The sequence below is a fragment of the Pinus tabuliformis genome, chromosome 2_1 (assembly GCF_031772625.1).
Source record: "Pinus tabuliformis cultivar Carrire ecotype Pingquan chromosome 2_1, CPIR1, whole genome shotgun sequence".
NCBI classification, from domain to species: Eukaryota; Viridiplantae; Streptophyta; class Pinopsida; order Pinales; family Pinaceae; genus Pinus; species Pinus tabuliformis.
This window is the reverse complement of record NC_142299.1, coordinates 350,629,056-350,773,234: the sequence shown is the minus strand read 5'-3', so window position 1 is coordinate 350,773,234 and position 144,179 is coordinate 350,629,056. Positions and strand designations below refer to the sequence as shown.

Sequence of the window (144,179 nt, the reverse complement as noted above, 5' to 3'; positions counted from 1 at the left end):
GAAGAACTAAGAGCAAGAGTCTTAGCATAGGAAGAGGCTCTGCAATTGAGTGTGCAGAGTAGATAGAGACTATATTGGAAATTTGAATCATCAACAAAGAGAATTTTTCTGAAATTTCTATGTAATTTTCCTCTGTGGATTGCATGTGATTAAGTGATGTTAAGTTCTAGCTTTATGTTATAATGCTAATTTGATGTGTGAATGTATATGTTTCTATCTGTTATATGAACGCAAATAACAATATATGTTTATGCGAAGACAATCTTAATTACATGGTAAAATTTGCAAACACTTAAGATAATTCAAGATATCACACAATAATGCAGTAACAAAGGCGTGTAAGTACTTGAGCCATTGGGTAGGGTTGTGTAAAGGACGATCGTATACCTTCGTGGAGGTTCTAAGAAATGAAAGAGAAAGTACATCGGTAAGCCCTAAAGGCTTATCAATCTATACAAAGGAAGGGTTTAAGGTATAAAACCAACATCACAACCATATCAATGTGCAGAAACTTGGTTCCTGCATCCCCCCATACTGCTTTGGGTGAGAATTTGGTTTGTGCTATGTAGATTGATGCTGAAAGGGCTAGTAGTGTAGCGATTTGCTTGGATGACTAACGTTGAACCTATGTCAGCGCCCATCAATATAACAAATGGTTATGTTGTTGGGACTGGGATCTGCATAATGACATGTGTAATGTCACATCATTGGAACTAGCTAAGAAGGAGATTGAAGACTAGTTGGATAGGAAGATCCACGAATTCATGGCACAAGAAAACAAGAACTCGCGATTGAAAAAGGAACAGTGGTTGGACAGATATCTATACATAGAAATTCATGAAATTTTCTTCAGTTCTTTCCCAGTTGAATTATACGAGTGGATCATGAGGTTGGCAGATGGCCAGGGAAGGTGGAGGCTTGACAATTTGATTGTCTAGACCTCAAAGTTAGTACAAAGATTCGAAGCCTCTGAAGATAAGATCACGCATGTTGTCTGTCACTGGCTTGACCATGTCATAGGAGGGTTTGTAACAGAATTCTCAGTTGATAATTCGGTCAGCTAGAACAAAGCAGAGCGTCACTTCTTCAAAGGACCGGGAGGTAAATATTTGAAATTACTAAATACTTGGATTAATGTGCTCTTGTGTGAAAAGTAGGTCATGCAATTACCTTGATTTTTGGAGCTACATGAAGTGGAATGTCTTTTAGGGACGGAGGAAGAAAAGGTCCTAACTATAATGCACTAATTGAGCCTCCTTTGAGTGATGACGAAGGAGCAACACGGGCTTCTCCACTAAGCGCTATTCAAATGATAAGACAATGGTTCCTGCGAATACCTACACTGCCTACATCATCATCTCATCCATCCACGCCGCGTCCATCCTCACCTCCACCACTCACCCCATCACCCACACCATCGCCACCTCCACCACTATTCAATATGGCAAACTCTGTAAAGCTACCTGTATTCAAGGGCATAGGAAATGAAGATTCATACCAGTTTTGGTTCATCGCAAAGGATGTATGGGAAACTCAGGGTATCACAGATGATCAAATGAAGAAAGCATTGTTGTTTAGTGCTTTGCAGGACCGTGCACTAACATGGTATATTAAGTACAATACTGATAACCCAACATTCGCATTGGTAGATATCCAGACTACACTTAATAGGGAATTCAATAGACCTAAGTCTCAAGTGGAATCAATTGTGGGATTCAAGGAGATCATGATGAAGCCTAGGGAGATGCCCTGGGATTTGAATCAAATATTGAACTATATGATCCATGAAGCAAACATGAACCTAACTAATGGGTATCACCGTGAATGGTTTGTGGCCTCGCTCCTACCCCACCTAAGGGTTGCACCTTAAAAATAGAAGATTGGGACCCAGGAAGAAGCTCTAGAAATCATGATGAGACTGCATGAGACACCAAATCAAGATGCTAATCTAGGGGTTCAACAGATTGACACGTAGTTGCAGAACCTTTGCCTCGAAATGAAAAGTCTAAAGAAAGACAAAACAACTCAACTAGAGGTGCGTGAAGAAGTTTGGTGCCTGAAATGCAAAGGTTAGGGGCATGACAAGGATCACCTTCTAGTTTTTGGGAACTATGTTGTAGCAGGGGTCCAATGCCTCTAAGGCTAGAGGCAGTGGTAGGTCCAAGTGTAGGGCCCATGCTATGGTGTGCTATATGCCAGGTAGCTCGGAAACATGTGATCAACAATTGCCATTTGCTGCAAAAATTCATACAGACACAACAACAACTCTCCTGCAATTTTTGTCAATCAGTAGGTCATGACGAGTGTAATTGTCATAGTTATGAATTAATGATGGATAAGACACCTGCATATAGGGTGTAGGAAAAAACATGGCCTCCGGACCAAGGCGCTGGAGGAGCGAGATGAGTATTAGGGGCACGACCAAGGTGGAGCTAGAGGGGGGCCTGGTAGAGGCTGAGGACAACTTATTTGTTACAATTGTGGAGGAATAGGAAACTATGAGAGAGACTATCTAAATCCGAGGCAACTACCATACTGCTATGGTACTCAGTTTGACCATGTGACTGAGGATTTCCCTATATTGTTGACTAAGATTCACGAAAAGGGGTCACAACTAACGTCGAACCTCAAGATGATGAGGGCTGAGCCTCACAAGGAATACCCTAAGTTAAACATTATGTTGCGGAGTGGAATGACAATTAGCGAGGATAAAGGGAAGTAGCCTACAAAAGGTGAGCAGGTCTGAAAAGCGCTAGAAAAGGAGACTGGGTTTGATCTGGAGCGTGCAAAAGAAACATTTATTGAATCAAAGAAAAGCTTTGTTGAGGCCTCTACCTCAGGAATTCAGGAGAAAGTAGTTGAAGAAATGGACCCATCCATGATTACCATGTTCTTAGAGACCTGCTTGAAACTACTTCGTGATAGTAAGGTTGTGAAGGGACTACAGGAATTGATTAATCAGTGCACTAGCAAGGATGGCACTACTGGTGAACCACACGTAGTCAGAAATCTTGGTAAGCATAAGGTGAGGACAGGACAAGAGATGAGACTCACCGCGCAGATAGGGGAATATGAAATGGACCAAGTTATCTTGGATCTAGGGTCCAATGTAAATTTTTTTCCAAAACAAACACGGGAAAGAATGGGGAGACCTATGCTCTAGTGTTACCTGATCTAGTTAAGGATGGTGAATCAACAAAAAATCATCCCAATGGGGAGGCTACAGGGGGTAATAGTTGACACTGAAGGCATGAGCGCACTGATGGATTTTGAAGTAATAGAGATTGTGGTTGATAGCATTCCCTACCCTGCATTCCTTGGGATCTATTTGGCCACTGACATGAATGGGGTAATCAACCAGAAGAAGCAAAAGATGATATTTGAAAAGAAATTGCTACATGTAGTGGTGACACCAGATCCTGCAGAAGGATCACACTATAGAGAACCAGTCCGCGATTATGAAAGTGATGATGATTTGGACCAGATTTACAAGATAATGACGTGAGACTAGGATTGGGTAAATCTGACAGCTGACGAACATATTTCATGGGACCACGAGAGCTCCTGCTCATTTGATTCAGACGAAGAACTAGAGCACTAGCAGAACCCATTGCATGAAGTATCTACGCTGTGTTGTAATATGATGACCAAGTCGTTGTGTTGCATATCATTAGAGGTAAGGAATCTGCCTCACAATGATGGGTTAACTGACGTTGATCACTTTTTGGATGCATTCGAAAGGGAAGTGCCCCAGAAGCGTCGCTTCCGGGCATTAGATTGGGCACTACCCGCTACACCTGGAAAATGGTGGGATCTACACAAGGGTAGTTTTGATGATTGTCGCGAATATAGGAAGATTATGAGGATACGCTTTGGCTACCTAAAGGTATGACTAATAGAAAAGTATGATGGGAAGAATGATCGACCTGATCATTTGGCCAAATGGATTGAAGCATATGGAGCGAAGCCTCAGCGAGAGTGGGTCCATTTGTTTTGTCATACGTTGGAGGTTATACCAATGAAATGGTACTTGGAGACAGAACTCCATCATGGCACTGAAGAATGCGATCTTTTACACCAAGGATTTCTGATGACGTTAATTTTTGAGGATGGATTTGAGTCCATCGATGAAGCATTGCATGAGCTTAAGACAACCATCCTTAGGATATTGTAGGATCCTATAGACCTGATTCAATATGATCGGACTACCTAGCTAAGCCACTCACTAGAATGTTACAATGCAATAGTGGAAGAAGAAGAAGACCCGAGAAAGGTTAATATCTCGAAGGCTGAAGGTCAACGCAGATTTGAAGGACCCAACTAGAGAACCCAGACATAACTGAGCCACTCAAGACTAGGTAGGTGAACATTGGCACAGAGGTAGAACCGAAGTTTGCAAATATTGAGGGCTATTGGGACGATGTGACAATAGATAAGGTCACCGAACTGCTCTGCGAATATCTAGACTTATTCCCCACGATGTTTTCTGATCTGAAATGGATAATAGGATACCTAGGTGTCATGAGGATCACCCTAAAGCCAGATGCAAAACCTGTGAAACAAAGACTGTAATGCCTCAACCTGAAGTATAAGGAAAGGGTCTGCATTGAGTCAGATAAGATGCTCACGGCAGGTATTATTGAACGAGTGGAAGAATCTTATTGGGTAAGCCTAATAATGGTTCAAGAAAAGAAACAGAAGGAAGAAATAAGGATATGCATAGATCTCAGGAAATTGAATGAGGCTTGTGTGCATGATCCTTTCCTGACCCCATTTGCTGACGAGGTCCTGGATAATGTAGGTGGCTAAGAGGCATGCTCTTTCAATGATGGGTTATCTAGGTACCATCAGATCAAAATCACACTTGAGGATAGAAGTAAGGTGACCTTCGCGACTTAATGGAGATGTTTTCAGTATACCATGATTCCTTTTGGACTGAAGAATGCGCCAATGATATTTTCGCACGTAGTCATTGCAGCATTCAAAGACTTCATTCATAAATTTCTAGAGGTATACTTTGACAATTAGACAGTGTTTGGATGGGTCAAATGCCATGTGGCAAGTCTATTCTTGATGCTAGATACATGTAGGAGATACTAGATCATGCTCAATCTGAAGCAGTGTCTGTTTTGTGTCTCTTTTGGGATCTTGCTGGGTCATGTGATATGCAGACAAGGATTAGTGGCAGACCCCATGAAGATTGTGGTGATAATCAACTTGGAGGTGCTGAGGAATGTGAAACAGTTGCACGCAACACTGGGACATACCAGATACTATATGAAGTTCATCAAGAGCTATGCCAAGATCACCACGCATATGGAGAAATTGTTGAAAAAAGAATCTACAATTTGCTGGAATGCTGAATGTCAGAAGAGCTTGGATGTGCTAAAAGAGAAAATGGTCACTGTGTCGATCCTAGTCTTCCCAGGCTAGAAGAAGAAATTTCATGTGCATGTGGATGCATCATGTATTGCGCTATGGGCTGTACTGACATAGGTGGTGAGGGGGACCTGGATCATCCTATAGCGTTCGCAAGTAGGAAGCTGTTTAAGCAGAGAAAAATTATTCCATGACAGAGCGCAAAGGATTAGCTATGTTGTACATGCTCCCAAAGTTCAGAAGCTATTTGTTGGGTAGACACTTTAAGATGTATATGGATCATTCCACATTAAAGTTCCTAGTCAACAAGCTTGTGTTGGGGGGAAAAATATATAGGTGGCTGCCTTTGTTCTAGGAGTACGACTTCGAAGTTATGGTGAAGGCAGGATGATTGAATGCAGGACCTGATCATGTGTCATGGATTGAAAGTGGAGAGGAACCTACTAATTTGGAGGAAGGACTTCTTGATGCACACCTCTTTGCAATGTGTGTCACGGATAGTCAATTTGAATATATTATCCACTTCTTGATGACATGTTTGGACTTTGAAGGTTATACAAGCCAATAGAAGAAGGAACTGGTAGTGCGCATAGCAAAATTTTCTATCATTGTAGGGCACTTGTACAAAATGGGGTCAGAAAAAATATTGCGATGTTATGTGCCTAACTTTGAATGAGGTAGCATCCTCACTAAGGCTCATGGAGGAGTTGTAGGAGGGCATTATGCAGGGAAAGTGATAGCGCAGAAAATTCTACGCGCTGGGTTGTGGTGGCAAACCGTGCATAAGGATTTGAAAGCATATTGTAGGGCATGTGATGCATGTCAAAGGACTAGTAGGCCATCGTGAAGGGATGAGCTTCCTTTGATGCTGCAAGTGACATTACAACCATTCGAGAAATGGGTAATCAACTTTGTGGGACCAATTCAGCATAAAGGAAAGAAGACGGGTGCATGGTACGTCATCACCACGACTGAGTATTTGACTAGATGGGTGGAGACATAGCCTATGAAGGACTGCACAGGTGCGACAACAGCACAATTTATGTTTGAGTATGTCATGACGAGATTTTGGTGTTCAAATATCTTGATGAGAAATCGCAGTACACACTTTCTTAACGAAACAATTAGAGCGTTGACAGAGGAATTTTAGGTGTATCCTCATAAAAGTACCCCTTATCGTCTACAGGCTAATGAGACATTGGAAGTGTTCAATAAGATAGTGGAGAGCGTGCTGACAAAGGTCTGCAATGCTTAGAGAAATGACTAGGATGTGTGCATACCCACGGTGCTATGGGCCTACAGAACAACTTGCAAGAAGCTGAATGGAAAAACACCTTTCAGAATCGTGTATGGCATGGAAGCTATGATGCCAATGAAATACATTGTACCTAGTCTGCCATAGCACCACTCAGAGGAATGGCAGATCACAGAGCCCTGGAAGAGAGGCTCACAACTAGTGAAGCTTGAGGAGCACCGATTTCTAGCTGGATTTCATTAACAATTTCAAAAGGAGCGTGAAACAGCATGGCATGATCGGCACGTCAAACTGTGCACCTTTAAGGTAAATGATTTGTTCTTGTTATATGACAAAAAAATTGAAAAATTTCCAACGAGATTTACGATGAACTGGCTACGATCATATGTCATCAAGGAGATTATCGATGGTGGAGTAGTTCAACTGGTCAAATTGAATGGAGAACCTTTCCCAGCTAAGGTGAGTGGCAGCCGATTGAAGCCATATACCAGTGATCCTGCTAGGTGACTATATGAGGGAAGCATAGTCTTAGTGCTCTAAGCAGCTGAAAGGAAGTGCGGGACTATAAACTACATTTCCCAGGACAGAGAGCTACGCGGAACGAAGAAATGTCATAAAGCCGGTAGAAGCGTGCAGGTAGTTGCGCTACCAAAGGAAAAGCCACGCAAGATAGTTGGAAAGTGACCATTAAGGTCATTGTTCATGATTTGATGATGAAAAAATAGCCAAATGGAGTGGGGGGTGGCATTTATGTCGGAATTTATGGACCAGATCTTTGAAAATCTGTGCCAATCTAGCATTAATCAACCAATTATGGGGGGAATGGTCAGATTTGAATTTGAAAATGCCTATAAATTACAAAGGGTTTCCTAACAGAAAACACTTGGCATTTTGAGAATTGAGGTGTTGAGATCTCATGCGCACATGAACAGTGAAAAAATTGAAGTTTTGATAGCAAGTTCAGTGTTTGAGACATTACCAAAGGAGACATAGGAGTTGTTTCATAACATCATGTTGACTCCGGATGAGACTGTAAATGTTGGGAAAGCAATGATAGTCGAAGGAGCTGTTCCAACGGTAGCCATGGTAGCTGACAGAACTTCCCCGGAGGTTGTAACTACGGAAGTTCTAGCTAAAGTATGTAAGTCACCACGGCCACCCAGGCCAAGAACTACCCTGACCAAGGAGGGTTCAAAGAACGAGAAAGGCAAGCAAGTTGTGACACCATAGCCAATGCACGCATCACCTAGAAAGCACCCATAGAAGGATAATCCCATCACGCAGGAAAAGGGAAAGGTGATTGACTAAGAGCTAGTAGAAGAGGTCAAAGAAATCCCCATGGATGATGAGGATATTGCGATGGAAACCGAGGATATTGAGGTTGATGGGTCTGACCCCATTTCTATGTTACCTGAGTACATTCCTATGCACACGGGTAAAATGAAGGTGCCAAAGGATATTGATGAGAGAAAGGTCACCCTGCACACCCCCCTACTGCCAGAACAAATTGTCTTTGAGGGACCACAGTTGGGGCATGTCCCCTTTTAAAATTGGAAGACTGGGATTTTGATGACATGGAGCATTTCCCTCATTTAGCGACATACCAACTTATGCACTGTGTCTTTCAAAAAAACACTGGAGTGACCGCTCAAGAGCCAAAGAAGTGGCTGAAACGTGTGGACAAGGTAGGCTTGCTAAACTTCTTGTGGGTGCCACATTACAATGTCATGCCCATCACGATGATCGTGATCAAGTAGCTACTATTCTTGGTGCACAATGGGTGTTTGTGGTTGGAAGAGCCGATACCCATCACTGACATGCTGATCCATAGGATCACACGGCTACTGCACTCAAGAGAAAATCCAACCATGGCGTTTTGTGGAAAGGCCTACGAGCATGCCCTTGCTAAGGTGATGAAGGAAAAATTCAAGCTAGTAAAGAAGCCATGTGTCTATGCCATTACAAATATTTATAACCATGCAGTCAAAGTGGTGACACAAATTTTGGCAGGAAAGGTCATGAGGAAGTGTCACGCAGATGAAGTGTCGAGACCAGTGATAGCCTTGGCAGCCCAATGCGCAGAGGGAATATAGTTTAACTGGGTGTGCTACCTTTGCGGCGAGTTCCTCGCAAACTACCTCGAGGTGCAGGATCATAGTAAGACATTCCACTATGCATGGCTACTGCAATCCATAGTGCTGATTGTGTGGGAGCTACCCGAGGATAGCCAGTTTCCCCTGATCACACTAGACCTACTAGAAGCAGTGAAGTTTTCTTCACTATGGGCTAAGAAGGATCCTCAGTGGATCAAATACAACAAGATCATCTGGATCTTGATGGAGATGAGCATCCATATGGCTATCAAGTGTAAGCCATGGTGGTCACCAAAAATTTTTGATAAGATGTAGGAGTACGTAGAATTCAAGGTTGACTTCCACCATGTCTCAATACATGTATGAAAGGACCCTGAACAGAGGTGGCATGACTTGCCATACTTGGCCACAGATGACGCAATTGCAACGGTCCTCGACTGCTAGACAGTAGATTGGTGCACAACTGCAGACTTAACAGCAGGATCCAGCAAGTCCACCACACACCAAAAAAAGGAAGAAGCCAAGTAGAAGATAGAATAGTTGGCCATGAAGAAAATAAAGGAGACCGAGGATAAGGCCAAGGTATAATGTGCTGCCACAAAGTAGATAGGTGGGCAAGCAGAGGAAGAGGAGTGTGGCTCTTACAGGAGTTAGAAGTCACCTTCCCCAAAGCTAGAAGAAGAGAATGAAGAAACGAAGCAGTGAGGACTGAACCTGGAGACGACTCCATTCCACACCAAGCGCAGCATAGATCCAGAGAAGGTAGGACCTAGAAGAAATCCAAGGCTAGCAAGATGTCTCTCAACCTGATCATCCTAATGGAGGGCGACTTGAATGATATCGGTGATATGGTGAGGGATGCCACCATGGAACTAGTGCAGTAGTTCGAATAATAGCAACAACAAGATTTGGGTGCTATTCAAACGGATTTGTGTGAGCTGCAGATTCATGCATCACAAGTACAGACTGGTGCGATGTCAACCAGTTTGGTACTGGCACCTCCAAAGTCGTAGGGATCTATGCACACAAGATCCCTGAGCAATAGTGCTGCCGGATGGAGCACTAACTACAGAGACAGAAGCTGACAAGCCTGTTGTTAGCACCCTCAAGAGAGTTGGACTTAAGTTGGCCATGCTTCGTAGTGAGGGATTTCTCCTTTTGTAGGATGGTGTGATCGCGGAACTGCGAGCCCACAAACAGTGCACATTACAGGTCATCAGTGATCAGAAGATCACTAACGCCAAAATGGTTGTATAATGAGACTCTGCCATTGACCTCATCAAAGACCTTATGGACAAGAGTTAGTGCATGGCTAAGCTTGTGGTTGAGGCCTGTAGATCTATCCCAGAGTTGGAAATTCCCAAGGCTAAGCCAATGGATGTGTGGGTTCAGAAGCTCACTACTAGAGTATGCGATACATGCACAACATTGGAAAAGGTCTAGTTTGAACTGAACCTCAAAATCGTAGAGTTGCAGTTGAATGCCCAGCCTTGGACTCCACCAAAAATCATAGAATAGCACGAGTTAGATGTGAAAGACGCAGTAGCAGTAGTAGACAGTGCAGTAAAAGACTACACGAAACTTTTTGAGTAGTCGCTAGAGGTGGTCACCAGCCTACAGGAAGACCCCGATATGAAGAGGCCGGAAATAGAAGCGCAATAACTACAACAGTGCTATGACAAAGTTAAAGTGACAGTGCACACTGTCATCATCATGCAAAGGCTGGAAAAGCTGCAGGAGGCCAAGGCTTTCAAAGAGTAGGTAGATGTAGCTCAGGACAAGGAAGCAGTGCTGAAGGCTCACTTACAGCCTTGTTTGGATGAGGCCTATTCTATCACGACTACAATTGAAGGCAAGCTAGGTAGTCTATAGAAGACTCAACAGAAGATTCAATTAGACGGTGAAGGGCCATCAATGGAGCAACTAGTCAAGGGGATGAAGTAGGCTGCAACACAGTGTACCGCTGAAGTTGCAGTAGTCCATGTCAAGCTAGAAGGTCTTCGTGACAAGATCTCCATGCCAACTGAGTGACTCGAGGGTGAGTCACCATGTTTGTGCTGGGGGCCCGTTGGGAATGAGTCCCCTGGGGTCAATTTTGGGATTAAAAACCCAAGTTTTGGGGAGAAAGGCCCAAATTCTGTATATATAAATGTAAAGTCTCCACATTTTGTGGTCACGGAGCATTAAGATGTCAAGAGTCAAAAATGGTTTTCTGCCCTTAGTCTAGATAGGTTGTGTCAGTTTTAGAGATCTACCCTTGGTCCGCAGACCATGGGATTGTATAAAAAGGAGGTCCTAAAGGAGTCTAAGGGAGGAAGTGAGAAAAATAGAAGTGTTTGATGAGTCTAGGAAGAGCTAAGAGAAAGAGTCTTAGCATAGGAAGAGGCTTTGCAGCTAAGTGCGAAGAGTAGATAGAGTCTGTATTAGAAATCTGAATCATCAATAAAGAGAAGTATTATGAAATTACTGTGTAATTTTCCTTTGTGGATTGCATGTGATTATGTTATGTTAAGTTCTAGGTTCATGTTATAATGGTAATTTTATGCGTGAATTTATATTTTTCTATCTATTATATGAACGCAAATAACAATATACGTTTACGTGAAGACAGTCTTAATTACAAGGTAAAATTGGCAAACACTTAAGATAATTCAGGAAATCATACAATAGCGCAATAACAGAGGAACATAAGTACTTGAGCCATTGGGTTGGGTTGTGTGAAGGACGATCGTATACCTTCATGGAGGTTCTAAGAAATGAAAGAGAAAGTACATTGATAAGCCCTAAAGGCTTATCAATCTGCGTGAAGGAAAGGTTTAAGGTATAAAACCAACATCACAACCATCTCAGGGTGCAGACACTTGGTTCCTGCATCCCCCCATACTTCTTCGGGTGAGACTTCAGTCCATGCTCTATGGACTAATGCCAAAAGGGCCAGGAGTGTAGGGATTTGTTTGGTTGAATAACACTGAGCTTGGGTCAAGGCCCATCAAGACAACAATGTTTCATTATAGTTAATGCCTTCAACTTGTCAAAAACCCATAGCAACAAGGTGAGCTTTATGTTTTTCAACTTTTCCATCTGGTCCATACCTGGTTCTGTAAACCCATTTGCATATAACAAGTTTTCATCCCTTTGGAAGAGGAACAAGATCCCATGTATCATTTGCCAATAATGAACAATATTCTTCATTCATAGCTGTGTCCCAATATGTATGGCCTGAAGCTTTTACAAAGGAGTCAGGATCATAATTTGTTGAAGGTTGAGCTAGTAAGAAAGATACTCTATCGATCGCTAATCTATAGGATCACCTGTAAGAGCACATGTTGCATCCTCAGTAACATGGACCCATTTTGGAAGCTAAGGAGCTGAAGGAGGATCATGAGAAGGTAGGGGAGGATTTTCATCCTCATTGTCATCATCTGAAGAAGAAAAATTTTTAGAAGTAGAAGGGATAGAGAGAGGTGGCACATCCACCGAACTATGCTCATAGGCCGATATATTTTCAACAAACTTTACATCTCTTCTAATGATAGAATTTTTAGACTTAAGTGGAATAAGTCTATATCCTTTGACATCTTCAGAATATTCAACAAAAATACATTTTTCACTCTTAGGTTCTAAGGATTTATGTTTCTCATCATGAATATGGGCCCATGCTTCACTTCCAAAAACACGAAAGTGACTTATATCTGGTTTAATTGAGCTCCATGCTTCTTCTGGAGTGATATTCTTTAAAACCTTAGTAGGAGTGTGATTTACTATGTAATTTGCACAGTTAATTACTTGTTCCCAAAGATTAAGATTGAAACATACAATTAGCCATTTCTTTTAACGTGCAATACTTCCTTTCAGCTACACCATTTTGTTGTGGAGTATATGGAATAGTATGTTGCATTTGAATTCCATGCTCAATGCAAAAGTTAATGAATCTGTTCTTAACATATTCTCCACCATTATCAGATCTTATCTTAAGAATTTGATGTCCATATTCTTTCTCAAAAAAGGACTTAAATGGCAAGAACATGTTAAATACTTCACTCTTGAGTTTTAAGAAGTATACCCAAGTGCGCCTGGAGAAATCATCAATGAAAGTTAAGAAATACTTGTAGCCAAAGAATGAAACAACTGGAAGTAGACAACATAAATCACTATGCACAAGCTATAAAGGGGCTGAGGCATGCCAGGAGACACATTTTTCAAAACTATCTTGATGATGTTCTCCGAGTACACATCTGGAACAGACAGCATCTCTGCAAGATACCATAGGAAGACCTATCACCATATTTTATTTACATAGAGTTTTAAGGGAGCGATAGTTTATGCGACCAAAATGCTCATGCCAAAGTTTTCTCACTTCATCATTATGAGCAACAAATACCAAGGGAAGAGTTGATGACTCAAAGTTGATAAACTTATACAAACACGTAGAATCATCAACAATGCCAATCGCTAAATTCCAGTTAGGATGTCTTAGGTCCTTAATTACAACATCGTCAGGTGAAAATTCAATGGTTTTACCTTCACTTGAATGAGTTATTTGATATATAGGTAGAAGGTTGTGGGATAAGGTTGGAACACATAATAGATCATTAAATTGACCATTGTCTAGATGAAAAGTTCCATTCCCTACAACACTAAGAGATCTATCATCACCGACATATAGTTTTTTGGTGTTACAATCATTTAAAGAAGAAAACATGGCTTTGTTTCTGGCCATGTGATGAGAAGCTCTAGAATCAATGATCCACTCATGAGAATGAGAAGAAAAATATACATTTAGTGCATAACCAAACCGAGATGCTTGACAACCACATGTAGAAAGTGCTATTCCTAAAGATGAAGTTGAAGTTGAAGAGTGATCTAAATGGATGCTATGGTTCTTCATTGCTGCTTCCAAGGCTTCCATCTTCTTAAAACATTTGGATTCTAAGTGGCCATATCGATTACAAAAGCTGCAATTTATATTGGTCTTCTCCCCTTTGTTCTTATTTGCCTTATCATTTTGTCGAATTGATTTTTCATTTTGAGACTGAAATTGCTTAGGACCCTTGTTTGGTTTAGGACCATTCTTTTTAGGATACTACTTCTTAGGATTCTTTGAATTTGGTTGTTGCTGGGCAGCTAAGGCTTTCTTAGGAGAGTTTCCAATATTAAAAAGACCAAGATGTAAGAGTTTCTCCTGTTCTCTTACTAAAGAATCACAAAATGCATCAAAGGAGGGGGACTTGTAGTCTTGTCCTTGAGAAATAAAGGCTTCTCTAGTATAATGGAAGGTGGAAACCAACATAAAGTAGGCTGGTCCAACCTTAGTAAGAATGGAATAGATAAGCCTACCATCTTCTTTCTTAACTTTAACACCTTCCAAGAGAAGTCTAAGAGTCCTGAACTTGGACAAAAAATCTTCAATGTAAGAAAAATTATTGGGGTCCAATGTAAGTAACTCACTTTCAAGTTGATGGGCTCTAATTTCACTTTTAATTCCAAAAACTTTAGTGAGATGTTTCATTGCTTCATTAGGGGTATCATGTTTTGCGATATGAAATCTAAGGTCTGGATAAATAGACATCCCTATCAACCCACATGCTTCACCTTTCCATTCCCATTTGACTGCCTTATCTTCATCTTTAGGTTTAGTTTCTTGGCCCAAGGCTATTCTGTAAATACCTTTGCTTATAAGTAAATCCACAATGTAGGACCACCATCGGAAGTAGTTGGTGCTGCCAAGAATAACTTGGCATGGACATTCCATTTTAACATAAACTAAAACTGTAGATGTTGAAACTAAGACTTCCAATGGAAATATCTAGAAACATTAGGCATATTAAAAAAAATGGCTTTGAAAACGACTTCAAGATGAAGTAGTTATGGATTTTTGAAGAAAAATTGTTGAAGATGCTGACGAAGTGAGTGAATGTGCAATAGTGAATGATAATGTTATATTTAAAAAAAAATTCCTCCCCCTTTCCAAACTTAATCTAATTAGCTCACTTTAAAAATGATTTTATGTGACCCACTTTTATGAATAAGTGAAAGTCAATTTTATGATGGTACTTTATGAGCTACTCACTAAATTGTAACTTAAATAAAAAATAAATAGACTTTAGAATTATAAGTGACCCACTTTTTATAATGGGTGAGAACAATTTTACATAAAGTAACTTTAAAACATAAGTTACATGTTCTTTTTGAAAAATTAACTCAACAAAGCTAAGACCTGAACCCAAGAGTTGTATTCTCATAAAGTAACTTTGGACCAAGTGAGGTAGTTTAAAAGGTTAGTAACTTTTGGAAAAAAGGAAGGTTTCCTTTTTTTTAGTTACTGAAGCCTTGGGGTGCGTGTTTACTTGAAAAAGCTCTTTTTCCCTACAAAACAAAACCACACAACCCAACATGGACATACAAAAAAAGCCAAAACTTATGACTTCAAGTTAGCTTTCTCTAGAAACTAAATATTTTCCTCAATGTTTCCGATTTTCCAAGATCACACTAAGGTGCAACAGAAAATAGCATACACATGAGAAAAATCCTTCCTTTCTGTTTCTGATTTGTCCAGATCACACAGAGTCACAGGGAAAAGAGCATACACATAAATGAAAGGTATAGATCAAGTAATGAAAAAAACAGAGAGCTAAGTAAAATGAAATAAACAGAGAGATGAATAACTAAAACTACAAATAAAGATTGTATACCTCTAGATCTTAAAAATGATGTAGCTAGGGCTACCAGAAACCTTTTCACATGAAACAAAAGGGGTTCCTCACTAGAACATATGCTCCTAACACACTAGAGCAGCCATCTCAGACTGAAAGCAGAAATAGTGGATCCAGGAAATGATAGTCGCATGCACTTGTACCGACTTCAAATTTGGATCACCATCGGATGCAGCCCTCAAATAGCTCTCATATAATGTAGGAATTTACAAGGTATGTTCCTCAGATAAAACACCAAAGGAAACCACTCACAAGGAGATCATAGATCAATACACCAGGATTCTTGACATGGTTAAAACCCTCAAAGAGGGAAACACTCCATGGCCTAAGCCATCGTGGCCACTTCAGGCAATTTATTAATAAAAGAAATAAAATTTACATATGCTTCTCTCATGAACGGTCACCCTACAAATGACCCTTGATGCTCTTTAAATAGAGGTCATGGACAAATCGAGTGTTAAGCCATGGATCAAGTGTCGGAAATACCGAAGAGAGAATGAACCGTTGGATCACTTCATGTCTAGAACATATCATGACCGTCAGATTGTAAGTTACAAAAGTACATAGAAAAGAAACACACTTTAGATAACTCTACACTAGACCAAGTTATACTTAACTATTTCCTATGTGTCAGAATATCCTAACACCTATAGCCCAACCCACTGTGGGTGACATCCGATTCTTCGAATTAGCCCTCACCCGGCTGGCGAGGTGGGTGCAACCGGTAGGCACGCCCATGGCTGTGGGCGCACCCACTCGCATCACCCACAGCCACGAACCTACCTCTTGAGGGTGAGGGCCGATTCTTAGAATCAATCCTCAACCTGAGCAGGCATGCCCCGGGGCAAGGGTCAATTATGAGAATCAGACATCACTCTCAGGGGGCTGGGCCTCGTGGGTGGATACCTGATGAGCCCCATAAATGGGTAATTATATGGGCTCATTTGGCCTCCTAACTTAGATTAATCCACCATTCTCATTAGTTTATTCCATGTTTTTTATTATATTTATGCTAATAGAGTGAATTGGGTTAGTCATTATGCCAAAAAGTCTAATGTGTGCTTTATGCAGATTTTTGGTCAATTTTGAGACAAAATCAAAGGTTTAATGAGCATTTGGTAGCCAATATTTGAGGAAAACAAGGGAGAGGATTTATATGAGGGAATCCCCCTCATTTATGACTCCCTAATTTGAATCCTCCTTCAGAAGGCTTGGAGCACAGGCAGCCACATCAATGCATCAAAGGGGTAGCCGAGCAAGTGAAGAGGAACTATTATCTATCTTAAGTCTTGGGAGCCAAGCCTCCTTGATTTTAGGAGAGCTATTGGGGGCTCCAGTAGTATAAATAGAGAGGCTTAGGGCCTCATTAGGCTTTTCGATGTTAGTCAAATTTTCGAACTTTTGTTGCAGCTTTTGCTCAGCTCATTTCAAGGTTACTTTTGTAAACAGTTTTATGTAATGTGACTATTATTTTGATAATGGAGATGAAATATTTTCTGAGCCAGCACTGAGTTCTTGCAGGGGGCTAAAGCTCTTGGATTAGGGCCCAACCCAATCTGCCCAACACCTCTTGTTTTTTATTTATATGTTTTGTTGCAGTCCATGAATTAGTTGCTGTTAGATAGATTTATTCCTTAGTAAAATAGGTTGTTGTTTGGTGATTTACGTAGCTGTTTCCATTTTAGTTGCTGAAGTAGGTTAAATAGTGGTAAGATAAAGATACAAAAAGGCCATCAATAGAGCCTTGACCTCCTTTCCTCCCTATGGGACCATGAACTGAGGTCAAGATCTACTTGCTGCCATAAAACCACAGTTTTGTTTCCTCCGTGCAATTTCTAGTGTTACAATTTGATTTAGAGGTTAATGCTTTGCTGCAGATCCATTTTTCCATGCTCATTTCTGTTTCTACAATAACTCTCTTTCCATGATTTCCTTTCCATATAGCACTGTTCAACATTTTATTTTCCTAGATCAAAATTTGGGTTAACATGAGATATAGTTCTGTTTTTTGGTGCAGCTAGTTCTTTTCTTGTTCAGATTCAGTGTTTTGATTTGCAGCTCTCTTACAACACATATTTTCTCATGATAATTCAATAAAGCTACCATCACCATCTCTTTTGCTACATGTTTCACAGGTCATTCACAACCTTCACAAATCTGCTCTAATTTTTGCACTTTTCTCATAAGCTTTCCTCTCATCTCTTGAACAAATCCAAGCATCATTTTCTTTTCTAATCATCCTTGATGAACTTCAGACACCTTAACACATCCCTCTAGTCTTCAGCTACCATTTCCTACCTTTAAGCACTCTAAAACAACCCTCGGCATCCTCCTGTAGATCTTCTTGTAGATCCTCCTGTAGATCCCCTGCAGCCTCCTGTAGAATTTCCTATACGTGGATTTTTGAAGTCTGATTGCAGGGAAAGCCCCCATGAGGTTACCAGAGGCCTCGTAGGAACCCTCCACACCTTCTTACACCTTTGAAAATGCCAAGGTCACCCTCCATTGCCACCTAATCACTGCCACATCCATAAAAAAATAAATTACATGCATAACAATTTCACATAAAATACAAAAAAATCCAAAAATGATGTTTTTTTTCTTATTTCCTTCTAGAAACTGCTTGAATAGGTGTAGTTTACTTCCTCAGTAGGTAATGGCACTCCTTTCCTATATTTTCACCTCTCTTTTTACAAAAGTAGGGTTAGTCGATAAATTAGGGTTTGCTAGGTTTACCTCACATTTCAGTCTTCTTTCTCTTTCTGCAAGTAGAATAGCCTCTGTAGAGTAAGCTTTCCTTTCTTTCATCACATTTAAAGCTTCCTTTGGAATTCATAGAAGTTGGCTTGAGCTCCTAGTGATCTTGCGCCAACTGACCAAGTGATAGCCTGCAGTAAGAACTAGTACTTGTGCATACAACACCATTGCTTCCAAGTTTGTTACGAACTATCGGGTTGATAAAAGTAAAGTAGGAAGCCCCAGGAGTTGTAGCATTATTGCTGCAATATTGGTGCTCACCACCTTTTGGCACCGTTTCCGGGGAAGCGTTAGAGTATTTTGTGATTACTGCTTTTCTTCTATTTTCTACTGCAACATTATGCTAAGTAGTTCATTTTAGCAAAAGTAGAGTAGTTGTTTCTCTCAATTTTTGCATTTCCTTGCTTTCATTTCAACTCTGCAATTTCCATTTCAGAAAAAGTAGATTAGTCCTTTCAATTCTGCAATTTCCATTTCAGAAAAAGTAGATTAGTCCTTTCAATTCTGCAATTTCCATTTCAGCAAAAGTAGATTAGTCCTTTCAATTCTACAATTTCCATTTCAACAAAAGTAGATTAGTCCTTTAAATTCTGGAATTTTCATTCGAGATTAGTCATTTCCTTGCTTTCATTTCAATTCTGAAATTTCCTTTCAACAAGTTCATTTCAGTAGTTACAATTTGTTTGTTTAATCAACTTCAATTTTGCAGGTACAAGCAAAAAAAAACAAAAATCACCCAAAAAGAGATTTCCTTTCATGCCTCGTAGGAATAGAGATAATTTAGGGAAATTCTTACCCAACACCCCCACCACAACACAAAGCCACCCTTCTCTCTTCTTCGGCGGTAGTGATCTAGAAGAACCTTTAGGGGAACAACCAGAAATATTTGAAGAACTTATAGCAGAAGAAGAGGAAGAAAACATCTCTCCTGAGACAATGGCCGAAAATCAAAATGCTAGGGGGAATGGAGAAAGAGTAGAGGGTACCTTTCCCATCTGAGAGACCAATGGGGACACTAAAATGAAGAACATAAGCCCTTCAGCCCTACCTCACTTCCATGGGTTGACTATAGTAGATCTTGACACCTTCCTGTTGGAGTTTGTTGTTATCTGTCGAACCTATGACTATGCAGAAGTTGAGCAGAAGTTGAAACTATTTCCTTCTACCCTCAAGGATGCAGCATTGCGCTGGTTCATGAGGTTACTTGGAAACAACATCACAACTTGGGCTCAGATGCAACAAGCCTTTAATAACAAATATCGGGACTACTGTAGGTCCAAATATACCAAGGAAGAAATCTTTTGAATGACTATGGGAAGTGATGAATCCTTGGAAGATTATGAAGAGAGGTTCTAGCTCAGTTATAAAAGGGCCAGGTGCACACTTGACCCTGAATCTCTGAAGTTGGTCCTTCTCAGGGGAATTCCGAAATACCTTTTAGACACCCTCCATTTACTAGCTGGGGTAGACATCTACCAACTACCTTATGAAGACATAAAGACTGTTTTTAGAAACCAATCTAGGGCAGCCAAAAAGAGAGGTAGGGGGAGTGAACCCATAGCCAGTACCTCCTCATCCAGTTCATCCCTTAAAGGTGAATTCGGAAACATGCTGGAGGAGTTCAAGAGTGAGATGCTACAGACTCTTGCCATTCAAATGGATACCTTGAATATCAAAAGGAAACAAGAGGAAGCAGAGAGGGCTTTGGCCATTTTTTGTCCTAGGTGCACCAGAAGGCATCCTAGGAACGAATGTCCAATGAACTCTATAGAATTTTGTTCAGTCTGTGAAGAAGATCATTCTATAGATAAATGCCCTTCCTTGCCCGAACTTAAAGCTGTATACCAAGGGGCCGAAGGAGCCACTAAACCACTCTATTTCATGAACCAAAGGAGACTGCATGGACCTAGACCATACTAGCAGGGAATGCAAGGGACATCTCATGCATAGTAAAACCCCAATCAAGCCACTTCCGTACCTTCTTCGGGCCCCCCTACTCATCCTTCTTGGTCCATACCTCCTCCTTGGTCATATCCATCTCAATAACATGCCCAACCAGCCACTCATCCATTCCACTCCTATACTCAACCACAACCTCAATGGAATGCATCTCATCAGGGGTGGAGGCCCTAGTACAACTCTCATCCCACTCTTCTACCTCCACCACCTGCTCAACCACAACCATTGCCTCCTGCTCCACCAAGGCAACCCCAAATGCCTGCTAAACCAAATTCGAACCTGAAAAACAGACAGGGTCAAAAAGTATACAGTGCAGAACCATCATTCCCAACCTATGTTATGGAGATTCAGGAGATCAGCCTACGATCTGGGAAGGTCCTCCTAGATAGCTAGTCTCCCCCTCAGGAGGTTGAGGAAGATAAAGAGGAAAGTGAACCGAAAGCAATTCCACCCTTTCCTGAGAGATTATTCGGAATAACACAACCTACCCTGGAAGAAACTGAACTTCTGGGAGAATTGAAACAACTATGTGTAAAGATACCACTTCTCCAAGCCATAAAGGATGTGCCTATATACAATAAGATGATCAAAGAGAAGTGTTTCAGGCATCCAGGCAGGCGCAAGAGAGATGCCTCAACCATCAATGTCATAGGACAACTATCTAACCTGATGTTGGGGCAAGTAATCTGTCCAAAATGTTTAGACCCCGGAAGCCCAGTAGTTGATGTCCACATCAATGACACCATGATCCCCCATACCCTGATTGATCTAGGGGCTACCATTAAGGTGATGACCAAGGACACCATGCTCAAGCTCAAACTCTAGGGCTCTTTGAGAAAGACCACGATAGTACTGTAGCTAGTAGACCACTCCACCGTGACCCCTGAGGCGATTGTGGAGGATGTGATGGTCTCCATTGATTCTTGGGAGCACCTTGCTGATTTATTGGTTATCCAGCCAAAAGAAAAGCTCACTGGGTATCCTCTCATCATGGGAAGACCCTGGTTGGCTATTGTAGATTCCTACATCAGCTGTCGAGTTGGGAACATGACAATCAAGAATGGACATATGGCCAAGTAGCTAATCCTATACCCTCCTGCCCAACCCTTGCTAGAACATGATCTACGTCTCTGGTTGGAGGAGGAGGATGAGGACGAAGTCTATTCTGCACCACAATGTGCAGTGGAAACTGCCATGGGGGGGAAATCATAGGATGAGGATGATATCATTGAAAATTTAATTCAGAATCCACCCCCTAGTATTTTTCCATTAGAAGATCTAGTGAGAGAAACCCAAGACACTCCCTTAGTTGATTTCTGTGTGGCCAACCCGACCTCTCTCCATGTTAAGAATATAAAGTTTGGCCCTGAAAGGACCTTGAAAATCAACTCATCCCTATTCACCTCCCACAAGAAGGAATTGTGTAGCCTATTGAGAAAACATTTAGATGCCTTCGCTTGGAGCTATAAGGAGATGAAGGGAGTTCACCCTTCAGTCTTTACCCATCACATTTACATTAAGGAAGATTGCAAACCAGTTAGGCAACCTCAAAGGAGGATGAATCCAGCCCTTAAGGACATTGTCAAGGAAGAATTGTAAAAGTTACTAGATGCAGGATTCATCTACCCCATCTCCGACAGTGAATGGGTCTCTCCTTTGGTGCTAGTGCCAAAGAAAAATGGTAAGTGGAGGATCTGTGTCGATTATCGAGAACTGAACAAGGCCACTAAAAAGGACCATTTTCCTTTGCCTTTCATAGATCAAGTGTTATATGGTCTGGCAGGGAAAAAGTTTTTCTCCTTCCTAGATGGGTTCAGCGGGTACAATTAGATCCAAATCAGCCCAGAAGACCAAGATAAGACCACTTTCACTTGTCCTTGGGGTACCTTTGCATATTAGGTCCTTCCTTTTGGTTTTTGAAATGCTCTCGCCACTTTCCAGAGAGCAGTATTGAGTATATTCTCTAAACTGGTTCATGATGCAGTGGAAATATATATGGATGATTTTACTCCTTATGGTTCTAACTTCCAAGAAGCTTTGTCTAACCTAGGAAATGTTTTGGACAAGTGTATTGAAATGAACCTGTCCCTCAGTTCGTAGAAATGTGAATTCTTGATGACTGAAGGGACCGTGCTAGGTCATCCAATATCTTAACAAGGATTGCGGGTGGACCCCAACAAAATTGCCATCATCCAAAGGGTCCCACCTCCTCAAAATGTGAGAGATGTAGGAAGTTTCCTAGGTTTAGTGAGATATTACAGAAGATTCATTAAATGTTTCAGTAAGTTAGCCTCTCCATTTTTGGTCTTTTTGGAAAAGATGTCGAGTTCACATGGACTGACAACTGTCAAGAAGCCTTAGACACCTTGAAAAGTAAACTTGTGACTGCCCCAATTTTGAGAGGCCCAAACGGGGCCCTACCTTTCCACATTCACACAGATGCCTCGAACAAAGCAATGGGAATAGCCTTGGGGCAAATTGATGAAAAGTTACCTTATGCCATATACTTTATAAGTAAAAATTTGTCCAAGGCAGAGTTAAACTACACTGTCACTGAGAAGGAACTCCTAGCTGTAGTGCATTCCTTAAATAAGTTCAAACATTACATCACAGGCTATCAAACCTTTGTACACTGATCATGTTGCAATTAGGTATTTAATGAATAAACCAAATGTAAATGCTCCCATTATTAGATGGTTGCTTTTATTGCAACAATTTGATTTAACCATTGTTGATAAGCTTGGTAAGGAAAATGTTGTTGCTGACTTTTTGTCTACAGTAAATTTTCCTACAGGTGAGGAAGGAATGGTAGATGATCAAATTGCATATGAACACCTATTTGCTATCTCAGTACTCTCCCCATGGTTTTCTGATATAGGAAATTACTTGGTTTTAACACAGTTCCGACCACACTTGTCCTCAAAAGAGAAGAGAAGATCGTGAGAAAAAGTGCCCCTTTCACTTGGATTGGGGGTAATCTCTTCAAACATGGCCCAGATCAAACTTTTAGAAGATGTGTTAGGGAGGAGGAAGTTTTTGACATTCTTCTGACCTACCATGAAGGGCCTTGTGGAGGCCATTTTGTAGCAAAGAGGATTGCCTTCAAAATTTTGTAAGCAGGTTACTATTGGCCCACTCTTCATCAAGATGTGAAGAGATACATTGGCCAATGTGATCGGTGCCAAAGGATGGGGAAACCTACTCCAAAGGATGAGATGCCCATGTAGCCTCAAGTGAATTTTGAGCCATTTGAGAAGTGGGGCATGGACTTTGTGGGTCCTATCAACCCTCCTTCAAAACAGAAACAATACATCATTGTGTGCACGAATTATTTGACAAAATGGGCAAAGACAAAGGCAATCAAGGCAGCAACAGAAGAAAAAGTAGCTGAGTTTTTAATAGAGAACATCTTCGATAAGTTCGGGTATCCAAGAGAACTGGTTACAGATCAAGGTAGTCAGTTCACTTCCAATTTGATTGAAAACCTGCTCACACATCATAAAATCAAGCACAAGACTTCCACCCCTTACCATCCACAAGCCAATTGATAGGTGGAAGTCACTAACAGAGCTTTGGAAGGAATTATGACCAAGGTAATGAGTAGCGGCAACAAAGATTGGGCAGATAGATTGGTTGAGGCCACCTAGGCCTACAACAACACAAGGAAGACCGCCACAGGGTTCACACCCTATGAACTGGTCTATGGGATGAAGGCTTTGCTATTAATAGAATTTGAATACAATACACTAAGGATGGTAGCTTAGCTGGACCTAGATCTCAGCCATGCACAAAGGGAAAGGCTACTCTAGCTCAATGGATTGGATGAACAAAGATTGCAGGCCCTTCTTCACACAGAGGTAATCCAGCTTCAGAGGAAGATATGGCATGACAAAAATATCAAGGAGAAGCAATTCTAAGGAGATTGGGCACTGCTCTATGACTCAAGGTATAAATATTTCAAAGACAAGTTGAGGACAAGATGGATAGGACCCTACACTGTAGAAAAATGCAATGACAATGGTTCAGTTCTGATCAGAACCATTGATGAGGAAGCCATCCCCACGCTTGTCAATGGACATAGGTTGAAAATTTACAAGAATCGCCTCTCCAAGTGAGAATTCATTGAAGATCTGAATAAGACAGTGTTGGTAGTGGAGCAGTTCTCAGCCTCCACTCCACCCACTCACTGAGAAAAAAGAAAAAATAATAAGGACTCAAGTGAAAAACTCTATGAGGTGGTTGAGTCACATCATTTGGTTGAAAACCTCTTTGGAGGTGGCCCACTGATGACAAGAAAAAGAAAAGAGAGAGAATAAGATCCCTGGGTGAAAACCTCCATTGAAGGCACCCAGGGCACGCAAGTAGGGTGAAAACCTCATGGAGGCACCCTGGTTGTCTTTAAAAAAAAAAAAAACAAGAGAAAAAAGAAAAGAGAAAATTGACTTTTCAAATGCATTGTAGGTTACAGATGGACCACAGGAAGCAAGGGGACATGCCACAAAGCCTATTACACATCATCTATGCTCTTCTCCATCATTTCTGACTTTTTTTTCCACCTCTTTGTGTTTTTTCTGAAGACTGTGCATCCTATAGGAGACCTTGTGTGTTCTACAGGAGGCTCTTGTAGAAATCATAGAGAGCTTGAAATAGCTTTTACAAACAGTTTGAGGAGCTGAGGATTTTCCTGGAGGGCATGTAGGCCATCCTACAACTATCCACCATCCTAACCCTCCATCCCACACCTACACCACCTCATTTCCATTTGATTTCTTTCCTTCCTGCAAAAGTAAAAAACACAGAAACCAGTTAAAAATAAAATAAAATAAGGAAACAAAAAGAACAACACCTCCGCAACTCACCTGCAACTTACCAAATCCCTCTCCATTGCCATCAGAATCCTTAGTAGCATCCTCACAGCTCCCAGCAAAAGCATCAACTAAAAATTTTAGAGGGAGAAATAGCTACAGGAGCTCCTGTAGGATTTCCTGTAGCAACTAATCCCCTTAAAATCAAGCTCTAGCAACAAAATAGGTGCAGCCACAGCAATGCAGGGGATGTCAGAAGCAAGATTCAGTTAAAGGGCACCTATACAAAGCAACCTAGCACATATCAAGAAGCAAAAATCATATAGCAGAAGGGATATAGGCATGCATCACTGAAATCTGAGCATGCAGTAGCAATAGAACCTAGCAACACCGTAGCTCGAGCATTCGACCTACAGGTAAGTGTCTAACCCTCTCCTCTGTTGCATCTATATAATTCGAAAACTACATGAATGAATGAGATGGTTGGGATTAAACCAGAAAGATGGCCAGTTAACTGGCAACCTCCGTCGAGTTCGACTGCACTCATCCGAAGATCCAAAAGACACGTGTGTCTAGTCAACTCACGGAAAATCCAAAAGACAGGTAGTGGCATATGTTTAAACTCTAATGTAAATGATGGGAAGTGATTACGGGAAAAAGGCATGAAGAATCACGATGACACAGCAATGGGGACCAACAGTCCGAATAATGAAAACGTACCCTTTTTGCCACCTCACATCATCGCCAGAAATATCTCTAGTGAACATAAGTACTCTTCCTCGAACTCATTCACCACCTTTGTTTCCATTTTATCATCATCCCCGCAGCTGCAGAAAGCTCCATACCACCTCCATAACCTAAAAACCAACATTCTCTATCGTTTTTAGTCCTCCTCCTCTTATCGGGTTCTGCAAGAGCATTATCGGGTTCTACAGGAGTTGTAACATGTTCTGCAGGAGAATCTACAACTGTTTCTACAGGAGAGCCTACAACCGTTTCTACAGGAGGGCTAGTAAGTAGTTTTACAGAAGAAAACACGAGATTTTCACTCAAATTCAGGCCTGAAGAGGTAGGCTATGTACAAACCCACCTGGGATATTAATATATACAAGGGGTGATGCAATTGTAGGGAAGAATTAAGCTTGAAAAAGAAGATGAATTGCATTAAAAAAGTCTGTTTGTTTCTTAAATAAAAACACAGTCTTTTTCTCTATTTCTTGTTTTTGCAAAAAATTGTTGTCTCCTTCTACACCTGAGTTATTCCAAAGGATTATAAACATAATGATAGGGGGATTCATGAGGAAGGAACCCCTAAATTCAGTCAGGCTCCATGAACATCCCGAGGTAGTAGCCATTTTTACCAGAGCCAATTGGATGCCATTTTTCAAAAAACTTCGAGGGTATGATGAAGAAGTGACTCAAGAATTTGCCCTTTCCTTGGTACCCCACTCAAATACCCATGCCACTATTACTTTCAGAGGTATCACCATGGAAATCACCCCAAAGTATATCAGTAGGGTTACCAGTCTTCCACTTGGAATACCTTGGAGCAAAGAAGAAAAGCCATTGGGTCAGGTTACCAAGAAAACCTTCTTCCAACCAAATGAGCATCCTATAGAGGACAAAAATGGCATCAGAAGAACAAGCATTCCTTACCCCTGGGATGAGGTCAGTTACCAAATTATCAAGTACATTTCCTGTGAAGGGAGGTATAGCATAGTTTATGGTTATCATTTCAGACTTCTACATGAGCTGAGATATGGCATGGATATTCCCACGCCGCAAAAACTCAACATTCCCTATTTCCTCCTATAGTCCCTTATATATTCGAGCATTAAATTGAAGGTAGGAGGTCCAGATCAATTGGCTCACCATGGACTAATTAAACTACTGGTGGAAGAAGCCCTCCACACTTTCACAATCCCAGTAGTCTGGGAGATCATCAGAAATATGACAGGAGAAGATGATATAAAAGCCTTCACATATGACCTCAGTCCTTCTAAAGGTGAGGGGGAAGAACAAAAAGGGGAAGATGAGGAGGAAACCAAAACAAAAGATGAGAGGGAAGAACCTAGAACAGAGGAGGAAACCAAAATAGAAGATGAGAAGGAAGAACCTGAAACAAGGAAGGAAGAGACTCAAACAGAGGAGAAAGAGACCAAAGCAGAGAAGAAGGAACCTAGGATAGAAAAGAAAAAGACTAAAACAGAAAAGAAAAGTACTAAACCAGAGAAGAAAAAGACTAAAGCAAAGAAGGCAGAAACTAAACAAGATGAGAAGGAAACAAAAATAGAGCTAGAGGAAACAAAGCTAGTAGAGGCAAAGAAGACAAAAGAAGAAGAAAAAGGGGAAAATAAGACAGAAGTGTCTCCTGAGACACTAGAAAGGGAATTAGTAGTTGTTCTTACTACCCTCAGCACCCCAGTTAAACCCAAACAAAAGAGGAAAAGGCCACCATCAATGTATTTAAGGGCTCGAAAAAGCACAAGAATAAAAATAGGGAAGCCATAGCCATCCTCAAAAGAGCCTATCATAATTGAAGATTCCCCTATTGTCAAAAGGGGAATAATCTCCATCCAAAAACCCCATTACTTATGAGAGAGGAGGTCCTAGATCTTCCACTTGGAAGGAAAGAGTAAAACTGCATGACCCCAAAATAGTCCTACAGGAGGCACAAACCGTTCTATAGGAGACCCTAACAAAGCTACAGGAGACTAAGAAACTTGAGAAAGGGGTAGAAGAGCAGACCAAGGGGAAGGATGAAATAACAGAGATTCTAGACCCTGACCCCCAGGCTAGTTTGGGCTCTTATTACAATCTCCTTGAACGGGGAAAAATCATCCCACAAAAGTTTGCAGTACCACTTTTCTTCGAGCTAGAAAAGGAGAGAGTAAGGAGCCATAGATGGATGCAAATTTCCAAGTCCAAAGGGGTGGAAGACATTGGCCACATGGAGAGCAAGCTTAGAGAAATGGGTTAGGAGTTGAGCACTGTAAGACATACATAAGCAAATAGAAGATCTCACTTAGAAGCAGAAAATGAAATGTTAAGAAAACAACTGTAAGAAAAGGACACACAATTGGCATGAATGGCCAACTAGTCTATGGAGGCACTACAGTGCAAGAAACAAGCCAAATCATATGGAGTATACCTCAAATACTAGTGGCTACAGTTTAAAATCAAGACCTTGGCACAGAGAGGCAGCATGCCTTTTGAGGATTATAAATAGTTTACAGACCTATGTGACCAAAGTTCAGCGGAAGACAAGGCAAAGATAGCAGAGTTTTATTTGCATAACTTGGCCCTCACTGATATGAACCTATGGGACCCCAATGCTAGGCTGGGAGACTTGCACTTGATGGCCATGGCATCATGGATGAATCATGAGGAGAAAAGGGTGGCAGAAATCAAAATGTTGATGGAAAAAGAGAAAAATGAACCCATAATGATCCGAGCTGAGCCAGTAGACCCCATGGCTCTCATCAATGTCCACCAGCTGCTTGCAAATAATCCTCAAAGTGTCCCTAAGTATAATGAGCAGGCCCAGGCTATTGCACATTTTGAAGACATGGAATGATTACTTGGGGAAGATTGTATTCATGCTTGTATGAGGAGGTGGAAAACTCTCCCACATAGTCTGCAAATCAGGGAGTATCAATCCCCAACAAGGATGAAAGAAGCATTAAGGAGAGCGCCTCTATACAAGTGCTCTATGTAGAGTTTGAAGGCCAATTGGATTGGCCTTAAATTGAGTCCTCCACTGTTGCTAGGCCTACTGGAAGGTGTAAAAGAAGAAGAAGAACAAAAGCAGTGGGAAGAGGTGGATAGAAAGGCAGGTTTCCATGATAAGGAGGAGGATCTTACATCAGAAGCATGGGATGTCATGGAGTCCGTCAGGGCCATCGAGGATGAGGAGATAGACTAGTTGCTCAGAGGATGAGCAACACATTCAGTAGGGGGGTGTTGATGAGCCCCATAAATGGGTAATTATATGGCTCATTTGGCCTCCTAACTTATCTTAATCCAACATTCTCATTAGTTTATTGCATGTTTTTTATTATATTTATGCTAATAGAGTGAATTGGGTTAGTCATTATGCCAAAAAGTCTAATGTGTGCTTTATGCAGATTTTTGGTCAATTTTGAGACAAAATCAAAGGTTTAATGAGCATTTGGCAGCAAATATTCGAGGAAAACAAGGGAGGGGATTTGTAGGAGGGTATCCCCATCATTTATGACAACCTACTTTGAATCCTCCTTCAGAAAGCTCAAAGCACAAGCAACCACATCAATGCATCAAAGGGGCAGTTGAGCAAGTGAAGAGGAACTGTTGTCTATCTTAAGTCTTGGGAGCCAAGCCTCCTTGATTTTAGGAGAGCTGTTGGGGGCTCTAGTGGTATAAATAGAGAGGCTTAGGGCCTCATTATGTTGTTGGATGTTAGTCAAATTTTCGCACTTTTGTTGCAACTTTTGCTCAGCTCATTTCGAGCTTACTTTTGTGAACAATTTTATGTAATGTGACTATTATTTTGATAATGGAGATGAAACATTTTCTGAGCCAACACTGATTTCTTCCAGGGGGCTGAAGCTCTTAGGTTAGGGCCCAACTTGAGCTACCCAACACCTCTTGTTTCATATTTATATGTTTTGTTGCAGTCCATGAATTAGTTGTTGTTAGATAGATTTCTTCCTTAGTAAAATAGGTTGTTGTTTGGTGATTTACATAGCTGTTTCCATTTCAGTTGCTAAAGTAGGTTAAATAGTGGTAAGAGAAAGATACAAAAAGGCCATCAATAGAGCCTTGACCTCCTTTCCTCCCTATGGGACCATGAACTGAGGTCAAGATCTGCTTGCTACCATAAAAACACAGTTTTGCTTCCTCCATGCAATTTCTAGTGTTACAATTTGATTTAGAGGTTAATGCTTTGCTTCAGATCCATTTTTCCATGCTCATTTCTATTTCTGCAATAAATCTCTTTCCATGATTTCCTTTCCATATAGCACTATTCAACATTTTATTTTCCTAGATCAGAATTTAGGTTAACATGAGATATAGTTATGTTTTTTGGTGCAACTAGTTCTTTTCTTGCTCAGATTCAGTGTTTTGATTTGCAGCTCTCTTACAATACATCTCTGCTCATGATAAGTCAATAAAGCTGCAATCACCATCTCTTTTTCTACATGTTTCACAGGTCATTCACAACCCTTCACAAATCTACCCTAATTTATGCACTTTTCTCATAAGCTTTCCTCTCATCTCTTGAACAAATCCAACCATCATTTTCTTTCCTAATCATCCTTGATGAATTTCAGACACCTTAACACATCCCTCTAGTATTCAACTACCCTTTCCCACCATTTTTCCACCTTTAAACCCTTTAAAACAGTCCTCAACATCCTCCTGTAGATCCTCCTGTAGATCCCCTGCAGCCTCCTATATAATTTCCTGTACACGGCTTTCTGAAGTTTGATTGCAGGGAAAGCCACTAGAAGGTTAATAGAGGCCCCCTAGGACCCCTCCACGCCTTCTTACACCTCAGAAAATGCCAAAGTTTCCCTCCATCACCACCTAATCGCTCCCACATCCATAAACAAATAAATTACATGCATAGCAATTTCACATAAAATACACAAAAATCCAGAAAAGATGTTTTTTTTCTTATTTCCTTCTAGAAATAGCTTGAATAGGTGTAGTTTACTTCCTCAATAGGTAATGGTACTCCTTTCCTATGTTTTCACCTTTCTTTTTGCAAAAGTAGGGTTAGTCGCTAAATTAGGGTTTGCTAGGTTTACCTCACATTTCAGTCTTCTTTCCCTTTCTACAAGTAGAATATCATATGTAGAGCAATCTTTCCTTTCTTTCATCACATTTAAAGCTTCTTCTGGAATTCATAGAAGTTGGCTTGAGCTCCTAGTGATCTTGCACCAGCTGACCAAGTGACAACCTGCAGTAAGAACTAGTACTTGTGTATAAAGCATCGTCGCTTCTAAGTTTTTTATGAACTACCAGGTTGATAAAAGTAAAGTAGGAAGCCCCAGGAGTTGCAGCATTATTGCTGCAATACTGGTGCTCACCACTACCACTGGTGGGCGCGGTTAGGGGGCTAGGACATAATGGTGGGTGCTGCCAGTGGGCGCGCCTGGCTAGCCATGGGAGCGCCCAATGGCGATACCCACACCCACAGCCCACTGCCTCGAAGTTGAGGGTTGATTCTTAGAATCCTCTCTCACCCCGGGCGAGATGGATCGTGTGGGTGGGTGTTGGAGGTAGGCACACCCAGGGCCAGCTAGTTGTGTCTACTGGGGGTGAGGCCCGATTATGAGAATCAGCCCACACCATCGGGGGGTGGGCAATCAAGGTGGGTACTGTCGGTGGGGGTGCTCGACCGTGAGCATGCCTGCCTGGGGTAGGGAAGAATGCTGCACTCTTCCCTGGCATGGGCAGGCCCTCCCATGACTGGGCGTGCTTACGAACAGATCTAGCCTATGGGCAGGCATGCCTGTTCATGGGCTTTCCTACCCAGAGTAGGGTGGAGTGCTATAAGACTCTGCCCTGCCATGGATGGGCATGCCCACAGCCAGACGTTATTGCCCACAGGCCTGACGGAACCCACCACTATGGCCCAACCCCCTGAGGTTGAGGGTCGACTCTCAGAATCGACCCTCACCCTCGGGGGGCTAGCTCGCAGGGGTCGATGCCGCCGGTGGGCACCCCTAGCCATTGGTGTGCTTGTTCGATGTAGCCACCTAGATGACTCAATCCCCCAAGGGTGAGCGCTAATTCTCAGAATCGTCCCTCACCACCAGCGGGCGCACCCGGACAGCCGAGGGCACAGTTGCTGGTGGCACCCACCCCCATGAACTAGCTCACTAAGGGGTGAGGGATGATTTTGAGAATTGGCCATCACCATTAGGGGTGTGGGTTCCATCAGCAAGCATGCCCACAACTGGGTGTGCGCGCCGACGACACCCACCCCCCTGACCGACCTCCTCGAGGGTGAGGATCCATTCTCATAATCAACGCTCACCCTCAGGAGGCTAGGCCATGGGGGTGGGTGCCACTAGTGTGTGCACCCAGCCAGGGCCATACCCTCCAACGAAATGCACCCCCGCGGCCTAACCCCTGAGGGTGAGGGCTGATTCTTAGAGTCGACCCTCACCTTCGGGATTCTAGGCCGCCGAGGTTGGTGCCGCCAAAGGGTGTGCCCAACCAGAGCTGTACCCGCCGATGAAACCCACCCTCATTGTATAACCCCTCGAGGAAGATGGTTGATGCTCAAAATCATCCCTCACCATTGGTGGATGCACCCACAGTCGTGGAAGCGGCTACCAGTGGCACCAACCCCCACGACTGAGCCTGTCAGGATTGTGGGTTGATTTTGACAATCAACCCTCACGCTCGAGGGGCTAGGTCGTGGGGGTGGGCACCACTAGAGAGCATGCCCATGGCTAGCTAGGTATACGAATCGGTGGCACCCACCTTTGCAGCCTAGCCCTGTGAGGGTGAGGGTCGATTCTCATAATTGGCCCTTAGCCTCGGCGGGTTCGAACATAGGGGTGGGATCAGCCAGAGGGCTTGCCCAACCATAGGCATGTTAGCCTGCGGTAGGGTCGAGTGGTGCGCTCTGACCTACCGCAAGTTTGTATGCCCATGACCGCCTATGGCTGTCCACCAACCTATCCCGTGGGCGAGCATGCCTGCTCAGGTGAAAACACAAAACAACCACCTAGCCTACTAGGGGGTTGATTATCAAAATATACCCTCACCATTGATTGGATGGGCTCCAGGGGTGGGTTCTGCCAGTGGGTGCACCCACTGGGGGTAGGGCGGCATGGTGCACCACTCTGTCGTGTCGCAGGCAAGCATGCCCACACCCAAGCATGCCCGCTCGTGGTAGGTTGGCATGGTGCAGCACTTTGTTGTGCCATGGGTGGGCATGCCGACACCCAGGCGCACAGAGAGAAGAATGCAAAATGACCTACTAACCTACTAGGGGGTCGATTCTCATAATCATCCCTCACTCCCTATGGGCTAGGCCGCGTGAGTGGGTGCCAGTGGCAGGTGCACCCACATATGTGGGCACGCCCGCTCGTAGTAGGGTGGAGTGGTGAACCACTCCACATGCAATGGGAGGGCATGCCCACAGCTAAGAGTGGCACCAGTGGCACCCATCCCCACGTCCCAGCCCATTGGGGTTGATGGCCAATTCTCATAATTGACCCTCATCCCTAGCGGGCTGGGTCGTGGGGGTGGGTGCCGCCAGCAAGTACACCCACAACCCTGGGCACACTAGCTGGCAAAACCCACCCCCACAACCCAAGCCAGAGGAGGTGAGGGATGATTCCCAGAATTGGCCCTCACCCCTCGCGGGCTAGGTTGCGGGGGTGGGTGCCACTGGCGAGTGCGCCTAGCCATGGGCGTGCTCACTCGCAACAGGGAAGTGATCTGCACTCTTCCCTGCCGCGGGCAGGAATGCCCATGTCTGGGCACAACTGCAGACAGGCCAGAGGCGTGCACGGGCACACCAGGCAGTGGCCATGTCTGCCTGGGGAAAAACACAGCACGACCCCCTAGCCTGCTAGGGAGCTAATTCTTAGAATCAGACCTTACCCCTAGTGGGATACACCGTGGGGGTGGGTGCTGCTAGCAGGCACACCCACGAAGGGTGAGGGCTGATTATCAGAATTGGCCTTCACCCCAGGCGGGTTTGGCCACGGGGGTGGCTGGCGTGACTGGGTGTGCCCAGCCATCGAATTTGCCATCCAACCATGGGAATTCCCATTCATGGGCGCACCCAGTTGTGGGCATGCCCACCCACAACAGAGTGAAGTGGTACACCACTCTAGCATATCGCCAGTGGGCATGCCCATGGCCAAGTGTGCCCACCCACAAGCATATGGGTACATCACCTCGGCTGTGGGCGTGCCCACCTGTAGTAGGGAAGATGGAATGTCCAACTTACTATGGGGCCGATTCTAGGAATTCGACCCCAACAGGTCAATCTGAATCAGCCCCTTGCAGGCCATAACAAATTTTTTCGGGTGGGAACGCCCATGGCCGAGTGAGCCCATCCACATGCATAGACATGACATGACACTAAGGCACAACAACCACCTAACAAGAAAGGTGCTAATTCTGAGAATCAGTTCATTGGCATCTAGCGATCCGATTCTGGCCTGCCAATGAACCGAGGACAAATGAATTTTTTTTAATTTTTTTTCCAAGGAATGGATTTTTTTGTTTACTGTATGAACCTAACATCCAATTTGTTATGGGGGTTGAAGTGCATGTTTCTATTCTTTTTTCATTTTTAGATTTTGCTTCATTTTTTTTGTTTACTTAAGCTATTGGTTTTTTTGTAATTTACTAATTTATATATATGTGTATATTTTTTGCAAGAAAATGTAATCAAGGAAGATCTATGTGAATATTTTTGGACTAAAGACTTCTAAAATGAAAGGTGGATCCTCAAAATTTACTATAGAATGAACCAAACTTGAGCTAATAATTACAAATAAATCAAGTGCCTCAAAGGATAAGAAGATGCTTTCTTACTGGAAGAAATCACAAGAAGTGAAACATACATAATAGGTATGGGATGTGAAAGATAGATAAGGCAAAGAACATCTACCCATATATCTATATATTGATATCCCTAATGATAGTGGAAGTTATGAAGTGCTGTGAAAAGTACTAAACACTTATTTGATAACAGACATTGAAGTTGTTTATGTACTTACAGAACCACCCAATTCACATGACAAGATTAAATATCAGCTTTCATTGCCAATGTATGACATGACAGATGAATCTACAAAGATGTGTAAACAAATCATAAATGAGATTGCAGAAGGTATCGTAAGTATTGTTATTTATATTTATGTGTTTTCCATTATTGTAACTGTGTCATTATATTTTTATAAATTAGCTTTTATTGACATATGATATTTTGTCTGTCAGAATGTTATTGAAAATCTTTCAATTATGTTGGGAGGAATTTATTTCACAGAGAGAGATATTATGAATGTTGTCATTAGTTTCTAATTAGGGTTAGAAGAACATATGGCAAAGAATAAAAAAATAGTAATTCATGATGCTACAAAACTACATCCAAGGGATCAGTAAATAATGCCTATAGTCGATAAATCTAGCAAAGGTAGACATGTTACTTTTGAATATGAGCAAGTCGAAACTAACGCTAAAGAATATGTTTCCATTACTGAGGATCAGATTAGAACTGATGTTAGAAAGAAGAAGAGCCATAAAAGACCAAAAATAAAAATTCTGAAGAATATCTTGGTTCTAGTTGATGATGAGGATATTACTTATCTATAAGAAAAGAAGAGGAAGAAAATAAAAGTTGATCATTCTCAAATAGTCAAGGCCAGCAGTGAAGATCCTACTAAAAATTCAAAAGAAAGCAGTGAAATCATTACATTAGGAGCTGATTTAGAGGATGGAATTATTAAAACAAAACAAAATTCCATTCGGCATAACTTGACAACGACAAACTTAATTGAGGGTGGTCATACATTTCAGCTTAATGTTAGACAAATCTATAAGCCAAGTGAAGGACAACTTAAATATCAAATTAGAAAGCCACACCACCTGGATGTTTAGAACTTGAAGACATTGATGAGGTAAAATCCATATGGTCATGTTGTTGATTATGTGCTTCTCGTAAATCCATTTCAAGTTCCCAACAAGGAAGCATTTGATAAGTCAAAATGTTTTGAATACAATTATTTTGTGCTTGGGGGGAACCATTCTATATAATTTCAAAGGCAATTGATGGAGGAATATCCCAATCACCCATGGTTTGAAACAATCAAATTTATCATTTATGTTGGTTTATCGGATAAAGATTAAAATTTATTCGCATGGGATAATAGTACAGATAATGAGTATAGGATATCTGTGAATTTCATCCAAAGGTTTAGATTTATTCGTAACAAATTTGAAGAAAAATGTGGTAGGGATAAGACAAAGGTTAGTCTAGATTTTCAAAAGGAATGTTGTATGGAAATAGGCTATCAAATTGAGGAAAAAATCAATTCAAAAGGCGACAAAGTACATTCTGATATATTCATAAGTATTGATAACATTTTCTTTTTTTCATTTGGAAGTGGAGAGATATGGGAATTGATCATATTTTTAGCATGTGAGCGAACATTAGCATTAAATCTCAGAAGGTCAAAAATTCTAAGCCATTGATATGTAGGAGCACTAAATCAGGTCCTCAAATGAAGCAACTTCCAGAAGATATCACTATCACACCTTGGAGAGCATTGCAATGAGTTAAGAATGAAAAACTTGTAAAAACAATATTATCTCGGTGAAGTCAAGGTAATTATCAATGGATGAAATGTATGAGGAATTTCAAAAGTAAGCTTGTTGAATTATTTTTACTTATTTCTAGGTTATTGTTTTCTTTTAAATATAACATATTGTTCTTGGTATTATTTTTTATACATATCAATAAAATTAAAATTCACTTGGTTTAACTCATTATTTAGCTCATTTTTCATATCCTCCTTTACCATGCCATGCAGATCTTCTTTTAAGAGATGACTATACACTTCTGTGCTTAGAGGATCTATAGATAGGCATGTTAAAAATTTTCAATTTCAGGTTCTAATGGTTGCTCTCCATTGGATGTGGTCCATGATTCTTTAGTTTCTTTCACAATATGGCAAGGGTTAAGATCTTCCTGTGGACGTGGTTGATGGATTTGTTGTTCCTCTACCACTTCTAGAGAGGTAGATAAGTTCTTGACTAATGTCAATATTTGTTCTTCCTTAGAAGTAGATATACCAGTTGTTGCTAGTATTTAAGAGAGTTCTCCCAAGATCTTGACCATCCTTGCATACTGATTTGCTAGTTTCTAATCAGTGTCATGCACATGAATTAGTGTATGGAGTTCTTATTAAAAATCCTAAATAAATAAGAGGAAAACACACTTAAAACAAATGCAAGTAAGCCAATCATGTATTCAAAGAGTCGGCGTGCTGCTAGGATCCTACTGTCACCAAGTTATTTGTTCACACAAGTTAGGCTTCTCTTCTTTTCACGAATCAATCTAAAGGAAAACACACTTGAAAAAATAAGTAAATAAAAATGAGGCTTTAGATCCTACCTTTAATTCTATGCATATGAAAAAGAAACTAGAGAATCAAATAGAGACAACCAGACTTTGGAGCAACCCCACCATAGTGGATGTGGGGCACTTCACTCACGTCTTACCATCTTCTCTTTGCCCTTATGTGATACCAAATATCACTCAAAAATCATCAAAAAAACAAATCATAACCTATTACTGTTTACAGCTCCTCGACAACGATGCCAAAAATGTTGGGGCAATTATATGAGTGATATATCGCCACAATATTAAATTTTCAACCAGGGACTCATAATCAGTAGATATGATAAACTATATGTGTTGATAACAGATAAGTTCCTATGTCTGATGAGTATAACTTAGATAAAAAACATTCAAAACCAATACTAACTTCCCCACACAATTTGAAATAAGAGCTCAGAAATAAAATCTTAATAAGCATGTAATCTAAAGGTTCATGCTCAAATAACAAGTCTATCCATTTATAGACTCATGAAATAAAAATATGGATTCAACTCTATTTTCCTGTAGTTGATGATTTTAATTAACTTACTGCAATCAAGCATCAAAGAAAACATTCATTCCTAATCTAACTAGCCATACATTCTTGTACAAGAAATGTTAGGTGTGACAAGAGTCTTGACATAACAACACATGTAGGTGAATGGTGATATTTATGTTCTTAAATCTTCTTGTTCTTTCAAATTATAATTCAACACTTGAACTTACAACCTAGGAAATAAGTTTTCATTCATAAAATCAATGTCTTATCACTTAGAAAAATAGATTATTTGCATATGATAAAAACTGGATTTATATCAATCACTCTGAAAATTAAATTATAATGCTAAATCGCTCTCACACATAAACCAGACAAATATTCAAAATAACTGTAATGAAAACTTTCCTTGATGGCTTTGGTGGTCACTTACTGAGCTACCAAGGAAAGCTGAATTTTTTTATAGAACCAGGAAATCTACTAACACATCAAATCCATCAATTGTTGCTCATATTATTGATTTAAAAAGAAAATATTATAGAATCAAGTCTCTAACATAATAATAAAGCTATAACTTTGTCTTGCTCACTGTCTAACTTTTACTAGCTCTAACTCACTAACTGACAAACTAACTCCTATCATCTACGAGTCTTCTCTTATAAAATATTGGATGTTACATTCAATGTTAAAAGATAAGATCAAATCACTATAAAAAATATACAAATCACTTTCTTTTACATTTTTGGCTTCATCAACATGACACGCAGTGCATGAGTGATGAATCATATCATTGATTTTCGATGAAAATTAATGTGCAGACCATTAGTTCCCTCAGTCCCATGCAAGGAAGATTACTCAAAACATCAATGATGAAGGTTTGGTTTTGGTACTGGATGAACACAGTTAGTGCAGGACAGACATAGGTACCGGACAAGCACAGTTGGTACAAGACGAGCACAATTGGTACAAGATGAACAAAGTTCGTAGCGTGAGAGCATAATTGGTACCAGATGAATGTAGAATTGGTATTTGATGAACAAATGATTGAGGTCTTATGATCTAATGGGTTCAATCCAAATAATTATAAAGTACAAAGAATCAACTATCTGATTCCTACTAATACGAAATCATAAAAATCAGGCTTTAAATATTAATTACCACATATATACAAAGGCATCGAAAAGGAGACCCAACAATATTAGAGCTAGACATCAAGGTAGTTTCATGTACCAGAATGAGCCCATTGATTCTTTGCATTAGCCTTGTTAAATTAGTTATTTATCATTTAATAGTAGCGAGACACTATCTATGTGAAAATAAATAGGTCCCAATGTAATCAAATCCAACTCGATTTCTTGTCATAGATAAGAAACAAACAATGTAGTGATTAAATATGAAACATCAATCTAAAAATAGCACACATCTAAGAAATGTATCTACAATGTTACAATGAAAAATAAAAAATCTAGAACCTATTTTTAATTGAATTTGACATATAGTAATCTTGCAGGATCAATGGAACATGTATACCAAAATAAGAGTCCTAGGGTATTTCAATTTCCCCATTCTCATCTTAGTCCTCATTTTCTACATTGTGAACATGATCTTCTCCAAATGAACTGTCATTATGAGCCTCCAAAAAATTATCTTTTGTATCAAGTTCATTAGTGAATTTTGTTATATTGTTTTCTTCCTTTCTATCACAATCTGATCACCAAAGGGCTAGTGTTGTTTCATATGGAACATTGTTAATATCATACTTTGTTACATATGATCTTAAACATGTGTCCACATGTTTATCAATATTGTTCCTCAACTTTGACTACAATAGTTATAGTGCATTAAACATTCTCTCATCCTCCACTAATCCCAAAATCATTGTTTGATGCAAATATGCTAATTTAAAATATTTTGATAGGTTTTATTGCAGGTATTGGCTAGCACATAAAGTAGTCCATAATATTGTTATAACACCATTTTCATTAGGATTCTACAATAAAGGATATTTTTTCCACTTTGTTGATACAATTTTGATGAATCTAAAATACCTTCAATTTGTTCTCCATGTATCAAGATTTTCTTGCAAAAGTGGTCTACTAAAAGTTTTAATCTCTTTTCAAAATCGACTTTTAACATTTTTGGACATTGACAATTATTCCAATATTGAGGGTGTACCACACATGGCCTCCAACAATTCATCTCAAGGAAATCATTCTCTTATCTCTAATGATAGTGGTATTGCAATTTCTATCAAATGTTGTGTCACTGAAATCACAATATTATCATATAGGTCTCTGGAAATGTGGCAATCTTTAGTCATTTCTCCCATATTACTAATATAATGAAAGGGAACCATATACCCACGCATTGCGATACATAGTATCCCTTTTTCATGAAACGTAAAAAAATTAAGTATTTTCTATATTGATGATCTTAGTCCAACTTGTAAACTATAGACCATTAAAAGAGGCTGCCATCATATACAAATTATCCAATGTAAGGCATGTTGACTTTATCGCATTTTTATATTATAAAATGTACATTGTGAGATTCTAAGACATTTTCAAGAGGACATACATTTCATGTAACATAGGAATAATTCCATCCAATGTTAATAATGTGCCTAAATTAGTTAGTCGAAAAAAATATCTTGAGCTTTTTCTACATTGTAGCAGTTTTCATAGATCAAACCTACCAAATATTTGAACTCACTAAGTATTCTTTGAGATGGTCCACTCAATGACATCCATCTTGTATCAACATCTTTTAATAGTTTTTTTTCCATTGGTAACACCATCTCCAAATTGTTGAAACTCTAAAAATCATTTAGGAGTACGAGAAAAGTATGGATGAGTCTCACATACAAGATCTTCAACTTTTGAAACTGATGGAAACTTTCTTAGTATTTTAAATGAAATATTCATCCTATGAGCCATTTAATGAACATTAAGAATATATGGTGAAGCTGATAGTTGTAGTCTAACACAAAGGCCAATCCTTTGTCCTTCCATTATTGACGCTCAATCTGCTCCAACACATACCAACTTTTTTGCAACCATTAAATGATCCATACCACTTTCCTTCAAATTATAGAAGTCGCTCTCATCTTTTTAATCCCAATTATATAGGAATTCCTAATATGGTCATTAACCATATAAATTCTCATGCAGATCCATGAAGTATTATCTATAGTTATAACCTCATCCAAATACAATGCCAAAGAAAAAGCATTTGCGATCTTCTATTTCAAATCATCCTTTTATTTTTGAGCTAGATATATTGCCCATTCCCAACCACTCATTAGAAACCAATGATAAGATGGAAAGTCTGACACTTGAAGAAAATATAGATATTTCATGTGATCTGGATAATATGTCATAAGATGATGCTTAGATAAGATGTAAAATACAATACTCAATTGTATTGTCTTGGATAAAAAACTTCTTTCCATCGTCTTTTCAAATAGATACACGATGGTTCCTCCAATTGCCTCAAGTTTTTTCTTAATTATTAAATATTTCTTGTATTCTTCTGCATATTGGATATGTCGACATTTCTCAGAAGATTTCCATTTGAGAATAGTTTTCTTTTCACCATTTACAATTTTCTTTTCATACACTTTTCGTTCATGCTTATGTGTTGTATCCAGTTTCATATAAAATTTCACTACCTTGAGAATTTTCCAACTACATGCATTACATCTAACTTATGTGGAAACATTGTTGTCATTTGTAGGAGGTATTGTTTCAATAAATGTAAAATTTGAGACCCAATCTTCTTGGAATTGTTTCCATTTTCTCCAGTAGCCTTCTTTCCTTTTATGTGAATCAATTGTGTCACCTTCGAAGAAAAAATATTCACCATTTTCATCACCAATTTTTGTTGAAACTAAATTTATCTCACCATGATCACTTGAGGAACCTATTATTTCATCCATCATATGGATATCAATGCACTTTCACAACAGTTGACATCTCTCTCAATAACATATTGTTCAAAGTAGCTTGAAGCATGAAGATAATGTGTATTCTTGGATGGAGGATTTTGAAAGTATGATAATACATCCATTTTCCTTAATGGTTTCTTCCCATGATTAGCTTTTGACATCTCACTAAATATTCCACAAGTAAAATTTCAAATTGATCTAGAAACTTGCATGAATAGTTTCCAAGAGTTCAGAATTACTAGATTTGTATGTAGCATTCAAAATAAAATAAGTGTAGTGTTCACAAAAAGAATCAAGATAATTTTTATTAAAATACTATTCCAAGAAAAAAATAAAAAAATAAATCATTATATGCAGAATAATAAAATGATGATTCATCATCTATAAAACAAAGAACGTCATTCAAATATGACATATATAAAAGTTTCCATTCAATTAATTGATATCTCAAAATCACCTCATGAACACTCGAAATATTTAAACAGAATAAAGTATTCTAATAACTTTGATCATCCTTTGAAGAGCACATCTCCATCCAAAGATTATATATATATATAGTTAGAATGTTCTCCAAGGTTAAAGATTAATTAGAATAAGTGTTTCCTCAACCTATAGTTTTCCACTGTACCATTTTTAATGTTGATGTCTTTATAAACAAACTTATACATACTCAAGCATAAATATGCATTTACTTCATGTATCCACATCATAGAGTGACTCAAAATATGCGTATTTCATTTATTCATACCCGTGTTTTTTGTTTCTGGTGCTAAAGTACATGTGGTTTTTGTTTCATGCCTTGTGGGCCCTGTTTTTCTTGTGGCTTTTATCTATGAGACGACCATAACATTAATAAGTCATTTTACTACAGTAACATACCCCCATACAACTACAATATGTAGAGAAATTGGAAACATCGTGTTCTGTTAAGGAAATCCTTCTGTGAAGGTCGTTGGCTCAAAATCTTGTGGGTACATTGAGATATCCTGTGGGTACCTTACAATCTTCCATGTCTAGCTTCAATGTTTAAAGTGAAAAAGGCTCTACCATACCCATAATTCATTCGTTGTCTTCGAGTGCTCATATTTCCTCTATAACTAAAGGTTTTCACTTCAATTTGTAAGGTATATGCCAATGAATGACTTATGGGTATCGTAGAGCCTTTTCACTTGAATTTGTAAGGTATATTCAGATGATTTTTTAGAATAATTCTATTTTTTAATAAATTTGACTCTTGATTCATGGACATATTGAAATACCACCAAGATTCCTTATCAACATCCTCATTTATAGACTATGAAGTACGTAGGTCAATATGCTATTATCTAAAATTCAACTTCTTGAAGTCACTCAACTTCATTTCAATACTAGAAATAGATGACAAATTTCTTTTTCTATAGAAGTATGAGTTGGGATAACTGTGAAAAGTTGACACAACATCCTCACCTATGAATTGTGAAGTACACACTCTAATATTTCGTTCTATGAAATTCTAGTGAGTGAAGTTAATCCCCTTCATTTTGATAGTAGAAATAAGTGGTAATGTTTTTTGTCGTGTAGAATTATGAGTTGGGACAACTATTTCAAATTTAAATTGTTGTTGTATGCTTCTAATTGTGTTTCTATAAGAAAAATATTATAAACTCTACTCTAAATATTAATATCCTATTACATCCTCTCAATGTTCACTTTTAGTTTTAGTATCTTAGGAGTACTCAACAATTTGGTGATGTAAACATGGCATATGTTGTGGGAAAACTATTACTAACTAATTAACAACAAATTAGACATAAGAAAAACAATCACACTTCATTTTTAGAATATAGAGTAGCACAACCTAACCCTTTCACTTCGTAGTATACCATGAACATGAAATTTATTAAGCCATAACAATCTTTTGTGTTGACATCTAAAATAAGGCTCTGATGTGCCATGGTAGGGATTTAAACTTTACATCCACATTGTTGGGTGATTTAATTGTGAGTTAAATCCCTATCATTAAATTGTCAACCTGGGGTTAGTGAAATGATGAGGTATGTGTGTAATATATGTACTAGGTGATTATGTCTAAGAATAGATTAATCTAATGCAAGAAACTTGAAACTAATTACAAAGAAAATAATGAAAGAAAATTAAAAGCAAGTGCACACGTTCTCTCTAAAGCACATTCTCTCTCAATCGCTTTCTCTCTAGTAGCCTATGAGATTACTAATGTGCGATTACTAGTGTGAAATTATTAGTCTGTAATTCCAATCCAAACATAAGGAAATTAATTCAATCTTAAAAAAACAACATTGATGAAATCCAATCCAATCCAAACATAAAGAAATTAAATCAATCTTACCAAAACAACATAAAACATATAATCAAAATAACATAAATGATACTAAACTAAAATTGCATAGATGAAATAACATAAATATTTACAACAAAGGAAAGAGGTGTGCAAGCTGCAGTTGATGGGGGCCCTCCGCTCCTCAGCAAGCACACCAAAGAATTATTAAAGCTCAAAGATCAAAGCAACAACATGTATTCCATAAAATGAAGCCTGAGAAATTTCAAAAGATATTACAATAATTAAACTATCTTCCTCTCTATCCTCACTTTACAAGTTGCATATCATGTATGCAACTCCATTCTATGAAGGATGCACTCCTATTTATACAAAAACCTAAGATAAATAATCAATAAATATAGATCCACAAATATCTCCTAGATCCACATTTATCTCTCGTGGTTACAACCAATCACCTCAAAATATGAGATACAAATCCTCTCAAAATTCTCTCCTAGTTTTGATAGGAGACACATCAAAAAATCCATGATTATTCTCATTTGAATGTACTTAGTCAATGCTCAAAATATTTTACAAATATTCCACAAATCTTCATGAGTTGGAATTGAAATTCGAATTTGTATTTGAGTTTCCAAACAGGACCCTTCTAAAATCTTCAAATAGGCCTACTATATCATAAAACTCATACCACTTTTAGATATATATGAAAGCATGCTAATTTCATAATATTTAATCGTAAACTCTCTTAAAATACTTAAAATAAATGACTTGGAAAATAATAATGATAAAACCATATGATCATGAAAATGGTTATTAATATATGGTAATGGAGCTACATTATATGGTAATGAGTTATGGAATATGCTAAAATGATAGAAATTAGGGTAAACGAGGATGACATTTTGAAGACCTAACATTTCGCCCCAATTGAAGATGTTGCATGTCCTCATGCAACTTTACCTTCATTCCCTTAATCATAAGTTGATCTTCTTGAAATGTTTTTCTTCTATATGAACTTTGTCTTTGTATTGATTCTCTTTTAACATTGGATAATCATATCATTGATAACTTTATTCTTTTTGCAAAGTGTACTTTGAAATACATTTGATTGCAACATATTTTTAATGGTTGGTTCTTGTGTGACAACAAAATATTTAAGAGTATTGGTTCTTGTGTAACAATACTTTTCCTATTTTTGCTGATAATTTAAAACAATGAGAATTCCTTTTTGATGGCATGGGTGTAGGCGTTAGGGATAATATTCCCAATCTGGCTGTAATTTCTTCTATATTGGCCTCAACTTCCCTTTCTGTTTCTTTAGGTGTATCAATCATTAAACTGATATCTTCATTGATTCTCTCTGAGCCCCATAAACCTTGTTAATTTATAGAAACAGTGGCTTTGTTCCTATCGGGCGGTAATTCTAAAAGAATTACCCCAAATTACTATCAGAGGCTTTATAGGGGGTAATACACCCAAAACCTAGTATTGGCGGCTTTATACTATCGGCGTGGTAATTATAAAAGAATTAACTTATAACACTATTGGTGCTTTATGGAGGGTAATACACTATCGCGCTTTATATTGTCCCTTTCCCTTTTCCCTGATGCGATATCGGGGATCTCTATTGGCAGATCTCCAAAGCCCAATGCCTCCAATACACACACGCGGACCCGATACACTTTATGTTCCTTTCTGTATAGATTTCGGGTCCGGCCTATCGGCGGTCCCTTATCGACGGGTCTGTAAAATAATGGTTCTCGGACCCGATGCCCTTGAAGCTACGTTTTATAGCAATTCAGCTCCGGATTTCAGAGCGCATAGTTCTAAAGCCCTTGCCGACCCGACACCCACTAAGCTCTGCTTTATAATGTTTTAGCTCCGATAAGTCGGAGCTTTGGCAATGTTAAAGGCCCTCTCCCCCCTCCGACGCGATATGGGTTTCGGACCCGATAGGGTATGAACCAATCTTAACAATATTTCACGTCCGCCACAATGCCCGCTTAAGGGAAAATAGCATGAATCCTTAGTATAAACAGAAACATACACGGGACTTTATAAAAAGAATTATGGAGCCTGCGGACGCCGAAATGAAAAGAAAACACCCATAAAGGCTTCGATCAACCATCAAGCGGGAAAAACAATGCAATTCAACAATTTTCGATACACAGGAAATAAACACATAACCGCACATACAGTTCAATTAACAGAAGGCCATTATATCAAATAGACCGAGAGAAAAGTTTCATGAATAATACTTCCGGCACCGCTCCTCTCTAATGCGAGCCTTGGTTGCCTCTTTATTTATAATAATGGATAGGTCTTCTCAGACCTTATCTGTTACAAAAGCATGCTTTACAGAAATGATTTAAAGCGTAAAAGCTTTATTACAGCTTATCCATCTGTGACATAAATAGCATGTTTTATTCTCTATTTTATCCTATTTTAACTAAAAAAACATGGAAATTGCAGGCTAAAGGACCCCACTCCCTTGCCTGTAGATTTTTTTGGATTTTTGGAATAAGTTGGAAGACTTTTTCCCTCTGAGTCACATGCTCCTGCATCAGACTCCTGAGGACAAAATTCTTCATGGGCTCCTGTCCATGAGCTCGTCTACAGATTTGCCCAGTTTTTGTAGAACGTCTTCTGTCACCCAAGTAGCTTCAATAGTTGGCTATCCCTTCCATTTTACCAAATACTAGAAGTACTCTCATCCCCTTGTCTTCTTATGCACTTTCTTGTCCACAATTCTTTCTGGTTGTAAATTCTTTGCTATGGGTAACTGTTTTACCCAGTTAATCTCTGGAGTCTCCTAATCCTATGCTGTATCATCTGCAGTTTCATTCTCATACTTGTACAAGTCTGCAACATTAAAAATTGGTGATATTCCCACATCAGGTGGTAATTCAATCTCATAAGCATTTGCAGAGAATTTCCTTAGTATTCTACACGGTCCAATTTTCTTGGATTTTAACTTATTATACTCCCCCTTTAGAAATCTCTCTTTTCTGAGACGTGCTAAAACCAGATCCCCAACTTCAAAGTTCACCTCTCTTCTCCTCATATCTGCTCTAGTTTTGTATTTGATGTTGCTATCCTGCAGCTGTTGTTTCACTTGTTCATGTATCGCCTGCATTCTTGAAGCAAAGTCTTCACCCTTTGCACTTCTCATTTCTTCTTTTCCCAAATTCCTTAATTCAGATATTCCTCTTGGATGCATTCCATAAACAATATGGAATGGGCTCTGTCCTGTACTCCTGTTCGGTGAGTCGTTATATGCATACTCAACTTGTGGTAACACTTGATCCCATTGCTTTGGATGTTCTGCAGTAAGGCTCCTCAAAAGATTGCCTAAACTTCTGTTCACAACTTCAGTCTGTCCATCAGTTTGTGGATGATAGGCAGAACTGAAACTTAATTTAGTTCCCAGCTTCTTCCATAGTGTTCTCCAGAAATGTCCAATGAATTTTGAATCCCTGTCAGAGACAATGCTTTTGGGCAACCCATGCAATCTTACAATTTCTTTAAAAAACAAATTAGCAATGTGAGAAGCATCACTAGTTTTATAACATGGAATAAAGTGTGCCATTTTTGAAAATCTATCCACTACAACAAAGATTGAATCATAACCTCTTTGAGTCTTTGGTAATCCCAACACAAAATCCATACTTACCATATCCCAAGGCCTATCTGGAATTGGTAATGGAATATACAACCCTGTGTTCTAGCTCCTTCCTTTTGCATATTGGCAGACTTTACAATTTCTTACGTACTTCTCTACTTCAAATTTCATTTTCGGCCAGAAATAAAATCTGTTGAGCTGTTCAAAAGTTTTCTCTGCACCAAAATGTCCTGCAAGTCCTCCACTATGTTTCTCTTTGATTAAATTCTCTCTCATTGAACAGTTTGGTATACACAGCTGATTTTTCTTAAATAACAGTCCATCTTGTAAGAAATAGTCCAACCACTTGCTCCTATCTACCAAAACAGGATTTTTACAAGCCTCAAATGCCTCTTTAAAATCTGAATTGGTCTCATATAATTCCTTAAGAAAATCAAAACCCAACACTTGGATTTGACTTTCTTGAAGCAATATATTTCTCCTACTTAAGGCATCTGCAACTTTGTTTGACTGCCCAGTTATATGCTTCAACACAAAATGAAAGCCTTGAAGATATTCTACCCATTTAGCATGTCTCTGGCTGAGCTTTGGCTGCTGCATTATAAACTGCAATGCATGGTTATCTGTATAAAGAATGAATTCTTTTGACATTAAATAATGCCTCCATTTCTTTAATGACTGCACAACTGCGTAAAACTCCTTATCATAAGAAGAATACTTCTTTTTTGCATCATTTAGCTTTTCACTAAAATAAGCTATTGGTCTGTCTTCTTGGCTTAAAACTCCTCCAATTGCTTCTGCGCTGGCATCACACTTTACTTGAAAAGTTTTGTTAAAATCAGGGAGGACCAAAACAGGCTTTTCAGTTATTTTCTTCTTTAACAACTGAAAATTTTTCTTTTCTTCAGCAGTCCATTTAAATGGCTGTTTATCCTTCTTTATGGTCTCAATAATAGGTGCATTAATCTTACTAAAATTCTTAATGAATTTTCTGTAAAAACTAGCAAGACCATGAAAACTCCTTACCTCAAAAACACTTTTGGGTGAAGGCCACTCCATAATTGCTTTGATCTTCTCTGGATCCATCTTTAACCCTTCAGCAGAAATAACAAATCCCAAGTACACCAGCTCCTCTTTCATGAATAAACACTTCTTCAATTTCAGCAATAGTTTTTCTTGCTGTAGCTTCTGTAAGACATAATTTAAATGCCTCAAGTGCTCCTCCTTGGACCTGCTATAGACTAATATATCGTCCAGATATACTATTACAAATTTGCCAATGAACTCTTTAAGAACTTCATTCATGAGTCTCATGAATTTACTTGATGCATTTGACAACCCAAAAGGCATCACTCTCCATTCATATAGCCCTTCATTGGTCTTAAAGCAGTTTTCCACTCATCCCCCTCTCTTATCCTTATCTGATGACACCCACTTTTAAGATCTAGTTTTGAAAAATATTTTGCTCCAGTCAGGCAATCCATTAAATCTTCAATTCTGGGTAATGGAAATCTATACCTGATTGTGATTTTATTGATGGCCCTCAAATCTATACACATTCTCCAGCCTCCATCCTTCTTTGGGCTCAGCACTGTTGGCACTGCGCAAGGACTCAAGCTTTCTCTGATCAGCCCCTTATCAAGCAATTCTTGCACCTGTTTCTTAACTTCTTCATTTTCTGTAGGAGTCATTCTATATGCTGCTTTGTTAGGTAGGCTTGCTCCAGGAATCAAATCTTGATGACTAATTCTTCAAATGGGTGGTAATTCATTAGGAAAATCATCAACAATAATATCACAATATTTCTCCAGCATTTCTTGAATTTCAATGGGTAAATCAGAAACTTTAGTAGAAGTCATTATTACCTTGGGCTTGCAAATTACAGCAAAATTTACCTCATTTTATTCAATCTGCTTCAGGTATTCCTTTCCTCCAAGTAACAGAGTTTTTGGATCAGTCTTCTATCCCGGTACATCTCCTTCTTGCAGAGGCAGCAATGTATGATTGACACCATCCTTTCCAAACTTGTAGGTGTTTCTTTTCCCATCATGTATGGCTCCTCTGTCATATTGCCAAGGTCTTCCAAGCAATATGTGACACACATCCATGGGCATCACATCACAAACAATTTTATCTTTATACTTGCCCACTTGAAATTCCACTTCACACTGTTCACTTACTAACAGTTGATGTCCCTTTTGCAACCATGACACCTTGTAAGGTGTTGGATGCTTCATTGTCTTCAGCTTCAATTTCTCCACTACTTCTGTAGAGACCAAATTATCAGTGCTGCCACTATCAATGATCATCTGGCAACATTTCCCTTGAACTTTACATACTGTCCTGAATAAAGTCTTCCTTTGTGGCGGTTCAACCACCTCCTTTGCTGGCTTAAGTAGGACTTTATTCACTACCAAGGATTCTCCTCTTTCTGGTGTATTTTTTTCTTCTGCTACTGCTACCACTGGTGCTTCTCCTTCATCTGGAGCAACAATTGCATTCCTCGTTTTGTTTTTGCATTCTCTAGGCACTCAAAAGCTCTGTGTCCCAGCTTGTTACATCTGTAACATCTTATTTCTCTGCCTCTTCCTCTACCTCCTCTTCCTTTAGAAAAACTCCCTCTGCCTCTTGCATCACCTCCTGTGGGTGCATGCTGGGTTGAGCTACTGCTAGCTCCATCTTTAGGTGTTGTAGACCTTCCTCTACCACCTTGACTTCCTTTTCCTCTGAAAGTCCCTCTCCCTCTAGCAGACTGCTTCCTCATGAGTTTTTCTTCAGCTTTCAGTGCTATCTGATAAGCTTCCTCTACTGTTTTTGGAGACAGCAGCCTTATCTCATCCTGAATGTCCATCCTGAGGCCATTCATATATCTAGCCACCTTCTCACTTGTATCTTGAGCTTCTTCAACTCTTATGCTCACCTTATAGAACTCTTCTCTATATTCTTTTACTGTCAAAGATCTCTGTCTAAGATTTTGCATTTGTCTAAACAATGTTTGCTGATAATTACTTGGCAAAAAATTACCTCTTAACTTTGTTACCATCCTGCTCCAATTCTTGATTGGCTGCTTACCAAGTCTTTTCCTTTCTGCTTGCACACCATCCCACCAAAGTGCTGCATGGCCTTTTAACTTGGTGACAGCAAACTTCACTTTCTTCTCATCTTCTGTTTCTTCATAATCGAAGAATTTCTCCATGCCATTAATCCAGTCTATCAATTCCTCTGGATTCATTCCTCCTTGGTATACCGGTACCTCGGTCTTTGGCCTGGCTGTGGATTTCAATACTAACTGAAAGAACCTCATCTCAGGAGTAACCTGTACAACTTCCTCCTCTTCTGTAGCTTCAACTTCGGGTTCGCTAACATCTCCATCATCTAAGTTTCTATCTGAAGTTAACGCATCCAATCTAGCTCGCAGCTCTTGTACTGTTTCCATTATTTCAGCATTTGCAACAGGCCGTCCTCTTCCACCACGTCCTCATCCTCTTCCGAATCTGAAAGCCATCCTTCTCCTGCTCCTGAGATTCAATTCAATGTCTGTTGATGGCTCTGATACCACTAATGATGGCGTGGGTGTAGGCGTTAGGGATAATCTTCCCAATCTGGCTGTAATTTCTTCTATATTAGCCTCAACTTCCCTTTCTGTTTCTTTAGGTGTATCAGTCATTAAACTGATATCTTCATTGATTCTCTCCGAGCCCCATAAACCTTGTTAATTTATAGAAACAGTGGCTTTGTTCCTATCGGGTGGTAATTCTAAAAGAATTACCCCAAATTACTATCGGAGGCTTTATAGGGGGTAATACACCCAAAACCCACTATTGGCGGCTTTATACTATCAGCGCGGTAATTCTAAAAGAATTACCTTATAACACTATCGGCGCTTTATGGAGGGTAATACACTATCGCGCTTTATATTGTCCCTTTCCCTTTTCCCCGATGCGATATCAGGGATCGCTATCGGCAGATCTCCAAAGCCCAATGCCTCCAATACACACACGCGGACCCGACACACTTTATGTTCCTTTCTGTATAGATTTCGGGTCCGGCCTATCAGCGGTCCCTTATCGGCGGGTCTGTAAAATAATGGTTCTCGGACCCGACGCCCTTTAAGCTGTGTTTTATGGCAATTCGGCTCCGGATTTCGGAGCGCACAGTTCTTAAGCCCTTGTAGACCCAACACCCACTAAGCTCTGCTTTATAATGTTTCGGCTCCAATAAGTCGGAGCTTTTGCAATGTTAAAGGCCCTCTCGCCCCTCCGACGCGATATGGGTTTCAGACCCGATAGGGTATGAACCAGTATTAACAATATTTCACGTCTGCCACAATGCCCGCTTAAGGGAAAATAAGATGAATCCTTAGTATAAATAGAAACATACACGGGACTTTATAAAAATAATTATGGAGCCTGCGGACGCTGAAATGAAAAGAAAACACTCATAAAGGCTTCGATCAACCATCAAGCGGGAAAAACAATGCAATTCAACAATTTTCGACACACAGGAAATAAACGCATAACCGCACATACAGTTCAATTAACAGAAGGCCATTATATCAAATAGACCGAGAGAAAAGTTTCATGAATAATACTTCCGGCACCGCTCCTCTCTAATGCGAGCCTCGGTTGCCTCTTTATTTATAATAATGGATAGGTCTTCTCAGACCTTATCCGTTACAAAAGCATGCTTTACAGAAATGATTTAAAGCATAAAAGCTTTATTACAGCTTATCCATCTATGACATAAATAGCATGTTTTATTCTCTATTTTATCCTATTTTATCTAGAAAAACATGGAAATTGCAGGCTAAAGGACCCCACTCCCTTTCCTGTAGATTTTTTTGGAATTTTGGAATAAGTTGGAAGACTTTTTCCCTCTGAGTCACATGCTCCTGCATCACTTTTAAGGCCCCATAGTGGTTGTCATTGATTTAATGTTCTTATCAATCGATCATTGCAAAACATATAAACTTTTAGAATCAAAATGCAATAATGGTTGATTGGGAAAAATATGTTGGTTAGGATGAAATGAAATGTGACATGTCACTTGAAATGTGAATATGAATTAAGATCCTTTCCCCCCAACTAAAGGTGTTTTAATTTTTTGGCAAATGAGAAAGGTAATATAAATGTGGTGAGCGATTCTCCAAAATCAAAAATTCAGCACTTAAGGAATTATATGATTAAATATTAGAAAACAACATACATTCACCTACCTGAAAAGTGCACAATATATACATATAGAAGAGTATGGATGTTGCTGCTGGATCATGGAATGTGAAGTAAAAGAATCTGATTTGATTTTTCTTTCCCTTGGTTGTATGAATAGAAGATGAATATGATCCAAAAATGGAATCTTTATTGCTACAACAATGATGTTCCTGTTGAATTATGAGTTGAGTACTATTGCAAGCTGGTGCAATCATATAGTCTTCATTCATTCCTAATTAGTGGCATAATTCTTATCTATTTGAATAGATATGTCAATGTCGAACATAAAAAAAGAAATTGTTGGATTATTGACCAATAATCAATGCCATTAACCAACACAAGATTTCTCACCATTGATGTCAATGAGAGTCAAGATGCATAAGTAAACCTTGCTAGGTACAAATAGATGTTCCATAGTCGAGTCACCTAGATGATCCAAGAAATAGGGGACATTGATGTATTCCCACTATTTTATTGCAAGAGAACTTGCCACTAAGGCATGCAATTCTCAAGGTACTTGAAAGATCTCTAGTCTTGATCCCAGATGATGTGTCAGATTCGATGTGTCAATATTTTTTAGAAGGAAGTCCTTAATGAATCCTCCATCATCTAATGAGAGTATAGAATAATAATTGGAAGGACCATAAATGAAAGATTTGTATTATGAAGCAAGTTTTATTTGACAGAAAGGAACAAGAAAATGGGGTGACTCATCTTTGCAAGGGAACTGAATGGATTTATTTTTGGGTTACGGGTGAGTGAAAATGAGGCAGGAAAGTATGAATATTTCAAAGGGAAAATGACTTTCAAAATCATGGTTTGATAGTAGGGAGATGGAAATTTATGGATTGATTATAGACTTAGAATGAGTAGCGGTGGTAAAATTGTTATCTTAGACACCTTGTTTAGTAGTAATGGTGTAATGGATGTGATTTGACATGGAATGATCGTGTTCTTCTGAAAGAAACTTGGTCTTGAGAAGGAACTTGTGTATATAGTGATCTTGTTTCATCGTCCTGGGACCTGCAAAAACTTAGCACTTTTACACATTAAAATGTAAGTCTCTAGGGAGAAAGACGTTATTACTCTCTCTTCATTGGAAATATACACACAAAAAAGCTCAAAAATAGTTCTAATAAAACAAATTCAATGGAGAAAAATTAAATGCACTTTACCTCTTTGGAAAGTGGTACCCTGGACTACCTATTGGTGCTTTGTTGGTAACTTATTCATTTTTTTACTATTTCAAATGTTGATGAAAACTCTCTCATTTCATAGATCTTCTCGATATATTTCCAATGATGTTTGAATCATGAAAAACTGATGTTGTATGAAAGAGTTACAATTATTTGAGTTTTTTATGAAATAGGAAAAAAATTGTGCATGGGTGTCACGTGGCAGCACCAGAAGGTGTGATGTGGCAACATGATGTTGAAGTGGATGCTAAAGTGGGAAGATGGCATGCCATGATAAATCGATAGGCTAATGTGGCAACATGACATGGCTTTTTAACTAGATAGTGATGTGATAATTGGTGGCCAATCACAGGCTACCATGTGGTAATGTCAGTTCGTCCAAATTGTCGCAAGATTAGACAAAAATTACAAAAATGTAGAATAGTTAACAATGTGTCTCTAGCCAATTTTTAACTTTAGAACTCTTCTCCACAAACTTAATGCTTCACCAATAGACCAAAAGCCAAATTTTCATAAGCTATCGAATTGCCTCAATTCTGTAGCTAATGACTGATTTTGTAGCTACCAAATTGTGTTGGTTCTACAGCTAAGGTTCTTTACGTTTTGAGACTTCAGTTGAAAAGAATAATGTATGGAAAGTTACGCAACACCTAGTGTCAATATTACCATAAGTTCCACGTACTTCTAACAAAAAGAGAGATGGGAATAGCAAACCTGACGGAGAATAAGACGCATGAGTCACAATTCCTTCTAAAAAGTTTCAATTCTCATCCAATCACAAGAAATCTACCAAAGAAAGCATTGATCATAATTGCTCAACCAACATGTTAAGCCATAAAGTAATTGATATCAATTTAAATTATTGTGTCACCAGAACCATGGATCGTTGCATTGGCTTGCCACTTTACAAATTGCAATCAGACCTCAGATGCTGGTTCGCTAATTATCACAGGTGGGTTTTTAATATTTGTAGGTTTTGATGAAGGTCGAAGCCCGAGCCACAAAAATGTAGTCGCGTTTGTCATTTTTCTCTAGTGCTCCACCCTCAATTTATTTATTTGTCATAGATTTTAACCATTCCATTATAAACAAGCATTCTTGGCATTTGTTTCATTTTATTGTTTTGAGCCCTACCCAATTTGTTTCTTCTTCTTTTTAATACATCCTTTTACTTTTTATGTATTGTGTGGTGAGTTTTTAAATGGTTTAAATTCTTAATATATGTGAATATGTATATTTACATATATTTTTTAATATTTATGAATAAATATATTTATATATATCTTTTATTGCTTTTTCTTCTTCTTTTTTAAATTCTATTTAAAAATAAATTCCTATAAAAAAAACTATTTTGTGAAAAAAACTCTAATTAGGATTTTTATTTTTTATTTTTTTTAATATTCTTATCTCTTTTATTTTAAAGAATTATTTTTAGAATTTTTAGAGAGCAACCTAATCAGATCTTTTCTTTTCTTCTTCTTATTTTATATTTTAACAAATTTTGAGACAAATCCAATTGAAATTTCGAGATTAAATTTTGAGTATTTTTAGAATGAATTTAGATCTAGTATCAGACTTTTAGATATACGAGTTTTATTGCTAAATTTTAAAGATACATTTATTCAATTTTTCTTTCTGATCTTCCAAGTCACACAAGGCACAAGAAAAGAATTTTCTCAACCCTTTATTCTTTTGAAATCTAAAATTAAAAAAAGAAAAACAAAGTAAAAGGATTCGATTTATAACTTCAAATTTTGGCTCTCAAAACTCTGTTTATTTTCTTCTCTTTCAGATTTTTCTGCAAAATGACTAGTAAGTGAGGTGGCTTTTACTACACCACCAAAAATAAAATTGCAAATAAAATAAAGTCTAACTTAACAAAAAAAACTTAAAAGCATCACCAAACTTGGTTTTATTTCTTGATTTTGTCCTCCTCTATTGGAAATAGAAAATTTGGTTCAAGTGTATGTATATTTCCAGTGTAACCATGTGTGTAACAGGAGTGAAAATATCTTCATCCTTAGGCTTCAAAAATATGCATTAAGGTACATCAAAGTAGGAAAGACCAGTTGTTTGACTATGGAATCTAGAAGTAATAAAGAATGAAAGAGTGATGTGACTTGATCCCTGATTGGAAAATATTTCAATAAAGATGTACCATTCCTAATTCCTTTCTTGTTTAGATCACATTAAATATCCTCCTTTATTATGCATTCCTCAATCTTAGGTTCTAGTCATTGATCCCCATCACAATTGTTCCAATATTCTTTAGTCTTTTCAACAAATTGACAAGAGGAATCAAAAGAAACTTGAAGATCTTCTCATGGAGGTGAAGAGATAGACAATTGTTTGAATGAAGTTAAAATATACTCTTTCTAACATGCATATATCCCATTTGTTTCTAGGATTTGAGAAAGTTCTTTCAAGGACATCTTTCAAACTGTGAATTACTCAAACTGGTTGATACATCTTGTCGTACACACATGTTAGTACAAAGTATTGAAAAATTATTGGATATTTGATATGCATCATAAATTATTTTAATATGATTTAAGATGCATGAATATAAGAATGAATGTAACTATCATGAGTTGTATAAACTTTCAAAATAAGCACCTATGTATACCTCCCCGGCAATGACGTGAAAATGCTGGGTGATTTAATTGTGAATTAAATCCCTGTCATTAAATTGTGAACCCGGGGTTCATGAACTAATGAGGTATACATGTACTATATGTACTAGGTGATTATGTCTCATAATAGATTAATCTAATTCAAGAAACTTGAAACTAATTACAAAGCAAACAATGAAATTAAATGAAAAGGAAGTGCACACGTTCTCTCTCAAGCATGTTCTCTCTCAATCACTTTCTCTCTAGTAGCCTATGAGATTACTAGTGTGTCAATCCAATCCAAACATAAGGAAATTAAATCAATCTTAACAAAAAAACATTAATGAAATCCAATCCAATCCAAACATAAGGAAATTAAATCAATATTAACAAAACAACATAAAACATATAATCAAAATAACATAAAAGAAACTAAACTAAACTTGGATAAATGAAATAACATAAATATTTACAACAAACGAAAGAGGTGCGCAAGCTACGGTTGATGGGGGCCCTCCACTCCTCGACCAACACACCAAACGATTATCAAAGCTTGGAGATCAAAGAAGAAACCTGTATTCCAGAAAATGAAGGTGGAGAAAGTTCCAAAGCTATTACAATAATTAAACTCTCTTCCTCTCTATCTCGACTTTACAGATTACATATCTTGTATGGAACTCCTTTGTGTTAAGGATGCACTCCTATTTTTACGTAAACATAAGATAACTAATCAATAAATATAGATACAAAAATCTCTCCTAGATCCACATTTATCTCTTGTGGTTACAACCACTCACCTAAAACTATGAGACACAAATCCTCTCAAAATTGCCTCATAGTTTTGATAGGAGACACATATCAAAACATCCATGATTCTTCTCGTTTGAATGTGCTTAGTCAATGATCCAAATATTCCACAAATCTTCATCTGTTGGAATTGAAATTCGAATTTGTGGTTGAGTGGCCAAACAGGACCATTCTAGAATCTTCAAATAAGCCTTCAATATCATAAAACTCATATCACTCTTAGATATATATGAAAACATGTTAATTTCCTAGTATTTAATCATAAATTCTCTTAAAATACTTAAAGTAAATGAATTGGAAAATAATAATGATAAACCCATATGATCATGAAAATGGTTATTAATGTAGGGTTACAGAGCTATAGAATATGGTAAAATGATGGAAATGAGGGTAAAAGAAGACAAAATTGAATCCCAACACACATTCTATTTAATTGCAGAATGGGATCTGCCTTCTTTGTTTGCATGAACTCTTTTCCAAACACCACCTAATAGTCATCCATTAAAACAATGGCGAGAATTGTCCTTCTGATCCATTCCCCCAACTTGATTCGAACATCCTTGACCATAGAAAAAATTATCTACTCATATGAGTTAATGTATTTAAATGAGGTTCAGATTGGCTCAAAATATAATCATAAACTCTTCCCCACATGGTCTCACAAAGTTATGAATCATGACATTCCAACTACTTCCACAGCGAAATTGATATTTGGTGCAAATATATATTTCTACAACAAGATAGAACAGAGCAATGAGTAATTTCAACCAAACTATGGAAAAGGTCTTCCTCGAGTAAGATACATCATACAATAGAGAGTTTCGAAAAGTAAACCAAATTGTGGCAAGGGTCTGCTATAGACCACCAAATTCTATGCATAAGCATAAGAAATATAACACTAAAACATAGGTTTGCATATTATAAATTTTGGTCATTATCAAAAGCCATGTGAAAATTATTCCTACATTGTTTACTGTGTAGACTAGAGGTTTCTAGGAGAAATCAAACTCCAGAGAGATGAACTCCAAGCAAATTCTTGCCTAGCTACAACATATTGCTGGATGTTTTCTACTGTGCAAGTAAAAGAAACTGCTACAGTCCTAAGAAATTCTCCCTTGTAATTTATTTTTTATATTTATAATACTCATTTGAAATAATTATTAATAATATTCCTCTAATTTTAAGGTCAGTTCCTAGCCAAATATCAAATTTTCTCATCATCAAATAAATGAAAATCCCAACACAAAGAAATGTAAGCTTCACACTGACCAAAGGCTTCTATATTCCATTTGTGACTAAATTTTTTGTTAACCATATTATATTTTCAAGGTCCCATCCTCCTTGTTCTTGAGAAATTATTGTAGAATTCCAAGCAGTGAGAGAAGATGTTTTTCTTTCTTCTTGTTGTGACTAGTTTTTGTTTTTTACATTGGTTTGTTTTAAGGTGATTCAGTGCAGTTACATAAACCTGTTACAAATAGGAAGTGTTGATGTCTTCCCCACCCCCCCTGAAATCCTTATCAATAAAATTTTGTGATTCTTGTCAGCAAGACGATTTGAGTTTGCCTTTTTCACACCTATCAACCCTTTCATATATACACAATAGTTGAATATACATCCATAGTTCCAAAGTTATCTATCTCACTTAAATATTTTTGTACACACCCCATTAGTCTATAATTACCTTATGACCTATATTATAAATAGATTCAAATTTGAGATCCTATTACGTCGTCCTAGTGTTCACTTCTAGCATTAGTAGCTTAGGACTACTCAATTATAATTTTTGGAAGTAAACATGGTAGATGATGTGGTAAAAATATTACTAACTCATTAAAAATAAATGAGACATCAACACAAAAACCACACTTACTTTTTAGAATATGGAATAGCACAACCTAACCCTTACAATTCAGATGTGAGTATGTCTATTAATTGTCCCATCTTTGTCATGTAATTACAGAGAGATGCAAATGAAGGTAAGAAAGACCACATTTTGAATGTAATTTGTGATATTTCATTATCATGGGTAGGTTAACTAAGATACTTGCATTATACCATTGCGTAAAGGTGGGGCTCCAATACAAGGAAAAATTGGCTTGGCTTACACAAGCGACTATAAAGAAGACAATTTTTGAATCCCCACCATGTATTCTGCAAAATATCATATAGGAAAATGACTGGAGAATAGTTTTCATAAAAGAAAATATTACCCCAAAGATGAACATTGAAAAAATGATTAAGGTTCCCATGACTCAATTTATTGAAGAAATGATCGAGGATATTGCACACTTTTTTCCATTGATTGACATACTCATGAAGCTCCCATATACTAATCTTCTTCAAAAATCCAAGCTCCTTGATAGCCCCAACAAGAATCAAGGACTCCTTTTGCTCTAGTATATACGGTCAAACCATAGGGGGCATGGTAACCTCATCCAAATCCAAAGGTTTGGCATCAACATCAAAGGTCAACAAGTGATCAGGACCATGGGTGAGGTAGAACAAAAAAAAATGTAAATGAGAAACATTCCCCAACATGGTAAAACTCCTATCCAAAATACCACAAATGTTCCATGAATCACTCCTAGAATCATACACCTATGAATAAATCCCATAAACGCTACATACAACCAAACTCTGATACTAATTTTCTCTCTATGGATACACCACTATTGCTACCACATAGGGAGACTTCATAGGTAACATCAGAGGAAAAATACTATGGGTTTTGGTGAATAAATTATAGAAAACAAGGGACCCCTTTCTATTCTCTACTACCAACGAACCCCCACTTGATACTATAGGCTTACGAAGCCTTGAATATGTTACAGGACAAGGGCATGAAGATGACATGTATGACATGGGAATAACAACCCACTTGTCATCTATAGTATTATAGTCAACAACAACATTTCTATTACAATTTTCTCTAAATAGAATGAAGAAAAGGTCTAATAAGGGTAGCCTTTTGTAGGTGAACATAAATGAATCCAATTGTACACCATTGGACTCTAGGATGTGCAAACACTCAACATCCTGAACAGGTTTCGAATCGAAATCAAGCCAAGATATTCTCCCACAAATGATACGGAATATCGGTTGCCTACGTCTAAACATTATGTTACTGATCGAGATAGCCATACAACTGACTAACTTCTTGATATCTAGACTAATGCTCTCCGAATTCATTTCTAAGGTGCCATAGGTAATGAGTACCATGAAATTGCGTGAGACAAAAAAATCAAGTGAGAATGGTTGTTGCATCCTACTGTTGGGTCAATTAATTGTTCCCAAAAGAACCAACTAATCATCTACACATTAACCTATCAACCCAAGGTTTCATTCTACTATTTCAAGGTTATCGACATTGTTTGTGCAAGAGGAATGGAAATATGACTAGTTTCTATGGTATTATGGAAAGGAATGACCACAATATCAAAGGAATCAATTCAAAATGAAATCTCCAATTACCACAAACTATTCAAATTATTAACTTCTACAGATCTTTGAAGTGAACAACAAAAGAAAACATATTGAACAACAAGTATTTTCTTAGGGAACAACTACTATAGAATGAAAATATAACACTACACAATCACACTATCTAGCATCGATTGCTCAAATGAAATAGAAATCTATGATAATTCTATAGGGAATGTAAGAAAATAATACTTATTCTTAATGAATTAATGACAACAAATCTATACTTATAAAAATTCCAATAAAGCTCATTTAAGACAGAGCATTCAATTTAATAAATCAACAATGAGAAATTAAAAGCCATTACACATATGGAAATAGATAAAATAGAGGAATCAAATGCTAATTTTAATGGTACAAGAGAAGACATCGTTGTCCAAGGATCGGGCCCAAATATGGAGTCGAACTAGATTATAGGAAAATAAATAAAGAAAATTAAGTCAGAATAATAAATATTTCCATTCAAATTGTAGAGGAACCAATTGAAAATTATTCACAAGTCAGAGTTTGTATAGAAAATAATATTACAATTTGAACAACCTCTTTCGACGTTGAACACTAGTTTCCATATCGTAACAATAGAGGATAAATACCAGAGAATCTATTTTTAATAATGAGATCCTAATAATTTGATGTTTCTCAGGATTGTTATTTTAAGTTACAAATATCTTAATGCATCTGAGAAGCCAGGTCAAAAAGCCATCCTCCACTAACTCATTCCAAACAAGGTGTAACAGTTTAAGTCTTGCGTGATAACATCCGACCGTTTTAGGAAACAACATCAAATATAAAAGAGCCAATATATTCTTATCAATATCGAGGATCTGTTAGTTAGAAATAACATTTTTTTAATCAAATTCATTTAGAAAATAATAAAACTACAAATGTGTATAAAATAGAACTAAATTACCCACTGTATTCATTAACATGATTTAATTTCACAAAAGACTTTATAAATCGTTAACGTGTAGGATCATCAAGGAGTAAGCTTCATAAGCTTCTTCTCCTCTATTTATGAACCCATTTCTTTTTCGAAGCCCTTCAAAAACTACTAACTTACCCGCTTATGATAAGTCATGATCAAATTTATAAAATGATTGGGGACACCAAATCATGGGGCACCAATACATGCATCCTATCTAGTGGCTACCTATTTCTAGCATCACATGAACATAATCTTCTATGCTAGTCATAGCATACCATAAGTTATGATAACCAAAATGTTCTCTGTTCTTGAATTCATTTGGTGATGCCTTCTATCTTTCCTTGGCTCCACGAAGGGCCTCCTCTCTGATGTCTTCTAGATATTTCAATTATGAGTTCAAGACATCATATTAGGTTTGTACAAGTGCAGGGGCAATACTAGGTTTTGAATGAAAATTCTATGAACAATTTGTGTGCGAAAGGGGTTTTGAGGTTCCCCTGTAACCCAAAGGTCAAGTCTGTGTTCTTTTCTCTAAAATGTATGGTAAGCCTTTGCCCACTTAACATGGGTTTTGGAAAATGATATGAAAGGTTAAAATTGAATATCTCTAATGAAAGGGACAAAATTTTCTTCTACCTGTTCTTCTAAAAAGAAGTTGTGCATATACAACTCACATGGAAAATACTGTGTATACTCATCCTATTTTCAAAAAATAGAAATAAATCCAGTACATTCCTGAACTTGTATGGTTGTCCAAATTGTATTGATTTTACTTTAAGAAACAAACATCACTCGATCAAATATAAAGCATAGTTCTGGGTTGGGGACTTGTATGCCAAGGCATATGAGTAAATAGAGAAAAATTCCTTGGTTTTCTCTACATCTTTCATGAGGTCATCCTTTAAATTCAGGACCTTCTTTTCAGATACTCTTAGTTGTGCATAGGTATCATATTTTGTTGTTGTCAATCCAAGGCAGCACTTCTCCTTAATATCTTTCTATGGTCTATTATTGTTCCTCCATAGTTTTATGCAGAATTCCAATGGCGGTTTCAACAATCAAGTGAGTATAGAGAGGAACCTATTTTGTTTTTACCCCTCTATCATAAAAGGTAAATGGAGGATCGGTCTGAATTCCTACTTCAACAAAGGTAGGAGGAATTTCCATTGTCTATACCTCGAGGTGAGCCTGTGCTCCTTGTTCAACAACAATAGGAACAAGTTCTGTCTGAGTTCTAGCTTCATTAATTAAGGATAAAGAAAGCATTAGTGTAGACTCCCATTTTTTGAGTTTCCTAATTCCTTTTTGGCCTCTTGACATCATCTATGTGAAACTTCTTGCTAACTCATAACCAATTATTTAGCTTTTGTACTTTCCTTTCTAGTCTCTTAGTATCTCCCTTTAACTTATCGATTTCCTTCTGGAGTATTTTTCCTTTGTTTCTCCCAGCGTCAGTAACTATGATCATCTAAATAGGACTGGAAACCATGATTGTTGGGGAGGAACCAACAACTCCTATTTCATCTTCTTCAGGAATATTTTCCTCAGTCAGTTTGGTTGTTGGTAAGCTTTTAGCTTCCATTGTCGTTATATCACTACCAGACTCTAGGAGATCCTTACAATGTTAACCTGAGGCTCAAGTAAAATGTGAATTCTAACAACTTTTTATTCATCAATAAAATTTTCAAAAGATTGTGGAGTTGCTCCCTCCACAGAGAAAGTCCCTAATAACATTTCAACGGAGTCTTTAGAACATCCTTGGGTCGAAACAACTTCAGGATCATTATCTAAATCTAGAATAATAGTTGTTGCAGAATCAATTTTGGTGAAGCCCTCTATTCAAGAGGACTATTAGGATTGGCTACAAGTTCTTGTATTGAAATGGTCATAAATTTTCCAAATTTTGCAGTATATAATAAAATTTTTATCCCTTCTAGTGCTTCGACTATTGTCATTTCTTGTTCCATCTGATTTGAGGTTGACACATCCTGAGGTGATTTTTGTTCTGTTAGCTTCTCAAGAGGGTTCAAGGAACTATGACCCTGCTTTAAAAGTCTATCAAACCTCCTCCTTTTCTTAGGAAGGGATGCTAAAACTGATTCCATCGTCTTCTGGGATTTTCCTATGTTTTTGAGGTTTCTCAATCTGTACAATCTCGCACAAAATAATTCCTCTCACAGGGGATTTATTTAAGTTTTCCCCATTGTCTCCATCTAATTTCTTATCAGTATCTGGAATGTCCCTAGATGTTCTAGCAATTGTTTCATTTTCCAAAGGAATGTTTTCATCATCACCAAGGTTTCCAAAGAACCCTTCCCAAGTCTGTTGGACTTGTCTAAGGCTTCTTATAACTAATAGCTTGATGAGTCCATGGTGACTTACAACTGCAACTTGGTCCTTATATCTCGTTAATATAGTACTAGTCTCATGAAATACTAAATTACGAAAATATGGGAGGTTTAGAGTCACCTTTTTCCTCAGGGATGCCATAAGTTTAAGGTGATGCCCCTTACCATGTTTTATCATCCATCACAGATGATGTACCACTAGAAAATCTTTGTTATCTCCTTCCATGGATCAGGTAATGAATTTGGGTTATACCCCTTCTGCTTTCTGATTAATTCTTTGTTACGATTTAAGAACATGAGAGTCCTGTTCTAAAGAGAGGTGTGTATCTCATACCACTTTTCTCCTTCCATTGAAAACCCTGTCACTTTTGTTATTGCACTTTCATTTACTTGAACCTATATGTTTCTCACTACTGCTACACCATTTCCAAACTCTTAATGAATTCCAGTGCTACCGCATTTCTAAAACCTTGTAACCGTTCAAAATATTCAATCCATCTGGATTGAATTAAGATGTTGCATGCTTATTCTAGTACCTGTAGCTGCATGGGTTCATTTAATATTAAATTCCCACCCATTGTCAACTATGCAACAAGGCACAATCTTGCAATTTGGAAACAACAGAATTCACAATGTAAAATGAAAGTAAGCTTGTACAAAATATAGAAGTTTTGATGGCATGAAATGGTATTCAAAAATGCAAATAACAGTTGGTTGTGAGTGCCAATTCACCCCCCACAATAAGAGTAAAGGGTGTTCGTGATTGTTAATCAAATTTTGACAAGATGGAAAATTTGACACATTTGGAAGATAATGGTACATTAATTTAGTGCAATAAAGTCATCGTCAAAAGGATAAATAAAAATTGCGATATGTCTATGGTGCATGAGAAAATGGTTATGATTTGTGTGTGGTAATGATAATGCGATTTATTAAAACCCATGGAGGATGTGGACAAAATAAAGGCATGGGGAAATGTGTACAAAGGACTATATGGATGGAAGTAATAGTTATATCAAGCATCTCATTAGAGAAAATAAAGGGAGATTAATTTAGAATATTGATTTTCTGGAAAAAGAATATTTCTAGTATGTAGAATTATAGTGAAATTCTTATAAAGAGCCAAACATCACCACATTCTCAGAAGATTTTAAGAATGCCCATAAATAAATTTAACGACCGTTCTTATCTTAATTTTGAAGAAAACAAAATCCAAGCTCTATTGTAATTTTTGGTTTTACTTCAAAACCGCAAGCATGTCCTCTACTATGTGCAGGCGTCCATAGCCTCGACAGGGTTTTCTTTTTAACCCTTTGAGATGTCAGTGTCCCATTTAATAAGATATTTTCTGAATTTTTTTGAATTATTTACAGAAGGCCATTTTTCTGGCGTGGTGACCAATTAACAACAATTTCGTTCACTAGAGCTAATGAAGTGAACAATTTGTCTTGTGACAAGAGATCTTGTCCTTGAACTTAAAAGCCAAAGGCCATTACCCTGGCTTCGTAACCAACAATGGAAATGTCACTCCACTAGATCCTATGATCATGGTAGGTTGGCTCATGATGATACCTCCTATCCTCTGCTATATTATAATTTCATTAATCTTAATAGGTTACTGAGTAAATGGGGTGGCATGTCAACTCCTTAAGAGTTAGGGATGGTGTAAGAAGTATTGTAGTAATTACTTTTCTAGCTTGCTAATTTTATCGTCAAAAATATTATGGTTGTTTATTGTTGAAATATTGGAACTAAAAGATATTCCATAAGTAGTGATGAAAGGAAAGAAGTATAGGCGTTATTTTAATTTTTCTACAATTGTAAAAATAATTAAAAAATCACGGAAAATTCAAAATTGTGATCATAATTTCCACTAAAAGATTCTCTAATGATAGCCACAAAACAAATTGGTTTCCCATCATTATATAAGGAGAAAAATAAAAATGTTCCTTTCCCTAAAGGAATAAAGATATCACTAAAAAAAGATAATCACATGTTAAAGATCAACAATTGTATTTAAAGGAAAAAACATTATGCCTAAAGAAACAATAGCATAATGAAAGAAAAAGTGGTTATGGCCAAGGGAACAATAACTATGACTGGGAAACAACAAGAGTGGATAAGGAGCCAACAACTATGACTGAAGAAACATTGATTATGACTAAGGAAATAACAACTGTGATTGATGAAACAATGGCTTTGATTAAGAAAAAACAACTTTGACTAAGGAAACAATGACTGTGGCTAAAGGAACAACAACTCTAAATGAGGAAACACTGGCTGTGACTAAGGAAACAACAACTCTGATTGAGGAAACAATGGTTTTGACTAAGGAAACAATAGATGTGGCTAAGGGAAAAACAATTGTAAATGAGTAAGCAACGTATGTGGCTAAGGAAACAACAAATGTGACTGAGGAAACAATGGTTGTGACTAAGGAAACAAAAAGTATGATAAAATTTTTAGCAATGATTATTATTATTATTATTATTATTATTATTATTATATATAGATTTTTTTTTAAGAAATAACAAAAAAATAAGTATTTACATTGTGTATAAAATAAAGAAAAATTGTTCAAAAATATTTACCTAGTTGTGGCATGGGGAAATCTCCCTGATCAGCTACAACCTACAAGTTAACATCAATATCGATTTCGTGAGGAAAAGAATATTTGGTTAGTAGTAGATGGTATAGATGGAGTTGATGCCCATTGGTAAGGAATGAAATGTCAACATTATCAATTGTAGTAAGGCATATCGTTCCAATGTCATACAATTTGGTAACTTCGTAACAACCAAGCCACCTCATTTGAAGTTTACTTGGGAAACCTTGGAATCTCGAATCGTATAGATGTGCCCAATATAATTCCTAGGATTTTTTCTTTTTAATCAAGCTATCATGCCATTTAGCCCTCCGTTATTGAATTATGGTAGTTCGTTGTAAAGAAAGAAGACACATTTCATCTAATTTGTTGAGTTATTGTAAGCGTTGTTTGTGTAATTTTGTGAGGTCCAATCTGACTTCCTTGGGAGATTTGAGATTATTGACTTTGAATTCAATTGGAAAAATGGATTCCTTAGTAAAAAAAAGTTGATAAGGTGAATATGGAATAGTATTGTGCCAGATTATATGATAGGCCCATAAGGCCTCTAGGAGCTTGGCAACCCAGTCTCGACAATGCAAAGATATTGTTTTAGTTAAAATAGCCTCTAAGACTTTACTAGTGCTTTCCACCTACCCATTTGCTTGCGGATGGTAAGGAGAAGTAACCCTGTGTTTAACATGGTAATTTTGTATTGTGGTTGAATTTTTTTGAGAAGTGAAATTTCATCCCCCATATGTTACAAGATATTGAGGTAACCCATATCCAAAAAATATTTCAAACTGAAAATTAATGACTGCTTCTTCCATGGCCCTTGCGAGTGATACTGATTCCACCGATTTAGTAACATAATTTGTATAAACCGGAATGTATGCTTTCTTATTTGAGGGCATGTTAAAGGGGCCTACAAAGTCCATTTCCCATATTTTGAATTGTTTTAGTATAATTTGTGGTTGAAGGATCACTTTGTCAGAATGAATGGGATGACCCATCCTTTTACAATTATTTCACCTCCGGATGTATTTCTTTGCAACTTTAAATATTGTGGGCAAAAAATATCCCATATGTAATACTTTATCTCCAGTTCTCTAATCAGCAAAGTGACCCCACAAGTCTCATCATGGCAAGCCCTGAGCATATCATAAATTTCATCTTTTCTGACACATATTTGAATCTGAATATCAATCCTTGTATGAAAATAGTAACCAACCATTCACAAAAAGTGTGTGCTATGCTAGATAATAAGATTATTTTCTAGATATGAAAAATGTGATGGAAATTTTCCAACTTCCAGATAATTTGCTACATGAGCATATGAGGGTGTTTTGACAGTTACAACAAAAAAATGTTCATTCTAGAATTTGTCTTCAACTAGGGAAGAATAGACTACAACTAGAATTCTTGACAAAAAGTATGTAACATGGTTTTATTATCCTGGCAATCTTTTATGGTAATGTAAAACTCCTACAACATCAATAACTAGTTAAATACTCTACCATTGCTAACAAGTTTGTTGGCTAAATAATGAATGACAGAATGATTAGTGTACAAAAAACTAGATATCCTCTTAGGTAATGGAAAAATTTATTTATGGCATAGATAAAAACTAAAAATTATTTTTCTGTCACAGTGCAATTCAGTTTAGTCAGCATAAGCTTCTTGATAATGTAATAAATAGCATAAGGATTTTTATCATCTTGTTGTCTAAGGACTTCTCCTATCGCCATATCTGATGCATGTGAGGATATATGAAGTTGTGAATACCAGTTTGGTCCTCACAACATAGGAGCTATTGAGACCATCGTCGTTGGATATGTAAAAGTAGTATCACATTTATCAGTCCATTTAAATTCCACATGTCTGGTCAATACATATAGTGGTGGTACAATTTAAAAAAAAATGCTATAAAACGACGATAATAACTAGCATAACCAAGGAAACTATGTACCATTGTATGTGTTTGAGGCATAGAGAGTTTAAGAATTACCTTGACCTTATCTAAATCTACCTAAATGCTCATAGCTGAAATCAAATTTCCCAGAACTATGCCCTCTTTCATCATCATGTGACATTTTGCGTGACTGAGGCACAACCTAGTGGCTATATCGCTTGCAAGAAATTTCTCAAGATTTTGCAAATCTTGGTAGAATTTGTCACCATAGGGGGTAAAATAATCCATATATAATTCAAGTCCCCCACTAATAAAGTTAGAAAAAATAATAAGAAATTCCCTTTGAAAAGTGGTTGGTGCATTGCATAGGCCAAATGGGAAAACTCTATAAGTAAATGTTCCCTATGGACAGGTGAACGTAGCTTTATCTTGGTCTTCAGGGGAAATTTTTATTTTATTATATCCACTAAACCCATCTAAGAAATAAAAATATTTCTTTCTAGCAAGAATGTCCAGGAATTGATAAAAAAAAGGAAGGGGAAAATGATCTTTCTACATGAATTTATTCAATTCTCTGTAGTCGACACAAATTCTCTATTTTCCATTCTTTTTGGCGATTGCCACTAATGGTTAAACTCACCCACTATTAGAAATAGGATATATAAAATTAACATCAAGAAGTTTTTTAAGTTATCTTTTTTACTATATCTCTAAGGTGTGGAATCAGTCTTCTTTGTAGTTCAGGGATTGACGCAGGCATATTTCTCAATATAAATATGATGTGTACATATTTGTGGATCAATTCCATTCATATCTGAGTATTCTCAGGAAAAATCCTATTTATATTTTTGAATAATTTGGATTAGCCTTCACGCTAGAGGTAATTAAGGTCAGCATTAATGTTCAGGTTTTTTTTAGGCTCGATTTCAATAGGAATGATATTGTGAACTATAGTCATAGGTATGCATTCAACGTTCAAATTGTCTAATGGATCTCCTTGGGATTCGTTATCAAGCACAACTTTCAACATTTGATAGGTTGGGTTCCCAATAATAGAAGGTTGATTAATGAATCCATTAATTACATCATCCTAGGTCTATTTTTTAAAGATAAGAGCTTTATCAATAGTAAGCAGAGAGCGTAAATTTCCTTCCTAATATTTGGGTGGGGAACATCTAAAATCATCAATCAATAAATGGGGATTAGAGAGAGGGTATAAATTAAAATTTTTGATGTCTAGTCCTTTATAAATAGTCATGCTTCCAGCTTGACACCCTATATATTCTTCTGCAGTGGCAAACCATGGTCTTCCTAATATCAAAGGGTGTCCTTCTAGTTTATTTCTAGGATAGAGGACCAGAAAATCTAGTGGATATTCCCAAGGATCTACAGAAAAAATAATATCATCCAATGTTCCTTTTGGTTTTAAAATAGATCTATCAGCCAACTCTAGCATAGTTAGAATTGGGTTAAATCTAGTTATTCCAATTATTCCACAAGTTTCATGTACTATAATATTTATGGACACTCCTAAGCCTAGCATGGTATTTGGGAAATTATATCCATGAATATGGATAGCAACAACAAGGTTTCTAGGGTTATCATATTTAATGGGTATTCGTTTCCCCAAAATAAGATAAAAGGGTTTCCCTAAAACATGGACTATGGGAGGGTATTTTTGTTTCCTCCTAGGCTTCTTAACACATAATTATTTAATGGTTTTAACATAAATTGGTATCTATCTAATAGCCTGTAGGAGAGGAATTTTGATATATAACTTTTGTAATTCCCTTAAGAGGTTAAAATTCGGTTGTGAAGGTAATTTTTCTATGGTAAAAATCTCAAAGAATGGGGGAGAAGTGTATGTAGTCTCAATAGGTGCCTTGTTTTGCAGTTGGTTTGCTTGACACCTATGCTTTAGTACTGATTATAGTAGGATGAGATTGTTCTATCAATCAGTGCTCCTTAGCAAGTTTATCATTTTCTGATTTCTCTTGATTTTTTGAGTGATCTTTTAGAAAGATGGTTCTTCCAAATCTTAGATGTGGTTCAATACATTCTAAATAAGAAGGAGAATCTGAACTTTCTAGAATTTTGAAAATTTTTAGAGGTCTACTATTTGAATTCAGATTTGGCTATTTAGGTAAGTGAGGTCGAAGTGGAGGTGCAGCATTTGGAGCTAATTGAAGTGGAGATTATACCGATGGTTGATTTTGTGGCTGAGGAATTTCCCCGATTGATTTATTCATTGGTCCAGTGGAGCATTCCCAATTCTATGACCACATCGGCCCTTAAGTAGGCTGGTTTGTCCATTGCAGAGGATATAACTTATTTGATGTATTTTTCGATGAAATTGTGGAATATTGTTGATTTAGCCAAGAGGGCCTGGGGAATGACTGATTTTTCCAGGGTGGTAAACTTTATAGCTGTAGATGCCATGTATTAAGAGAATGTTGATTGCCTTGCCAATTTGATCTAGGAAATTTCTACTAAGCAAATTGTCTAGAAAAAAGCATAGAAGGGTCATCCGACATACATGATGGGAGATTCTTCCATTATCGTCGTTGTGCCACAAAATACATATGTTCTGGCTCTTATTCCTTTTCCTTAAATACAACCTTCATCCCAAGAGGCAAATGGAAGTGATCAGCTGATTGATTTTTGGTGCAAATTGTGCATGTCTCAACTATGTCCAACAAACATTCCTCGCGACTATGCTTCTTTCGACAACAAGGACATAAAATAGCCAATACCTATTCTGCTTCAACCTATTTCTAATTTTACCTACCAAACATCAAAATTTGTTGTCACGGTACTTAAAATATTAGTTTTAAATTCTTCTAAAACATTACCAATTTTTCCTCGTGTAACCCCTCCGCCTACGGTTCTGCTAGATCTACTGAGAGGATCGAGAGTTCCAGATATGGTTTGTCTACTTCCTCGTTAATACTTTATACACAATTTTATGATGTCATCATATTATTCTTTGGAAATGTCACCTTGATGCATTAAATTAAGTGTTTCTATCCATTCACCTTCCATGCATGTAATCAAAGTGGTTTCCAAGACATCTATGAAAATTATATTAGAATATTTCGACAGATTATTCCAAATTTTCATCATCTTTTGACATCATTTTAAATATTTCTTCCCTTAAATCCATAGACCGGAAATAGTCCTGATATTTAGTGAGAAAGGCTCCTATCATTTAATCCCGTGAGGTTATAGTACCACACGCTAGTTCCATGAACCATCCTAATTTTGGTTCCTTTAAGGTAGAAGGACACATTTTTAACATTTGAGGCTCACTAGTATAATCATAACCTCGGCCTAAAACATCAAACTCAAACAAAAATGCATGAGGATCTTCAGAAGCCATTTTGGAAGGTTTTGCAATGGAATAACCTTCATTGGTGCATTAGCCTATGGATCAATAATAGGATATTATATGTTTGAAGTTTTCGTTCATGATACTGTGTTTTCCATTTGCTTAAAGATCTTCCAATAATCTTCACAAATTGCATAATCATGACGTACTATTTGGAAAGTAATATAGTGATGGTGTTTCGGACCTTGACAAGGTCTCATGACACTACTGAGATGAGGAACTTCAATTTGTCTCCTTACAACAGGTGTTGCAAGGAGTTCTGGCTGAGAAGGTTGTGGGTATCCTTCACTCATCTCACCTCCACCCTTCCTTAAGTTATAGGAGTTCGCCTGACTTTGATTAGAAGGACTGAGATGCCTAACATATATGTTTTGCAAGCTCTACTTAGATCCTACATTTTTATCATGAATCTCAGTATTACTTGAAAAAAATGACCCTACTATTTGAGGGAAACATTCGTAGAAACCTCCCCTACTACTACTCTTGTACCTACCAACGGTTCAGACTTTGATTTGCAAATGATTTCATCTATAAAGATCGTTCTTCCAAGGCCAACTTGACCTTGGGTTTTGGTGGTTTTAAGGGTAGATTTCTTATTTATATCTATCTCGTTCATAGTCCTAGGCTTCTTTCTAGTCATACACACCAAACGATCTAAACATATCAGCTGAGGGTAGGCATTGGCACAAGATGTTTACTTAAGTGCATGTGCAGGTTCTTACCTTTTGTCTTTAATACCCATTCCTCAAGGGTACAATTAACAATCTCTTTTACAACCTCCCCGACAACGGTGCCAAAATTTTGGAACAATTGATTGTTCCTAACAAGGAGAAACTAATATCCTACACATTAATCTATCAACCTGAGGTTTCATTATACTATTTCAAGGTTATCAACATTGTTTATGCAAGAGGAATGCAAATATGACTAGTTTCTATGGTCCTATGGAAAGGCGGACTACAATATTAAAGGAATTAATTCAAAATGCAATCTCCAATTATCACAAACTATTCAAATTATTAACTTCTATAGATATATGAAGGAAACAATAAAAGAAAATACACTAAACAACAATCTGTTTCTCAGGGAACAACAACTATAGAATGGAAATATAAGTATACACAATCACACTATCTAACAATGATTGATAAAATTAATAAAAATATATGATAATTCTACAAGGAATGAAAGAAAATAATAATTCTTCTTAATGAATTAACCACAACAAATCTATCCTTATAACAATTCCAATAAACTTGATTCAAGACATAGAATTTAATTTAACAAATCAACAATGAGAAATTAAGAGCCATTACACTGATGGAAAAAGATCGAACAAATAAAGCAAATTCTAATTCTAATGGTATAAGAGAAGACATCATTGTCCCAAGATTGGGTCCAAATCCAAAATCAAACCACCTTACAGGAAAAACAACATAATAGACTAATTCTGAATAATAAATACTTCCATTCAAATTACAAAGAAACTAATTCCAAAATATTCATAAGTCAGAGTTTGTATAAAAAATAATATTACAATTTGAACAACCTCTTTTGAGGTTCAACACTAGTTCTTATATTGTAACAACAAAGATAAAGACAATAGAATCTATTTTTAATAATGAGTGATCTTCAGAATCTAAATATTCTCGAGATTTTTGTTATGCAAACATCTCACAAAATAGAAGAGATAGTTCAACAACTTCAAAATTAGCCTCCTCGAGGGGGAATGATAGGTCCCTATAATACTAGTGATTCCCGCATTACTATTGTAATTGTAGCCCTTATTGATATTATTGTGCCCCTATTGTCCCCATATTGTTATTAATGTGCCCCATAGAAACCCACCATTGTTATTATTGTGCCCTTATGTTATTATTGTTATGTCAGCTTGATTATATTGTGACCCCTTAGACTCCTATATATAGAAAGGAGGTTTAGTCATTTGTATCATCCAATAATTTTTCATTTGTGTAATGTAAAGGAGGTTTCCCCCTCAAAGAGGCTAAATTATAAGGCATTGATCTATCTTTTCTATCTTTTTATGAGCTGGGTTCATAACATTTGGTATCAGAGCTTTGGATTCTACGGTTTTGCTGCTCCAAACAGGTCATCATGGCATTTTCACTATAACTTGTTTTCTATGACATTTCAAAAGCTAAAATAAAAAACTTTGAGCCGAAATCATTTTGAACTTCGGGTCCTAATTTTAGAGCTTGTCTCACTATATTTTTGGAGATATGATCTGAGGAAGTTAGGGTTTTCACAGACTCCCGAATTACATTACAAACAGGTGACCAAAGGAAAATTGTCATAACTTTTGTTCTAAACATCAGATTGAAATTTCGTAAGAAGTTTCAGAAATAGGATGGCCTTTAGTTTTCTGTATGTCGGTTTTAGGTACAAAGGTTGAAACAATGACACATGGCACTTTGTACAAGTTCGCTCTACTAAACTAGTCCATAATTAGGTCACTGTGGGAGATTTGGCATAACGCTTCCTTGGAGAATCCAATCTAGATCAGACTTGTGGGGTTAGAAAGAGGATGCAAAGGACTACTGTAGGACATGATTGCAGGTGTTCAAGATCCGTAGTTACAAAGGTACAACAGATTCAATATCAATCTCTTACAAAGTGAAAAAAAGGTGTGTAGTTTTTTAAAATTTTGCATAAGATTGGTTTGAAAAATTTGTTTGAAGGAATTAAAAGGAAATAGTGAAGAATTATTAGCATTAATTAATTCCCTGAAGAAATAAAATGGAAACACCTAGTAATCAACCTGAAAGCTCTAGCATGACTGGTGAAGAAGAGGAAGAAATGCAACATGATATATCAAAATTACAAGACCAAGTACAACAAATTTCACTGTCATAAAAGGTAACTGAAGCCAAGATGAATGGCGTGGAAGCTAATATGAATGGTGTGCAAGCTAGGATGGATGGCATGGAAGCTAATATGGATGGCATGGAAGCTAGGATGAATGGCATGGACACTAAGATGAATGGCATGGACGCTAAGATGGAAGAATTGAAGATAAATTTGAATAAGTCGCTACAATAAATGGTTACTAATGGTGAAAGGGTAGTAAAGGAAACTTGTGATGAGAAGAAAAGAAATGTTAAGCATGATTTCATAGACTCTAATGTTGGATTGAAGAACTACCATGTTCCAAAAATCAATATGAGGAAGTTTGATGGCAAGGATCCTGGAACATGGATACTACAGATGGAACAATTTTTCGATCTCCATAATGTGCAAAACACATAAAAGGTATGTATTGCTACTTTATATTTGGAACCAAATCAGTTTGTATGGTATCGATGGTATTGCTCTCGTAAACAAATTATCACTTGGGAAATTTTTACTAAAGAAGTGATAGCACATTATGAGGATACAAAAAGAAACACCTTTTTTAGCCAATTGATAAATCTCAAACAAAAGGGTTCAATGATGGAGCACATTGAGGACACATTGGGGACTTCCAAAAATTGAACATAAAGGTAAAAAATATTCTAGAGGAGCATAGGATTGACATGTTCATAGTGACTTTAAAGGATAATATCCAACATGAGGTTCACCTTTGGGAACCTGATTCATTGGAGAAGGCATTCATGTTAGCAAGAAAAATGGAAAGAAAAATTATGGAAACCAAGAAGCCTACCACTCACAACTATAAAGATGGAAGTGTTGTTGCCCCTAGCATTCAACAACCTACAAGGTCGATACCACAACAATTAGAAGAAAAAGGAGAAAAATGGCTTTGTTACAGTTGTGATAGGAAATACTGTTGGCATTATGATGTATGTATTGTACTTGATGGAAACCCATTTGTAGCAGAACAACTTACTTGTATATGGTAACTAGATGAATCTATGGAAGAAATATCAGATGTGATAGAATGCATGACAATAGTGTTTACAGATGTGACGAATTGCAGGGTAGTTTCAAGGAATCAGTTCAGAAGGCAACTCACTTAGATGAAAGATCACAGTACATTATGACAACAACAAAGAATAACAGTTTAGACTACAAAGAATGAAGAAAAAGAGGTATATGCAGGTTCACCTTGACCAAGCTGCGTATACACATAGGTTAATATAACAAAAGGAGCATATAGTGTACACACGCACTTTCACTGAAAGAAAAGTGAGTATACCTTGGAAAATTAAGTTTCTGGTCCCAGGTATTTGGTCCATGGTATTTTGATCCATGGTATTGGTCCAAGGTATCTGATCCGAGGTGTTGACCCTAAGTATTTGGTCCAAGGTATTGGTCCTAAGTGGTTTTGGTCCATGGTATTGAGAAAGGCCTAAAACTATATAAGGAGGAGAAGATCATTAGGAAAAGTAGAACAAGCATTTTGAATATTTGATGAAGTGTGAGATCCAGTATGTAGGTTATGGGTTTATGATGCCCTACTTGATATGAACCAAGGAGGAGCCTTAGCGGTTGATGGAGGACAAGATCTAATGATGGATCGAGATCTTAAGGCTTGGAATGAACAATATTTATATGGTTTGATCATGTTTATTCTAGATCTGTATACTGATTAATGTGTTGTTCTATGAATATTATGATCTCGTTATAACTAAAGTCTGGAATAGCTGCAAAACTATGAATGAATATTTACAGATGTATACACTGGTTGACTTTGCTAAAAGCGCGTATACACGTAGGTTCAACACATCGAAGTAGCGTATACCTTGAGAACTATGATTTTTGAAGTTGCAATTGGTTCTGGTTTTTGATGTAGAGATCTGGGTTTTTCTTTATGTTCTGGTGACTGCATTCTAGTAAAAATGTTCAAATTGATTGATTGTTATTTGCTTCAGTAATGATGGATGAGATCTAATAATGCATCATAATCATAATGGCTTATCATTAAGTGATCTAATGGGCTAGATCTGGTTGCTAACACATGTATTATCATTTATGTGTGATGATCTAGGTATGTCTGAAGTCGGGAAGTGCAGTGAAGTTATAAGTAAGTATTTGCAGATCTATATGCTTGTCCACATTGATGAAGTTGCGTATACACACTGGTTCAGCTCTTCCAAGTTGCGTGTACATTCTGATGCATGGTTTTGAGGTTACAGCTAGTTCTGATTAATGATGCAATGTTTTGGGTACAAATCTGTGTACTGGCTACTATGATCTCTATGTTCCAGTTGATTTGTTAAAGATTGATGAAAGTGTGAATGAATGGTTGACTCAGTTGTGTCAGAGGTTCAGAGGTTGTCAGTGATTGATTGAGTTTGGTTGATTTAGAAAGTAATGATTTATTTTCAGTGATCAATTGATGTAGATATATCTGATGGTTGTATTGTAGTGGTGATTGATTTGAGTTTCAATGTTGTTGACGGGTCCAGTATGAAAATTGGATGAAAAGTGGCCTTCAGATTATGATTTTGAGTTCCAGGAGTATCCAGTTTGAAAATTTATGAAACGAGGCCCCTGGAGGAAGAGAGAAGGTTATAGCCTTTTGTAGGTTGGTGCCTACGTAGTAGTAAACATATTGGCTAGTAGAAGAGCTAGGGGGTTGAAGCTCCCTTCCAGTAGAAGCTGGAGAACAAGAGAAGGTTGTAGCCTTCTACAGGTAGAAGCCTATGTACTAGTATGAGTCTACACGAGTACATTGTTGTAAACAAATTTTCTTATTATTAAAAGACAACAGAGACAACAATAGCAGGTGGTTTTCACCCACATTGGGTTGCCACCTTAAATCTTGGTGTTCATGTGTGTTGCTTATGTGTCATGGTTCACTCTGTTATTAACTGCATATGGTTACTGTTTAATGTTTAATAAAGTACTGATGCACAAATTAAATATCAACATATGATGAATTAACTGAATCATTAGTTTGCTGGATATACGCTTGTTTCCTTAAGTAGAGTTGCGTGTACACACGGGTTACCCACATGGAAGTAGAGTATACAAATTTTAGTATGAAAAGAAAAAGATTATTGACTTGACTAATACTGATTCAGCCCCCCTCTTAGGATTATTTCCAACAATTGGTATTAGAGTAGGTCCTTTGGTAGAAGCTTGATCGCTTGAAGGAGATCCGTAGAACAATGGGAAATAAGCTAAAGAAGAAACCACCTCTGAAGAAGAAGACATCTCAAAGGAACTATGACAGTGGGAGAATCAGTTGGGGATTATGTGGAAGCAACTCTTCAGATTCAGAATCACCTCAGAATGAAGATGAACAAGCAAAAGAACTATTAGAGATGAATTTTTTATCCTCTGGTGATACGTTTCTCCATCCTTTTGAAGATGATGAAAGTGATAGCGAAATAACTGAATTTGCTCTTATCGGTGAGAAAGAAAGATATCAAATAGAGGCAGAATTTAAAATGCTTATAGACAAAATTAGAGATCAACAAGATCTATTGGACAAAAGGGAATGTGCGTTCAAAGAAGAAGCTACCAATCCAAAAGCTCAACTAGAGTAAGGAAACAAGGAAAAGGAAGATCAATGTCAAAAGCTGTAGGATGAAGTAACGTCATTAAGAAATGAAGTAAATCAAAGGAGCACAACAATCAAGAAACTCAAAGATAGATACAATTACTATGAAAGACTTGAAGCTAAGATCCTCTCTCTAAAAGAAGATCTTGAAAAATCAAATAAGCAGAATGAAGAACTACTCCAAGGTCTTGAAGAACAAGAAAATGAAGTTCTCGAATTAAGGAAAAAAGTGGAAGAAGGAAGAAAAGATGAAGAAATCATGAAGAAGTAGTATCTTGAAAAGGAAGAGCAATATCAAGTTGAGGTAAATATACTAAAAGGTAAATTAAAAGAAAAGGATAAACTTTTATGATTTCAAGATAGTACTAAGATTTTGGATGATATTCTTAGTAGTCGAAGGTTTCCTGCAATCAAATCTGGTCTTGGTTTCCATGAATCTGTTGAAGGTGAATCTAGTTCACAAGCTAAGGAAAGGAACTCTAATGTAAACCCTGAAATGCTCAACAAGGAGATGAGAGGTCAATCCCATCAACAATCAAGGAAAGAAATTCTTCAAAGAAAATATTTTACTCCTAACTATGGAAGTGATAGTCGGTTATTTCCTCAAATGAATAATGTTTAATGTTTTATATGTCATAATCTTGGACATGTTGCAGTGAGATGCAGAAGTAGAATGGTTCAAGACCATCACACAAAAATATCATCAGCTTCCAGGTAATTTAAGGGATATTGTTTTTCTTGTAATATGTTTGATCACAAAGCCATTGACTGCTATAGAAGAAACATGAAACATGTAAGATTTTATGCATGTAAAAAATTTGGACATATAGCAAAGGAATGTAGAAGAAAATTTTGGGCACCATACCAAAAGGAGAAAACATCATCACACTCGAAGATATGGAAGAAGAAGGAAGTACAGTTAGAAAAATGTGGCATGGCACAATGTACAGACATGATAGACTCAGGGGAAGCTGAAAGTATGAAACTTCAATGTTCTAAATCTCATATGCAAGTTTCATGAAGACAAGTCGCGTATATACGCGAGTTCGAAGATGCATAGTTGCGTATATGTAGGTTTGAGAAAAATGCAGTGGGACAGACTCAAAAAAACTGATTTGATATGGTGATGATAGATGACTACAGTCTGTGGATGTTATTTAGAAGTGTTCTTGATCCTCACAAGTTGTTGATAACTTGATGTATATCTGATTGATGATGATGCCTTGATACTTCTTACTAATATATGCAATGATCAGATTTGACAGTGAACATGTGGAACAGGGTCAGGGGGAGAACATGCTATGCTTCTAATAAAGCATTATTGGCATTATGTTTAGAAGTCTTTGGTAACTAATCAATGATAATGATGCCTACATCTTGCTATGTTACAGTTATGAGTTTCCCGTGATAAAATCTCATATGATTTTTGGGGTCACATAGTTGGTATTCAGATAATATTTATGGATGATTGTGGATGACTCTTTGATGATGCATATAGTACATATATGTTTCTTACATGGTGATGTTCATAAGGACAAGGAGAAGTACAAAGCTTGAGTACACAACTTCATTATTTGATGATGAGACACTCATTTCTTTTATGTTGTTGTGCATGAAGTTCATATGGTGCAGTTATGATGTCAGATTCCTATAGTTCTTGGCTCTCACATGGTTGAGAATTGTTGCTGTTGATGATAACAAGAAATCTAGACAAATGACCATGCGCTCATGGTTTTCTAGATACATAATTGATGGACACACATTATGTTGGATATAGGGATGCTTACTTAAGCTGAATATTGATAAATATTGTTGGTTGGCCAAGAGAATGATGTTATTGTAGTTCGCATGAAGACATAGCTATTTGAGGACATGGACATTCGAAGACATATCTTACTTAATCACATAATGATCATGAGTTCTTACCTTATGATGATAGGTTGATACTCACATATGTTTATTATCATGGTTGATGTTTATCAGATGTGGGATGTTCCTTAGTGATGATACATGGTTGATATATTGAAGGTTCTTGTTGAAAGATCATGCACTTCTTGATGATGATGTTATGGTCATAGATGATGACTATGGTGTTTTCACATACATATGATATGATGTGAATGATTTTGTGCTATTACTTGGAGATATGACATATGCTAAGTTGAATCATGGAAGGTTATGATAAGGCTCTTTAATCTTGATGAGATCAAGAGGATAAGTGGATATCTATATGCTGACATACTTTGTCACAGGTTGATGATATTTACACTGACATGGACATATACATGTTGTTAATCTTGATGCTGTTGATAGATGCTTATGGAGTAGATCATACATGGTGTATGATAGTTGCTGATGACTATCATGGTCTTGTTTAGATATTTGGTTTCTGTCATGTATATCATTCGATGTAAAGTTCATATCAAGACCCCATGATGTATTAAGTTGTCTCTGTCTATTGTAGTCTTTTGATGAGTCCCTTTTGGTCATATGATGTAATTTGTAACCCCACTATGCATGGGAAGGATGATGTAATTTTTGTCATGTATAAACAATTGGTATATCCCCACTTGGTTGGGAGGATGAGTCAAATTTGGTATATCCCCACTTGGTTGGGAGATTGATGTATGTATGAGTCATTGGTGATAGGAAGGTCAAAATCAAATAGTCTAGTGATAAAATCATGTTATTTTTTTTGAAAGAATATTTGCAGACTCTGCATGTGCTCAAGGGGAGCATGGATGATATAGTGCATCTCAGCATATACAAAGGAGAAGTTTAATCAGAAAATTTAGCATGTTCTTAGCGGGAGCATGATCAATGTTTATATTTAGTTGTTCAAATATGGAAGTCTTCTTTACGGTCAGCCCTTTGCCCTTGATATCAAAGGCGGAGAATATCCTAGTACACCCTTTGCCCTTGATGTCAAAGGGGGGAGTATTTTGGTGTTGCTTGTAATATCTAACAGTTTCTACAGCTTGCGGTAATCAACACCAACATAGTTTCCATCAAGTCCAAAGGGGGAGATTGTTGGCATTATGATGTATGTGTTGTACTTGATGGCAACCCACTTGTAGCAGAACAACTTACTTGTATATGGTAACTAGATGAATCTATAGAAGAAATATCATATGTGATAGAATGCATGACAATAGTGTTTACAGATGTGATGAAATGCAAGGTAGTTTCAAGGAATCAGTTCAGAAGGAAACTCACTCAGATGAAAGATCATAGTACAGTATGACAACAACAATGAATAACAGTTCAAACTACAAAGAATGAAGAAAAAGAGGTATATGCAGGTTCACCTTGACCAAGCTGCGTATACACGCAAGTTAACAAAACAAAAGGAGCGTATAGCAGACACACACACTTTCACTGAATGAAAAGCACGTAGACTTTGGAAAACTAAGTTTCTAGTTCAAGGTATTTGGTCCATGGTATTTTGATCCATGGTATTGGTCCAAGGTATCTAATCCGAGGTATTGACCCTAAGTATTTGGTCCAAGGTATTGGTCCTAAGTGGTTTTGTTCCATGGTATTGAGAAAGGCCTAAAACTATATAAGCAGGAGAAGATCATTAGGCCAAGTAGAACCAACATTATGAATATCTGATGAAGTGTGAGATCCAGTATGCAGGTTATGGGTTTATGATGCTCTGCTTAATCTGAACCAAGGAGGAGCCTTAGCGGTTGATGGAGGACAATATCAAATGATGGATCGGGATCTTAAGGCTTGGAATGAATAATCTTTATATGGTTTGATCATGTTTATTCTAGATCTGTATACTGATGCATCTGTTGTTCTGTAAATATTATGTGTTAGTGTCAGTCTTTCCAGCCTTCCTCCAGTGATCAAATATGCTCTTACGAAGTGATTTTGAAGTGTCAAGCTCAAATTTTGTCATTTCAGTGAGTCTTCAAGCAAAATTTGGTCACTAGGCATTAGGTCTAGGGTTTTCTTTCACACTTTTCAAAGTTGTCCAAATGTCAGTCCATGTCATCATTCAGCTGAGCCTATCATCATCAGAGGGTTTCTATCATCATATTAGGTTCCATTGGGTCATGTTACACCTTATTCATGCTTCCGTCGTGCCTAGGCAAGGTCATTTCCCTCTCCTAGGGTTTTGAAGGCAATTTCTCTTGGATGGTCAAATCACCGGCAAAACTTGTTTCCTGATGTTCATACACCTTCCCCTATCCTTAAAGTACCTTATCAAGCACTTCCCATCCCTTATATTCGCCAAATTCCTCATTTTTGCACAAACCCTAGTTTCTAGCTACAACCTGACAATTTTCTAGGTTTGGCCTGTGTTTTGCCCTTTTGGACCCCTTCCCCTCGCTGAATCTCTGAGATTCCACTTTCCCCTACTTCCTAACATCCCTCCCCACTCCCAAAAATTTCCCCAAGAATTTAGAAGCCCCCTATTCCCTTCATTTCGCTCCATTTCCACAAAATTCCTTGTTTCACACATCGGGACAAGTCGCACTCAAATGATGTTCCAGAGCAATAAAAGATGAATTTTGGAAAACTGAGAGAGGTTTTTGTCCACAACATGCCAAGGAAGAAAAACATCCTTCACTTTTTGCACAGGTGTCATGGTTTTAAAGAAATGTCAAAAATACCGGCGAGAACGAAGGTGCTCCAAGGACGGTTGGCCAAAGCACAAAAATGAAGGAAAACGCCCGATCCACTCCAAATTTTGGCCAAAGCAAATTTTGGTCCCCCAAAAGGTCAAAAAACTACCAAAAAATGACTTTCTGTCCCTTTTTTGAGTTGCAGAAACCAGTCTTGGGAGAATTAAGTTTTGACAGGGCAAATGACCTCCAAATTCAAAAATTCCAGTTGGGTTAGAAAGTAGACTCACAGACCTTTCCAACAAGCCCACTTTTGCTCTATTTGGACACCTAAAAGTGCCTCAAACATCGCTCCAAAGGCGCGCGACCCGTCAGGCAGGGGCGCGCGACCCGTCAGGCAGTTTTTGCCAGATGGCATTGTACAGCCCAGAAAACGCAGTTTTGACCCAGTTTGACTTTTTGGGGTGGAAAATGATTATCTTTGATGTAATTATTGTAAATCTAAGACACGTTTACTCTTGTTTAACACTTCTAGAATATTCATTCATGTAAAGGATAAATATTTAATGAATGGATTGGTTTCCTAGCTTATAGAGGCAAGTTGTTTTGACTGCCTAGATTGTAGTGCTTAGTTTAGAAGTGGTTGAAACAGCTCCTAGGATAGTGAGCTCGACCCATGGTGGCAGGGAAAGAGGTTAGATCATCTATATTATGTACTTTCTTGCTCATTTTCATGGTTGGACTCTTGAGGGAGAAGCTATCATTGTATTATTCACTGTATCTCTGCAATTTTTGGCTAAGGAAGACCAGGGTTTTGCAGTCCTCTTTGGGATTCTTGTGGACTCATGTGTTGATGGTGTGTTTCTCAATGTACTTGTAAGCTTGTTATGTGACTCATTTCCTTTCTTTGATTCTCCACATTAAGCAAATGAAGTGTTAAAGTAAGAATTCATGCTTGCCATGCTCTGCTTTTAAGTTTGTTTAATTTCAATGTTTTCTTCTGTCTAAAGAGAATTCAAAGTTATTGTTTGCTCTCTTTAGCTCTTCATCTTTCATTCCTGACCATCCACCTCAGTTAAAGCCATCAACACTGTCTCCTACCTCGCCCCAAGGAACCCCCTGCAGAAACTGTGTCCAATCCCCACACCCAAAATTGCCCTCTCCTCAATTTGCCACCAAAAACCCAAAAAAACCCCAAATCAAACCTTTTGATCAGTTTACTAGCCTAATATCAGTGTTACCTTATTGGTCATCTCATTTATTGAAGATCTTACCGAGATAGACCGGAGAGAGCCTTCTCCTGCCCCGTAGGGCTAGCTACGAGGCTAAATGGTTTGATGTTGCCTTGAGGTTTACCTTTCTCAGCCTGAGGTGAAATTTCAAGCGCTAACATTATGATCTGGTTATAACTGAAGTCTGGAATCGCTGCAAAACTATGAATGAATATTTACAGATGTATACGCTGGTTGACTTTGGTAAAAGCACGTATACATGCAGGTTCAACACATTGAAGTAGTGCATACCTTGTGAACTATGATTTATGAAGTTGCAATTGGTTCTGGTTGTTGATGCAGAGATCTGGGTTTTGCTTTATGTTCTGGTGACTGCACTCTGGTAACAATGTTCAGATTGATTGATTGTGATTTGCTTCAGTAATGATGGATGAGATCTAATAATGGATTAGTATCATAATAGCTTATCATTATGTGATCTGATGGGATAGATCTGGTTGCTAACACATGTATTATCCTTTATATGTGATGATTTGGGTATGTCTGAAGTCGGGAAGTGCAACGAAGTTATAAGTAAGTATTTGTAGATCTATACACAGGTTGGCCTTGATGAAGTTGCGTATACACGCTGGTTCAACTCTTCCAAGTTGTGTTTACACTATGATGCATGGTTTTGAGGTTACAGTTGGTTCTGATTAATGATGCAGTGTTCTGGGTACAAATCTGCGTACTAGCTATAGTGATCTCTTTGTTCTAGTTGATTTGTTGAAGATTAATTAAAGTATGAATGAATGGTTGAATCAGTTGTGTCAGAGGTTTAGAGGTTGTCAGTGATTGATTGAATTTGGTTGATTAAGAAAGTAATGAATGATTTTCAGTGATCGGTTGATACAGATATAGTTGAGTGTTGTATTGCAGTGGTGATTGATTTGAGCTTCAATGTTGTTGATGGGTCCAGTATGAAAATTGGATGAAATGTGGCCTTCAAATTATGATGCTGTGTTCCAGGAGTATCCAGTCTGAAAATTTATGAAATGAGGTCCCTGGAGGAAGAGATAAGGTTGTAGCCTTCTGTAGGTCGGTGCCTACGTACTAGTAAACATATCAGCTAGTACAAGAGCTACAGGGTTGTAGCTTCCTTCCAGTAGAAGCTGGAGAACGAGAGAAGGTTGTAGCCTTTTGCAGGTAGAAGCCTACGTACTGGTATGAGTCTGCACCAGTACATTGTTGTAAACATATTTTCTTATTATTAAACGAAGATAGAGACAACAGCAGCAGGTGCTTATCACCCACATTGGGTTTCCACCTTAAATCTTGGTGTTCATGTGTGTTGCTTATGTGTGATGGTTCACTCTTTTATTAACTGCATGTGGTGACAGTTTAATGATTAATAAAGTATTGATGCACAGATTAAAGATAAACATATGATGAATTAACTGAATCATTAGTTTGCAGGATATACGCTTGTTTCCTTAAGCACAGTTGCGTGTACATGTAGGTTACCCACATGGAAGTAGCGTATACAAATTACAGTATGAGAAGAAAAATATTATTGACTTGACTAATACTGATTCAACCCCCCGTCTCAATATTATTTCTAGCAAATACACTAAAGACCATAACTGTGCTGAGAAGAAATTATTCTACATAGATTGTGAAGAGGAGGAAGAAAAGGAACAAGAAATGTCGAAATAAGAGGATATACTCCAAGAAAAAACCCTAGATAAAGAAGACATGAATCTGACCATATCTTGTACTGCATTTGCTAGAATTACCACCCCTCAAACTATTAGGATAGAAGGACATATCAAGAAGAAAAAGGTAATAGTGTTGATTGATTCAGGAAGTACCCATAATTTTATTCATTGTAAGATAGGCAAGGAATTTAATTGCTTCCTATATCCAGCACCAAAGTGTCATGTGATGGTTGTAAGTGGAGGAACGAGAAATTGTTCTGAAAAGTGCAATAATATCAAGCTATCCATGGGAGAATATGTATTGAATATCCCAATGCTTTTCATTCCAATGGTTGGTGCTAATGTTGTACTAGGATTCCAATGGCTACAATCCTTGGGTACAATAGCTTTTAATTTTCAAGAAATTTTCATGAAATTTTGTGTGGAAGGAAAGGAAGTTAAATTAAGGGGTATTATAGGGAAACTGAGAAAGATAATAAGCTCTAACAGTAAGACAAAGCTTCTAAAGAAGGAAAAATGAGGCATAATTGTACAATTATGTTCGCTAGAGGTTCCCACATCGAAATCATCTATTTCTCCAGATCTCCAAAAACTCTTGGACAATCATTCCAAGGTATTTGAGACTCCCAAAGGCATCCCATGTATTCGTGATCATGATCATGCTATTCATTTGATTCTAGTATGTGTTCCTCCAAACATCAGGTTGTACAAATATCCCTATGCGCAAAAGAGTGAAATTGAATGTATGGTTGTAGAGATGATTGTAAGGTCCCACCTTACCAACCATCATTATTATACTAAGGATGACTCAAAATTATATTTAAGTTTAAGTTTTTAAGATGTAAAGTTAATGCAAGGTTATATATCTATATTTTTATTTTTATTGGTATTCTTTACACTACATACTAATTTCTACTAACTAACTAACCCATGGTAATATTAAACTTCTCATTAAGGCTACATGGTCATGGTTCCTCAAGATCCAAAACTTACAACAATAAGTCTTAAAATCACATTTAAATTATAGAGTCTTTAGTGGGATAAATAATATCAATATTCACAAACCATAATTTCCAATAAGCTAATTGTTCATTCTATTGCAATTAAGAGTGTTTAAGAGTGATTAATTTGGTTTTGTTCTAAATAATATGCCTATGAATTCTCTCGTAAAACAAAGGGAAGAAAAACAAGATAATTCAACTTTTAAAGGAGTGGTTTCCAATTATTATGAATTCATATGTGAGCTAACAATTACAACATTTCACCTAACCAGTTTTCCTTCCATGAATTTTTACTTCAATGGAACCATCATGCTTATTCCTTGAGATATCTCCAAAAACACCTTGGTTGCAAATCCTAAATTTACTTAGTGATTTTTATAGACAATTCATAGATGTAATTAGCTACAACCATTGAAGAATTATGTCAAACAGTTTGGAACCATGAAAGGTACAACCATTGAGTCATTTTTTCAAACACTTACAACCATAACCCTTAAGGCGATTTCACCAAAATTAACTAACATGAATATAAGATTACATAGTTTCTTTTTCTTTGTAGTAATGCCAAGTGAACCTAATACATAAGTAGAACTGTCATCAATCTTGATTGCTGCATATGCAAAAATTTAGGCACATAATGACTATAAATATTTAAGAATTTTTACAAATAGCTCGCAGCGATGTAGTGTTAGGTCACTATACTACTAGTCTTACCCCTTATTGTTATTAGTACAACCCCCTTATTATATTGTTTTTCCCATGTAGTCCACATATTGTTATTATTGTGCCCCATAGAAGCCCACTACTGTTATTATTGTGCCTTTACATTATTATTGTTATGTTGGCTCTGACTATATTATGACCCCTTAGACTCCTACATATAGAAAGGAGGTCTTGTCATTTGTATTATCCAAGAATTGTTCATTTGTGTAATGTAAAGGAGGTTGCCCCCTTGAAGAGGCTTATTTATAAGGCATTGATCTATCTTTTCTATCTTTTTGTGAGCTGGTTATAGAACATTTGGTATCAGAGCTTTGGATTCTAGGGTTTTGTTGCTCCAAACAGGTCATCGCGGTATTTTCACTATAACTATTTTTCTATGGTGTTTCAGAAGCTAAAAGGAAAACCCATTTGAGACGAAATCTCACTGAAGCTTGAGTCCAAATTTCAGATCTTGTCTCGCTATATGTTAGGATATATGATCTAAGGAACTTGGAGTTTTTGCAAGCTCTAGAATTTCATCTAAAATAGGTCATTGTGGAATTTTCGCTATAACTGTTTCACGACAAAGTTTCATAACCTAAAGAAAAAACCCATTTGGAAAGAAATCGTTCTAAATCTCAAGTCTAAATTTCAGATCTTGTCTCACTTTATTTTCAGATATATGATCTGAGGAAATTAGGGTTTTGCAGACTCCGAAATTACATCCTAAACAGTTGACCTTGGGAAAAGCGTGATAACCCTAGGCATCAAATTTAAATTTCATAAGAATTTACAGAAAGTGGATAGACTATAGTCTCTTTTGAATATTTTTCAGATCCAAAGGTCAAAACACTAACAAGTGGCACTTTGAACAAGTTCGCTCATCGGAAAAGGTCTATAATCAGGTCATCTTGGCAGATTGTGCATAACTTTTTCTTGGAGAATCCAATTTTTATCAGATTGGTGGCATTGGAAATAGGACATAGAGGGCTACTGCAAGTTGCGATTTCAAAAGTGGAAGATCCGAAATTTCAAAGTTACAGTCATTTCAAGATCGAGCTCCTAAAATCAAGAAAAGTCGATATGAGGAAGTTTGATGGCAAGGATATGGTAAATTGGATACTACAGATGGAGAAATATTTTGATCTACATGGTGTAAAAATATTACAAAAGGTATATATTGCATCTTCATATTCAGAACCAGATCAATTTTTACAGTATAAAGGGCTTTGTTCTCATAAACAACTTGTTACATGGTCAATTTTCACAGAGGAAATGATAGCTCATTATGAGGATACAAAGAGTAACGCCTTCTTTAGAGAAACACCACAACAATTGGAAGAAAAAAAAGGAAAAGGGCTTTGTTACAAAGTGGAAAGCAAAATTATGGCAACAAGGAAGTATACTCTTCACAACTATAAAGATGAAAGTGTTGTTTCTCGTAGCCTTCCACAACCTACAAGGGTTACACCACAACAATTGGAAGAAAAAGAGAAAAATGGATTTGTTACAATTGCGATAACAAATACATTAAAGGTCATAAGTGTACTGAGAAGAAATTATTTTACATTGATTGTGGAGAGGAGGAAGAAAAGGATCAAGAAATATTAAAAGAAGAGTATATACACTAGGAACCAACCCCAAAGAAAGGAGAAATGAATCTGACCATATCTTATAAAGCATTGGAAAGAATTACTACTCCTCAAACTCTTAAGATAGACGGAAATATCAAGAAGAAAAACGTTCAAGAAGTGAAAGACCACATCAAGAAAGAAGAAATGAATCTGACCATATCTTGTAATGCAATGGTTGGAATTACCATTCCTCAAACTATCAATACAAAAGGACATATCAAGAAGAAAAATGCTCAAGAAGTGAAAAATTATATAGAGCATGAGGAAATGAATTCGACCATATCTTGTAATGCATTGGAAGAAATTACCACTCCTCAAACTCTCAATATAGAAGGACATCTCAAGAAGAAAAAGATTCAAGTAGCGAAATATCACATTGAGCATCAACAACAAGTTCTCCAACTCTTAAAGGATAACACGACTTTGTTGTAGAATTGAATGAAAAAACATGCAAACCAACATCACAATGAAAGAAGTTTTTATGTAGGTGATTGGGTATTTTTATGGTTACATACATAGAAACAAATGTCCCTCAAGAAAGATATTTATGAGAAGGAAATGTTGGCAATACTACACGCACTTAAGAAATGGTGACCTTACCTAATGGAAAGACAGTTCAAGGTAAAAATGGATCATGATAGTATTAAATACTTTTTACAACAAATATTATCCTTTGAAGAGAAAAAAAAATGAGTCACAAAGATGTTGGGTTATGACTTTGAAATCAACTACAAAAAAGGGAAGCAAAATTTTGTGGTAGATGCACTCTCAAGAAAGGATGATGATGTTGAAGCATTGTTGTGTTCCATTTCTATTATCCAACTAGATTAGATAAATGAAGAAAGGTATGAATGGGAGAAGGACGAAGAAGTGTGGCCACTCATTCAAAAGTTGAGGAAGATCCCAATTCAAAAAATATTGCCAGAACATGACGAGGAAGGAAAATTCATATTGGAGCCTGGAGCAGTCATAGAAACAAGAACCCGACAGCTACAAAATCGATCAACTTCAGAGTATATCATTAAGTGGAAGAAATTACCCACTGAAGATTCCACATAGGAGGACAAGAATTTTATGCAGAAGCAGCCAAAACTACTCAAGCGTTGAGGAAAACACTTTTTGAAGGAGAGGGGCATGTTAGGTCACTACACTACTAGTCTTACCTCTTATTGTTATTAGTACAACCCCCTTATTATATTGTTGTGTCCATGTAGTCCCGATATTGTTATTATTGTGCCCAATAGAAGCCCACTATTGTTATTACTATTCACTTACATTATTATTATTATGTCGACTCTGATTATATGATAACCCCTTAGACTCCTATATATAGAAAGGAGGTATTGTCATTTGTATTATCCAAGAATTGTTCATTTGTGTAATTTAAAGGAGGTTTCCCCCTCGAAGAGGATTATTTATAGGGCGTTGATCGATCTTTTCTATCTTTTTGTGAGCTGGTTTCCTAACATGTAGCTACAGCCATTGGGAATTTTGAACAACGGTTAATAGTCACAAAACAAGCTGCTAACTATTAAACTATCAAACAAGCAGTCACAAGTTTATTAAACTATCAATATATTAACCATTGATACTTTAAAATAATAATTCCAAGTTTATCTAACAGACTGATTTCATAAAAAGAGATTACTAGGTAAATCACAGCTACAAAAAAAGTAGCAAGACAAATCACTAGGCAACAACAGCAAATCTGTAAAATATAGAAGATTATAGATCCAGATTCTAAAGCTTTGTTTTTTGAAATCAAAGCTGGGGCGACATCGCTATTTGATATAGATACCCCCTGAAGTTAAAATAAATCGAAACAGAAATACCCGGAGATGCGATTATTTAAAACCACAACCAAAAACAAATTCATACTATCTCGTTTATCCCTTTTGTCAAACATATACTCAGAAAACTGATCTATAGCTGTAAAAAGAGAAGGAAAACCCAAATTTGTGCTATTAAATGTTTTCATAAAAGTCATGGCAGCCTGAATGCTTCAGCCATTAAGACATGATGTAAATCAACTTGCAATGAAACTATACAAAAAAAACTTACATAAAATATAGTACAGTTATTACAAAATTCCTTCAACATTTATTGTGCATCATTTGATATACATCTAAGTTTCAGTCAAAAACTAGATAAGCAAAACCATGTAATGAACTACAAAAAGAAATACAATATAATGTTGTCAACATACCTGGCAGTGAATTTATACAACTCAAAAAATGGGAGTATGGTCCAGCTCCAATGAGAGTATGCTCCAGCTCCAATATCCTTACCAACTCATTGTGAACCACCCAGTTTTCTTCCCAACCATATCCAAGGAGAACTTCTCCCCCTGGAACCCCCATGCTGCAAAAGCTCACAAGCAGTACCAAAAGACAACAGTAGAGAGATTTGCAAGGCAAACTCAGGAAGCAACTTTTCACTTCCTCTCAATACCACTCATGGCCAACCTAAATAGCTAGAGATCTTAGGATTTTAACAATAATTTCAGATTTATTATGGAAGCAATTGGCTACTCTCCATATCTCTCCCTCTCACTATTTTCCTCAAGTCTCTTCCACTCTTGGCCTCATAATCCCCAAGTGAGAATACATGAGACTCATTTATAGGAGGAGCAATCAATTCTTGTCATAAAGGAGGAGTAATGTGCATGCATTGGATTCCATTTGGAGTAGTGTAACTTATGCCATTAAGGAGAGGTACACATGCCTTAGTTAAGGAGAGTGTAACATATGCATTAAAGAGAGCGTAAGAGGAGTATTTTATGACATACTTTTAATGAGTGAAAAGGAATATGTCATTCTTTGATGAGTGCATAAAATAGAGTATAATGAATTATTTAAAAGAGAGAGAGAGAGAGAGAGAGAGAGAGAGAGAGAGAGAGAGAGAGAGAGAGAGAGAGAGAACCATGGGAGTCATGATGGAGATGTGTAAATTGATTGAGGAGATAAAATTGACTTGTAATTCCTTTTTAATAATAATAACATAGTCTTGTAAAAGATAATAATAATATTAATAATATTAAGTTTTCAGTCAAGATTGAACTATTAGGATTGATTAATGATAAGTCAATTCATTTTTCTTTAAATCTTCTTAATTACCAATTTATGTAAAGTGATTTACTATTTTTCGAAAGGTGTGCTTGAGATGCTCGACATGACTTTTTATTTTTAGAAAGTCACTCCAGAATTGTGAGAATGAAATTTTATTTAAGGAAATCCATCCATGAGTGGTATTTTTGTTCTGGAGAATAGGGATTCCGCACCCCTATTTCATGCATTTTCATGCCTTAGTATATTGAGGACTCCATGCCATCATCTACTCCAAAGATACAAGCTTCCGCAACTTGATATTTTTAAATATTCAGGACTTCGCACCCTATATATACAAGACTCGACGTCTTTATCTTTCTTGGATTTAGGACTCCACGTCCTAATTTCCATGCCCTCTCATCTACTGTGCTTTGAAACTTTGTGTTTCTCCTTATGGTACTGATTGTGAGCTTTTAACCATCTGATGGTTCACTGGTAAGGCCTTGTTAAAATACCCGCACACATTAAAATCTCAGAGATCAAAGCAATCAAATGAATTTCATAATGAAATTAACGTAATCACATTTTACCCAGAATGGTGCATGGCTTCCATAGTCATTCATAATTGAACATCCTTGTTGGAAAATGACCAGGTACCCTACCACATCCTGCTTAGTACAATATTAGACATATATAATCACACAAATCATGTATCATCCATAAATCATAATTAACCATCTATTCCACATAACCATGAGAATCCATGGGTATATGTGTCTCAATATTGGATCACCATCCATGTCATACACCTACTTCATAAATCAGATACAAACAGAAAAAACTTATGTATAACATTTTACTTAACCAAAACCATCTAATACAGTTAATCAATGACGCCACATATAAGAGGAAATATAGCTATATAAAACATTGTTCCCCAATCCAGTGATCAATTTGTCATACATAAACATAAAAGGAAATATAACTATGTATGTAAAACATTATTCCTTAATCAAGTGATCAACCTATCATATATATATATATATATAACCCTTGATAAGAGTGACAAAACTATACTAGAAAAATAGGACACTACAATGATAGAGGCTGGTATAATTCAACGTAGTTAAAGTTCTTTCTCTGCTCCAGTAGTATTCATGCACAAGAAGGATGGATCATGGCGCATGTGTCCGAATTATAGGGAGATCAACAAGCTCAATATTAAAGATAAATTTCCCATTCCTGTCATTGATGAATTATTAGACGAATTGCATGGACCAATTTACTTCACCAAGTTGGATCTGCGTTCAAGATATCATCAAATTAGAATGAAGATTGAAGACATTCTGAAAACAACATATAAAACTCATGAGGGTCATTATGAATTTTTGGACATGCCTTTTGGCCTTACCAATGCACCTTCTACATTTCAAGGTTTGGTGAATTCCATTTTCAAACCCTTCCTTAAAAAAATTCTGTTAGTATTTTTTGATGATATACTAATGTACAACAAGCCTTGGAAGGATCATGTTCAACATGCTGACAGGGTGCTCAAACTATTGGAGGAGAAACCATTATATGCAAAAAACTCCGCATCCATAAAGCATCTGTGAGGATTTCTTGGGTTAACAAGGTATTATCGCAAGTTTGTTAAGAATTATGGGAGAATAGTAGCACCTCTAACAACGTTATTGAAGAAAGATGCATTTTCATGGACTCCAAAAGCAACAAAGGTATTCGAACATCTTAAAGAGGCAATGTGCCAAGCACTAGCCTTAGCTACGCTGGACTTCACAAAAACCTTTATTCGAATGTGATGCTTTAGGAAATGGAATTGATGTTGTTTTAATGCAAGATGAAAGACCCATTGCTTTTGAAAGTCGTCCAATCAAACGAAAGTATTTACACAAAGCTATTTATGAGAAGGAAATGTTGGAAATACTACATGAACTTAAGAAATGGCGACCCTACCTAATGGGAAGACACTTCAAGGTAAAAACAAATCATGATAGTCTTAAATACTCTGAAGATTATCCTATGAAGAGAAACAAAAATGGGTCACAAAGATGTTGGGTTATGGCTTTAAAATCATCTATAAAAAAAGGGAAGAAAAATGTTGTGGCAGATGCACTCTCAAGAAAGGATGAGGATGTGGAAGCATTGTTATGCACCATTTCTATTATCCAACCAGATTGGATAAACGAATCAAGGGATGAATGGAAGAATGATGAAGAAGTGTGGGCACTCATTCAAAAGGTACAACAATATCCTAGTACATATGATACATTTAGCTGGAAAAATGATTCATTATGGTACAAAGATTGCTTATACCTATGTAATAATTCCCAACTGAAACAAAAGATTCTTATGGAATTGCACACTTCTCCCTCAGGAGGGCACTCAGGATTTTTAAAAACTTACCACAGGGTTATGAAGGAATTTTTTTTGGATGCCCTTAAATCGGATATTTAAAAGTTTGTGGTGGAATGTTTGGTTTGCCAAAAAAATAAAGTTGAAACAATTAAGACCCCAGGTCTATTACAACCTTTATCCATTCCAAGCCAACTTTGGTAGGAGGCTTCGATGGATTTTATCACAGGTTTACACAAGTCTGAAGGAAAGAGTGTCATCATGGTGGTAGTTGGCACACTTACCAAGTATGCACACTTTTGTGCATTATCGCATCCATTTAAAGAAAATAAAGTTTCTAATGCATTTATGGAAATATTTCAAAATCTACATGGAAACACAAAGATTGTTGTAAGTGACAGAGACCCCATTTTCACTGGAAATTTTTGGACAGACTTATTTTCTTGTGTCGGTACTCAATTAGCTCATATCTCATCTTATCATCCTCAATACGATGGGAAAATTGAGACAGTAAACAAATGTTTGGAAGGATATCTTCATTTCTTTGTATCTCATAAACAAGCACAATGGGTCAAATGGATGCCTCTCGTTGAATGGTGGTATAACACTTCCTTCCATACTGCAGCAAAAATGACCCCATTTATGGAACTTTATGGATATCATCCACCATCCATCACATCATATTTAAGAGAAAATTCTAAAGTTCAAGCAGTGGAACATCACATCGAGGATCAACAACAAGTTGTCCAACTCTTCAAGGATAACCTCACGTTGGTGCAGAATAGATTCAAACAATAGGCATATCAGCATCATAGTGAAAGAAGTTTAATGTATGTGACTAAGTATTCCTATGGCTACAACCATATAAACAAATGTCCCTCAAGCAAGCTAAGAAGGATAATAAATTATCACCAAAGTATTATGGTTTGTACAAGGTGTTACAAAAGATTGGTACTATGGCATACAAATTGGAGCTTCATGTAGCTTCCCGAGTGCACCCAGTTTTCCTTGTTTCATGTTTAAATAAGGTTATAGGTAACAAGCTCCTAGTTTAAACAATATTTCCAGAACTTGATGAGGAAGGAAAAATCTTATTGGAATCGGAAGTAGTCACAGAAACAAGAACTTGACAGCTACGAAATTGATCAATTTAAGAGTATCTCATCAAGTGGAAGAACTTATCCGCTGAAGTTTCCACATGGGAGGATGAGAATTTTATACAGAAGCATCCAGAACTACTCAAGCATTGAGGACAATGCTTTTTAGAAGGATAGGGGCATGTTAGGTCCCTATAATACTAGTGATTCCCCATTACTATTCTCATTGTAGCACTTATTGTTATTATTGTGCCCCTATTGTCCCCATATTGTTATTAGTGTGCCCCATAGAAACCCACTATTGTTATTGTTGTGCCCTTGTGTTATTATTCTTATGTCAACTTGATTATATTGTGACCCCTTAGACTCCTATAAATATAAAGGAGGTTTATCCATTTGTATCATCCAAGAATTGTTCATCTGTGTAATGTAAAGGAGGTTTCCCCCTCGAAAGGGTTGAATTCTAAGGCGTTGATCTATCTTCTCTATCTTTTTGTGAGTTGGTTTCATAATAGGGAAACCTCCTTTACATTATACAAATGAACAATTACTGGATGATTCAAATGAAAAAACCTCCTTTCTATATATAGGAGTCAAAGGGTTCACAATATAAATAGAGCTGTGATAACAATAATAATGTTTAAGGGTACAACAATAACAATAGTGGGCTTATGTGGGGCACAATAATAATGATATGGGGACTACACAGGAACAACAATAAAAATAAGGGGGCTACATTGACAATAACAATGAGGGAATACACTAGTATTATAGGGACCTAAAATTCCCCTCTCCATCAAAAAAGTATTTTCCTCAATGCTTGAGTAGTTTTGGATGCTTCTATACAAAATTCGCATTCTCCAATGTGGAACCTTCAACCTGTAAGTTCTTCCACTTTATGAGATACTCTGATATTGATCGATTTCATAGCTATCAATTTCTTGTTTCTGTGACTACTTTAGGTTCCAATATGATTTTTCTTCTTCTTCAAGTTCTTGAAATGTTGTTTTAGTCGGGAGCTTGTCACCTGTAACCTTCTTTAAGCATGAAACATGGAAAAATGGGTGCACTCGGGAAGGTGCAGGAAGCTGCAATTTTTATGGCATAGTACCAATATTTTGGAACACCTTGTAAGAACCATGATACTTTGGTGATAATGTATTATCCTTCTTATCTTGCTTGAGGTACATTTGTTTATATGGCTCTACCTGTAAAAATACCAGTCATCTACAACAAAACTTGTTTCACTGCAGTGGTGGTCTGCTTGTTCTTTCATTCTATTCTTCGCCAAAGTGAGGTTATCCTTTAAGAGTTGGAGAACTTTTTGTTGATTCTTGATGTGATCTTCCATTGCTTGAACCTTAGACTTTTCTCTTAAAGATGATGTGACGGATGGTGAATGATATCCCGAAAGTGCCATAAATGGGGTCATTTTTGCTGCAGTATGGAAGGAAGTGTTATACCACCATTTAGACATACTACATCCATTGTGTATGTTTATTAGATACAAATCAACAAAGGTATCCTTCCAAAAATTTGTTCACTATCTTAATTTTCCCATTAGTTTGAGGATGATAAGAAGAACTATGAGTTAATTGAGTACCCAAACAAGAAAATAATTCCATCTAAAAATTTCCAGTGAAAATGGGATCTTTGTCACTTACAATAATATTTTTCTTTCCATGTAGCTTTTTAATTGTTTCCATAAATTTAGTAGCAGTTGTACTAGCTTTAAATGGATGAGATAATTCACAAAAGTGTGCATACTTGATTAGTCTATCAACTACCACCATGGTGACACTCTTTCCTTTAGAATTTGGTAAAACTTTAATAAAATCCATTGAAATGTCCTCCCAGTGTTGAGTTGGAACGGATAAAGGTTGTAATAGACCTGAGGTCTCAATTGTCTCAACTTTATTTTTTTGGAAAACCAAACATTCTGGCACAAAATTTTGGATATCATATTTAAGGTCATGCAGAAAATTCCTTCTTAACCCTGTGGTAAGTTTTTAAAAGTCATGAGTGCCCTCGTAAGGGAGAGGTGTGCAATTCTAAAATAATATTTTGTTTGTGTTTGGAATTCTTACAAAGTTATAAGCGATATGTGTACCATAATGAATCATTATTCTGGCTAAATGTATTAGATGTACTGGGATCTTGCTGCAACTTTTGAATGAGTTCCCACACTTCATCATTATTCCATTCATTCTTTTCTTCGATTATTTAATCTAGCTGGATAATATAAAGGGCACAAATAATGCTTCCAGATCCTCATCCTTTCCTAAAAATGCATTTGCAACAACATTTTGCTTCCCTTTTTTGTAGATGATTTCAAAGTTAAAACCCAACATCTTTGTGACCCATTTTTGCTTCCCTTTTGAGGATAATATTTTTTCTAAAATGTATTTAAGACTATCATGATCCATTTTTACCTTAAAGTGTCTTCCCACTAGGCAAGGTCTCCATTTCTTAAGTCATGTAGTATTTCAAACATTTCCTTCTCATAAATAGTTTCATGTAAATACTTTCTTTGATTGGATGACTTTCAAAAGAAATGGGTCTTCTTCTTTGCCTTAAAATAGCACCAATTACATTTCTTGACACATCACATTCCACGATAAGGTATTTTATAAAGTCTAACGTAGATAAGACCATTCATTGGCACATTTCCTCTTTAAGATGTTGAAAGGCCCTAGTTTCTTCTCGAGTCCAAGAAAATGCATCTTTCTTTAGTAATATTGTCAAAGGTTCTGCTATTCTCCAATAATTCTTAACAAACTTGCGATAATACCTTGTCAACCTAAGAAATCCTCATAGATTCTTTATGGATGTGGGTATTTTCCATTCCTTAATGCTTTAATTTTGTTGGGGTCTACCTTAATACCCTCATGAGATTCAACATGACAAAAATATTCCACCTCATGTACTCCAAAGAAACATTTGGAGGAGTTTTCATATAATTGTTTCTCCTCCAATCATTTGATCCCCCTGCCATCATGTTGAACATGATCCTTCCAAGACTTGATGTGGATTAGTATATCATCAAAAAATACTAAAACATATTTTTTAAGGAAGGGTTTGAAAATGGAATTCATCAAACTTTGAAATGTAGAAGGTGCATTGGTAAGGCCAAAAGGCGTGACAAAAAAATCATGATGACCCTCATGAGTTCTAAATGTTGTTTTTGGAATGTATTTAGTCTTCATTCTTATTTGATGATATCTTGAACGAAGACCCAACTTGGTGAAGTAAATTGGTCAATCAAATTCATCTAATAATTCATCAATGACAGGAATCAGAAATTTATCTTTAATAGTGAGCCTATTGAGCTCCCTATAATCTCGACACATGCACCATGATCCACCCTTATTTTGCACCATTACTACTAGAGCAGAGAAAGAACTTTGACTAGGTTGAATTATACTAGGCTCTAGCATTTCGGTAACAATATGTTTAATTTCACTCTTTTTGGCATAGGGATATCTATAAGGCCTGATGTTTGGAGGAACACTTCTAGGAATCAAATGAATAGCATTAGCATTATCACGAATAGGTGGGAGACATTTCAAGGTCTCAAATACCTTGGAATGATTGTCCAAGACTTTTTGGAGATTTAGAGAAATAGATGATTTCAATATTTGAACTTATAGTTAACATAACTATGCAATTAGACCCTATTGTTATTTATTTATAAGACATTTCATGCCATTAAAATTGTTTATCCTTCCTTGTTTCCCTCCTATACCCCTTAGTTCAACTTCCTTTCTCTCCCAAAAAAATTCAAGAAAGGTTCCTGAAAAATTAAAATCTATCATACCCAAAGATTGTAACCATTGGACTCCTAGTACAATGTCAACACCACCCATTGGAATGAAAATAATTTGAATATTCAATACATATTATGCCATGTTTAGCTTGATATTATGGAAATTTCTAGAGCAATTTATGGTTCCTCCATTTGCAACCATGACTTGACACTCTGGTGTTGGATATAGGAAGCAATTCAATTCCTTAGATATCTAACAATGAATAAAATTATGGGTACTAACCGAATCAATAAACACTACTACCTTTTTCTTCTTTATATGTTCTTCTATCTTAAGAGTTTGAGGAGTGGAAATCCATGCCAATTCATTACAAGATAAGATAAGATTCATTTATTCTTTCTCTGGGGTTGCTTCTTGGTGCATATCTTCTTCTTTTGATGTTTCTTGTTCCTTTTCTTTCTCCTCTTAACAATGTACGTAAAACAATTTCTTCTCTGCGCACTTATGACCTTTAATGTAATTTCTATCACAACTCTAACAAATCCCTTTTTCTCTTTTTTCTTCCAATTGTTGTGGTGTAAACCTTGTACGTTATGGAAGTCTAGGAGCAACAAAACTTCCATATTCTAGTTGTGAGTGGTGGGCTTCCTTGTGGCCATAATTTTGCTTTCAACTTTTCCTTCCTACCTAAATTCCTTCTCGAATGAATCAGGTTCCCAAAGGCGAACCTCATGTTGGATGTTATCATTTAAAGTCCCTATGAAGAAATCAATCCTATTCTCCTCTAGAATATAATTTACCCTTATATTAAATTTATGGAAGTCCTCAATATGCTCCACCATTGAACCATTTTGTTTGAGATTTATCAATTGACTAAAGAAGGTGTTGTTCGTTGTATACTCATAATGTGCTATAATTTACTCTGTAAAAGTTGACTAAGTAAACATTTGATTATGAGAGAAAATCCATAGATACCATACAAATTGACGGGGTTCTAAATATAAAGTTTCAATGCGTACCTTTTTGTGTGTTTTTCACATTATGGAGATTCAAATATTGCTCCATCTGCAGTATCCATGTTACGGGATCCTTGCCATCACACTTCCTTATATCGATTTTTGGAACATGGTAGGTATTCAATCCAACATTAGAGTCTATGAAATCATGTTTAACATTTATTTTGTTCTCATCATGAGTTTCCTCTACTACCTTTTCAGCATTAGGAAGCATTTCTTGTAACAACTTTGTCAAATATTTCTTCAAATATTCCATGTTGCCTTTCAATTTTTCTTTTATACCATTGATCTTAGCTTCCATGCCATTATTCAAGCCATCCAACTTAGCTTCTATTACTTTTTGTGAGAGAGAAATATGTTGCAATTGGTCTTGTAATTTTCATATATCATGTTTCAGTTATTCCTCTTCTTCATGTGTCATAGTAGAGCTTTCATGTTTCTTACTAGATGTCTCCATTTTATTTCTTTGGGGCATCAATTAATGATAATTATGCTTTAGTATTCCCTTTGAATCACTTCAAACTAATTTTGTAAACAAAAATTATGCAAATTTTAAAAACTACACACCTTTTTTAATGCTTTGTAGGAGATCGATATTGAATCTGTTGTCTCTCTATAGTTTCGGATCTCCAAAATTTGAAATTTTGTCTTATGGTAGCCCTCTGAGTCCTCTTACCAACCCCATAATTAATAACAATATTGGAGTCTTCAGGAAAGAGTTATTCTCGATCTCCCATGATGACCTGATTATAGACTCGTTCAAAAGAGTGAACTTTTACGGAGTGTCACATGTCATTGTTTCAAACTTCGGCCATGAAATTACTACATGAAAAACTAAAGTCCGTTCAATTTCAGCCTATTTTAAAATATTCAAATCTGATTCTGGAAAGGAAAATTATGACAATTTTCCCTAGGTCACTTGTTTGAGATGGAATTTTGGAGCCTGCAAAAACCCTAACTTCCCCAGATTATATCTCTGAAAATATAGCGAACCAAGATTTGAAATTTTTACATGAATTTTATCACAATTCGGGCTCCACGTGGTAAACTTTGTAGCTTATGAAGCTATGTAGAAAAAAATGTTACACTGCAAATTCCAAGATGACCTGTTTGAAGAAGAAAAACCCTAAAATCCCAAGTTCTCATAACAAATGTATGAAACTAACTCACACAACGAATAGATCAACGACTTCAAAATTAGCATCTTCAAGGGGGAACCATCCTTTACATTACACAAATTACCAATTCTTGGATGATTCAAATGACAAAACCTCCTTTCTATATATACGAGTCTAAGGGGTGACAATATAATTAGAGCCAACATAACAATAATAATGTAATGGCACAACAATAATAATAGTGGTCATCCATGGGGCAGAATAATAAAAATTTGGGGACTACATGGGCACAAAAATAATAATAAGGGGGCTACACTCACAATAACAATGAGGTAATACACTAGTATTATAGGGATCTAACATTTCTATTTTAAGTTACAATGATCTTAATTCATCCAAGAAGTCAGGTTGAAAAGTCATCCTCAACTAACTCATTCCAAATAAGGTGTAAAAATTTGAGGCTTGTGCGGTATTCTCTAACAATTTCAAACAACATCAAATATCAATGAGCCAATAGATTTGTGTCAATATCGAGGATCAATTTGTTAGAATTAGCATTTTGTTAATCAAATTCATCCATAGAATAATAAAATGATAAATGCGTATAAAATGCAGGTAAAATCCCTACTCTGTTCATTAACATGATTTAATTTCACAATAGACTTAGAAAATGCTATGAAAATTGAGAAATAAGGCAAGGAAAATATGACAATTATAAGGCGCAACACCTACATGTAGTATCCCACAGGGGACCACTCCATAACTAAATATAGAATGAACTTGTGGCTCCACATGTGGGATCCTCATATACATGTGGCCTATATGATCTAAAGAACCAAAAACTAATCCAATAATAGCTCTAAGAATGGCCTCGATTCTGAGCGGTCTATATCAAACTTAGTTCTATATCCAAAACTAGATCCCAAAGAACCCACTCGTATTTCGTTATGCTCCTTCATAGCAAGAAACAATATAAAACAATAATAAAAAAGCCTCCTTCACCCTTAAAAAATACTCAAGTCATAATCCATTGAAATAATTATTCAAATATACAAATATCAAATAGCTCTGGCTATGGGAAAACCAGAAAGCACAAAAAATTAACCCAGTACAAGGGCTTAGAAATACATTTCCAGTACTAGTAACCACCTTGCCTTAAATAAAAGTGCATTTGCCAAGCGACAAAAGAAATTACACACCCATACTGTAGAGTTCACAAACCCGCACTGTAGTATTTACACACGCACAACTTACACACTTGCAGCTCAACAATGGGGACTATAGAATTTATACATGCGAATCCCATAGGAATTCAACCTTCCCCTCAATTTTCTAGAATGGTAGAGGGTGATTGCAACCAAATACGACCTACAAACCAGGAAATAAGGGAAATTGCAACTAAATACGACCTGTAAACCATGAAATTGGGGTGATTGCAAGAAAATCCAACCTCCAAAACAGTCGAATCCGGCCTTTGGAATATTTATTGTACTTATTATTTATGGCTAAAATGTAATAATTATTTATTTTTTAAATATTTTTTGGACTAAATATAGAAAAGGGGACTAATATAAAAACTTAGTTCCCCCCAAAATATAAAACTGCTTAAATTTTGTGTTTGGGCTAAGATTTTCCCCTCACGATTTCTATGTTTACAAAAACCTCTTTCTGTTTTTACACATCTATCATGTTTTGGGAGATACGATGACCTATTTGGACCCTATTTTTCAATAACTCATTAAATTCACACAATTATTTAGCCATCAAAGTATTTTAAGAATTCAATGAACATGAAATATTTCCAGAATTCAATGAAAAAAACACTTATTCCCCTATGCACAAAAGTCCATTGAGGTTTTCCCAAGAAAATAATCTTGACTCTTTATCATATGAATTTTTTTAAGAAAATAAATTTGATTCTTATTTCTTCATGCACCATGCGCAAACACAATAATTTTCAAAGAGCATATTTATTTATCTTTTAATGCGTGCTTGGAATCCTGCAGCCCAGCAAGACTCCTGACACAGTATTCTCCATCGAATTGATCATGTATGCCAAAGTACTATAGCCAACAATGGTCAGGTAAGAGATGAAGCAAACCTGAGATGAGTTCCCCACCAAGCTGAATTTCATTCAACTAATTTTGTGCGTATAATTATGTAAAAACACTCATTCCTTTGTCTTGGCTTGATTCTATACACAATTGGCCATCAGTTCTCATATTTTTTCAATAGGATTACAATAAGAAAAATTAAGAAAATTCAATATATTTTCTAAATCCTAAAAGTATTCCGTAAATGACACCATAAATAAGATTTTTGTTAAATCCTAAACTTACTCTATAAATCATTCATAAATCTCTCATTCTTTTTCAAGGTTGATTGGTGTTTTCCTTTATGGAAAAAATATCACTTATCCATACCTTTTCTAAAACTGTGACTCATTAGTTCTAAAACTCAAAAAATATACTAACTTAGAAATATAATTTATTTACATAGAAGAATATAAATTATTCTTAATACAAAATTAAGAATTAATTCTTGTAATATTCTTGTAAATAAGAAATAGAGGAATATCCATCTTATAATATCCATATAAGAATTAATAATATTTAATTATTCAACAACACTCATTTTACGAGAGTTTTTACAGTAGCTTATGCTAGGGATATTACAATTTCTGCTCAAAATAAATGTACATGGGGATCATACCTTTATTATTTCATGCCTCCAATTCCAGTATTTTATGTTGGAAGCTCATAGAGATCTTGCACTGTAAGTTTTTTGGGGTATTTGGAAAACCAGAAATGCCTACATTTTTGAAAATGAGCCTCCAGATATTATGGCCAACAATCTCAATATTGTTCCCTACTTCAATGAGATTGGACCTTGGGTTACCAAATCTTCTTGCCAATATATTTCCTTCATCGACATGGGTGATTTTTTCCCAATTGTATTCTTTGATGGGGCCTTGTGTAAGGGTCAGTGTGGATGTTGACATTTTATCAAGCTCTCACATGCTGGTGCATACTGATTCTTTTCGCATGGAGGGACTAAGTTTAATTTCAGGGTGAAGGATGTCACTTTGTGGGTGTAAGGGAAAAGTTATCTTGAGGTTCTTCTCCTTCATCACTTGATGGCCAATATCTTATCTCTACTACCATCTTTCCTCGACATCTCTTTCCTTCATGTTTTCTGGGAGTAGAACTTGGAGGCAGATGCTCTCTCAAAGCATGGGGTCTCACTCCAAACTGGCCTAATATTTTTTGATCTCCTTCTCAATAGAGTTTTTTATGACTTTGCATCCTTTACTTCCTAGTCTTGGATGGCTCTCTTTCTACCCATTTTCCTTAGTGTGTTATTTGTTATGCCTCTGTGATGCATCTTTGTGACAACTTCTTACTCTCAAGAATATTTTCTTGGAGTCATTCTGATGTATTGGAATTCATCCTTATGACTCCTATAATCCTACTGACCTATCTTAGTTTATGATGACTCTTTGTAGGTAGTCTTTCTTTTCTAATCTCTTTCGCATGTATTTTCCACGAAATATGTTGTCGATCATTCTTCCCACTGCGCATAAATATTTAACTCCTCTTTTTCATGATGAATGTAGTTTTTCTTTTTTCTATTAAAAAAATATGTCAAATAAGTTATCACATCCTCAAGGCCCACTCCACAATTATGGACATGAAAGCGATGTTCATAGTCAAAATATATTGAGATGGGGATGAGACCAGAGTCTGAGAAACGAATATCATGAAACCATCAAGAAACGAGCCTAATCTTCTATATAAAGAACCTATAAATGAATAATCTAAGGAGACTTAAACTGTATAACTAAATGACTCGAAAAAAATATCATAGTTCAGATGCCATTATACACAAGTTTCAAATCGTGATCAAGCCTAGCGATATCCATTGAACATACTTTCAATCCGAATATTTTAAGTATTATAAATTTTGTTTTTTTATTCTAGGTATGATATGTTTGGTTTTTTTAAGAATCTCTTAGATATTTCTTAAAATAGTAAGTTTCAATTTTGTAATCTGTAAAAGGCAAGTAACACTGTGATATTTGAGAGAAATGGATCTATCTATGCAACAACAAAGGCTCTCAATATTATGAAAACATTCCAAGACCAAATTAGAAAAACAAAGAAAATCTACTCATAATTCACTAATCACCGTAACAAAGTACATGGCATACAAATCTATACTCCTGACCAAGCAACGATAAAGTGAAACAACATTTGTGCAGCTTAATATTCTTTTGTTTTTTAATTAAAATTCTAATGGCCTTCCTGTTTTCATTTTTCATAATGTTTCTAAAGGTTATTTTATTGATGTGATGATTTTCATATTTGTTTTCCTAATTTCATAACTATTATTCTAAAAATGGTTAACATTATCCTTATTATAATTATTTAATTATTTAATTTATTATTTATAATATTATATTAAATAAATATATTTTTTTATTTTAATATTAAAGTTATTTTTAACAATAAAATAGTCGAATAGTCGAGTAAGGATGTTGGGTAAGTTATATGTGTTAGGGACCAACCCTAACCCCTTTATTTATGTAATAATCCCAACAACCCGAGTGAGAGTCATAGTTAGTTAGAGAGTCAATAAATCTCGTATTAATAATTGTAGGTGGTTGACCCGCATTAGAGAAAATGGACCACAATTAGTTGTAAATGGATCATAACTAATAAGTAAAGTGGTTAACTTGTGTTATATAAGGGACCACTAGTAGCTAGGCTGTTGGATGTAGTTTAGCTATAAGTAGTTTTAGTTAGTAAGGGAAATATGATTAAGTCTTATTGTAATTGATCTCTACTCTGCTAGATGTTTCCCCATAAAAGAGGCAAGTGAACAATGAATTTGTTTCTGAATAATATAATACCTTGTAGTTTTTCTCATTTCCTTTTGTGTTTTGGGCTATATGTCTTCCTATTTCTTGTATTCTAAATTTATCACGGGTCAAGAGAATAATGAGTGGTATCAGAGCACTTTCCAGGAACAATTGTACCTCCAATTTTCAAAGAATTGTTTTCAGGCTAAACACATGTTCCAACGTCTTTAAACCACATGATCTATCATTAAGAGCATAAACTTGTGGATTTGGGGAGGCATGCATGCAAGAACTACAAGAGGTGGTCACATTTATTGGACTCCCTCATAACTCCTATGGGTACCCCTTCAAGTAGTAGTGCATTAGACAAAAGAACACATAGGCTACACTTCCACGTACCCTCGGGTTTATTGGAAACCCCCTATGCTCACCAGAAACCTAACCTTAGATAATTCATTGGTCGTCTTGCTGCTACAGTACATAGAGAAAAAAAATTGGGAAGATCACTCACACGTATAATAGGGTAGTCGATTAGTATTGCTAAGGGTACAGTCAATCCTCCTTAGTTAGTGCTCTAAAAGATAGGATCGAGTACTACTATTGGACACCCATGTATATTGCAATCTATAGCACATGACACTCCTTTGTGAGCATAGTTTCCTCAATTATTTGCAAATCACCCTCTACCTTATCTTCCAAATCTGATCTAGTAGTTGGGGTTGTGCTGCTACCATACAACTAAGATTCATTATTTGGGGTTCTCACAGTGTATATCATATGGTCTGTGCAATGAGGGTTTTGGCTGCCATACTTTGAATCAGATTGTCACAACATATTCAGTAGGACCAAGACCTTGGGGTTTCATTTACTACAGTGAAGGACTAAGTTTCGTACGACATTGGGCAGTAGAAATTTTTTTGAAATTTAGCCACTGCAGTATTGAACAATTAGGAATAAAAATACTTAAAAAAAAAAACAATTTTGAGACCATTGCAATAGGGTTGCAAGAGACCTAGCCCATAAGCTTCAAGACGATGAGCTGGCTATAGTGGTACCATTCACTTATAAGCCTTCAATTTTCCGGTGATCCCAACAATTGTTTTCCACCATAACTTCAGGTGACCCCCGTCATTAGACTCTCAAGCTCGTACTCATTACAACAAGACTACTCTTAAGTAATTGACTGAGGTTGGTGTATGCTTGGCACCAGATCTCAAATTATGGCCAATGAGAGGATCAAAAACCTTGAAAAAAGGTTTGAAGTGTTCCAGGGAAATATGGACAAGATTAATACACAACTCTCAATACTAATATACCTTATTCAAAAGTCTCCTCGGGAGGATCCTAGTGTTGATGCACACATGGAAGGAGGCTCTAGCCATCACATTCACTTCCATGGAAATCACCACCATTCCAACCACCAAACACCCAAGCTAGACATGTACAAATTTGATGGCTCTAACCCTGTAGTCTAGGTAGCACAAATGCAATAATATTTCTTCCATAATGATATCTTTGAAGATCAAACTAAACTACATGTGGGAGTCCTTTACTTGGACTAGGAGAGATGGCAATAGTGGTAGTGGCATCAAAAATGTTATCGAGGGAAAGTAGCTTGGCACATGTTTTCAAAATCCATATGTGATCGCTTTGACCATGAATCTATTTTTTTGGGTTGTCTCACTAAGCTCTGAAAAGAAATAATAGTAAAGGAATACATTGCATGCTTTGAGAATTTGACCATCAGAAATGACGGTATAGGAGATGACTTCTACTCGAAATGTTTCATCAGAAGCTTAAAATAATCCATCCAATCCCATGTCCGCACGCACCACTTAGCTACTTGGTTGGACGGCTACATAAAGGCCCTATAGGTGGATATCACTTTAACCGCCCAGTCCAATCATCTAAATTTCATCACCAAGGCACATCCCACCTAGGCTCAGGGCCCCACCCGAACACTTAAGGTTCAAAAGGTGTCACCAACAAAAATGGGTGAAAGAGGAAAACAAGGATTGTGCTACTACTGTGATGACAAGTACTCCCATGGATATATATGCAAGGAACCAAAATTATTTCAAATTGATGCTTCTAATAACAACTCACGTGAGGAAGCTGCATCCCTTGAGGTGCCTGATGATGAATTTAGGGAAACCCAAATTGAGAATGATATCACAGCTATGCCAAATGAGCCGGTTATCTTACTCCATCTATTGGTTGCCATTTCTTCGTCTCAAACTCTTAAAATATGAGCATCTATTAACATCAACCAATAGGGGTATTGATTGATAGTGGCAACACTCATAAATTTATCCATAAGTGAGTTGCAAAATCTATGTGTTGCTTTGTGCGGTCAACATCTAATTTCCAAGTCCTTATCGTTAATAGGGGGACTATGAAATTTGAAGGTCATTGTGAAAATATTAAGCTTCAGATTGGATACTACCACATAAGAACCCACATGTTTTCTATTGAAATGGGTGGTTGTGACATTGTCTTCGGTGACGAATGGCTTCGCACATTGGGGCCTATCAAATGGATTTCTAGGAATTATATATGAGCTTTAAGCAGAATGAAAACATTCATACATTACGAGGACTCCAGGAAGGTGCTTCTACTATCATCAACTCGCATCAAATGGATAAGATGTTTATGAAGGGACATCATGGAGTCATCATCGAATTGAATGACATCCAGGCCATTGAATCCACTACTCATCATATTCATCTTAAGACGCAACAGGTCTTCGATCGCCACCAACGGGTATTTGATAAACCTAAATAGCTTCCACCCTCTAGGGGTGAACATGATCATAGCATCCCTTTGGTCCCAAGAGCCCAACCGCCTAATGTGCACCCCTATCAATATCCTTTCACCTAAATAAATGAAATTGAAAAAATCATCAAGGAACTCCTCGAAGCTGGTGTTATTCACCCCAGCATCAACCCTTATTCATCTCTAGTAGTCATGGTTCTAAAGAAATATGGAGAAGAGTGCATGTGTTTAGATTTTCAAGCCCTCAACAAGCTCACTATAAAGGAAAAATTTGCTATTCTGGTTGTTAATGAACTTCTTGATGAATTGTATGGTGCTCAATTATTTACGATGCTATATCCTTGCTAGGGCTATCACCAAATATGCATGAACGAAGTAGATATATCATCGACTGCCTTCTGAACTCATGAAGGCCATTATAAATTTCTACCCATGCCATTTCATTTATGTAATGCTCCATCTACTTTTCAAAGCCTCATGAACCACCTGTTGAAACCATATCTTCGAAAATTTTTCCTCATCTTCTTGATGGCATTCTCATCTACAGCCTAACCTGGGACAAACATCTTGAACATGTAGACCTGATATTGCAACTACTCCAGGATGACAAATTTATTGTCAAATTATCTAAGTGCTCATTTAGCATGGAAAAATTCAAGTATTTGGAACATATTGTGGGTCATGAAGGAGTGAGGTTTGATCCAAAAATGATATAGGTAATGTAAAATTAGCCCAAACCAGAAACCTTGAAGAGTTTGAGGGGATTCTTGGGTCTCACTATCCACTATCACAAATTTGTCCACAATTTTGGTCACATTGCTAGACCCCTCACTAATATTCTCAAGAAAAAATTATTTCTCTAGACTGGTGCAACTCAGCAAGCCTTCTTGGCTCTCAAACAAGCCATGTTCTCTACTCTCGTACTAGCCTTACCAAACTTCACCAAATATTTTGTGATTGAATGTGATGCTTTTGGTACCAATATTAGCACTGTATTAATTGAGGAAGATAGACCATTGGCTTTCACCATCCAACAACTAAGTGGAAAACATCTGGGTCAATCTACATATGAGAAAGAAATGATGGCCATCTTACATGTAGTAGACACTTGGAAGCCATACTTGTTGGGGGACATTTCTAAATCTCAATGGACCATCAAAGCCTAAAATATTTTCTAGAGCAACTTCAATCATCGCCAAAATAAAATAAATGGCTTTCCAAAATGCTGGGATATGATTATGATATAATTTACAAGAAAGGGCATGACAATGTAGTAGTTGATGCTTTATCATGCCAATTTGAAGATGAGATCACACTACTATCAATATCTCTTCCCATACTAGATTGGATTGAAGAGGCTTACAAGGAATGGTCCTCCCAAACCTCTCTCTCCCAAATTATTAATAACTTGAGAGAAAATCCTAATTCCTCAGCTGACTAATCTTGGAAGGATTATATTCTTCACTACAAGGATCAAGTAGTTATATTGCTAGCATCCACCCTCAAAACTTGTGTTTTCGACTAGTTGCATTCATCTACAACTAGAGGGGATTCATGCTTTCAGAAGACTTATGATCACACTCATTGTTATTTCTTTTGATCTCACATGAAAAATGACATTCTTACTTTTGTAGTTGAATGGGATGTGGGTCAATGCAAAAAAGGGGAAACAATCAAGTTATTGGGAACCTTACAACCATTACCACTCCCTGCCTCTTTGTGGACGAATGTTTGCATGGATTTTATTATTGGTCTCCCAAATTAGGGAAACAAATCCGCATATGGTGGTTATGGACAAACTTTCTAAATATGCTCATTTTTGTGTTCTACCATGCCCTTTTACCCCCACTTTGATGGCTCATGTTTTCTTGGACTAGAGCTTCAAACTGCATGGTATGTTGACTTCCATTATGTTTGATTGCGACCCCACTTTCACAAGGATATTTTGGCAATAACATTTCAAACTATAAGGCCCAAATCTAAGGTCAAACAGAAGCAATCGAAAAGAATTTGGAGACATATCTAAGGTTCTTCACTTTAGCAAAGTAACATCAATGGGTACATTAGCTACCTTAAGATGAATGGTGGTATAATACTAACTATCATGAAGCCACCAAGACGATTCCATATGAGGCAGTGTATGGCTAACTCCCACGTTCACCTATTTCCTATATCCCTGGATGTTCTAAGTTGTAGGGAGTTGATAAAATTGTATAGAACCATGCCACCATGATAGCTCATCTCAAAGGTAATCTACACCAACCTCACAATTGAATGAATCAATTGGTAGACTAGCATCATTATGAGCATACATTTCAAGAAGGGGATCAGGTATTCTTGTGACTGCAACCATATATGAAAACATCTCTCAAATAAAAAGGTTACCAGGAACCAGCACCAAAATTGTATGGACCTTAGTAGATACTTCAACGCATAGGAGCAACCACTTACTAACTAGCCTTGGCACCTACTTCAAAACTCCATCTGGCCTTCCATGTATTAGGCCTCAAGAAAGTGGTGGGGAACAATTGTAGAGTTCAAACAAGTCTACCCTAATGGGGTGAGGAAGGATCACTTTGGCTCCAACAAGAACATGCCCTCGATACTCGTTAAAGACATCTCCATGGCTGCATGATGAAGGAAGCCCTCATCAAGTGGAAATACACCTCTCTAGAAGATGCGACCATGGAACCAGCCACTATTCTTCAATAGTTTCCACAACTTCAACGTTGAGGACAAGGCTAATTTTGATTGGGGAGGGCATGTTAGGGACCAAGCCTAACCCCTTTATTTATGCAATAAGCCCAATGGGTCGAGCGATAGTCATATTTAGCTAAACAGTCAATAAACCCAATATTAATAATTGTAAGTGGTTGACCCGCACTAGAGAAAAGGGAGCACAGTTATTTGTAAACTGGCCATAGTTAAGAAATAAAGTGGTTAGCGCATGTTATGCAAGGGACCACTAGTATCTACGTTGTTGGATGTCATTTAGCTATCAATAATCTTAGTTAGTAAAGGAAATATAATTGAGTCTTATTGTAATCGAGCTCTGCTCTACTAGAGGTTGCCCCTTTGAAGAGGCAAGTGAACACTGAATCTGTTTCTATATAATAAAATACTTTGCAGTTTTTCTCATTTCCTTCTGTGTTCTAGGCTATATTTCTTCGTATTTCTGGTATTCTGGATTTCTCGTAGGTCAAGAGCATAAAAATATGCATATGTTTTTCCTTCGCACATATGCTTTTATTGTTTCACCATTTATATATCAATTGACATTGTTGAGAAACTTATCATTACATGTTTGTCAAATCAAATTTGTAGCCTTCTCATAGCTATGATGTGTGATACCAATTTCTTGAGGCATTCCTTTCAGTAATAAATATATGAACGAAAACTGTTTAAAATTTTTCATAAATTTATGTATTATAATAATGATATGAAAATTTAATTAAAAAATAAATAAATTGCATTTGAGATTTAAAATTATATTGTTGTAAAAAACCATGTTTGGATTTTATATTTTCTTTCTCCCATTTTTATTATTGGATTAATAGTAATATAAAACTATATTTTATAATGTGATTGGTTACTAGAAATCCAATTATTCTCACTTCCAAACGTCATTTTATTACAATGGTATAACTGCAAAAACATTAACTTAATATTTTCACTCATCGAAAAACTTTTCTAGTTGTAAAGACATTTATTTATGTGATCTCTACATTGCATTTGCTAGCTATGCTTTCCATGTAGTGCATTTCCTTATAAGAATATTTAGGATTTCTCCGTACTCTTTCTCTCTAATTCCTCCATAGCTATCAAATGTCTTGAGTTATGGCTTTCCCATTTAATGAACAAAACTTGATTTAAGGTTCATTAGTGGTTTTCCAAAACATTCAAAATTTATCTCATAATATGGTGAAGATTGATGCAACCGAAGGGCCTTATTAATCCATTGAGCACTCACTAAAATGTTTGAATAGGGTTCCAAAATCACCCATCATGAAACCAAATTTTATAATGTTAGAGACGATCGTCTAAGGAATTTCAGGAATTTCTACCTTGATTAATTTTATTTCATTTTTTTAGCTTTTATTATAATAATATTAGAAAAAACATGACATGATTATAAAATTCTTATGGATTTATAGGTCCTCTAGTTATGCTTAATAATTTCTCAACATGGTCCCAATTATTAAGTGAGGTCCCAATTATGAAGTGAGGTGATACCTATTTTTTACCACTTTGAAGGAACATATGGTACTATCATAAGTATTCTTATTATGTTTTATAAATTTTGAAATAAATTCACATATTTTCTTTATTTTTAAATATTTTATATTAAAATTGAGAATTTGTAATGTTTTTTCAATTATGAAGTTCATATGTCTTAATTTCATGTTTATCATAATTTTGTGCAATTCTATTATGTAGTTTCATGAAATTCACTATTAATAGAGAATAATGATACCATAATATCCTTAAATAAAGAATTCAAAACTTTTTTCCCTACATTAAAAACCAATATTTTTGTGTTGATGCTACAAAAGTCCATGATAGAATATGTCTCATTTTATCTCTCAATACTATCTACAATTATTTCTCATATGGACTCTATAGAAACATGCTATGAAACGTAAATAATGAAAAAAGAAATATATTTGATTGAATATATGTAAGAAATTTTAGATTGATGAAAAATTTCTCCATACGTATGCATGACTTGACCTAAGTCTTCAAACAATCATCCACATTTTATTATTAATGATAAATACTTAAATCCTAGTTTTGTATGGTATGATTTAGTGATTTCGGTATTATAGAGGAAAATAGGAATTCAATACCATGTTATATAAACTTACAAAACATGTAAGAACTTCCTTAAAAATATGTACTCAAATATTCAAAAGAGTATTTGTCACATCTTGAAATACATTGGAGCTCCAATTTGTGCATTACTTGGAATTTCATGAAACATCATTGAATGATATATTTAGTGTATATTTGGACTTAATTGATACTCCACGCCGCATCATTAAACATTTTATTTTAGTATATATTGGGACTTACCTAATAGTTCATGCGACATCATTGCATATTTTATTTTACTATACTCTTGTTGGACGCATAATTCATTGATGTTGTTTTATAAATTGTGTGTTTCAATATACACCAGAATATGTGTTGAGGTTAATATTGTTCGAGGTTTCTCAAACATGACATTATTGCAAAGGGGCTATTTTATATATATTTAGCTCATATATTATGATATTATGAGAAGTTTTATATGGATGTTGTCTTTTCTAAAAAAGAATTAGGAATCCCCAAGATTATTGTCCTCATCCACATGCCTATCGCCAAAGGAAAAATGGACATAATTTTAAACAAAAAATATACAATGATATATCACATACAGATAATCTTCCTTCGAACATGTACTTTTCATAGGACACTTCCTCAAGAAGATATATTTCTCAAAAAACCCTAGTAGGTTTTGTTAGTAAGTTGCATGCTTCATCTTTCTAGCAATTTTCATATGTATACTTTATCATTATTTTTTAGCCTTTGACCCTCATGCATGCATTATTTAGGTATTTTATGTGTCAAGCAATAATGTAATTGGATATTTTACAAAATATAAGGATATATCTGAATGAATAAAGATAAGAAATATATTTTAATCTCCTCCTTATTGTAGTATCTTTGAGCTATGAAATTATATGAAAAGTTTTAAGAATGAGCTCCATAATTATGTATTAGACCCTATCATCTAATCCTTGTTACTTTCTAGAATATGATTCATTGGATTATTTATCACTGAACATTCACATAATGTTAGGTTCCTTTGAAGGACAAAATCCCACCCGTAATGGTCTCCTAATTAGATATATTATTTCAAAGTAAATCCTCTCACCAAACTCTCCTTTGGAACCAATCCTAAAGGAATCTCTTCCTAGGGAGTCTTAATTTTAGGGTCTTTTTATTTTATTGGCTTAACATCCACCTAAAACATTCATATAAAACAAGGATTTTGGTCATTTGGGATCCTCCCTACCACCTACAATTCCATCATTTTCATATATATATATATATATATATATATATATATATATATATATATATAGATATTTGTGGAGATTTCCATTCCAACATATGTCATCTTTGGTGCATGACCTAGGGTGTCATAGACTCAATGCTTTTGTTCTTCGAAGAAATTTGTTATGGTATATCATCTATGTATAGTGACTCTTCCTCAAATGATTTATATTTCCATTTAAATAACTTTGTCTAAGTAATAGTTATTTTCATCATTGATGCAATATTTAACCAACCTACTACTTTTATTTTATACTACAACATGAATATGTAATTCTCTAAATATCTTGGAAAACTACATGATGAAATTTTGAATCCATGGATATGTAGTATTGTTAAATACTTTAAGTCTTGCATCATATGAAACCAGCTGAATTTTTTTTTATTATCAACAACCATATAGAAGGTTTGGCTTAATATTTATGGTAGTATTTATGTTTCACCAAATTTCTACATTAAGCCAAATGAAGTGAGATCTACTATTTCTAACAAAAAAGTGCATTTATGCTTAGTTCCTTATATTATTCTCTTAGATAATATTTTTACATTTTAAGTTATCTATCCAATTCTATGTGTAGGTGGTCACATCTTCCCAAATAACAAGGCCAAATCATGGAACATTATATCAAGCTTTTGACCAATCTTCAAATCTAATTCTATACCCATGGCCCCAAAAGAGGTACTTGTTTTCCAGTGTAATCATGGTTTCTCATTTACTTTTCAATCATGAATTATAACTTTTTGAGAGAATATTACAACAAAAACGTTATCTCCATGCACTTATTATAGAAAAAAGCTAGATAAATTTCGTCACTTCATTCCTTCATTTAACCTTAAACCTATCGTTCACCAAACATTTATCACAACCATTTATACCCTCTACCTCATATGAAACATTCTAATCCATACACTATGTCCCTTAACACATCATTCCCCAAATGTTAGTGTCACTATTAGAAGACAAAAAACCACACCAATGTAAATGACATTCTATTACAAAAATAATCTAGATTGACAAATACATTATGGAAAGTTGAACATTCCCTTGATTCTTCTTATTCAACTTAATTTCATACATCTTTCCCTCCACCCAAAACTTTACCTCTTCCAAGACTTATTATAAGAGTTCCTTCTTTTCTCTTAATGACTAAAGCGAATTATTACCATTCCTTGAGTATGTTATTTACTAACAATTTCAAAGTGAAAACACTACTCAATTCACTCTTCAAAATTCCATGTGAGGTATACATAATTCCAAATATGATGAATGTTTTAGCACCTATAATATGTGTAAAGGAGTAGAGCCTTATGCATTCACCTTTATGGAATTTTTTATTTATCGTGATGGTGTGGTACAACAAGATAGCTTACACAAATGTATCTCTATCTTTGTTGTACCTCTCACCAAGATAACCCATCCCATTTGTACCAAAAGGTATATTAATTATCCTACTCATTCTACTAATCGAGTAATATACCACTCCCTTTTCATTTCTCTAAATCACATTTTTCTTACACATTCCTTATCACATCATTTATTTTCGTCTATTTTAGGAAAATTCAATAAAAATAGTGTCTTTCGTATGCTTCCCTTCTCCTATTTGTCTATCTTCGTACCTCACAATCTAGTACCCTCAGTGCTCTTAGTTGTTATAATGAAGTTATCTCTAGCACCTTTACCAAATCATGGGAAAACATATAATTATTATAAATTCATAATATAACCAGGTTCTCAACATGTTTTTATGCATCATCTTCTAGACTAATTAGTGAAAGTGGGCCAAATCTTGCATCTTATTTCTTTTTGAACCAACAACACAACACTCATTTTTCACAGTTATCTTGTATTAGCTTGTGGGATAAAAATAGTCACTAGCACACCACTACACTTTGGAAAAATATAGTTCATCCAAAATTTAATCCCTAATATCCCCAGAGTGACCCATGTGATGATAAATATTTTTTATACACTTAATACACCAAGTATATAAGACACAATGCACCTTCCCATCCTTGCATTTATGTAAAAGTGGTAATGCAACACAATAGTTGATGTTATCATTATTTTTCTACTTATACAACACCAAACATTTTCTACACCCATACTAGCATTCAAGTTCTTTAGAAAATGCTTCACATGTCCATTCAATAGTTAATTACAAGTAATTATAATTTGATTTTTGATCATTTTTTATAATCCTTTAATAGCACATAATATGTTACACCTATCACCTTTGGTAGATGGTGATCAACTAATTGGAACCACAAACCCTTTGATAAGTTATGCAAACATCAACACACCACTTTCTGAAATAAGTAAAACCTACATTCCAACATATATTCATACCACAACACCATATCACGAGTATATCTTCTAGATCTATATGTTGCTAGGAATTATTTAAACATTAAATTCCCATCACATATTATCATATCATTAACTGATTAGAGTGGCTAGGGAATATAACAAGGTGAGCTTAACATTATATGGTATATGAACCCACCCTAAGTGAAATGCATGCCTTACGAACCCATCATGATTGTTGGGGAATAGGTGGCAAACTTGGGCTTCAAGATAATTTTCCAACAAAACCCCTTCACACACCATCTCATCTTGCAACACCTTTGAGCAAGTGAAGTGTCACCTTAAGCATCTAGGGGAAGCTACAGGAACTAGACATTTATATAGTGTTGAAGAATAAAACAACCTATAACTATCCTAATTTAACATATTATTGATTATTATTATTCAAAAAAAATAAATGAATTATACCCCAATTATGTGCAATAATCCCATCATGCATATGTCTCAAAGTAACAAAATCATGAAAAATAGAAAAGCCACTACATATTGCACAAATAAACAGAGTAGGCCAAAAAAAATATTTATATTACTATTGTGAATATTTCACTACAACTAATTCCATCACTACTCACTATTCATAGCAAACCATTGATCATTACAGCACAGGACTATATGTCTACATCTCAAGACGTCTCTTACCTCTCAGCCTTGACCTACTTATAGGATTACATTTGGATGTAAGCCAACACAAAACCCCTTAGTAGTAAATTATTACTACGGTTTGGAAAACATTACTATGGGCTAGTATATATTACTATATGCTAGTCTATACAAAATTGACTGAGATTATTTCCTTATTCTTCGCACTTCCATGTGCTATACATGTGTTAGCCTTTCAATGTGATGCTTCTTTGCATATCTACCCAAAAAAACTACTCTAACAATCGTTCACCATGTTAACACCCTATCACCCATGGTTCAATGTTGTTATACACTCAAACTTTATAGCATCCAATACAAATCTACCCTATTTGCACCAATTTCCCATAAACCAAGTGCCATTGGAAATCTTAGTACCATTAACATTCTTTACAAATCCTAGAATAGGATTCGTGGAAGATGTTATCATTCATCAATATTAAGAAATTTTTTTATGTGATTATCATTCTCTTTGGGAACCACATTCTCTTATATCACTGAGTGAGAAGGATGATTTTTCGATTTACATATTGTACATGCACACTGTAAAAAATCATACTATTTATACACAATAATTATTAGAGCCTTCCCCTAGTCATGCACACCATAATTACATTAGTAAATATAATAGATAAACAAGTTCTATTACACCTTATAGGGAATTAAAAGGAAAAGTGATATATTTCATAGGTGCATTTGGTATCTTTAGTCTCAACCATTTATTTAGCTTACAAAATAAGTGAATGAAGTTACATGGTCATGACATTTATTGTTCATTTTGTGTCAAGTTTTAACCTCTTATATCAGATGATTATTGAGAAAAAGGTCATTACATACTTCATTATGCATTAGAAGCATCCTTGACCCATTACAACATAGTGACCCTAATTTAAACATATCTTAGACAATGAAAATCACAAAGAACTTCCAATAGGAAGCTCCTCAAAATAAGAGTCATCACGAGGAAGCAATAAAGATAGTGCTAATCTTCGTGCAAATCCACCTATTCTTATATGTCAAACATCGAACATTGATTCACAATTTTAGACCCTTTTTCATCTACCTATGAAGATTCTTAAAATGAGATGAAAGTCAGGTTATCTTTTATCTAAATCAAGTGAAAAAAAATTAACACATAGATATACTATTTGTCAACACATCTTTGGATGAAGGTGCACCTACTCATTAGAACACATACCTCAAGGATATAGGTAAATTTTTACCTTTTATGCTTCAAGTTGTGTGCATATATTGGCACATGCATGTTTTATTTATTTGTTTCAACATTTGAGATATATGAATGATGTTGGGCACGGGATCGCCCAAGGGAAGTTTGAGGCTAAAAGCCCAGATTTTGGCTAAAAAGTGTAAATCTGATGTAAAGACTCTGCATTTTGTGGGTGCGGACCACGAAGTTGTAAATGAGTCATACGGTTGTCTGCCCTCAATTTTGCAATGTAATGTCGACTTTACAGATCTGAGTGAGGCTCTAAGTTGTAAATCAATCAATAGAAGAGTTAGAATGATGATGGAATAGAAGGATAGTGGAAGATCTAAGTGTAGAGTCAAGTCTTTGGATCGTAGAGTAGGAGAAGGCTCTGTAGCTAAGTGCGTAGAGGCCTAGTAGTCCACAATTGAGTGCGTAGACCCCTGCATCAAAGTGCGTAGGGCGAGTCGAGTCTATAACTGTTGAAGCATTAATAAATAGAAGTTTTACATCAATTCTGTGTATATATTTCCTGTTTTATGTATTGAATATATAGGGTATAACTTGCATTTCTATTGTCTATATGGTGCGCAAACATATATGATTGTGTTGATTAAGTAAATGTGAGATAAGGTATTAGTTTATGTGAAGTTAACTAACAATTGTAAGAAGATAAGTAAGATATGTTGTGTAACTTGGGGAAATAGTGCAGATTGCTACCCTAGCAGTGCAAAAGCATCTCAACCCTTGGTTAGGGCTACGTAAAAGGAAATCCTAGCAGATCGCGAGGGTTTCGCAAGTTAGGACAGTGCGCGAAGTGACTTGCACGAAGGTAGGCACAGTTGGACTAAATCGACCCCTCAAACATCTCTAGGGTGTGGAAACTTGGTTCTAGCATCCCCCCATACTACTTCAGGTGAGACTTTAGTTTTCACACCATGGGTTGATGCCGAAAGGCCAGTAGTGTAGGGATTTTCTTGGCTAATTAACTCTGAACCTGGGTCAGGCCCCATCAATCCAACAAATGGTTCCGTTTTCGGACCAGAATCTGAATAGAGATGTCTGATGTCGTATCATTGGAATCCAACTAAGAATGAAATTGAAGGTTGGTTGGACAGGAGGATTCATTACTAAGTTCGTGGTAGATACTTCAGTCAGCTATAATGAGGTAGAGAGGCTTTCTGAAGGGACTATGAGGTAAGTATGTAAAGTCCTTGAATACTTGGATTAAAATGTTATTATGTGAAAAGAGGGTTATGCAATTACCTTATGCTTGGGGCTAAGTGAAGTGGAAAAAATACAGGAACGAAGGAAATAAGGGTCCAGAAACTAGCCGCTTGATTTCACCTCTGCAAGGGGATGAGGAAGAACTCGCTGCGAAGTGAGATCCACCTGATAAGGCAAGGAATTCCATGAACACGACCCCCACCCACACCACCACCAGCTTCATTGCCTTCACCTCCATCTTCACCTATACCACCTTCGCCAACATCACGAGTGAATATGGCAAGAATGATAAAGTTTCCTGTGTTCAAGGGATTGGGAAACGAGGATCCAAACCAATTTTGGTTCATTGTAAGGGCTGTATGGGAAGCGCAGGGAGTTACAGATGACAATATAAAGAAAGTGACACTAGTTAGCCCCCTACAGGATCGTGCGTTGACCTGGTATATTAAGCACTCCAATGATAATCAAAATGTGGGAATCGCGGATATCTAAGTAGTGCTAAACAAAGAATTTAGCAGGCCAAAGTCTGAAGCATAGTCGATCATTCGGTTCAAAGAAATCATGATGCTACCAGGTTAAACACCTTGGGAGTTAGATCAGAGGTTGAAGTGGATGATTTGTGAAGCTAATATGAATCTAACAGATGGAAAACATCATGAATGGTTTGTAGCATCGCTAACACCACATTTAAGTAGTGCGCTATCGCAACATAAGTTAATGACTTAGTCAGAGGCCTTAGAGATCATGATCAGGCTGCATGAGACCCTCATGCAGGATCCTAACTTGGGAGTTTAGCAGATCCACGTCTAGTTGAAAAAATTATCCCTTGAGATGCAGAGTCTAAAACAGGACAGGGCAGCCCAACCAAAAGTGCACGAAGAGGTGTGGTGCATAAAATGCAAGGGTCAGGGTCATGATAAGGACCACTTCCTAGTATTCACAAATTACCTTGTGGGAGGAGGACCGATGCACTTAAGGCCAGAAGCACAAGCAGGACCTAGCATGGTGCCTACTTTGTGGTGCGTGATTTGTCAAATAGGAGGGAAACACGCTACAGACAACTACCATTTGTTACAAAAGTATACACAAAATTCGCAGCAATTGTTCTGTAACTCTTGTAGGTCAGTGGGACACGATGAGCACACTTGTAGAAGCTATGAGTTGATGATGGATAGAACTCGCACCTATAGAGTTCAAACCAAAACACAACCCCTAGACCATAATGCAAGAGTGGCACAAACAGGATTTTAGCGGCGCAGACGAGGCCGAAGTGGAGGAGGACCTGGAAGGGGTCATGATCAGCTGATCTCATACAATTGTGGAGGGCCAGGACATTATGCCCACAATTGTACGAATCCGACGTGACTGTTTTGTTTATATTGCACCTTGTTTGATCATGAGATAGAAGATTGTCCTACACTGATAGCTAGGATACATGACAAAGGAGCGCTACCACCTCCCTCTGACTCAAAACCTATAAATGATGAGGTCTGAGCCACGCGAGGAAGATCCGAATGTGAACATTGCTCTCGGATGTGGAATCGTGGCGGGAGATGACAAAGGCAAACAGCCCGAAGATAGTACTTGGGTTCGCAAAGCTCCGGCGAAAGAAGCAGAGTTTGATTTGGAGCGCGCTAAGGAAACCTTCATGGAAGCTAAGAAGATCTTTGCTAATGCCTCCACCTTAGGAAGCAAAGATAGGCCAGAGTCGGAGGTGGACCCATCTATGCTCACGACGTCCTTGGAAACATGCATGAAGTTATTGCGCGATAGTAAGGTTGTAAAGGGATTACAGGAACTCATTAATAGATGCGCTGGGACCATGCCAGGAGAACCACGCATGGTCCGGAAGATTGTGAAGCATAAGACAAGGACAGGAATCGAAATGAGGTTAACTATGAAGATTAGAGAATATGATAAGGACGAAGTAATTATGAATTGAGGATCAGACGCGAATTTTCTTCCAAAGCAAACATGGGAGTGCATGGGGAGGCCTATGCTATAGTGGTCTCCTATTCAGCTATGAATGGTGAACGAGCAGAAAATAATACCCATGGCATGATTGCAAGTAATCATTGGGGATATTGAGGGAGTGAGCACGCTAGCAGACTTTGAACTAATAAAGACTATTGATGACAACAATCCCTATCCCGCACTCTTAGGAATTCATTAGGGCACTGCCATGAATGGGGTGATTAATTTAAAGAAGCACAAGATGATTTTTGAAAAGAAGTCACTACGCGTAGTTATACCTCTATACCCTACTGAAGGACTGTGCTATACAGAGCCGGCGCACGACTATGAAAGTGATGATGATTTGGACTGCATCTATAAGATAATAAAGTGAAACCAAGACTGGGTGAATCCCACTGCGGATGGACAACTTGCATGGGAGTGCGAGAGCTCCTGTACTTAAGATTCAGATGAGGAAATGGAGCGATGGCAAAATCGGTTACACGAGGTGACTACACTGAATTGTAACATGATGACAAGGTCACTGCGTTGCGTATCGACAGAAGGAAGATAACTCCCTACTAATGATGGGTTAAGTGAGGTAGATACCTTCTTGGATAGATTTGAAAGAGAAATGCTGAAAAAGAAATGCTTCCAGGCCTTCAATTGGGCTACGCCCGTGAAGTGGTGGGGTACACACAAAGGGAGTTTGGAGGACTGGCACGAATACAGGAGAATGCCGTGCAGATGGCTTGGGAAGCCTAGAGTGTGATTGATAGATAAATACAATGGGTAAGATTATCCACTCGCACATCTAGCTAGGTGGATGCAAACATATGGAAAACAACCTACACGGATGTGCATGAGCTCTGCACTGAGAGGTATAGTCAATAAGCTTGTTTTGGGGGGGCAGAGATGTTCAGTTGGCTCTTAAGGTTGGATAGATAGTATGTGGGAAGAACAATCATGCAAAAGGTTATCCTTATGGAAGAATTTGACAAGGTGTATAACGCATTGAACAAGGTATGTAATGCACAGTGAAGTAATTGCGACCTCCGCATACTCGGACAAATGCCTTTTTGGTTGGTTGATAGAGTAGAGGCCATAATACCTATGGAGTCTATCATGGCTAGTCTGTGCATAGTGGCACTCGTAGGGATAATGGACCACGGAGCCCTGGAAGAAAGGCTCACACTGTTGGAAGAGCTTGAAGACGAAAGATTGGGACTCGATGAGGAGATCCAGCAGGGTGATCTTAGGCTCCAAGAACTCATGAATGAGAGAGTTTGGTTGAGGGAGAAAAGCGCCATGGTGGAAGTAGAAGTCAAGAAGCTTGAGGAAGGAATAAAGAAGGACTTTCTTGATAGAAAGACCATAGTGATAAAGTAGGATGGTCTCGATTATATTGACAGATTTGGGGACCACCACCGAGAGTTTCTTAGTTTGCTGCATGGGATGGGACCATATGTTATTAAGGAAATCACAGATGGTGGCACGGTGCAATTCGTAAAGTTAAATGGAGAACTCTTCACAGGAAAAGTAAATGGTAGTCAGGAAAAGCCTTACACAAGTGGCTCGTCCATCTGACTAGGCACGGGAAGCACAGTCTTAGCTCTCTAGGTAGCAAAAAGGAGGTGTGGGACTATAAACTACTCTACCCGAGAGTTACGCAATGTTAGGATTGCGTGTAGTAGTGAGATGTCACAGGGTCCGCGACAACGCAAGGGTAGTTGTGCTGCCATGCAGGTTGGCTGTAAAGTGACCATCATAGTCACTATTCACGATGTGATTCTTGGTTTGAGAACAAATGGAGTGGGCGGTAGGCATTTAAGGCGAAATTTATGAGCTATATTTTGGAAAATATGCCGCCAAGGGAGCAATAATGTACTATATTTGGGGAGAAGGATCAAATTTGAATTCAAAAGGTGCTATAAATTGCAAAGGGCAGCCCAGCAAACAACACTTGGCTATTTGAGAATTGAGCTATTGCGCTCCCAGAGATTCATGAACCCTGATTTATTCAATATTTTGAAGTCAAAGGCATTGTTTGAGCACTTACCTGAGCCATTAAGAGATTTGTAGAACAACAATATGGTAGCATCTGAAGAAACCATGGATATTAGAGAGATGACTGCTAAAGAGGCCACGCAAGCCATGACAATAGGAGATGCTCCAGAAAGCACCATGATAGTTGCAGAAATCCCTAAATCACCGTGCATGCTGAGACCCAAGAAAGATAAGAAGCTTATGGTACTGGTGCGTGTGTCGCCTAGAAACTCGCTGAGAACTAAACTTACCATGGATGAAAAGGGGAAAGTGATCAATTTGGAAGCTAATGAGGAGGAGGAATACCTTGAGGAAATCCTAGTGGAAGAGGAGGAGGACGAAGAAATGGAGGAAGAAACCTAGGGTGTGGACCCTCTAACCAGATTTCCTGCGTATGTTCCTCCACGGAAGGGGAAAGCAAGGGTGCCCAAGGACCTAGATGAGAGCAAGAGCTCTCTGTAGACTCTACTACTACCTGATGATAGCGATTTTGATGGAGAGAACTTGGGACAGGTGCCGGTTCTAAAATTTGAAGACTAGGATCTTGCAGCCCACGAGAAATTCCCACATTTGGCAACCGTGTAGCTAATGCAGCCAAAGAAAAATATAGCGGTGGGATTCATAAAATTGGAGCCGCACAAGTGATTGCGAGGAGTAGAGAAAGCAGGGTTGTTATACCTACTCTAGGTTCTGCATTACAATCGCGCCCCAGTGACTATTTTTGTCATCATGTAGCTAGTATGCCTTGTGAATGATGGGTGTTTGTGGCTAGAGTAGCCCATCCCCATCACAGATCATCTAATTCACAGAATTACCCAGATCCCTTACAGAGGGGAGGATCCATCGGACATATTCGAGGGTAAAAGTGATAATTTGGGCATCGCGGAGGCCATGAAGAAAAATTTCAAGATGGAGAAGAAAAAGAGAGGGTACGTGATCTCCAATATCAATAATGCTATGGTCAAGTTGCGAGGTAGATATTAGCTAGGAGAGTTATGCGAAAGTGTCGCACGGATGAGGTACCCACGCCAATGGTTGCACTTGCCATGTAGTGTGAAGATGGGGTCCAATTTATATAGGTAGATTAATTGTGTAGGGAGTTCCTGGAAAACTGTCGCGAGGCACGCGAATAGGGGAAGACTTTCCACTATGCATGGCTTATGCTATCCATAGTGTTGGTGGCTCGGGAATTTCCTCACGACAACCAGTTCCCCATGATTGCGTAGGATCTTTCGGAAGTAGTGAAGTGCGCTTCACTATGGGAAACTAAAAACGTGCAAAGGATCAGAGGTAGCAAGATATTTTGGGTGTTCATGGAGATGAACATCAGAATGGGGGTTAACCACAAGCCATGGTTATTGCCCACTGTCTATAACAGTCTACAGAGCTTCACGGAGTTCAAGGCGAACTTCCATCATGTATATATCAAGGTGCACAAGGACTCTGCGAAGAAATGGAATGAGCTACCTTACCTGGGCACGGACGATGTCATATTTGTCTTGCTTGAGTCATGGCTGCCAGAGTGGCATGCTCCCACTAGCTCCACAGTGGAATCAGAGGAGTTCGTTACACAAAGGAAGAAGGAGAAAGAAAAACTAGGGATGGCGTAGTTGGTAGAGAAGACAAGGAATGAAGCAGCAACAACCAAGGTGCATGAGGCGTGCGATGCCATGAAGGCAGCGGAAGAGCAGCAGAGGGAAGCCGAGAAGGACCGTGAAGGAGCAAAGTTTCCTTCCCTCGCATAAGAGACAGATCAAGAGGAAGGTGGCACAAAAACACAGATAACATCCACATAGCTAAAGCAACAGTGCCCGAGAGAGCAGGCGGGACTGCAGAAGAAGTCGAAGGTCTCCAAGACTTCTTTCGACCTGATCACCCTCACTGAGGGGGATCTTGATGACATAGGGGAGACAATGCAGGACATCACTATATAGGCCCCCTAGTAGTTCGCTAAAAAAACCAGATGGTGTTGGGGGCCCTCCAAACACAAATACAGGAGTCGTAGGTGCACACTCCTCATGCTGGTACTTTATCAACCAACCTCGCAGTAGGAATGGCCATGGCTCAGGAAATGATGCGTGCTCACATGACCAACACTATAGTGCTACCAGAGGGGCACTGGTTACAAAAAATGAGGCCGATGGACCTATGGTTAGTGTGCTGAAGGGAGTTGGGATAAACATGGCTACACTCCCTCGGGAGGCGCTCTCTGTTCTACAGGATGGAGTGACTACAGAACTGCGGGCCTGAGAGGGTCGCACACTCTAGGTGATAAGTGAGCAATGGATTAATATTGAACCATTGATCTTGTAGCTTGACGAGGTCGTGACATAGAAGAGACAGCTAGTGTAGGTGGTTAAGGAAGCTTGCGAGATGGTCCCCGAGTTGGCCTTCCCAGCAAAGGAATGAGCGGAGCTGCGCATCCGGAGACTAGCAGTAAGGGTGCGCAAGGTGAAAGAAGAAATGGCTAACGTTCAGCTAAAGCTAAACCTTCAGATCGCTGAGCTGCAATTGAAGGCGCAGCCTTCAACTCTGACTGAGGTGAAGGAATAGTGCGGTAGCGCCATTATAGCAGGAATAGCGGAGATCACTAGTACAGTGAAGGAATACACCAAACTATTTGAAGAGTTGTTTGAGGTCCTCACCACTCGATAGGAGGACGTGAACATATAGCAGTTAGAAATAGAGGTGCGTGAGCTACAACAATAATATGATTAAATAAAAGTGACTGCTTAGACAGTGGCCCTTACACAGAGGCTCATGCAGATGCAGCAGGTAAAAGCACTCAAGGAGCAGGTAAACACTGCGCAACATAAGGAAGCTATCTTGAAGGTACGCATACAACCATGGATCGATCAGGCGTTAACTCTTATAGCCTTGATTGAAGCCAAGCTCATGCAGATGCAGGGAATGCAGGAATGGATGCAGGGTAGCTATTCAGCTACAACAGTCTCTTAACAACGTGTCCAGGAGGTACAACAAGCAGTTGCTGAGTGTGCTGCTGACCTTGCAGCAATCCAGGTAGAGTTAGGAGGTCTCCGTGTGAAGATCTCGCACCGAAAAAGTGATTTGAGGGTGAGTCACGATCTTTGTGTTGGGGGCCTATTAGGCATGGGACCCCCCAAGGAAAGTTTGGGGCTAAAAGCCATGATTTTGGTTGAAAAGTGTAAATCTGATGTAAAGACTCCGCATTTTGTGGGCGCGAAGCGTGAAGTTGTAAATGAGTCATAGGGTTGTCTGCCCTCAATTTTGTAATGTAGTGTCGACTTTAGAGATCTACCCATGGTCCATGGACCACAAGATTGTATGAATAGAGCGAGGCTCTAAGTTGTAAATCAGTCAATAGAAAAGTTAGAATGATGATGGAATAGAAGGATAGTGGAAGATCTAAGTGTAGAGTCGAGTCTTTGGGTTGTAGAGTAGGAGAAGGCTTTGCAACTGAGAGTGCAGAGGCCTAGTAGTCCACAGCTGAGTGCACAGATCCCTGCAACTAAGTGCACAGGGCGAGTCGAGTCTGTAACTGTTGAAGACTTAATAAAGAGAAGTTTTACATCAATTCTATGTATTTATTTTCTCTTTTCTATATTTAATATATTGGGTATAAATTTCATTTTTGTTGTCTATATGGTGCATGAACATATTTGATTGTGTTGATTAAGTAAATATGAGATAAGGTATCTGTTTACGGGAAGTTAATTAACAATTGTAATAAGATAAGTAAGATACACAATGTAACTTGGGGAAATAGTGCAGATCGTTGCCCTAGCAGTGCGAAAGCATCTCAGCTCATAGTTAAGGCTACGCGAAAGGCGATCCTAGCAGATCGCAAGGGTCTTGTAGGTCAAGACAGTGCCCGAAGCGACCTGCACGAAGGTAGGCACAGTTGGACTAAATGGACCCCTCAGACATCTCTAGGGTGCAAAAACTTGGTTCCAACATCCTCCCATATTGCTTCGGGTGAGGCTTCAGTCTGCACACCACGGGCTGATGCCGAAAGGGCCAGTAGTGTAGGATTTGTTTGGCTCATTAACTTTGGACCTGGTTCAGCCCCCCTTAAGCCAATATATCAATAATTGAAGTATAAACTTTATCAAGAAAAATGTTTATATGAATGATCAGTAAACCTATAATTTAAATTATTACTTCATGAATAATGGAAAAGCAATTTGTTGTTATCTAGTTTTTGCATTTTTTCTCCAAATTTTGGGATTTTATGGAAAAAACTAATAGTGAGATTTATCATGGAAAGCATGTGACAAGACTTCTTTTAATGATGAGGTAAATGAAAACAATTCCTATTATTCAAGAGAAACAAAACAATATTTTCCTAATGATACAAACTAAGGACAATGAAGAAGAAATTGATATTGAATTTTGCAAAATAAAAATGGTAACTATAAATCAATGACACAAGAAAGAAACAAAAAGACTTCACAAATTAATTTCTTTAATTTTCATAAAAAATTATCTCTCCCTCCAATTATGATCTCCATAACCATATTTTACTACTAATCACTATAAAGTTCTTTAGGGAGAGGAATGAGATTAAAATATATAAAAGGAGACAAATAGTTTATTTTTTTGTTTGTAAAAAAAAACTTAATATATTTCTTAATTATTATGTAATACTTTTCTTATAAGATTGGTTTAACTTTCTAAAACTTAATAAAAACCAAAAAATATAATTTTTTCCTCCATAAATTTTGTTATTTCTAACCACCATTTTTCCAAGAAACCTCATTAAATTTTAAATTTTATTTTTCCCTTTTCCATACAACCGACAGACATTTACATAAAAGAGATAAGAACATGAAGAAAAAAAAAACCATAAATGGAATTTTTATCTCCCTATAAAAATACTTCCATGCTTCCAGGGTGTTAATGAGGTTGTCACCACCATTTTTCCGAGAAACCTCATTAAATTTTATTTTTCCCTTTTCCATACAACCGACAGACATTTACATAAAAGAGATAAGAACAAGAAAAAAAAAAAACCATAAATGGAAATTTTCTCTCCCTATAAAAATACTTCCACGCTTCGAGGGTGTTAATGAGGTTGTCGTCGAGTGGGTCCACACGCCAATGTTCCTACAGTGAGTGTCTCACCTGCGCCAAACATATGCACACTATTATGGACGGCAGGGGGAGGATTTGTTCGAGGCAAAATAGACATAAAAATAGATACATTGTCATAATACATGATTATAAGCCAGCCAGACATAAATAAATATATTATTTTTTAAATAGAAAAATTATAAAAATAAAATAAAATTTAATTACTTAATAATAAATAAAATAAATTATAATATTATTTATTATATCTTTTATCTATTATTATTCATACTACACATTTTTCACCATAACATAATACTAAATTTATAATCATCATATTTCATTAAAATACGAGTATTTTATTTCTTTGAAACAAGGTTATTTCATAAAAATGTTTAATTAGAATAAAAATAATATTATATTGATTTAAATTATTATATTGCTCTTAAATATTGTTTTTAGGTTGAATATTTATTTTTGTTAGTTTTAAATATTTTATTATAGTTAAAATTTATTAAGATTTAATATTTTCTATGTGATTTTAAAAAGGTAAACGTTTATTTGGATCTCTTTATAAAAATTATTTGTAATTAGAAGAATCAACAATTACATCGGTTTCATACTCATGTGACACACGGTCACATGTAAATTGGGAGGATTTGAATTTTGAACCTCTGGGTTATATAACACTTCATTATCACGGTGATTCACATTCCTACTAGGGGCTAGATTAATTTAAAAGTTTATTTCTATGTTGTAAATGTGCAAGAAGAATTGTTCCAAGATCACCACAATTTTGATCAGCTAAAATGTCAAGAAGATTGATAGTGTGACAAATATTTTGAAAATCAAGTCTCATTTGAGTATAAGCTAAACAATCTAAGAGGAAGTTCTTTTCATCATCAATCCTCATAGTGTCACAACGGTGATAAACTCTTTCATCCCATGGTATTTTGGGAATTATTCAATGCACAAATTAACTTTGGAGCTCGTGAGAACTTTTTTCTTATTTTACTAATGTTTATTTTCTTCAATGCATTAGTGAAGATCAACAAACAATTTGATTTTTGAGTTTTAGATTGACCACCTACTTATAATATCTTAGCTTTCATTTTCTCTCTAAACCCTTTTCAACCCACAATTTATCCTTAAATTTTAATTTAATAATATTTTAAATATTATCTTTATTCTACAAAATTACCTCTTCCTTGAACCCCTAGTGGTCTAGCAAAGACAAGACATCCTTATGCCATTCCCACATTACACGAAGGTGGATTTGGCTACAATTAGAATAAATTTTAGGAAACATCTTTCCTTATATGTTGTTTACACTCTTCTTACACACAAGATACCTAATCATAGCCTTCTATAATGTAAGAAGGGATCAATTAGATAGGGAATATATGATATAATGCATTTCCATTAATCCTAATATTATAGGTTGTAAATCACATTTAGATATATTCTATTATCCTCTATGACTTTATAGGGATACTACATCTCATGAATACTCACCCATATAAAATAAGAAGGTAACTAGAGTCTCAAAATAAGCATGTTTATCCCTTAGCGAGTGATAATCTTACTTACAATTGTTTTCAAACACATAATAAGTTTTATATACACCATTAATTAAATTTTCAATGCTATAATTATATTTAAGCTTGTGATATATATTGATTCAAAGATATTTGGATGAACTAAATTCTTCCAACTTATTGTTATCATATATAAACATATCATATGTGGTTTTTTTGGATTTAATTATCATAATTATAGTCTTTTAAATATTAGCAATCATAACCATAGTATATACATTTAATATTTGTTTAGTTAAATCCATGGGTTAGTTATAGTATATAATTTCTTTATTTTTGTCTCATTTTCTTATTTACACCCATAGAGTTTTGCACCTAAAACCATTACATGATAATTTCCTTATATTTTATTTATTTAATAGAATAAAATAAATGTACAATTCAACTAGAAATTTTAACCTATTATACAAAAAATATTTTCTAAAAAATTGACTTTCTACTAATATACCTGAACTAGATTTTCAATCAAACAATAATCATATCATTTAAATAGATGTTAAAATATTATGAAGAATGATATCTGAAATTTTAAAAATTTGATATCTAATATTATGCATTTCTCAATGAATTAATTCTTCAACCAAACAATCAATGGATAAAACATATATAATAAATATTATTGTTCAATATCAATATCATAATTAACAAATTCTTAAAGCTAAATACAAAATTACATTTCATAATAACATCTAACTTATTTATATTAATCTCAATAACCATCACAATTATATTTTAGTAATTAAAAAAAATATTTATATCACTATCATAATTAACCAATTAAATAACCTAAAAATAAAGACTAAATTACATTTTACGCTAATATATAAATTAATTTTATTGGTCCTTATAATCCTCACAATCTTATCAATAAGAAAAATATTTATTAGAATTTTATTAGAAAAAGTACAATGTTAATGAATACAATGATTCCTTACATTGAGAGGTACATATATATAACCTTCACAATACTACCAATAAGAAGAACATCCATTGGAGAAAGTGCAATGTTAATGGAACCATAATAACTTCCTACATTGAGTGACCAAGAAACCTTTTAACATAGGAAAAATGATTAATTTTATATAATTAATTAATTAATAATTAAAAGAAAATATAAAAAGTATATGAATATATTGAGAAGGTCGAAATATGCGTTGAACAAGTGGTATTACATAGAATAACATATTTATAAAATATCTCAATTTAAATATTCACTCGACCCAATAAATATATAGTGAATAGATCAACGTCACCCAATAAGGTAAGTACTAAATAGAAACTAATTCATCGAATATAAGATTAATATAGAGAGAAACAAATATGATGCAGGAGCATTTGGACTTAGCCAGTAATGTAAAAGTTTGTTCACATGTTGTGGCTAAATGAGTTGAATTTCACTGACCCAAGTGGTCAAAAAATCAGTTTTAATTGAGAGGGTTAGATCTCTCAAAAATGATCTTTACTTCATTATTGTAATTGTTAGGAAATTGTCTTATTTTAGATTAAGGGATAAGTTGTTAGCATAGGTGTGTAATGGAGCTTGAAAATAGAGATTGAGTTGTTAGAATGATTAAAATAGAGATTGAATTGTTAGCACAGTTGGAATAGGATTCAACTAATAAAGTGAAGAAATTGTAATAGAAAGGGATTTAGTGAAGTTAATTGAGGATTGAGCGAGGGTGAGAGTGAGTGATAGAGAGGGTTTTGAGATTGAAACAGGCTGTGTTAAGTGCTGTAATTGAGCCAGAGGGTTGAGACTCTGTAAATATTATTGTATTGAATAATTGATTCTGTGTGCGATTATGTGTCGATTCTATTGAAACTCTCGTTTGCCTCTGTATATTTGCATTCTGAAAAAAATCAAACATTTTTTTTGTCTCATACATTAAGTTGTAAATCTCAGTGTTTAAGGATTAATTGCGGTCATTACTGTCAACAACGAGGGTAGGAGAGTACAAAATTCCTTATTTGTGGCTCAAGCCCCACACTAATCCCAGCTGTTGATCTAAGTTCCAAACACTTGTGTTGTGTCCTTGTGTGATATCATGCTGACCGTTGGATTATCCCGGCATCGCAACATTTCATGTGTATGTGAAAGAACCTCAGGCCTTAAGAAAATGCGATGTGCGATCCCCGATCAATCACGTCACAATATTTCATTTATAAGTGAATAGACCTCAAGCCTTAGAAACATGTGATGCACGATGCCTGATACGATCACTGATTAATTCACATCGCAATGATTCATGGTGGATGTACCTGGCCCTAAGCACTTGCGATTTGTGATTGAGATATTGTTGTGGACCGATAGATCAAATGGATTGTGATCTATGGTGCAGGACCACCAGGCAGCTCTATTGATCCGGTGAACTATCAGTTGTCAGACTTAAAGAAAGGAGATCAGTGGCACAGCGGAAGTGCATGTACATAAAGGGAAAGTTAATGTGGGATCAATTGTTGATCAGTTCTGGTTCAATTGACCTCTTGCATCATTTTTTGGTATCAGAGCACAGAGATGAAGGTTGATTGCAGTAAACATACCACCGAGGAGAGGAGCTGGCATTGGTTGAGGAAGGCCTGAAGCAAATCCAGTTTTGCTGGAAGAGATCCAGAGTCTGCATACGAGGATGGAAACAATTGAGACTGCTCAGAGAAGAACACCTGATGAATGAGTTGGCATTGCTAAAGAAGAATATTTTGAAGAAGAAGAAGAGGAGGAAAATGAAACTACTAGAGTTATTAAGATGTTGGTGAAAGTAGGAGGAAAAAAAAAGGTGGAAATTCCTATGTATGAAGGGAGTCTCCATGCAGAAGAGCTAATGGATTGGATCAGTTCATTAGACAAATATTTTGACTATGAAGAGGAAGCTGACGACAAAAAGAAGGTGAAATTTGCAGTTACCAGATTGAAGGGTCATGCAACTATTTGGTGGGATGAACTACAAACATCCAGGACAAGAAAAGGAAAGCCCAAGATCAAGCAATGGGACAAAATGGTGAGTAAAATGAAAGCTAAATTTAGGCCTAAATATTCTCAGTTAAATCTTTTCAAACAGTTACAGAATTTAAGGCAAAAAGGAATGTGTGTTAAAGAATATACAGAAGAGTTTTATAAATTAAGTATTAGAGTAGGACATGCAGAGGATGACATGGAGAAGGTAGAGAGATATATCAATGGCTTAATATATGACATACAGGATGAGATCATCTTGCTGAGTCTGAAGACCATTGAGGATGCCTATCAAGCAGGTTTGAAGGCAAAAGAGAAGATGTTGAGAAAACAAAATTAGAGGAATAGAGGAAGAAGCTTAGTAAGAGGTAGAGGAACTACCAGAACAAGGGGTCAACAACATTAGCATGAAGCAGGCAGTTCAAGTAGTAGACCACCACAAAAGGGATATTTTAATAGAGGAATATTTGCACCTAGAGGAAGAGACCGAGGAAGAGATATTAGGTGTTACATATGTGGAGAATGGGGACATGGATCATGGGACTGCCCTCATAATAAAATAGCAAGTCATAGGAATGTGAATGTGGCTGAGGCAAAGAAAGAACCACCCTGAATCATAGAAAAGGAAGAATCTCTTGAAGTAGGAGAATCCCTATTGTTGAAAAGGGAATTGCTTAAGGCATAGAAAGAGACTAAAGAACTAGCGTAGAGGAAGAGTTTATTTAGAACTACGTGTAAATTCAAAGGTAAATGTTGTAAAGTGATAATTGCCAGTGGAAGCACTGATAACCTTGTTTCTACAGAGATGGTGGGCAAGCTAGGATTAGCAAAGACAGTACACCCTACCCCTTACAAAGTGTCATGATTGCAGAAAGGTCATCAGATTATTGTGACAGAATAATGCAACATAGAGATACAAATTGGTACGTATAGGGCTATGATATTATGTGATGTAATGCCAATGAATGTATGCCATGTATTGCTGGGAAGATCGTGGCAGTTTGATCGGAAATCTATTCATGATGGCAGGAAAAATACTTATACTCTAGAGAAGGATGGAAATAAACATACACTAGTGCCATTAAAGGATGACATTGACAAAGGAGCACCTGGAAATACTGTTATGCTAATGAGTGGAAAGGAGCTATTCCAAGATGTTGGAAAAGGTGAAGAAATGCATTTTGTTGTCATAGGAAGACCTAAGGTAATTTTAACTTCCACAAACTTAGATGATTTACCTGAAGAAATCAAAACTCCGTTAAATGATTTTGCTGATATTATCGTGGATGAGTTGCCAAATGAATTTCCACCAATCAGGAGTATTAATCATCATACTGATCTAATACTAGGAGCAAGTTTGCTAAACAAAGCAGCGTATAGATTAACTCCTCAAGGGAATGTAGAAGTTGGAAGACAAGTGCAAGAACTGATGGATAAGGGACTAATCAAAGAGAGTCTTAGTCCATATGCTATGCCAACAGTACTCAGTCCAAAGAAAGGAGGTGAATGGTGTATGTGTATAGATTCCAGAGCCATAAACAAGATCACTATTCGGTATAGATTTCCTTTGCCACACATGGATGATTTGATGGTTTTTCTGAGTGGGTCAAAGTATTTTACAAAAATAGATCTGAAGAGTGGACATCATCAAATAAGAATTAGAGAAGGAGATGAATGGAAGACTGCATTTAAAACAAACAATGGGTTGTATGAGTGGTTAGTGATACCTTTTGGCCTCACTAATGCACCTAGCATTTTCATGAGGTTGATGAATGAAGTCTTGAAGGAATATGCAGTCAAGTTTGTTATTGTTTATCTTGATGATATTCTAGTTTTTAGTAGAAATAAAGAAGAGCATCTAGAGCATCTTAAATTGGTTTTAAGAACCTTGCAGGAAGAGAAACTATTGATAAATATAAATAAATGTAGTTTCATGAAATAAGAATTAATTTACTTGGGATTTGTAGTTTCTAAAGAAGGGTTGAAAATGGATCCAGAGAAAGTCCAAGCAATTTGGAACTGTTGAGATTTTCTATTTCTCAAAGTAGGCAAAAATCTCTAATGTGTGACAACAATAGGAATTTGTTGCTAGATAAGCTCCAGGTTGTTGGGAGAGAGTTAATGTATCCTATATTTGATGTGAGAGAATTTATGAGGCAGTTAGATTCTCCTAGCTATAAAACAGGTATCCATACGGATTGTTTTTAAGTGTGAGAGTTTGTGAGAAATTGATTATTTTGTAATCTCATGTTTGATAATAAAGAATTGTCGATGCCTATGTTTGGTGGACGTAGCCTAGATTGGTTGGGTGGACCACGTTAAATTGCTATGTCTCTTGTGCATGATTTACTAGCTGTGTATATGTTTTTTGTCTGCTGTGCATCTTGGCTCTAACAAATGGTATCAGAGCAATGTTGGAGGTGAATCGCCAGCACGCAGACCAGGTCGATTGTTCTGTGCGTGGAGCGTATCTGCATAAGGAGGATTGCTGCATGGTGTATTGGAGCGCTGGTGCCTCATGTTGCGTGGAGGTGGAGCGCAATTGATTGCCGGACTGCTGATTGCTGGCGTATGACAATTTCTCACCGCAATGTGCTGGAGTTTTTTCTCAATTGCGTGGAGGTGCGTGGTTGAACTACTGGTCAACTGCATGGAGGTGCTGGTGTCGGATGCGTGGAGGTGCTGGTGCCGGATGCGTGGAGGTCATTGTTTCTGCGTAAGGAGGATTGCTACTGTCCAACTTTTTTATGCACCTGTCTACTGTGGCACAAAACTCATATTGCTGTGCGTGGAGGTATTGCATGGTGGTCCCTTGTTTGCTGCACAAAACTCATATTACTGTGCGTGGAGTTGCTTTGCTTTATTTGTTATGAAGTTTTGGCATCGTATGTGACTGGTGCGTGAATCGGTTTGCGTCTGATATATATACATACCTTCATGGAGATTGTATGGAAGCCGGTGAAGGATGCTTGGCTCAGTGCATCATGGATTGAGCCAAGAGAGCCTAAGTATATTTGCATCCTTCTAAAACTTTTAAATCATTATGATTACGATCAACTGAAGGCATTGGCGCGCAATTTGGTACAGCAAAACATTTTTATTTTTATTTTTTTAAGCAAAGGCAGAAAGGCATAGGTAGTTTTTTTTTTTTATATTAATTGCTGGTATTTAACAGTTGGTGTTTTGGAGATTATTGTGTTTTTTGGTTGATATAAGATGGCGAAAACTCAGAGTGCCCGGTTTGAAATTGAGAAGTTTAATGGTAAAAATAATTTCGAGATCTGGAAGGTGAAGATGTATGATTTGCTTGTCCAACATGGTGTGGCAAAGGCGTTGTTGGGCAAATCCAAATAGCCTTACAACATCACAGATAATGAGTGGGCTGAGATGGATGAAAGAGCGATAAGTGCTATTCGACTGTGTCTAGCTGATGATGTCCTGTTTAATATTGTGTCGGAGACAACAACTGCTGGTTTGTGGATGAAACTGGAGAAACTATACATGACCAAATCCTTAACCAATAGGATTCTCCTGAAGCGACAATTGTACAGTTTGCGAATGAAGGAAGGTACATCAATTGCTGATCATTTAAATGCTTTTAATACTCTTCTTGTGCAATTACAAAGTATAGAAGTAAAAATTCAATCCGAGGATAAAGCTATTACTTTATTGTGCTCGTTGCCCGAATCATGGGATCATTTTGTTACTTCTATAAGTCTTAGTTCATCAGAAACTATTGAGTTTGATGATGTAGTTGCATCTTTATTATCGGAAGAAACAAGGAGAAGGTCGCATTCAGAAACCTCTACATCAGAAGCTATGATGGTTAGAGGTCGTTCGAAAGAAAGACGCTCCAGTAGGCCGAGTGACTCACGTTCAAAGTCGAAAGGGAAGAAGAGTAAGCTAAAGTGTTGGTTTTGTGGCAAATCAGGGCATTTAAAGAAGGACTGCTGGAAGCGACAGCAGCAAACTTCTAAAGAAGATTCTTCGACAGAGAAGAAGGAGGCAAATACGATAGATACAGGTTCGACATCTGGTTCAGGCATGAGTGATGAAGTATTATCAGTTAATGTGTCAAATCATGGTCAACATTGGTTGTTAGATTCCAGTGCATCAAACCACATGTGTATCCATAAAGAATGGTTTAAGACATATAAATCAATTAATGATGGAGTTGTGTACATGGGTAATGATGTAACATGTAATATTGTGGGGATTGGGAGTATACAACTGCAAATGTTTGATGGGACAACTAGAATATTAACTGATGTGAGGCATGTACCAGATTTAAGGAAAAATTTGATTTCATTAGGAGCACTTGATTCAAATGGATATAAAACTGTAATTCAAGGTGGAGTAATGAAAATTTACAAAGGTATTTTACTAGTTATGAAAGCTAAGAAGGTAGGAAATCTATTTCAGTTAGAAGGAAGTACAGGGTCAGATTATGTGTCTACGGTGTCTGAACATGACAGTAGTTCCATTCACTTATGGCATCAAAGATTGGGGCATATGAGTGAAAGAGGGTTAAAAATTTTGGCTGATCGCAAGTTACTTCCAAATCTAAAGTCTGGAAAGTTAGATTTCTGTAAGCATTGTTTGTTTGGAAAACAAAGTAAGCAAAAATTTAAAACAGGCAAACATACTAGTAAAGGCATACTTGATTATATCCATTCAGATGTTTGGGGACCAGCCCCTACAACCTCATATGGTGGCTTGTCTTATTTTGTATCATTTATTGATGACTTTTCTAGGAAAGTGTGGGTCTACATGTTGAAAAGGAAGTCTGATGTTTTTTCAGTTTTCAAGCAGTTTAGAGCATTGGTAGAAAACAACACTGGTAAAATAATAAAATGTTTAAGAACTGACAATGGTGGTGAGTTTACTTCCAAAGAGTTTGATAGCTATTGCAAGGATGCAGGGATCGAGAGACATAAGACCACGGTTTATGCTCCTCAGCAAAATGGAGTTGCTGAACGCATGAATAGGACTCTTTTAGAGAGAGCAAGGAGTATGCTGAGTAATGCTGGGTTGCAAAAGGAGTTGTGGACAGAAGCGGTGGCAACAGCTTGTTATGTGATAAACCGATCTCCATCGACGACGATAGGCTACAAGATTCCGCAAGAGGTATGGAAAGGACACCCTTGTGACTATTCTAAACTCAGAGTGTTTGGTTGTGATGCATATGCTCTAGTGCTTAAACATCAGCGAACTAAATTAGATCCAAAGTCTAAAAGGTATATCTTTGTTGGGTATGGTGTTGGAACAAAGGGATATAGATTGTGGGATCCTACTACCCACAAAATCATCATCAACAGAGATGTAAAGTTTAATGAATCCTCTCTTGTATAGTTAGATGTAGATAGTAGATTGAAACAAGATGATGAATCTGACTTTCAGCACATTCAGTTTGATAGCATTTCTAATGATAGTCATGATGACCATAGTTCAGATACTAGTCATGAACAGGTTTCAGAATCAAAACATGAACAGGGTTCAGGTATAGATCATGAACAGGTCTCAGATACTGATCATCAAGAAGTTCCTACAGATGGTAGTCAGCCAATCGAGGAAGCGCCAGAAACATCCTTAAGGAGGTCGACAAGAATCAAACGGCCACCGAGAAGGTATGATGATTATGTTACTTCAGTTGCATTTACTGCTAATGACGATGAAGCTCTGTGCTATCAGGAAGCAATAGAAGGTTCGAAAAGTGACAAGTGGAAAGCATCCATGAAGGACGAAATGATGGCCTTAGGTAAGAATGGCACATGGGATCTGGTTGAGCTTCCGAAAGAGAGGAAAACTTTGGGGTGTAAATGGGTTTTCAAGCTGAAACGGGGTGTGAATGATACAGAAGATAGGTACAAAGCGAGGCTGGTTGCAAAAGGGTTTTCTCAGAAAGCCGGCATTGACTTTCATGAGATTTTTTCACCAGTGGTTAAAATTGTTTTAATTAGAATTGTGTTAGCATTAGTGGCTTTGCTTGATTTAGAGTTGCAGCAGTTAGATGTTAAAACTGCATTTCTACATGGAGACTTAGATGAGGAAATTTATATGGAACAACCAGAAGGGTTTGTTCAGCATCGCAATGAGAAATTTTTCAGCAGGCTCAAGAAGTCATTATATGCCCTGGAGCAGTCGCCTCGACAGTGGTATAAGAAGTTTGATTCTTTCATGTTGAGTCAGAAATATGTTAGAAGTGAATATGATCATTGTGTTTATTTTAAGCAATTTAAAAATGGCATATTCATTATCTTAGTATTGTATGTTGACGATATGCTTTTAGCAAGAAAAAGCATAGAAGAAATCAACAGGTTGAAGGCTCAGATGGCAAGGACATTTGATATGAAAGATCTAGGAGCAGCAAGACAGATTTTGGGCATGGAAATTTTCAGAGACAGGAGTAATGGTAAGCTATGGCTATCACAACAAAAGTATATTGAGAAAATACTTTTGAGGTTTGGTATGAATAATGTGAAGCCTGTGTCAGTCCCTTTCGCTTCCCATTACAAGCTTTCTTCGAGTTTATGTCCTAATTCAGATGAAGAAAAGGAATTTATGTCTCAAATTCCATATGCTAATGTAGTAGGGTGTTTAATGTATGCGATGGTGTGTACGCGACCAGATATTTCACATGCAGTTGGGGTTGTCAGTAGGTATATGGAAAATCCGGGTAAAGAAAACTGGTCAGCAGTGAAATGGGTGCTTCGGTATTTGAGAGGCACAAGTAGTTATTGTATCACTTACAATAAGAGTAGTGAATTTGTTTGCGGGTATGTTGATTCTAATTTTGCAGGTGATTTGGATAAGAAAAGGTCAATATTAGGGTATGTCTTTACTCTTGCAGGTGGAGCAATTAGTTGGATGTCTAAGTTGCAGAACATTGTCACTTTATCCACTACTGAAGCAGAATACATTGCTGCTTCTCATGCTTGCAAAGAAGCGGTTTGGTTGAAAGGTTTGTTTGGTGAGTTTGGTAGGCTGCAGGACAACATCAAGTTATTTTGTGACAGTCAAAGTGCAATACATTTGGCTAAGAATACGGCCTATCATAGTAAATCAAAGCATATACCGATCAAGTACCATTTTGTAAGACAGGTTATCACTGAAAGGGGAGTCTCTCTTGAAAAGGTACATACAAAGGAGAATTGTGCAGACATGTTCACGAAACTAGTTTTGTTAGAGAAGCTACGTTGGTGTTTGGCTTCTCTTGGCTTGCAGAAAAGATAAAATAATAAACAAACAGGGTATCAGGCTAATTTTTGTCAAGGTGGAGATTGTTGAGATTTTCTGTTTCTTAAAGTAGGCAAAAATATCTAATGTGTGACAACAATAGGAATTTGTTGCTAGATAAGCTCCAGGTTGTTGGGAGAGAGTTAATGTATCCTATATTTGATGTGAGAGGATTTATGAGGCAGTTAGATTCTCCTAGCTATAAAACAGGTATCCATACGGATTGTTTTTAAGTGTGGGAGTTTGTGAGAAATTGATTATTTTGTAATCTCTTGTTTGATAATAAAGAATTGCCGATGCCTATGTTTGGTGGACGTAGCCCATATTGGTTGGGTGAACCATGTTAAATTGTTGTGTCTCCTGTGCATGATTTACTAGCTGTGTATATGTTTTTTGTCTGCTATGCATCTTGGCTCTAATAGGAACTGGCCTATTCCTAGGAATATATTTGAGGTAAGAAGTTTTCATGGTCTTGTAAGTTTTTACAAGAAATTTATCAGAGGTTTTAGTCTGATTTGTGCACCAATTCTTGAAACAATGAAGGAGACTAATCAGCCATTCAAGTGGACAGAAGCAACAGACAAGAATTTTAAGTTGCTGAAGAGGAAGATCACAGAGAAACAAGTTTTAGTTTTACCCGATTTTGGAAAAGTATTTCAGGTTGAAACTGATGCTAGTGGAGTTGCAATTGGAGCAGTTTTGAGTAAGGAATAGAGACCAACGGTGTACTTTAGTGAGAAATCAAATGAAGAGAAGAAGAATTATTCTTCTTATGATAAAGAATTTTATGCTACTATACAAGCATTAAAAAAATAGAGAAATTATTTGCTGCCAAAGGAGTTTATACTATATTCTGATAATCATGCATTACAATTCATAAACAACCAATTGAAATTGAACCAGAAACATGCCAACTAGGTAGAGTTTTTGTAGAGCTTTACTTTTATGATAAAGCACACAAGTGGTAAGTTGAACAAAGTCGTTGATGCGTTAAGAAGGGTAAATTTCATTGTACAAGAATTAAAAGTTGGTGTTGTAGGATTTGAAGAAATGGTTGAAACGTATAAAGAGGATGCAGATTTCAAAGATATTTATACAACGATACAAAATCCAATAGTTCATAATAGAAGTGAGTGGTTATATTATCTTATCCAAGGAGGTTTATTGTTTAAAGGCAAAAATTTGTGCATTCCCAAATGTTCTATGAGGGAAGACATAATAAAGGAGAAACATGGTGGAGGATTATCTGGTCACTTTCGATAAGACAAAACCTTTGCTCAAGTAAATGATTTTTATTATTGACCAAAAATGCAAACTGATGTTAAGAGATTTGTTGAGAAGTGCAGGATATGTCAGCATGCTAAAGGGAGAGGCAAAAATACAGGATTGTACCAGCCATTGCCAATACCAGACCAACCATGGGATGCAGTTAGCATGGATTTTGTTTTGGGATTACCTAAAACCCAAAGAGGGAATGATTCTGTTTATGTTGTGGTAGATAGATTTTCGAAGATGGTACATTTCATTGCATGTAAAAAGACTAGCGATGCAACATATATTGATAATCTATTTTTTTTAGAAATTGTATGATTACATGGATTGCCTATAAGTATTGTGTCTGACAGGGATACAAATTTTGTAGGGAATTTCTAGAGAACTCTTTGGAAGAAACTAAGATCTAACCTCAGTTTTAGTTCAGTATACCATCCTCAAATAGATGGACATACCGAAGTAGTAAACAGAAGCTTGGGAAACATATTGAGAAGTTTAGTGTATCAAAATCCTAAGCAGTGGGACTTAGAACTAGATCAGGCTAAGTTTGCTTATAATGACACTCCAAATGGAAGTACTAGAATGAGTCAATTTCATATTGTTGTTTGGATGAATCCAACAGGTGTGTATGAGCTCAAAAATTTAGGTAAAAGGAGACAATAAGTGCAAAAGCTGAAGATTTCGTAGAGTGTAGGTCTTAACCCCGTACAAAAATTACCTGCATACGAATTCTAAAACACAGAAAATAAACAATGCAAGAGAATAACACATAAAACACATATACACAGAGATTTTCCCCTAGATCCCAAAACCAGGACTACCAACTTGATTATTCATTATGTTCTTTTCAATGTTACAATACATATTTATACATGCTGAAGCATCCAATACCATAGACTGAAAACCATTGTGTCCAAAACCATGTGCTAAAATCATGCAAAAAACCATACGTAGGTCTGCCCAACCTAATATAGGGTCCAAAACCAAAATTTTCTGGGATGTTTCCCCGGACCCAATAGAGGGGGGTTACCTGCACCCCTCAAACCCCCTATGACCCCCCCTCTATGCAACTGGCGCAATGAAGGGGGGGGCTCCACCCCCATCTAACCCTCGAGTTAACTATGTGGGCTAGTCATGGAAAAAATATAACACAACCCAACATTCTCCCACTTGTTGTTTTCTTTCCACACAAGGCCACAAGAGAGCTTCGTCATTTATCTAACCTTGCAATGCCCATTGTTTCTCTACACCAAGAGAACTTCTCA

The 144,179-nt window shown here is 36.8% G+C and overlaps 1 pseudogene; it reads right to left on the bottom strand.

Moving 5' to 3' along the window:
* Positions 1 to 59,319: 59,319 nt before the first annotated feature.
* On the bottom strand, positions 59,320 to 124,828 carry LOC149200300 (F-box/kelch-repeat protein At5g15710-like; annotated as a pseudogene).
* Positions 124,829 to 144,179: the final 19,351 nt, after the last annotated feature.